The following is a 144,179-nucleotide window of genomic DNA, read 5'->3' on the forward strand; positions in this document are numbered from 1 at the left end:
ACCCAGATTTCTCTGACTTCAAATGGCTGCTTTCAGAGAGCTTGCCGGAGGCACGGTGCTGGGGAAGGTCAGGCAGAATTTTGCCTGAAGAATTCCACATGCATAGGCTTATCAGCTCAGGATCTGTACAGCTTGATACTGCAAACCCCTGCTCTCCAACAGAGCTCTCTCAAAGTCACTGAAGTGATTGCTGCCTGGGCTTCAGGCTTGCCAGGCTGCCCTAAGCTTGGGATTTCTTTCTGTGATTACTTCTGTGATATCCACCTTGCTCCCAGGGTTTGCTCTCGAAAAAAAACCCCAACAAAAACCAGAAAGTACAGACCAGTTCTTAATCGTGTGGGTTTAAATTATTAAGAAGCCAGACATATGATAAACCTTTCTTATCTTTGGCAGGAAAGCTTGACCTCTGCAAGACTGGGAAAATTCCTACAGAAAAAAATCAGGCTTCTAAATGTAAAGGCATTAAAAAGTCATGCTATGTCTTCTTATGAATTATTGTAACAGCAGCAAGTAGTGCAGAAATGCACATTATTAACTGTATGCAGTTTGTCCTGCAGGTTTAGATTAATTAAATCTTGTTGATGAGACTGGGAGTGTTCTTTTCCTCCTCTTTTTTAATGCACTCCCCCTCTCAGTTCCATGCAGTGCCTGAGCAGATTCCTGACACTGCTGCCAGCCCACAGTGGCCTTCCTGAGTACCCCAAGTACCCCCAGCTGGGGCATTCTCCTAAATTACCACCTCTCTTTTGGCCCATTTTATTCTATTAAAATCTCTCATCAGGAATTTCAGCTGGCAACTAGTTGCCATATCATATCAGAATATGTTAAATATCAGCCTACCAGGCTTCCCAGGTTTTTGGAAACCTGCTTATGCAAATATCAATGCAACACAGAGACTGAATACTGTCTTAAGAGGCAAATGCACCCTGGATTCTATGTGTGTTTATCTCCCTACTTAATTTGATACAGAAAGTCTGACTAGACCTCTAAATATTACAGTTTAAAAGGGCTTGGAAAAATAGAGTATTAGTAAGTTGGATTTTTAAAAAATGTATATTCGAACTCAGAATCAGCTTTGCTGATAGAGAGCATCCCGAAGCTGGGTTTCAGTGGTATGGCTGGGTGTTTATCAGAAGGAAAAGGTGATATTTTCCCATAATCATATGTTGGCTTTGTCTTACCAGTGTCCAGGGTGACACAGGACAGAGCAGCTGCACACCGGGGACTGTGTCCTGAGGGACAGGGACAGATCAGAGCCCTCCTGCCTCTCCTGTGCTGCAGCCAGCAGCTCTGCAGAGTCCTGTGCTCCCCTGCTAGCCCAGGCTCATTGCTTGTGTCTCCTGCGAGGACTGATGCACACAGAGACAATGAACACCGAAACAGACTCCTCGTGTTTGCCATTTCAAGCAGTGCTCATCTTTGCAAAGTTTTTCTGCATTAAAGTGAAATGTTGAAGTTAATTGAGATGAATACAATGATAGCTGGCAGCTGTATCATAACAACCCCTCAACATACACAGACACAAGAAAGCAGAGGCAACCCTGCTATTGTTTGTTGCTTTATTCTGCCTTTTACTTTTTTTTTTATGCCATGATTTCTTTTAAAGTTATCTGCTCTGATCTGCAGCAATGTGGGTGCATAATTGACTGTATTTGGACTAAAGATATTCTTGTCTCTATGTTTTCCTAGCCAGGCATTTAGACTACAAGCTGTATGGAAAGCACTAGGCAGAAAGTTATGCAGAAAACACCAGGCAGGACTGGTTTAATATTAAACCAGCTTTGTAATATTTTTATTCCCATTAATTTTTAAAGCCTTTAAAAAAACCTCTTTATTTAATTGACTTGCAGAGTAAATTGGTTTTGAAGGCTTAAAACTGGCATTTTCATAACAAGTTTCTTAGGTTTGGGGTTTTCTGTTTGTTTGTTTTTTAACTGCCAAAGGGCATAAACATATAATTTTCTATAGCCACCTGACAGCATTCACATAGGGAAATAAAGATGTCCTCCTGTATTTTCCCTTAAATGACTTTGACCTGGGGAATACATTATGTTGATTGGCATGAGAAATAAGGCTGTTATCTTATTTTTACTGTTTGTTATAGCAGCTTCAAACTTATCAAAGAAAGAAATAGAGGCTTTTTAAATGGCTGCTTGCCAACAACACTAATCAGAATTTTAATGAGATTTTTTGAGGCCTAAATTAGGTCTAATTAACAATATATAAAGCTAATGTATAATGCTATAGAAGGATGTAGCCTACTGCATATAGAATGGGTTCCAATCTCTTCACAAATAGAAATGTTGAACAAAATGCACATTTTTATGCAGGTTTATATATCTGCAACTCCCTGGTACTTCTGCTGTTATGCCTTATTAATAAATTGCCTTTGGAAAATGTGGCCCTCAACTTTGTAACAACTTTGGCATCCCTGCAGGGGAATAATGCAGGTTCTCATGGCTGAACCCCGTGTGGTTTCCACTGACTGACACAAACTCCTGGGTCCTGCAGTGCTCCCTCTGCCACCCTCCTGTCTCCCTGTGGCCCACGTGTTCCCATTGTTTGTGGGAGAGAACTGGTCTGGGACTCCCATTTCCCAAGCAGCACTAAGGGCAGGTTTATATTTAGCCCACACACACTGTTTTTCTCCAAGCATTTATGACAGAAAATGATTAAAAACTCCAAAATGTTCATCCTCAAAGCGTAGCCTTGTTTCTGCCCCCAAAGGGTATTTTGTGCAAGGAGGGATGGACCAAAAGGATTTTTCTCTATACAAGAGTTTGTAGTTATTTATGGTACCAAAATTCAGTTCTCTCTTTGTCTGGCTGAGCTGTTACATACAAGCTATTAAAAAAAAATCCTGAATCCCAGTTGCTCATATGAAGCTTAATGCAATTAAACACCTCAAAATATGGAATTGCTGCTTCTGCCTAAGTAAACATTTTTATTCACATACTCAGACCATTAACTGGGAACCCTCTTGCAAAGCCTCTTTCCAAATTCCATGTTTTGTAAACAAATCTCATTTCTTTATGCCAGATAAATCAATACCTCTTCTGATTCATTTAGCTCATGAAAGATGACCAGCAGCAGTAACAATGGGGGCAAAGAGCCCACTGAAATAGGCCAGGACAGAATGAATATAAACCCCAAAATAAACCCTGCCCCTCTCACAAACCCAGGCTCACCAGTTCTGTGCTGTTGGGCTGAAGTGTTCAGAACACCTGAGTGGGACTTTAAGTGCTGCTCCAGAACAGATTTATCTGTAAAGCTGTAACCAGAGCTTACACTAATTAATAGAATCTGTAGTTAATGAGGCAGTCTGTCAACTGACCATAAACGTTGAACCAACATCAGACACACTCCAAGGAAGCTTAAACAGCCATTTCAGATGTGTATTTCTTGAAGTGTTTAAATAAATATATTCACATTAAGTTTAAGGAAAGAGCCAAACCACAGGGCAGAGGGAGCCAGAATCATTTTGCATCTGTTACAACACTCAGAATAATGTTTGGGTTGATTTATAGGGGAAATATTTGTTTTTGAGCTGGAATTTTGGTAACTCAGAACAGATGTTCACAGTGTTGAAATACTGTCTGCCCATGCAGCTCTGTTAAATCAAGTGCTGTTACACATTTTAACTAATCTAGGAAAAAAATTAATATACTGTGAAATTGCTAATCTTATAAAAGGTACATACTAATGGGTTTCCAAATTGATTATCTTTCCGTTTTATCGGAATCTCAAGCTATACAATAACAACTGAGAAAAATTACCAGAGCAGTGAGATTTCATCTGGTTTGTGACCCTGAATGGAGAGGAAGTGCTTGTCTATCACTTTTTTTTTTTTTCCGAAACGTTTTTCAAAGTGTTGAACTAAATCAGCTTTCTGACTTTCTTCCCACCTTCGCCGAGCCAGGGGATATTTAAACAATGCAGAGAGAAGAAGGTTCTTGTAATGAGAGAGTTATTTGTGCCTCCTAAAAATCATTAAGAATTCTGTATAATATTTTTTAGAAGTCCTATTTCTATCTGTTGCAGCCCTCTGAGAGCAGAGCAGCCGTGAAGGCAGCTCTCTTTCCGCACTGATTCACTCCCATCCATCTCCACCCAGCCGGAGCAGCGGGACGGAGTCCTCACCCTCGCTCCCTTGCCCGGGGGAGCAGCGAGGTCTGAGCCCACAGACGGCTTTGCTCTCCCCCCAGGGCACTGAGCTCCCCAGCTCCGGAGCAAATGGCACTTCTCTCACTTCGGAGAGGCTGCCTTTTTGCCTTTTTCCTTTTTTTCATAGGCAGACAAGTTGCAGTCTCCTCTCCAAGCGCAAACATCCCAAACTATTTGCTGATGCGAATTCCAGGCTGCCAGCACAGCTCTCTGCCTGATGACTTTACGAGGGCTGCGATTCCTTCTAGGAACTTTCAGATGTGCTAGTGCCGTGTTCTTCCTTCCCAGGAGACGTGCGGGTGAGGTGGCGCACAGCTGTTTAATGGCAATGCCATTTCCAGCCACCTCTTCCTGCTGTGCCATCCCTCTGCTCTTAGTGACCGATGGCACTGCCCGCGCCAGGGGCTTGCTCCTGAGTGAAGCGAACATTTTGAATTACTGCAAGCTGAGCTCTTGCAGCTGTACCCAGCCATGCACCCTCCCTGCTTTGGTGCCCTCATGATCTCTTCCTCAGCCCGGGATGTGCTGCCTCTGCTGGAGTGCCATGTCCCTGGATGCCACCAGCTGGGACAAGAGCAGGGGGACCTTGGGGTCTCTCCTGTTCCATACCAGGATCTCATTCTGAGGGATGCACTGGGAACGCCGAGACAAGTGGAGTCTCAAGGCAGTGCAAATGCAGATTTTACTCGAGCGTGCTCTTTGCAGGCAAGTTTGTATTTATAGTGGTGCCGTGAGTCACCTCCTCAGCTACCATGGATACGGAGTCCCATCCGCTGGCTCCATTCAGCACCATCAGCCCCTCTCAATGCTCTGCATTTGTGCTCGTACAACTCGGGGATTGTTTTTCTCCTTGGGGAACTCCTTCCACTTTGTCCTGGAGCCTCCATGGCCAAGAAGCTTCCATGTAACAGAAACAAAATGTCAGCTGCTGCAGACTTTTAGACAAGATTTTTGGAACATTTCTCTGATGCTTTGCTCAGACATTCAGCATCATTATTTTATCTTGGTCATTATCTAACTGACTTGTCCATTATTCTGTTGTGTAAATTCTTTCCTGGAAAACCTGTCTATTCTGCAAGAAGCTCATATTGTTTTATTATTTTTATTTTCTTGAGCTGGAGATAAAAAAGTTACAAACCTTTTTTTTTAACTTCTGTTTTTGAATAATAAAATTTTCTTATGATTTAAACATTTACATTTGATCCAGAGCCTTCACTTATTGAGTGAGTTCAGTGCAGGGGTGGAAGCACTGGGTTGCTGACTTCAGCTCTCCAGCCCCTGCCACCACTTGCTGCATAACCTTGGAAAAGTCACTGGGTTTTAATCAGTGTTGTTTCTCTCTCTCTTTGTCCCTGTTTTCTGTAGGATGAGGTAGGGAGATGATAAGAGGATTACACCTGTATGCCAGGTGAGTATCTCCAGAGTTAACCGTGTGATTTCTTAGATACAGAAGGTAACGAGGTCTGTTATGACACTGACAGGTTGCAAACCTTTTGTACACAGCAGCCGGGTGTTTCCAGTTACAAGTCTTACAGCAGTACATTAGATTTCTCTGAACCTCACAGTAACATCCTTTTCGGATGAACATTCTCCATCTCTCAAGCCCCTTCACTGAGCTGCTCAGAGGCTGCTCAGCAGCATCAGCATCAACCTCAGTTACTGCAGATTTCTGCACAAACCCTCTGACAATTGCTCGTCATAGGAAAACCAAACTGCTCAGATCCCAGTTGGATTTGGGGGGTTTGATCCTGACAAATGCTGGTGGTTGTTGAGAGCTGAGCCATCCTCAGCCCCTGGGAGCAGGTGATGAACGTAGCTGGTGAGGGTCCAGCCAGGGACAGGGACACTGTGAGACCCTGTCCTGCAAGAAAACACCTTGAGCGGTCTGTGTTGTGAACAGGTGAGACTGATTTACTCAAGAGTTGCACTGAGGTCCTTTGGAAGTCGTTCAAAGGCTTTGTTATGCTAAGATTAGTTGCTCCTGAGTAATCTCTACTAGAACAATTCACTCTCACTGTTGAAACTTTACAGCTGCTACAATTCCCTTCCACAGCGACTGGGTTTGAAATTCAAAGGAATCTGTGGAAATGTCCTATTTCTGGCATAAGGGTCAGAAAAGGGTCTATGGTGGTCCGTATAACTGGCTTTTCTGGAAAGGGAACAATGCCTTTATTATATACATAGAATTTGCTGTTGTCTGAGTGTGCTTGCAAATTTGAATAAAAAGTAAAACATGCATGAGTTCATGGGAGAGGACCCTGTAACTCTAACAAACACTGCAGTTGCAGACATAAAATGCTGTGGTTTTGCTTTGTTTAGAGAACAAACTTGTCAGCAGAGACCCCTTTGTGATACAGCAGCAGCACCAACAGCACTGATGGGAGTTTGAAATCAACTAAAAAACCCCATTACACTTTCCAGTTTTATAATAGTTAACAAGAGATGTGATTTCTTTTAAATAGTTTTAACACTTCCCCTCAAAATTACAAAAATCAGACTGATTTTTATTTCAGGTTGCAGGGTCTCCAGGTGGAGGACTTTGCCTACAAGAACTGAGCACCCGGCAGCCTCTCCCTGGCTCACAGAGTGGGGATATGACAGAGGATGGCAGGAGCTATTCTGAGCTCAGAAGTCCTCCCTAATGTCACTTTCCTTTCATTCAGGCATGGATTCTTTTTTTCTGTTCCACTAGCTGCTATTCCCTTTTACAAAGAAAGATCTCAGCTGGGTTTTCTGTAGCAGAGCTTGCTCTGCTCCAGCCCTGTGTGCCAACAGCCCCCTGTTTTTTAGGTGCTGTTTTACTACAGCTGTCCAAATGGCTGCTGTAAATACCAGAGGGACAGCCTGGCACCAGCCTAATCCATCAAAATACCGAGTTTTCCAAGAGCAGTAAAATCTCACTCCAGCTCTGGATCTCAGCAAAGCAGAAGAGGTTTCCTGACCTTTTGTGCCTCAGTGTATGGACAATAATATTTGCCTGCCTTGAGAGCTGCAGAGGAATGACAGCATTCCCAACCTTGCTGGGAGCACAAGTGAGGCTTCCCTGGAAATGTGGTACCATTTCAAGTGGAGACTCTGGGGAGAAGTCTGCCAGCAGCCTTTTCATCTTCCTGCACCCTGAGTCATGAATTAACAGAGGCAGAGAGGGAGGAGATGAAAAGCAGCCAGGCCCGTGCTGCTGCAGAGCTGTGCATCTTCCCAGGCAGTGCCTATACACGGCTCCTCTCTTTCGGGGCTGCCCAGGGTTTGAGCAGGTGTTCTGGTGTCTCCCTGAAGGGAAGCAGGGCAGCCCATGGCACCCACGTGCTCAAGCAGCTCCCACTGATTTTAGGTCACATTAGCAGCAAATCTGGGGATTTGCTCTGCTCCCTCTGCTGCTCCAGGCATCAGCTGCGTCTGATCTGCCTTCAAGGGAGGCTGCAATTGCTTGAATCCCACTGGTACCTACAATTTAAACACGTACTCCACCTCCCAGAATTGTGTGAACCGGCACAGGGCTATCATGTGCAATAGTCTTAAAAATCTTGGCAGGTTAACTTTGAAGAAAATCTTTGGTTAGGCAGTAGCTCCTGCTAGCAATTACCAGGCTTTTATCTGTAGCTGTCAGTGCACTGTAAAAAGTGGCTGTTACTCCCATTTTATAGAAGAAGCAGATGTTCTAGGGACATCTGAATAGATTTAATGCAGAAATTGCATGCCTAAAAGGTGTTCTAGAAAATCCCATCATTATCACATGACTGATTTTATTCAGTGCACCCAGGAATTCAGATCTGCTGGCTGTGCTTTGCTTATTTTTTTTAAAGCAATAGTTCTGAAGTTTTCATTTAGTTCCCTGCTGAGGCAGAGGAGAGCTGAGGCTTTATTTTTTTTTTTAGAGGCAAACTTTCAGGTATAGCTTTATTCAAAACTTCTTGAGGTTTAATTTGATTTTGTGATCGAGAGGCACAGAAGTCACATTTGTGAAATCCAATTAGGCTCCAGTGCTGGCAGAGACACATGACATGAGGCACGTACATCCACCCGAGTCCCTGTGCCTCCCTGCTTTTAAAGCCCTCAGCCTCCACGGCAGAGCTGTGCTTCTTATCTCAGGTATTTGGGATTACTGCAAACTCAATTTACTCACTTGGGAGCTGTCAGAGCTGCAGCTCTTGCCTGGGAAACGTGGCAGTGACAGGGAGAGTGAGCTGAGCACTGCTCTGCTCCAGGGAAGGGATCATGATCAGAACTGGGTAGGGCAGGAGAGCTGTGGATGGATGGATCCAAGAACAATTTCTGGGTGTAGTGAGCACAGAGGGAGGAGGCTGAGCCATGGCCTTGGCTTTGGCCAGGAATTCCAGCCTGCTCTGCACCTCTCTGCTCGTTCACCTCCCTGCCTGCAGCTGCAGCATGTTGGTGCCTTTGCAGAGCACACTGGATTTTGGATTGAGGGCTTTCCACTACAATGAGCAAAAAGCTGTCAGAGCAAGGAAGAGCACCCCTGGTAACACTCCCTAGGATCCATCTCCCGAGCTCAGGGACGTGGTGATGCTCCTGGCAGGGTGCCCCTGTCCTCACTCCAGCCCCAGAGCCCTTGCCTTCCCTTCTGGCTATAGCAAAACAACTCCATCCTTCTCCTTACCTGGAGAGCTGTAATTTCCCTCAGCCACGTCAGAAGCTGAATTGCTAATTCCCCCCGTGCTCCAGGCAAGTGTCCCTGGCCCAGAATAGCCCCCTGGGAGCAGCCACTGGTGCTGTTCAAAACTTCAGTCACGATGGCTATTGAGTTTTCTTATAAATGAGAACATGCATTTTTATTAATGTGGTGAAATTACCAAGGCCTTTTCCTCCAGTTTCCTGTAAGTGGGTTAAATTGTGTATCCTTGAAAACATCGGGACTAGCAACAGTAACAAACCTGGTCTGAAACAGACTTCAGGGTTTTGTACCAAACAACCTCTGAGCACAGCAGTAAAACACTTTTCTGTTATCCTCAACCAGCCACAGGAGTTTCCCTGCTAGTGAGCACTTACTATTGATTTCATTTTTGGTTTTTGTATCATTTTCTGCAGGACTCTTAAGTGGTTATTGGAAACAGCAGAGCCTGCTGGACTGTGCTGCTTCAGCACCTGCAGCCAGAATGGGTTAAGGACACCCATGGAGGGTTTAGACTCAAGGGACTGGACTACATTCCCAAAGCTGAGCAGGGAAAGGAGTAAGAAATTAATTGCATTTCCACATTTTCATTTAGTACCAAAATTATTCCTTTTGGTTGCATCTTTCAATTAGCCAAGTAACAAGATACCCATACTTCAACAGTTAGGGCCTATTTCCTGATCCTCTATATCTTTATTATTTACAACAGTTCTGCATTTAATTGAAGGAGTAATACATTCTGAGAGTGCCAGGCAGGTTCTTACTGGGCCTGTGTCTGCTGCTCATGCCATCAGTGATGAGCAGCTGGAACACGTAACCCCCACAATGACTAATTGCAGTCCCTAACCATGCGTCCCCAGTGGCTCAGCCTGCAGATGAAAATGTGCAGCTCAGCCAGGGCCTGAGCTGTCCCCTGTCCCTGGAGAGCCCCGTGCTCCTGCTGCTCTCAGGAGCAGAGGGGTTGGAAAGGAACAGGGATGCATTACCAGCCTTTGGAGTGAAAATGAAAACATCAGCAGGAACCCCAATGCTTTGCTTTCCTAGGAGCCTTTCTCTTTCCCATATAAGTGCTATTATTGTTTTACTTCTATTTCAGGCAAGAAACATAATTTTATTTCTTTTTCCATTTCAATCACATTTTAATGAATTCTCTTCACGTACAAGAGCAAGGGTAGTTCTTGGTGATAATAATAATTGGACTACAGGGAAATACTGCCTGTGGGTAGCTGACAGGCAGGGTACTTGAGAGGAAATGAAGACATTTCTGATCAGAATGTACCTTTTGGGGGTCAGGGTGAAATAGTGACTTAACTGAAACAGCAGCAAAACTACTGATTTTTCATGGTTTGCTTTTAGCCAAGAAGCCTAACAATTAAAACAAAATTCCTGATAATGTACTGTCTGGAGAAATTGGATTCTTCCTCATCAGGATGAGAGATCATTTCAGCAACCTCCCTCACTGGAGCCCTCAGTGAATAATAAAGATTGTGTAGCTGCAGTTCAATGTCTCTATCAACACCCTTCTTAAGGTGAAAGAAGAACACAGCTCACGTGTGCTTTGGAAAAATGCTGGACTAAATTCTCTGGAGCCTCGAGCACTGTTGTAAACACCAAACACATCACTGTCCTGGCTGCTGTGCTGAGAATTCCTGAGCTGCAAGATACAGGCAAGGAATATCCCTAGACAGCAGTTAACCCTGCACATGCTTAACCTCAGCTAATCCTGGAAGTTGTAAACAGAGATCCTGATAATGGACATCACCTCAAACATGGCCTTGTGGCTTCAGGGCCAGAATTTGCAGGGGACAAATAAACCTCCCAAAACATACCTGGGAGCAGGAGGGATAAAGATTTTTTTATCCACTCTCTTTAAATTATAGTTTTAATTAGTTTGGTTTGACTGATACTGTACCACGGGGACAGAATCAGCATTGGTTATCAGATTTCAACTTCCCAGCTTCATATTGGGAAACATGAGGCTCTATCTGTAACACATCTTTGGCTCATGCCATTTTTTTTTTCAATTCTATTGACTTCATAATGAACAATACAAAACTCATTTCATCTTTGTGGGAAGAGAATGAAATACCATTATCTTGCAATAAAACAACTTACTTTAAGTGAGTGTTATGAAAATACCAACCTATTAAATCCATGCCAACATCAGCCATTGTTTGTGGAAAAAATCTAGAATGAGCAATAAATAATCAAGCCACCAGAAAATATGAGTAGAGTCTGGATGGTACAACCTGTGAGCTGGCTGGTATTTTTAGTGTTACATGAAAACAATCCCAAGGGAAAGGCAAAGCTGGTTACAGAGGACAAAGGTGAGGCTTTAGTCACTGGTATTTGATTTTTGGTACACTATCACTGCAAGCAGCCAGGGGAAAGATTTACTAAGGTATTTAGGTACCTAAACATTCCTAGCAGCATTTATAGCAACATCTAAGTAGGATAGGTGCCTAATTCCCATTAACTCCACGAAGATGTTTAAGCTGCTAAACATCTCTGCAAAGCTGGCCCCAGTGCCTGGGCTGCCAGGTGCCAGTCTGAACTGGTGTGACTGGGCTCATCCCTGCAGGCTGCTGCTCCTTGGAGTGGGGACTGCTGGTACCAGGAGCACAGAACTGAACAAACGATCCTGAGCCAACTTACATTTTTGCTGCTGACTTAACATAGAGCCACACAAAAGTCACTCAGAGCAGCACCTGCAAAAATTCTGGAGCTTGGTTTGGAGTCCTGTGTGTCTTGAGCTGAGGGTTAAAAATCCCATCAGTTCCCAGAAAATGAAACATTTCCCAAGCCAAGCCAGAGCAGCATTTCCCAAGCTCCTGGAGAGTCAGTCCTACACAGCCCAGCCTGTTCCACAACCACAAATATTTTTCTTAAAGGATTTTCCTTTACTTACCTCAGTGGGACCAGGCACTTCCTGAGTGTCAGAAAGAGACTTAAATAAATTAACCAAACCATTCCTACAGCAGCCTGTTACAAGAGGAATTTCAACAGATGGAGACTGTTATGTGGGACAGATTGATTCCAACATAAAGGTGTAGTTTTATTAATTTAAAGGCTATCACATGCACTTTAGTATCTTTTCCAGTTATTTATTTAAATTCAGGAATAAAAATGAAAATTTGCTGTTTACAGTGTTGCATATGTTGACAACTGCTCTTTACAAATTCTCTTCCAAATTATGCTAGAACCATTTTCTCACTATACACAGTTCAGCTTAAGCAAAATAATTTCCACAAAACTATTTCACAGAAAGGAAGAGATAAGGGGAGATTAAGAGAAATAACCTAGGAAACAAGTATGCCAGTGTACAAAAATAGATTGGAACATTTGGAGATTGTAGGTAAGAAAATGTATTCTCAACCCCAGAGAATGTGAACTGGTGGATTATGTGAGGAGGGAAACGCTCACTGGAGCAGCTGAAGAGATGCAGAGATCTATTTCTAACATCTCTAATTTCTAGGCAAGTTTGTAAGAGAGAGAGAGAGAGAGAGAGAGGCTCCAGGTTTGTGCCCCGCTGGCTCAGTGGAGGTGGCAGTGAGGGGACAGGCAGAGTGTCCCCGAGCACAGCAGAATGGAAGGGCAGCGTGTGCAGAGCTGTGCCCCTGCAGCTGATCCAACACAAGGACAGCTCGGAGCTGCTCTCCGTGGAGCCCCTGCCCGTGCACAGCCTGCCTGAGCCACACTCCTGTCCCCAAATAGCTGCTCCCCTTTGCAGCACCCAGCTGGCTGACACAGCCACCTGCACAATGGATCCAGGCTGCAAGAGGGAAGTGGTGGCTCCAACCTCTCCTGAGCAGGACTGGGGAGCTGGAATGTGTGTGCAGGCTGGATATCACTGAAGTATGAACAGAAAGTGCTGTCATAAAGCATCCAAGTGACTACTACAGCTACAGCAAATACCACAACAAATTCAGAACATCACATGTCTTCTGTAGGTCATGAGCCTGTGCCATTCTGAGAAGAGCAATTTAAATAAAGATGCTTCTGGAGTGTCCAAGCCTGAAACTGAAGCACATGCTCTGTCCCCTTGGCCTGAGCTCTCTGGGAGCACAAAGGAAGCTGTGGAGCACACAGGAGCCACTGGAGCAAATATGGCTAAACCATTCATGTGTTATTGCTAGGAGAAGTTTGCTTGGAAATGTAAGTTGGTGTGGGTCTGCTGAGCAAGCTTTTTTTCCCTAATCCACACCACCTGTCTAGATTCACAGATAATTTGGGTCTGACCTAGTTAAAAGTACAAAACAAAATTTTCCTATTTGCTTATTCAATATACTCTGACATCTACTTCCTGCAAAGCCTGTAAAGGCCTCTTTTGTGAGCTTCAGGAAGAACATTTGGTGATGTGCTCTCCAGCTCTCAGGCCAAGCACAGGAGATTACTGGGCTGCTGTTCAGAGGCCTGACTTGGATTTCAAAAAAAGGTCAATTATTTTGGTTCAAAAGGATCAACCATTCCAGTGAGCCTGACCTGGCACAGCTCTGCACTGCTGAGGACAGAGAGTGTGGTCCAGGCACCAGAACTGTGAGTGAGTCTGGTTTTGATATTCATTCCCCAGAGGACAAGGATTCTTAACTCCAATGTCACACCTGCTGAAGACAGACCTCAAAAAATGTGATTGCAGCCTGTGCCTTCCTCACACTGCCACAATCTCCTTCTCCCTCTTGGACTGAAGCAGAGATGGAAATTTCTTTTGGCATATCCATCAGTGCTTCTGCAGGTTCAGGTCTGTCTCATTCATCAGTAATACCCACTATTGTGTACACAGCACATGCATAAAGAGCCTGCAGAAAAATGTAGCACAGGATCATGTATTTGACAAAGCTGTCATCAGACATTGTGCTGTGAAGAATGGGATTTAAAATATCCTGTGCTATTGAGGTCCACAGAAACCTGTTCATTAACTTGCACTAGCACCCCCCATCATTTTCTTTATCCTCTTTAAAACATCACCGATGTGTAAAAAATGATTTTGTTCTACTTAAAAGACCAATTCTGAGGAGGTCTGATTTCTGCTGATCCTGGAGGTGGTTTCACAGGTTTCATTGTACTTGAAACTTCACAGCTTCCACTGAAGTATTTGATGTGTGTCTGTATGGGTTTAGCAGAGTACAAAAGTAGAATAATTTTCATATTACCTCGTATTGTCAGAGTATGATGTCCTCTATGAAAACTTCCTTTTTACTTGACAACTTGTCAAAGACACATTTTTCCAAACCTCAACAACCAGTCTTAATAAGTATTTGTTTAAAAAGTACTCAGGGCTCCAATATTTCTAATAAATCACTAAATTTCTGGTAACAAAACTTACTTGCAGATTTTGCCCATAGAAGTAAGTTTTCAGTGAAGTCGTCTACATCATTCTCACTAGCATTGGTTCAAAAACCCCACCTCATTTTGCATCTCTCAGTCAACCATCACCTGGAATCTACCACCAGTGGTCCCATCTTAAATCTCACGTTGCTCAAAGCTGTGCAAATTTCAGCTGACCTGGAAAATTCAGCTTCAGTTCAGGGAAATGATGGGTCTGTGGGGAAATCACGAAAAGACTGGACTGGGCCCTAAGGTGAGACTGATCCCTGGCACCAAAATGGGGCAGGTTAAAGACTCCTGTGGCCCCTGCATCCTTTGTAGCAAACATCAACAAACCCATCTCAAAACCAGCAGAACTTCCTCCAGCTTGATGGGGAGGAATGTGACCAGGTACTACTACATCACACTAGGAAGTAGGTGGATTAAAACCTGTGCAGCTTCTAACTAAGGGACTAAAACCAGACAAACTACTCTCTGTCACAGCTGTCCTCAGCTCTTGGGCCCAGGAAGGTCTCTGATCCCATCCTCCTCCTCCTCACAGCAAAGCAAGCTCAGTGCACTGGTGACGGGATGGATCCAGGATGTTGTCTGTGTCACGTGGCTAAAAAAACAACAAAAAATGCTATTAGCAACCCAAAATAATCTTACCCATCCCAAGAGAAGGAATTCCAGGTGGACTCTGGAGTTGTAACAATCATTATGACACCTTTAAACACAGATTTGTCTTTTTCTTGCTAACTGCAAGGTTTTTAAAAAGAAAACGTGGATTCTTCAGACAGCCAGAACTTGGACTGGAGGCTCCATTTCCCAATGCAATAAAGAGAATGCTTTTGTATGAGACTCCTGATACAGACTGGTGACATTTCTTGTTAATTACTGGAGCTGCAGACAATTAACACAGCAGGGTACTAACATGGCCATCTCACCAGTAACAGCCTGAGGGAGGCAGGGTGGGCAAGAGCAAGTTGAGCAAATGTGGACTCACATCACAGAAACACACTCAGCTCTTCAGAACATGAACCCTGGAAGGGTCCAAGGCCAGGCTGGATGGGGCTTGGAGCAATCTGGGATAGTGGAAGATGCCCCTGCCCATGAAATGAGGGGGTATTTGAGGTCATTTCCACCCAAACAACTCGATGATTACTATTCTAGTATAATTAAGTAATTCCTCTTCTTGCAGAAAGAATCAATTAAAAAATAATGGTTTTTACATGTCCTCAGCCCAAATTCTGGACGTGCTCCCACAGCCTTTACACACACAATAAAAGGGCATCAATGCTGATTTTTAATGTTTAAACCCTACACTTGACATGCAGGCTAAGCTGCTTTATAGTTTCTGGAAAGCTTCTGTGTGAATGGAAAGAGCCCAGGCAGGGCTCAGTGAGGACAGACACACGGACAGGTTTGGAGTCTGTGGTGAGAACACTGCACACCTTGTGAGTGGTGTGTGCATGTGAGCCATACTGTGTGTGGGCAACACACTGCCTCTTCTCCCTTCTGGAATAATGTGTTCTTGGGAAAGGAAATAGCTTCTTTTCGCTTGGAAAAAAAATCTTGCTAATAAATTCACAGCTTTTATAGTAAAGTCAGTGCAAAGATTAATTTTGTAATATAAGTTCACTACAAGAACAAGCTGAAAAATACTGTAGGTATACTAAATGCCACGAAGGACAAATGGCTCTTCTCACATATCACAGCACAGCATCCCTAAAATCCAGGTCTGTACTCACCTTCCAGGTGCATTGGTTTAATTAAATTTGAAGGAACTACTCTGGATTTACCTTTTCAAGTGAGAACAGGTTTTGTCATTCTCTGTGCAAGAACACTCTCTTGAATAACTGATTATGGAAACAGATATATTGAAGTAGGAACTGGAGCCAATGTTCCAGTACACTGAGTGATGGGTTTGGGATCACTGCTCCCATCAACATCATCATACCATTCACACCTTTCAGATGAGTGCACTGAGCTCAGAATCAGCTGGGTGTGAGAAGGGTGATACTGTTCACCAAGAGGGAAATGTGATCCTGATGTAAATCCCAGCTGGGGCTGCTCTCAACAGGTAACCTGTGAATTCAGACACTGCTTCAACTGAGGCCATGTCTGAACAAGGACCACACAAGGAAGACAAAGTAGAATACAAAGGCCTTGATTCTCATACATCAAAAAAACAAAACAAAACAACCCAACAAAAAAACAACAAAAATTCCCCCACCAACAATAAAAACCAGCCAAACAAACAGCACAAACAAAAAAAATCCCAAAGCTCCACTTATGTGTAGAACCAATTCAGAAGTGCTCTTTTGGTGAGAGCAGGACTGGATGGACTCCATTCATTCTTTTGTTACAAAAGTTTGCATTACTGGGGTTGTAGGATCAGTTTCACAGGAGTTAAAACAAAAGGATAAATAAAAAACATGTTTCTATAGAAAATACACTGCAGCAGACAATGACCACTCTCAAGGACAGTAATTGTTCCATTCTAAGAAAGCAAATGTACTTTTCTTACTCGGAATAAGAGCAACTTGCCAAACATTTCCAATGTCTACCTTTAGAAAGTCAGGTGACAGCCAACATGAAGAACATAAAAATAGTAGTTTTACAATGTTTTATGAGAGACTTGTGAATAAAGTCTGTTCTTGTAACAAAGAACATTGTTCCCATTATTCCACAACACAGGGAAATGTATGCATTCATATTTATATTATGAATATATTACATTTGTAAATATACTCAGAAAAATATATTTGCTGCATATTTCTGCAATGTTTTTTATAACATCAGGAAATACCTTGTTCCCCAATTAAAATGCCCAGTCAATAAGGCTTAGTACTGGAGATGTGCTCCAAACTGAAGTCCCAGCATGTGATTTATTGGTATAACAACACAGAACTTCTTCCAATACCTGCAGAATTACAGGAGCTGAATGAACTGGATTCCATCCATTCCACCTCTGCCAATGCAAGATTTATTGCCTCCAGCTCTATTTTAAGTGTTTATATTGCCTACTTTTATCAAACCATTTCTGAGCAATCCATTGCTGAATTTAAATAAGAACAAAATTATTCTAAAATCTGTTTTTTTCCCATTTGACTTCCTTGTGTAGCATGCCCTGACCTGCTGTGTACCTGAAGTCTTGGCTCCATTTTCTCCTGAGCATGCAGAATCAACCCTGTGAAATGGGAGAGACTGCACAGGAGTACAGAATTACATGGAAAGGCATCCACAGGTCTTTGATGTATCCAACTAAAAAATTCTTTGTAAAGTGTTTCTTCTTCAGAAGATTTTTCTCCTACATCCTCCAGGGCCAGGAGGCAAATGACAGCATGCCCGACTTCCTGCTATGGCTCTTAGAACTTCAGTTTGCTCTCAAACAAATTAAATGCACAAAATTCTCCACATCTTTACCAGTGCAGAACTGTGGCACTGAAATCTGGGTTACAATTCTCTGGATTTGATGGCATAAGAGTGTTTCATCACTGGTAAGAAAGAAAAGAACCAGTTCTCATTCCTTTTCAAAACACATGGGGCCAGGTTTTGCTCTGTTGTCATGCTGCTGCTGCTGCTGAAAAAATGCTTCTGATTTGAACCCAGCTCCTTTCAGCTTGCTCTAGACTTTATCCCATGGGCAATTCTCTTACGACAGTTTGGTTTAAACCCTTTGCCAAAATCCTTCCTAGGAAAAGAGCTCTTATAAATAAACATTAAGTCCAGATACCGTGTCTCACACTGCAGACAGACACACACAATACACACAGATTATTTAGGTAGAGAATAAATGTATAACCCCTGCTGCTATTTATTTTTAGCTCTCCAAAAGTGCTGTGACTAAAGAGCTTTGACATAATCAGTCCGAAGAGATAATCCCAGATTTACTGGTTTGGAGAACATTCTTGTATTAGAAATACATCCTCTCTGATTTGTGTGTTAGGGCCAGCAATAAAAAGTGAGAGGGAGTCAAAATCTACCTCCAGGTTTTGCTTAACTGATTCGAATATTAAAGGAATATTTGGAAAGCCAGCATTACAAAGTTTAAATGTACAACATTTTCCATTTGCAAATGTTCCTGCTCCAAAGTATAATTTAACATTTTCAGAGCAATTAGCAACATTTAAAGATTTTTAGGTTTTCAAACAAATTACTGCTATAGGAGGGCAGCCAAATTTATTGCTAGAAAACAGAAACATTTGATCTGGAAATATGTCAGTAGATTAGTCTGTCTTTTTAACATTAGCAAACTGCAGGACAAATTTCAGAGCTTGGGAAAACAAAACACGAGAACAGAGGGATATTTTGGCAAAGAAATAGTAGAGGATTATTTCAAATGCCATTATAATTACTCTCCTTATGGCTCTTCCTTCTTCACATGGAAAATTATTTATTTTAAAATTGTAACCTCAGATTATCTTTTAAGAAAAGAATAACTCAAAAAATTCAGAGAAAGGCTAATGGAAAAAGTATCTGCACCTTTTTTAGATTTTAAGCACTATCAAGACATCTTTTTCACCTTAAATTGTGCTCTCCAGCCAGGGCCAAACCCTGGAGCCTGGCAGGGAACTGTGAAGTCTTGCAGGCACCACAAGGGCTGCAGGTCTCAGTGCAGGATGCTGAGCTACAAGCCTGACATGCAGCATTATTGGAAGTTGGTTTTTCCCCCCCCTTTTGACACGGGATGACATCCACAACCCCTGGCTCAAGGCTTCAGCTGCACCAGGGTCCCTGAGCTTTACAAGGAGCCACCTTGTGAAAAACCCATTTGTCTGAGGTCAGTTCAGGAGAGGAGATGCCACCTTAAGCAATTATTCAGTCAAACTCTCCTAATTAATAGGGACCATTACTCAGCAGGGGCCAAAAAGGATTTAGTTGTACCTGAACTTAAAAAAGCCAAATTCTGCCCTCAGATGAGCCCTGTTCTTCTCCACCAAACTGAGCAGTATGGAAGATGAAACATGGGATCATGGCAATAGCTGGCCTTGAGTTACAGCCAGGCTCCCTCACGTGGCTGTGGAGTTTAGATTAATCAGCAATATTTGGTAGAGGCAGGATGGCCAAAATGCTGGAAGTGGGTTAATTCTGTTGCCCTCAAATCTCTACCTGCTTCTAAATCACTCCATAATTCTATTAAATATAACACGGAGCTGCTGGTCCTGCATCTCACACATTTTGGGAATGCACTCCTAACTTGAACTATTTCTCAGCTTTCCAGGGCCAGTGCTTTTAACACTTTGCTATTGTCCCTAATGAATTTAAACTCGTATTAATTTTTTGTTTCTTCAGCTCTTGGAGCCAGCACAAACCTTTAGAGTCAGCCAAGGTGTCTGTCGTGGCTGGAATCCCCTTTGGAAAGGCCAGTGGTTGGAAAGCAGATCCTAAATGCTGTCAAGCACTGGAAAACTCTTGCTATTTTGAAGAGCAAATGCTGGGAGGATCTGCCAGGAATAACTTATTCTGAGCTGTAACTAAAGCATTTCAATTGAGCAGATATGCAATTAAAGCAAAATAAAACAACTGAGTGATATTGGTGCAAATATAATCTATCAATCAATCAATCAGTCAATCCTGAGAGCATCTAAGGATGACAGTTTCCAGACACGAATCCTAAAGGCAGTTTGGGAAGGGTTTTTGCACTGCATTTATCAAAATGGGATTTTTTGAACGAAAACATTCATTGTTTCTTTTTCCTTTTTTGTTCAAATTAGTTTAAGCCCGTATCCCCTTGCCAGGCATTTCAAAAGGAACATACAACCTCTAACAGTACCCCAGGAGATGCTGGGCAGGTCCTGGAAAATGTCAGTGACCTTAATTTTACTGGCTGTAATAAGATCAAGGGCACTTGTCACCTCATGGAGTTGTGTCCTGAGGCAACATAAATGTTTCTTGTATTTCCTCAGGGATTGCAGATTTTGCTTGAGTATTAATTAAAGATTGAGGGATATAAAATGAAACCCCAGAAGACAGTCTTGCTATTTATTCCTTGATTAAACCGATTAAACCCTTGTCTACTCAGAAAAATCTATGAGCCATTTCAGAGGGCAGTAATCACTAGGAAGAAGATTTATCCAGCCAAATATTGTGTGCTGCATCATTAAAAATTGTCAACAATAAACAAATGGCCTGAACTAAAATAAAATCAGTAACAACAGCAGGATCTGAGCCAAGGCTGAATCAGAACTAAGGTGTGAGTGACAGCACAGGCAGAAAGCACTACCTGAAATCTCCTCCCCCAGTACGAGCCCAGTGCTGCTTTCATGTGTGCAGCTACTCACAGTCCTCTCTCTAAGGGAGCTGCACAAAAATCCTGGTGCTGTGTGTTTGCAAATGCACCAGAGCATGTTCAAGGCTTTTGTTTAAACTCCTCAGTCCTACACTGGCATGAACCTGGGGCAGACTGCTCCGGATGAAGCACATCCTGAAAAACCTTGCTGTGTGCTTTGATTTGCTTCTGATGGCCCTCCCAAAACCTGGGGAGCAAAATGATTTCACTTTCTCGTGTTTTCTCACAGAAGAAATTTTAACAGATGCCTTCTGTGACAGGCCAGAAGCTGGAGAGAGAGTGCAGTATCTGTGGAAGCCAAAAGAATGTTTCTCCATTTTGGTTCTTGATATTAAAAAACAAACAACCTCTCAGGAAAAAAAAGATTGCCCAACCAAAAGCAGCTTAAGGTCTTAACATTCTTGTATTACAAGCTCATGTTATCATAAAATCCAATGCCAAGTTTCCTAGTTCTACATCTGAGATTATTTTCCTTATAGTCATGCAAAATTATTTCAGTGAGAATCAGAGAAACTGAATTCCAAAAATCCAAGAGAAACATGTCAGGACTACCCAGATTCACATGGCTACATCTGAAGGTATTTGAACTGATGCTGAGCTGATGGATGGAGACAGCTTTGCATCTCTGTACATGAAACAGCAGTAATAGCAGATAGCACTTGGTTAGTGCTCAGCCAGTTCTAGTTAAATAATTGCCACTTCTTCTGACTATATAACTATTCTTATTTTCATTCAGGAGAATTTGAGGATGACAGGTAAAAGGAAATATTTTCAAAAAGAACCTTTTTTTTTTTTTTCTTTGTGAAATGTTAAATAGAAAAGGTCCAAATTTAAGAGATGCAAAGTAACTGCAGCTTTCTCTGAACTCAGTGGAACCAGCACTGCATGCCTCAAATTACCCATCCCTACCCACAAAACATCAGAGTTAAGATGGGGACACCTACAATGATGATTTGATAACTGCTAATTTTGGTGCAAGTAACTTGCCTACTGCTTTACAAGGAGCTGGGAGCAGAGCTGGCACTGGATTCAGTCCAGGGGAATTTCAATTCCATGCTGAAATCAGTATGGCAGATCACGGGTTTTCCTTAGTTTGCTGCTCTGAACTGACTGAAAATTAAATGGAACATACAGAAGTTTACTTCTACAGAAGAACTTCTATGATTTGAATTTAATTGATTTCTTCTAGCAAGGGCCACAACCCTTGCTAGAGAGAACCTGCAGATAATCAGGATATTGTAATACACCAGAGTATTCAGGAATGAGCTGAACACACCTCAGTGTTTAGGGGTTTGCATCCTTCGTCTATAAAGTAGCAGAAATGTGCAGAGAACATTTAGAAAAGGAAGAAATTTATATTTATATTTATATTTATTTATATTTATATTTTAAATTACCACGCAGTACGTAAAATCAACTGTGATTTATTTCCTTTTATGATGGTACTGTTAACTCTAGTGCTGTAAAACATCAATGTTTATACCCCAGAAGTTCTTCATCTGTCACACATGCTCTGCTATTCTTAGCTCAGCTAAAACGATAAACAGTTTCTGTGAATGCCCAGTTTTCAGTAAAGTGAATGGTGTCTCTTTCCCAAGGAAGACCAAACAAAATAGAATTTTATAGTATCCAAGTATGATGTGTCTGCTTTCCAAGCACAAATCTGATTTGTTAGGTGTGATTTAAAAATCCACCAGAACACATCACGTGTGGGTTCTATTAAATTGTATTTTATAAGTATTGACTTTAGGCTTCTACTTAACCTGGAGTAAATTCTCCACCTTTCCGTGGAGGTACCTGAGGTACACAATGCCTCCATGGGAAACTTCTGATTTTTAGATAAATTGCTGAAAGACAACCCTAAACAAAGCATTACTGTTTCCCCTTTAAGATAGAAAAACATCACAGACCCTAATACATATAAGGGAAAAGATCCCAAAAGTTTTAAAATATTTGAGAGCTTCTATTTGCTTTTGTGAAAATTTCTTGAGGAAAATATCTGTTAATGTACAATATTTGGAATCTAGTCCTATTAAAATGCTAGAGAAACAATGTTTGCAGGGGTAAAATTCACAGCTGGTTCTTACAAACCACATACATATGCAAGGAGTGGGTGGGAGTAGGAGGGAGCATAGCAAGGGCCTCCCTAATTTTAGGTGCCAGCCTCATGATACAGACCTGCCATATGTTAAAGGTGAACACAGTGGGAGGATGGAAGAGATTAACTAGAATGGGTTTTCTGGGGAAAAATTAGTGTGTCCCAGCTAAGGGGTTTATGCTGTTCTTGTGGGATTCTAAACTAGCAGGATGAAACCATTAACAGATATGGTGCCTCACTGGGAGGGCAGTTCTGCACAGACTCTTTCTCCTGTTTGAAAATCAAATCCAGAAATTCCTAATTCACAAAGTCAGTACAGTGGTAGAATGAACAGACACAGTTTGCACTGCTGGACTTTAATGCAGGAGTGCACAGCAAAAGTGAGATTGTGTTCTAGTGGTGGTTGGTTACAACACTTTGTAAACTCATTTAATGCCTGAATTAAGCCTGGGTAAAACCAGCCACATGGAAACTTTAAAAGTGAATAAGATGGCCTTTCCCCGATTTACTTTTCCCATCCTAATGCCTCCCAGCTGACTGGAAGTGCTCTCACACTCATCTGGGTGTAGGTGATGCTTTATGAGGGCTCATTAGCCCCTGGGACTTACAGATCAAATGTCTGTTTGGGACAGAAATTCCTATTAGAAATTCAGTAACTTAAAAAACGCCTTCATCAATCATCTCATAAGTAAAGTTAATTAATGAACCTTTTTACCTTATTACATGGGGTCTCTTCAATGCACTGATCCTCCAAGTTCAGAGAATAGAAAAATGGGGGAGGATCCAGAGGAGAGTCACCAAGATGATGAGAGGGTTGGAGAACTCGGTACATGAAGGAATGCTGAAGGAATTGGGTTTGTTCAGCCCACTCTTCTTACAAAGATGTTGGGCACAGACAAGAAGCAATGAGCACAAGCTGCTTCAGGAGAATTTTTGTCTAGATTAACCAAATATTCTTCACTGTGAGAACAACTACACGTTGCAATGGGATACCCAAACAGTATAAAAAGGATTGAAATTCCAAATGTAAATTGGTGAGAAAACAGGCAAAATGTAAATTGTAATGTAAATTGGTGAGAAAACAGGCACCAGTGCTGTTTTTCTCTCGATGGGGCACGAGTCTGGTGCCATGTGTGAATGGTATTGCCACACAAAAATACAACAGTGCTTGTCCTCTCTGTTATTTTATAGTACACCAACTTATCTTAAAACATATCTGGGCCCAAATTCCACCTTTACTACCTGGCAGGAGGGAAGTTACATTTGCAATGAAGCTGATGCCTCTCTACTGCTGTAATTTTTTTCCTTCTGATAACTGTTAATTTATTTTAGTAAGACACTTGAACTTGCTTTTTTCTGAGTGCACACTGAGGTGTAACTCAGAAGGGCTTCCATTCCATGGAATGGAATTTGCTATTCCATGGTAAAGCTGCACAAAGGAGCTTAATGCCCAGCCCAGGCTCAGGTCAGTTTTAGCAGACTCGAGGGTGGTTTCTCACACTTGCAGCATTGACCAGTCCTGACATTCTGGTTGATTGAAAATAATTTAGAGGTTGAAATGATTTGCTGGATAAAAGTGGGGATTTCAAAAGTTGTCCTAAGGTCAGGATTCATGGACAAGATGCAACTTTCTCTGCTAGGTACAGGGAGCTGCTCAGCCCCATGTAAATGTTTTATTCATGTCACTTATTCACATAAGTGGGTTTCACTTTAGTGTGTAACACAAGCCAGCTGGTTTGCTTCTTTTAAACTCTGATTTCTCATGCACCTCATATTGCTACACCCCTTCAGAGATATTTATGGAAATTTCACAGCAAGCTGTCTCAAGCTCAATGTGCTATTAAGATTCCTTTCTGGGGTGTTTACTGCATTAGATTTATAATGTATAGATTTATGGACTCAGCTACCTGATGGCCCTATAAAGCATGTTGGAACTGAAGGCAACTGCTAATTAAAATAATATTTGATTGTATATTTGTATGCAGGGAAGTGGGCTAGTGTTGAAATATTCTTAAGCCCCTCATGGCTTTGTCAGGGCTAAAAATGAATGAAAGGATTCTGAAGTAGAATAAAAGGATTGACATTCAGAGCCAAAGAGAACAAGAAGGTTACAGCATTAGTACCAGGGCTGTGAAGTACCAACTATTCTGATAATCCCCATTTAAACAATTAAGATTAAATCCTACTGGAAAGGATCAGCTGATATGATGGCCCCTCAAACTAAGTTCCTTCTAGAAAAAGGATATTTTCAATGCTAGTTTTCACTCTGAAATCTCCACCATTTGGTGTTAGAAACAAGGGACCGTGCAAGCCATGCTCCTTGCTCCAAACAGTTAACTCTGACAGCTGATTTCACATACATTACACAGTGTAGTAAGAGTTATGGATTGCCAGGCATGCAAACAGCCTGGCTTACACTCTGCAAAGGCATTTGGAAACAGTGATGAAAGCAAAACAAGGAAATAGTTAAAAATAATATTAATTACCATGATGTGTTAATTCCATTCTAATGAGCTGCATTAAGAGCTCTAACAGCACTTCAGTGTGGTGACTCCACTCAGAAGAAGTTTTTAGCCAGTGATCATGAAGCGTGATTTCACACCCTTCTCTGCCATTAAATGGATAAATTTTCCTTGCCTTCCTTCCTCACAGAGACTGACAGGCAGAACTTTTTAGGACAGATTAGAGAAGGTAACAGCAATGGAAAACCTGGGCACTGTCACCAGGAGCAAATGAAGAAAATCACTAACAGTGAGATCTGCAAAAATTCCTGAAAAAGCTTTTTCATGTGAACTCCTGAGTTCCCATTTGTAGTTTCAGCTAGTGGGGGAGAAGATGCAAAACATCTGATGCTTTCTGCAAATTAGGCTTGCACCACCTAGAGTAGCTGAGATTCTACTGTTGCTAATAAGCATCTGCTTGTCACATCTGCAATGGTTCAGCATCCAAGTGCAGAGCTCAGAAAGAAGTGTCTGCACATACCCAGCAAATCCAGCTTTCTGCTGAGTCATTGAGACACATATCTGTATGAGAAACACAGGAACAAACCCAAAAAACACCAAGGGCCATGCTTCAAGAATGTGTCATTTCTTCCATTCTGATTCTAAATTTCATTTGTTCTTATTGATAATACAATCTTCAAGCTCGGTTTCCAATTACACAGGAACAAACCCAGAGTATTACCCAGAAAAGAGTCCAGCATCCACCTTAACTTCCCAACTGTCCATGCATGAACAGAGAGCCCAAGGGAACAGTGCTCTATTTTAATAGTTGCTTTTGTACTTATTTCCTTGCTATCTTTTAATTCACTTTCATTTCCTAAGCTATTTTTCTAATTTTTTTTTTTTTTTAATAAATCTCATGTAGTAACCTACATCTGTCTGCAAATAAAAGGCACCCTTTGATTAGAGCTGGAATGCAGGATCATATACAGTGTGTTTGGAAACCTCTGCAGAAAAAAACATGTCTGCTTTAATACATCTCACTCGAGGCAGCACGGGGTGAGGCAAGGACAACTGAGCAGTGTGCTTGAATAAAAAAAGGAAAAAAAAAAACCCTGCTTTTCTTGGCCAGTTAATGCATCAACTTCAGTGTTATTTACGTGACTTTTGGAAGAGTCTGGGATAAAAGTAATTTCTTTGCTGCCCTTCCTCTCTTTTAGGAGACTGAAGAAATCCACCTGCAAAACTCTGTGTTTCTGGCAACTGTAAGAATTAAACACTGTGGAAATTTCAGCTGCTAGAATATGTTATTATTAACTAGATCATGATCTATATGGAATGGAAGTGAATAATATTTTTCACCATTTCCTTTAATGTTTTAGAGGAATAATTAAAAAAAACCCGTATTATATAAATTAAACTTCACTATATTCCAGAAAAAGCAACAGCATACAGTGCAATGTGCAATAAATTTTTCCATTAATGCTAGGACTGAAAATGTGTTTAGTTTGATGTGCTTGTATTTCAACTCTGACCCTTTTTCCCCAGAACTACTCACTTGATAAAATATTTGATTCCATCAGCTGTATAAGCTTCTTCCCATCCATAAGGCAGACCTAAGAGGAGATAAAGAAATAAAAAGTCTCTCAAAACTCAAGTGACCCAGAGAACATAATTTTGAGATAGTGTAAGTTACAACGCTGTCATTTCAAACAATGTCATAAAAAGATTACAAATCAATTCCTACTTTTGTAGCAGATAATATAAACAATACAACTTAACAAATACTTGCTGTGCCACAAAGCTACCAGCTTTGGTGATTTGATGATACATTTATTACCAGGTGATATTTTTTGGTAAGTATCATTTGATGACACTTCTACCACTAGAATGATGAGTAATACTTTTAGTAGGGTACTTTTCTATATTCCTTTAAAAAATAAATTCTCCTAGGAAATCTTTACCCTTTTAATAACTATTTGTTCAAAACTAACTCTTCGTAGGGTTTGAGAAGTGCTGGAGAAAGCAGCATCAGTCACTGTGTAAAAATGCTCCACACAATGGCAAGTGCAAAGTCCTGAAAAACTGTGGGGTTTTTTGAGACTAGAAATATATAATAAATTTAAATACGCAAGAAAAATTGTTCTTGAAGGGTTTTGCCTGAAACTCATCTCGAAATGTTTGTGTCTTAGGAGTTAAACTATTTTTGTTCACGTCCCAGTGTATCTCAAAGACCAGCTCATTAGAACCATCTGTGAGCTTGCTTTTGGTTTAAAACTTTTATTTGGAAAATGTGCTGGACTGCACGCACCATCTGAGCTTTGAAAGCTGCCTCCTCCCAAGGACTGCCCTAAGTGCACATGTTCATTTTTTTAAATTTCTTTTTTGAAAGGCTGGTTTTCTCTTGTTGTCACACCTTTGTCTCTAGCGTCTCTTCTTAAAAGTCTGGAGAGGGATAACTTCAGTTCTCCAGTACAAACAGAGCTCATTACAGCCACTGAACCAGGACTGGGCACACTGGAGCTGGCACAAACCTCCTGGGATGGAATTACACCTGTAGGCACCGAGTGAGCAGCAACAAGTCACTCAGGAAGGGAACCTGAGATTTGGGAATTAGAACAGCACTGTGATCAGTCAGTACAGCTTGCAAAAGAAAAAACCCACTGGATTAGGGTTTTTTTTCCTATCACTTTTACCCCCATTAGTCACTTATCTCAGGCTTCTTCCCATTTTCAGTTTAGAACAGATCTATACAATCTGTTCCTCAAAACATGCCACCCACTACCTTTCAAAGAGAATAATACACAGCTACTTCCCTTTAAACACAAGGTAGCTGCTGTGTAGCAGTTCTCAGGCTCTGATTCCATTATGAAGGGAGGAAGAAAAGGATGTTTTAAGCTATAAATATGCTAGACATGCTCACTGGTTCTTCCTTCCTCTCCCATGAAAGATGGGACCTTTATCAGCATGGGTATTTTCTGATTATTTAAATGGCAATGGGATTTATCCCTCAATTGCTTCCAGCTACCCTGGCCTTTCCTTTTTCCTGCATGAAACATGCATGTCCAAATAAATGACAATGGATTTGCTCAATTGTGAGTGAAAGCCCAGCACCTGCTCTGCACTCATGGATCCCCTACATCACCTGTTTCATTTATCAGTGATAATTACACTTTTTTCCACTGGTGATTTGATTAAAATTACAGCTTTTTTTCCTCTTCTAAATGCAGAACTGTACATAGGCAGCAATAACTGATGCTCTGTATTCTTCCCTTACCCACTGAAGACTTTGCTTTTCAAAAACATTGAATACATGTGTCACCTAGAAATGAAACTCTGGAAATATCTCCAGTGCTTTATTTGCCTTTTTGACTTTGTATGCATTAGATCGTGTATCCTTATCCATTTCTTTTTATTCTTCCACATTCCACCTACATCTGTAGGTTTTCTAATGCTTTCATTTTCCACATTTTTTTACTTGCTCTGCACTAGTTTTTCAGCGCTGTTCTCTTTATTACTTTCCTTCCCTTTCAGATTTGTACTTCTATTTCTTGTATTTCCCCTGGTATCTAGGAAGCTCTCATGTTTTGCATCGTATTTCCCCAGACATCATCTCCACTTCCTCCAAGCTCGCTGTCTCCATGAATCATTCATGAGTTGATCTACTTCCTCCTGCTTTATTTTTTCACACCCTCCGGGTCAAATTTGTTGTCTGTCCCAGGACTTGCTTTGAAAGGCTGCTAAGCTCTCACCTGGAGGAAATGGGAAGTAAAGGAGCTGAAAAAGTCAGAAAAACAGACTGAAATATACAGGATTTAGCCTACATAAACTCCAGCAATCTCAGATTTCCTGCATATTTATAATTTCTTGTGTGAACTGCTACAGTCTCTTTGATGAATCTTCATAAATAATATATTTAGCTGCAGCTGTCTGCATAGATGATCTTAAGAAATTACAGATTGATAGTATTTAAAAACTAGTTCATTTCAGCAGAAAATACAGGGCTTCTTGCTAGTCAAATATTTGTGACTATTTACCTTCTGCAAGGTAAAGGAAAGGTAAAACTGCAAAAGCAATTGTGCATGCAGAAGGAAGAGGGCTCTCCTGAGAGAGAGAGCACTTCAGTCAAAAAATACACAATAACCTACCAGCATTTTGTTCTGAGTACATGCATTTCATTAGGGTTAATGCCAAAGAAATGTCTGTAATTCTCTGTGAAAACACAACCGAGGCACCATTGCTGTTGTTTGTGCCCCAGCCCTGCTGCAGCCCTGGGGACTGCCCCTCCTTCCCAGAGCTGCCTGCTGGGATAAGCAGGGCTCTGCAGTTAAATAAAGCTGAGAGGAAATGAAACCTTTGGGCAAACAGAATCTTCCTGATCTCTGATAAAGGTGGAGCTCATCGATCTTTATCACCTCCCTGGCTTCACGGGACAAAAACTGCACCTGCAATGACACTGCAGCTCCCAGGGAAAAATAAAAAAAATTAAAAAAAATTAAAAAATTTAAAAAAATTAAAAAAAAAAAAAAAAAGGAGATGAGCATCAGCCCGAATGATAAACCTGTAGGAAGTGACAGACATGGAAGAGTTTGCCTGCAGCTCCCAAGAGAGAATGTGTGTGCTCTCCCTCAGTAATATCAGACATGGCATGAATTCCTCGTGTCTCTAAAGGAAAAAGGGGGAAATACAGGTATTGGGGGAAAAGCCTCATTTTCCTAGGCACTTATCAAACCTAGAAACTGCAGTAATGTAGTTGGGTGATTTTTTTTCCCCCCTAAATAATCCAGTTAAAAATCACTAAAGCAAAAGATATGTGGAGATCAGCAGATGAAAGCAGTAAAGCAGACAGCAGAATATTCAGTTGACTCAAAACTGCAGTCCTGACACGAAAATACTGCAGTCCAAACCCCAAACCCGCTCTATTTTGCTTATTTTTTGACAAAATTACTAACTGGAAATGAGAGATTTAGAGCCTATAGTAAAAATCAAAAGAATGCACCGTGCACTAGGATTGTATCTAGATTTGGCCTATTTAGATGCTTGAAGATAAGTATGTCCTAAAGTGCTTTCTTTTGGCCTTGGGGCCAGAATTTAAAAACCAACTTCCATCACAAGCAGGCACCAAACACCTCTGGTGACTCTGGAAGGAGTGCTCAGGGACAACTGCCTCCCACAGGTGCTGATCTCACCCTAAGTGCTCTTCTGTGAAACACAAACGAATTTCCAGCATTTTTCACACTTTTGCTACCATTAAAAGCATCTCTGGCTGCAATTCCCTTCCTGTTATGGGTCAACAGTGAGTATCTGGAATTAATATAAAGTTTAAGGGATGTAGGAACTATCTGGAATGCTAAAGCCACAATGTACACATATTCTGTTTCACAATGAACCATTCTTTGATCAATAACAGAAAAAAGGATGTCTTTGTTTCATATCATTTTATGACTTTGCCAGTTGTACATATCTTTTTTACACACTAGACTATGGGCCAGCTTATAGCCTTTATTTTTCTCCTGACAATTTATTTGTATTTAGTCTCAGAGTCTCAAAAATGATGGGTTTTTTTAAGAAACAGGAATTACCTGCTAAAAGGGTTTCTGATACAGAAGATTTGCTAAAGGACATTAACACCAGTTTTCTCTGTCACTTGATAAATGTGGTTTTGATTTCTGATCTCTTTTCAATAGCTATCAATTTCAGCTCTTACCAACATTTAAATATTCCTCCAGTGGCTTCAATAATATAGGAAAAGGTGTTTAAGATCCCAATGCCTTTGGCTCTTCTGAGCTATTCAAGCAATGCAGAGAGGATGGAAAGCAGAAGGTGTGATTATTTCTTGGTTCTAAGTTGCCTGGTTTTGGACTCCTGAGTGCCACTGGAATATGGGAATATCCCAGAGATGACACCAGAGCCATCATGGTGTGAGACCAGCAGAGGAAATCCTCTGTGACTTATGTAATTTGACACAGCTAAAGCAAAAATCTGTGGAGAAATATTCACCTCTGTTTGTCCACAGTGGAGTGCAGGCACAAAATGGACTTCTATTTTTTGAGGCTATCAATAACAAAATCTGTATTTTGCTGCTTTTCTGTGAATTAAATGATAAACACTCAGGTTCAGGAAAACAGCTTTCAAAACTGAATATGCATTTCTAGCATTTGCTCGTGTGTCACTTTAGATCATTTCAAATGCTCTTCCCAAAACCAAATATGTTTCCTTTCATAAATAATACTCTGCTGAGGGGACATTCCATTGTTTTTTTTTTCACATATCAAATTCCATTTTAAAGAAATCATTCTTTTCTTTTATTGTTGGTCACTTAATAAAACAAAGATGGACTCAGGAGTCTTCCAGTGGAGACATCTGGGAAATGCTAGCAACTGAAACTTCTGCTGATTTGGACTATGGGTGGCAGATTGGCTTGTGTCCCTTGAGTCTGTTCCTAGAAACCAGGCCTCAGGAACAGTATTTGTCATACTTTGGACAGTCAGGGCACGGTGAAAGATAAGCTTGTGTTTTTCCACTGCCTATTAATCACAACATATTGACCCATCTGTGTTGGCAAACTCATAATCTTGGATTAAAACAATTACGACTTAAAATTTAGAAGGGGTTATTAAAGAATTTGTTTCATGCTGAAGGATTATATGAACAAGTTTTAGATCTTTTTGGTAATTATGAAATTACAAATTGTTATAAATGTCTTTCTTCTATTCTAATACTTCTCTGTGAAAAGCTTGGTACAGTTAATTAGAAACAGTTTGAATAGAAGAGCAATTGCAATTTATGAACAATGACCAGTCAACTGACTAAAATTTAAGGAAATAAGAATGACCTCAAACAGCACATGTGGTCAGACATGAGTACAGACATTTTCCTCTCCTACCTAACAAGAAAGGAAATCCAAAGTTAGAACAAACTCTGCTTAATGTGAACTTCTTCAGAAATGAATGAGAGCTGCAGTCACCTGAGCAATGAGGTTCCTGTATCTTTAAGAGGGATAAAGAATTACCTTTAAAACTGTACCTTTTCAGAAGCTGAATATTGGAAAAACAACAGGAAAAAAACCCCAAAGTACGTATTTTTCAGATAAAGACTAATTATTTTCTTTCACAAAACTCTTAGGCCTGTAGGTTCCAAGCAATTTGGGCTTTAATAAGATGAGAAGCAGAGGAACCAATGCTCATTTTCATCTGTGCAGAAGGTTAGTAGTAGTCAAAATAATAAAAAATAACCACCTCCTCTTGGAAAAAAAAATAATTCTTTAGCAACTTTGATTAAAAAAAAAAAAAGCTTATTTCAATATGCTTCTGATCAACTGACTTCCAAAGTCTTTCCACATCACACTTTTGATAGTCAGATGTTCAAAAATGGATTTTGAGGAGGCGAAGACACCATGAAGCTGCTTGTCCCTCAGTATTGTCACATTTCAGTCATGGCTGCAATACATTTGTTTAGGCATTAGCTCAGGAGAGCACAAACCCCCCAAAGTGAGGGCCAGTGAAAGCTGGGAGGGGTTTCAGAACAGCTTCTTCTGACCAAACACTGGATCTGCTGGCTCTTATTATTTGCTTTAAAAAATGCATTTAACATATGGATTATCTGACACTAATTTTTTTTGCATTTTTCACCTACACTGCTTCTAAAATGTTACTGGCTGTCCAGTGAAAATACAAAGGATGCAGTGACCAACCACTCCAAATTATTTGGTTTACTGGTGGTCAAGAATCTGTTGATAAGGTGGAGGTGGTACAGAAAATTCAGGAAACTGCAGAATGCAGAAATCCACCTCCTTCACAGAAAAGGCTGCAAAGAAAAAGAAATCATACCAGTGCTCCATATCCTCCAGTGGCTCCCATCTGTTTAGTTTGCCAAGTTTAAAGATCTTTTGTTTTATTTCAGTGTTAAAGGCTTCTATAGCTGAGTCTCAATTAGTGACACAGAGAAATGCTGCACCCAAGGATCACAGGGCTGGTGGTGCTCCCTGCTAAGGTTGAAAAATGGTAAAAGCATGTTCCTCATCACATTTTTCTCAGCCCCTCACAGTTTTTTAAAAAATATTCATTTCTATGAATTAATTGCAGGCTTTTTTCTTTTCAGTTTCCCACTATTGACTACTAACATGATGCTGTCCACTTGGGATGACTCCAGAACCCATTATTGCTTCCACTGCTGACTGAATGCACTGCAAGTTACAAAGTAATTTTTGAGGAATAGTTGCATAAATTAAATTGAACTTAATTTTGTTTATACCTATGAATCTCAAACTGCTAAAGAGAAGACAGGAAACAGGTTATTAATTCTTAAATTAGAGAAACAGTCCTTCATTGTGGAATTCTACACCGATGCCATGTAGGCTAAAAAAAGTAAAATTAATGGAAGTACTTTCTGGGGGACATTATTGTTCTGAATTGGTACAAGCTACTTGCAGCTGATTAAAAAGAACCTGGAATAACCCATTCTTATTCCAGAAATACAAGACTCTGCACACAGGGCATTCACCACAAGGACCAGGTAATTAGGAATAGCCTGGAATACTCTATGTCCCAAGAAATAATTTCCTTTTCCCCCAGTTTCCCTCCTTTCTTGCTCCCCTGATTCCTCTGTTCCGGAACTCATCCATCTCCTTTCCTTACTGGATCCATTTTTCTTGTCATTTCCTTACTGGATCAACTTCTCCTGTCACATCCATTGTGCTTCCCACCCACTTCCATCACTGTCAGCTCCCAGTGCTCACTGACGCATGTGAGCCTTAAATGCAAGTTTAATTAGAAAGCGTTCATTGGTAACAAATTAAAATGACTGCCTAAAATTAGAATTGAGCAGAAATTGTCTGAGATTTAAAAAGCAATAGTATTACATTATATGCATTTCTTGCTAAGTAATATCTCACTTTTTTTTGCACTAATGATGTAATTAAACTGCAGAAGGGGCTGCCACGAACCACCTACAACTGAGAGACAGAACCACTCTCTGCTCAGCTCATCTCACAGCAAAGACTGACCAAAGTAATGTTTTTTTCTCTTTGAAGCAAGAATTGTAAGAATACATCAACTCAAGCCATCCTTTTAACCTGATGTAAAAAAGCCTGTAGCTACATGTAGTTTAAAAAAACAGTTTTATAGAAATAATTTCAAATATTTTAGAAATAATGTGAAAAAGTTCTTAAAACCTAAAATAGATTTCCTGTTTTGTTATAAATCCGAAGGGGGGGAAAAAAATCACAAAGTGCCTCCATTTAGCATACTGAACTTTACCTGAAGTGTAAAGGTAAAATTTACAGTGAAAGGCAAATTTCTGTTACCAAACACAATACTCACAGCAATCACTAATGCAAGGCCAAAATCTCCCTCCTTAACTCCCAGTCAATGATGCAGAAGCCCCGGGCTAGGAGGTAACACATGCAGTGTGAGCCATACATACATTCTGTACCTCCTTTAGGTCTCTTTACAGGCACCAAGCAATTATGTTTCCCTCTAGCAAATTCTCTATAAAACACACTTTTAAAAAAGTTTCCTCTCTCATTCTCGGCAATCAACTTTCCTTGTACTTCTTCCCATTTAAATGAACACACTTGTGTGCTGTGTATGTCTGAGGAACTCTGCTGGCCCTCAGCTTCTCACTCCTACCTACTGAGGAGAAGTGAAAAAATGTGACAACTGCAGGAGCTGACAGCAAAGCCTACGAGCCCTCTGAGACAAGATGAGCCCTGACAGCTTCAGCACACATTGATTCCCAACAAAGGGAACTCTGCTCATCCCCCTTCCCCTTGTCAGCACCAGTGCAGATCTCTGAGGATGCTCAGAGAAAATGAACTGAGCACTGACTGCCAAAAGCACACACACAGAGCTTTGGATCAGCTCTGCCTTGGTCACTCTGGTGTTGGTCACCTGAAATGATGGCACAGGAGCTCCCTGACACCCCCGGGGTGACACTGGGCTACCCACCTGTCCCCACAAACAGCTGAACCTCAGCTGCTTCTGCCAGCCAAAAAAGCAGGATGTCACACTTGGATGTGGGACTGTCCCCTCAAGGATAAATTCCTCTCTCACCAGGGTATTTTCTGCCTTTCACACACTGATCCGGGGCCGAGACCAATCCCTGCCTCCCCTGTGCATTTCCTCCGACTTGAGAACAATTTGCCTCTCTGTGCCACAGAATTTCAAAGTTTGTTTCCTCCCTTATGTCAAAACACCATGTTATAATGAAGGATTAAAATATCAAAATTCTAAGCATTATGTCAACAGAAATTAATAGAGAGACAGTTTAGGAAGTATTTACCATCCAGTAAAATTGTTGAATCTGGAGAGTTTTGACTTCAGTCTCCATAGTTACCAAGAGCAAACACAACTTGTATGGGAAGAGGCACAAAGTCAACTAATTATTTATAAAGGGGTCACAATCTGAACGAAACAAGCCTGTAGACTTTTAATGAAGTTTTTTTTCAGAGATGCTGGAAATTATCCTAATGAGACTGTGCTAATCTTGTTAGGTCATCTGTATTTTAAGATATAATAATATCACTTGTTTTTCATTATTAAAATGTTTTGATTTGAAAGTCAGGACAGGCAGTGCTATTCAAAAGCTGACTCATCTTTTCTCATTAAAGGTAAGTGAATGGAGAGAGAATAATTTGCTTTTCTAGCAGCAACAACAGAGTTCTGAAATCTAGGTCACATTAAAGAACTATCTTGAAATACAAGCTTTAGACACTGAATTGTGTTTTTCCTTGCTGTGAAACATGGGGATTAACATGCATATTCAATCACCAATAAATCAGCATGCAACTTACTCATAACTGAAATTTAAATGTATTTTCTGATTTGATCAGGGTTTAAAATTATTCTCTCTTTATTAGTGTCAGCTTTTATCCAGCTTCTCTGCTTGTCCATAATTACTGTAATGTTCTGATTCTTGGACACCAAATCAAATGAGCAGGGTCTATGTAGTTCCTGGGCCCTGTAAGGCCAGTTAGGTGAAAACAATGCCATTCCTCACTCACACTCAACAAAATACGGTTTTAATCTAAGGAAGGGGAGGTTGGGGATAATTCAGGATTTAAAACCCATTGGTAAAAGCACCTTTCTCTGAAATGCCATTGAAAAACAAGATTAGAATTTTGTAAGGGCTTGACTAACTGGATCAAATGTCTGAAATAAAGAGGGTGCAGCTTGACAAAGACAACAGCAAAGAATTCAAGGTGTGGACAATCAGCTGCCCCGAAGGAAGGGGGCACACCCAGATGCCCTCGGCTCTGGGAGTAGAAGAAAACCCAAACTTCACAGGAACCACTAACATGGAGCTACTGGGGAAAGGAAACATTATCTGGGGACCTGGTGGGAGTTCATAGGCAAACAGCCTTATTCCATTTTTGTCTCCTGCAGGAAGCTCTCAAATACAGAACTCAATACAACTTGGATGAATTGGAGAGAAGTCAAGAAAAATACAAAGGTAAGGAAGTGGCCAGGAGAGATGTGGCGTAGAGAAAAATTCAGCAAACTGGTGTCATGTATTCAGCAAACAGCAAATAGGGTGGAGATGCTACGTGGTCTGTAAGTTTGTTAAAAACTGGCACTAAGAGGAAGTAGTGGGGTGTCCTCAATAACCACAGGGGTCAAGACAAGGGGTAACAGGTTTTAACCACAGTAAGGAGGATTGCAGCCAAAGGAAAAGGTTTCATGTGGCAAAGATAATTAAGGATAGCAATAGTTGGCCCACAGAGGCAGTGAGAAATGCTGGACAAATTCCTGTTTGGTTGAGATAATAATGATAATAATAACAATAATATTAATAATATTATTATTAATAATAATAATAGTAATAATAATAATAATAATAATAATAATAATAATAATAATAATAATAATAATAGTAATAATAATTTGTGTTGCTGGAAGCACATGGATGCACAGTCTGATTGCTGGAGGTCCTTCCCAGCTCAATCTTTTCTGATGCCTTGGTGGCAAACTACTGAGTGCTACTTTTCTAAACTTTTTTGTAATTTACATTACATGCAGACATTTGTTCTGCTTCCCATTTGCAAGGCATTTTTATGTCTTGTGTTCACAGAAGTGATACATTTTAATTATATTATGCACCGAAAAACTCCTCTCTCATCTCCTTTGAAGTATTTCTTGTAAACCCAAGGCAATCCTGGCCAGAGAAACAGGGTTTAGGGAATGTTTTTAAGGCTTATCAGACAGAACCTGTACTCACACCCCAACATTAACACTAAAACCAAACAAAACAAAAAACCACAGACAAAGGTGAAACAGCAAAAGGGTTCTTTTGGTCTTAGGTTTTTTTGGTTATTCTTTATTGGGTTTTTGTTTTTGTTTTTTTTTTAATTAGTCTTGATTTGGCTGCACTGGCATAACTTATTTCTGTTACAGGCACTGCTTTTAAGAACAGATAAGCACTTAAATATTACTATTTCATCAGTGATGATTACAGCTTAGCAGCCTCACTTTTTTTTTTCTTTTTTTTGAGTCAGGGATCACCACCCAACATCAAAACCTCTCCCAGATTATCATAATAAATCTTGCAATTGAAAAGAATATAAAAGAGTCTAGGCTCTGCACACAAGCTGTAAATCAGACAAGAGAATTCTGCAGTTCAGTTGCTGATGACTGAGTACAGCCTGGAAACCACAGCTAAAAATCTAAATTACCTAAAAACATGTGGATAACCATGCATTATATAATGAATGTGGATCCAGCACACAGCAATGAAACTTTGCATCAGAGCTACAGCACTGAACTGCAGCAATTATGATAAAAAAGGCAAGAAAGCCAACTCAGTAAAATGCTCTCAGAAAACTGAAAGGGAGCCTGTGGCTGTGGCTGTGCTTCCCCATCCATCTTTTCCCTTTGCTAATGAAAATTCCCAGCTCAGACAGTGCCAAGGTGCTCCCTGACCCTGGTCCATGCTCCATGAAACACAAACATCACACATACTACTGAAAAACCAGAAGCTAAGAATTTTTACAAGTCACTAATAAAGCTGAGAGTTACCCAAGGCTGCTGGGGAATAGCATCCCTGGTGTAACAATAAATTCTAGTAATTGTAGGTTACTGTCCAGAAAGAAAAAAAAAAAAAGCTGCTTTCAGGATTTCCTATCAATAAGACAATCAGAAAAAAAACATAAATATTAAATTCAGAAGACTTTTGTTAAGTCCTTGGATTTCTGCTGTTCTTACCCATGAAAAAGCAAATCAGCTGCATCAAATTCCTTTTTAAGAGTGGGGTAATAATTTTAAGCAAAGTGTAGGAATCATGTCAATAAAGCAGTTTGTATCAGATTTACAGACTGGAGACAGAATGGACTTGTCTCACAGGTCTAGTGATCCCTTTCCAAATTAATTTTTATGTACACTCATTTTAATTTCATTTATATCAAAATTATTTTCAATACTGTACAGTATTACATTTCTTAAGTGGAACATTTGTTTTCTGTTGCAATGAAACATATTCAGATTTTCTTTTTGAAATTATAGTTCCATGAATACTGTCAGAATTACAACTCTTCATTCTTATTTACCATGCATGCAAAATTGGACATTTAAATGAATTCCAGAAAATTAAAAGTCTTGTTGTAAGTAAGCAGTTATGCAGAAAAAATATTTCGGATTCTTGACTGCATCCTTGTAAAATTGTATTAAATATGATTGGATTTTTTTTTCCTGAGGATTATAGAAGCCATTTTCCATGTTATGCAACTTTGAATTTTAATTTTTCTACAAGTACATAAGTTATTCACCTTCAGGTTTCTTACTGTGATCTGATTTGCAATGTATCTAAAGAGTTGCAGAAAAGCAATCCATTTTTTAATGAAACACTGCCATTTTCAAAATAAGGCAAAAATTTAACAAGATCTGTAATCTGTGTGAAACAGATCCACTTCTCATTTTGTGTATATTTGATGTTGTTTATTGGAAAAATTAAAATAATATTATTCTGAGATTGATATATTTTCTTTTAAATGTCAACTCAAGTAAGATTCAACAGCAAAAAGTTCATTGAATTACTTAATAGTATTACTTTTGACATAAATGAAACTACCTACCCATTAAGCACTTTTGTTTGGAGGGGAAAAAAGAAAATTAACTTTCAGAGACTAGCAAAACTGTGAAATTTTCCTTTGAATAGAACAGTTGATAAATTCTCTTTTGGGAGAACTCACTTCTTCTGTTGTTCTAAAGTTTCAAAGGAGTAATACATATTAATTTCACCAAATTAATATTTTCTAGTGGAAATACTACCTCAGATAATGTTTAGCTAACAAAAATAAGCTTTTTATTACCTTTAAGGCACACAGCAGTGATATTAATTTTTTTTGCTAGCAAAAACTATTAAAAAGGGAGCAGTACAGCTGTGTTCAGGATCTACTCTGTTTAATTCATCAGGTCTCTTCTATTTCTGATTTCAGGAATTCACTGCAGTATTTCTGGCCTTGCCAGGACAATGAATACACAGTTTTATTTCTTTAGTCATCACTAAGCTGCTCCTTCCCAAGCAGCTCTTCCAAATGAGGAAGGAAATGTAAAGTTTTAGATCAACATCTGAAAGAATGTCAGGGGCATTCCCTCAATGCACACTCACAAACTGGACCTTGCAAGAAATCATTTTGCTTAATATTAAAAATACAAAAAGATACAGCATCTTTAATATCAGGAGCCAAACTAACAGAAGTTAACCAGGACATGCCACAGTTACTGGATTTTGTTAGACAGGCATAAGGTAAAAAGGGGAGGGGGAAGAGCTGATGAACTACAGCCAATTAGCTGCACAAAATTACAGCACTGCTGTGTTCATAAAATGCAAGATTCAAGAACAAAATAACAAAAATGTATAAATAAATAATGTATATTAAATGTACAAATAAATAGCGTTTATTCTGTTGTAATAAACAAACACACCAGGCCTGCAACAAACAAAAGACATATGAATACTTAATAATATTGTCTCTTTTCAAAATAGCAAAATTGTTATTTGTGAAGCCTTGCTACTCAACTTTATAGCTTAGTTCCACCCACACTGTCAAAAAGAATGGGAAGGGATAATGCTCCTGACTACAGAATGGATTTGGCATTTCAACACAATAGAGATGAAAAATCCCTAAACTGAAGATATGGATATTCAATATTTCAGCTTTTAATGCCAAAGATGTAAGGCACTGCCCAAAAATCAAAAGCAATTTAACCATCAAGAGAACAAGCACTAAGGATGCTGAGCAGCAGCAATTCCTATTATCTGCTTTTATCTAGTCAGCATTCAAGGAAAATGAACATAAAATCCAGGCAACTAAACTTCTGCCTGTAGGATCTTCAAAATCAAATGCATAGTGACTGGCAAGATCAATATGAGTAAATTAAGTAGGAGCTTTGGAATCTGTATTAATTTGGAAATTATTTGAACTTCAGCATGATTGCCTTGTGTCAGATCCCAGGCTGAGAGCAAATTAAAGGAATGTGATGAGATAAAATAGCTCAAAATTCAGTGCTTGAGTTGAGAACCTGGCTTCAGAGCCACTTCCTGGATGTGGATGGTTGGGATTGTGTCAACTACAGCAAGGCTGTATTTTTGGACAGAAGTTTCAGAGGCAGAGGGAGGAAATTGGCAGTCAAAATACTTGAAAGCTGTGTTATACTGAGTGCCTGCTCTGAAATGCTGATTGCCTGCTCTTTGATGAGGAGATTAGAATGTTCCAGGGTTAATCAGATTTTGGTCATTACCAGTACCCAGTGTATTCCTTTCCTAAATTTGTCACAGAAAAGAAGAAAACGCTATCTTCCATTCTTTTTAGCATGATTTGCACCATATGGACTACTAAGAACAGGCAGCAACTACTTTGAAATGCTGCAGTTTTTCACTGAGGCATTATTACCCTGTGTATGATGAAAGCAATTTCAAGTGTTCAGGAGATGCTCAAATTCTGTAAAGCACAACGGCCTCTCAAGGCTTGGTTTCTAAAAATAGCTTACAGTCTTTAAAGAAGATGAAGAATGGCTCTTTCAAGGGATGAGCTTGATAATTCTGTTTATTACTTCTTTATTTGCATTTTGGATCCTGAAGTAGTAAGCCCTGGAAATCGAGCTGTTGGGGTTTTTTTGGTTGTTTTTTTTTTTTTTCCAGAGTCTTCACTTGAAGAATCAAAGTGCCTTCACAGAGCTGTCACTCAGCCTGCAGAGCTGAAAGCTGATCTGCAGCAGTAGCACAAGGCAGCATGTACTTGAAGATTTTCAGGAATACACTGAATTTCTTCAAGCCTCTTCCCTCAGGCAAAATGTCAGGCTATTACAGAGGAAGGGGATAGTTTGTGAGGATAACTCCTAAGTATGTCATTTTGACCTGGTTGTCAAGGAAGATTTTTTTACAAAGAAAGCAGTTTTCTGTTGCAAAAACACTCTACAACCTTTTCTTGGCACCCAGGCTTTGCTTCACATGTATTGTAAATGAATCAGAGGAATTTTGGCTGGGGCTCCTTTACTTCGTATTTACAAGAATGAAGCAAATAATGAAAGAGAAGTTCTATTTAGAAGGCAAAATGTATCACAAAGGCTGCCCAGCCAGACATTCTGATCCACTGAGCAACCCCAAAAATATGAACTCCAGTTCTCTCTAAGAATTCAATAACAAAATATTATGTTGTGGACACCTTCCTGGAAGAAGGAAAGCCTTCAGTCTGCACTGCAGTGTCTATTCCACTTTTCTCTTTGATGGATGGTATTTATGAAATGCCACATACACAAGAGCCCCCCTTCCATGACAACTCATCTGCAAGAAAACTTCAGATCACATGGAAAACATTTAGTGAGAAGCTGGCAGAGAACACTGCAGACAGAATGCTATTACACAGTTCCTCTGCCTTAGCTACTTTTTTTTTTTTGGAGGGAGAGGGAGAAAAAAGCCAGTGAGGTTTAAAGCTTTAATCTCATACCCAGGCTTGTCAGAGCCCAAATCTATCTGTAATGCTCTCCAAATCAGAATGAACTCAGAAAGATGACGTTCAGTCTTTAAATCCTTCTCTGCAGACTTATTTTTAATTCTCAGGTTCATAAAATGGATGCCTGCCGTGGCTCCAGAGCTTTCTAACATGTATTCCACCTATTAGGTTTCATATAACCACGTTAGAATTCAGCTGCATTTAGAACCAAAAGTTTTCTTCACACAATTTCCTGTGTAGTGTAATAAAACCAATTCAGTGTGACAGAACTATGATTGTCATTGGTGGAAAACCAATTATCTCCTCTCCTGGTCACTGTTGTTCTTTTCACTCCATCAGTAACTCCAATATTCTGAACACTTTTGAACAAATGTTATCTTCTTATTTTCCTTTCTTTTCCACAGAGTGAATAATAAAGAAATGCTTCATAAATAATGTAAAAAAAAAATCTATTTTTCGTATCTTATTTTCTCAACAACCATTTTTTTCAGTCTCTTTCTAAATTAATTCCTAAACAATCAAAGCTATTCAAATGTTTGATACAATAATTATGGGCAACCATAATTAACCACCTTTCCAAAACCTCTTGTGACATACCATTTCTGTTCCATTTTTGTAAATCAATCCATTTAAGCTGGATTAGAACTGACATGCCTGCTCAACTATAGGCAAATACCATCAAAATACAGGATCATTTCAATGATCTGAGCCAGGAATTATATGATAACTCAAAGCTGTTTTTTAGATTTTCAACTGATGCAGTTTATTACAGTCACTCTCATGAACTGCCATCATTTTCACCAATGGGAACAGATTTCTGTTCATGCCCAGAGGACACACATGGGTATCTCCAAATGGAACTGCTGCCTACATTCACCCCCTACAGCAACAACATCTTCATTAAAACACTTTGATACATGGTCATGTAAATCCAGCAGAATAACATTTTGCAAATATTCCAGTATGAAAAACAGAGCATTACAGTAACGAAATTCTGCTGGTTTTACATGATTCTGGTAATCTTCATATTCCTCACTTTGGCATTAATTTTGTGCTTTAAGTTTTCCTGTGAAGAAATGTACTCTGGAATAACTTTATATTCTATTTATAGTTTGATGAAGATGCATCCTGAGCTGACACTGATCCTGCTCTGCCCTTCCGTGCTAGGAATGATTTATTCTGCCAGTTCACATCCAATTTTAAATGAAATTATCCATCTTCTTGGCTGATGAACTGATACCAGATTTCAAAGCACACAGAGATGGACACACTCACTCACAATCTACTTCCAAAATGGCACGGACAGACTTGGCAAGGTCCCTGGCTTCTGCTGCAAGAGCTGCTGTGACTGTAGGTCCAACCCTTCCCAGCCGAGCCACAAATGCTTTAGTGGACAATGTTCTCCTGTCACTAAGAAAATAAAAAAAAAAAAAAAAAGTGTTTGTTTGTAAGATGATAAAGGAAACTGCTCCTTTTAATAAGGTAAACTTGTTTTTCTAAAGTGGTTTTGTTCTCATTATATGAACAAAAAACGATTCAAGCTCCCACATCAGTGAGTGTGGCCCAGCAGCAGTGCTGGCTGAACAATGCAGTGTTTGGAAAGCTCAGCTCAAACAACATTCACAACTCAAAATGCAGTGTCAAGGACTCAGTGGGTGTCAGGAAATGAACTTGAATGGAATTTTCATACCAGCATTTAAGGGACACTGCTTGATGGGACCCAACTCTTATCTTCTCTGCTGTTAGTGAGTCAGTTTGTTACCTTGGCTTAGTATTTGATAATTAATGCATTCACTAAAATAAATTCGATGAACTTCATAAAACAGACACCACTGTTGTGTGCAGTGCCAGTGGGAACTCCATCTCACTGATTACCTATGATATCCTAGCTGGTCTGAGTCTGTACAGGTTTTTTGAAATAAAGTTCCAGTTCACTCCACTTAAATAAATTTAATTTCCTTGAGAGCTGTATTGAAAAAAAAAAAAAAAACTACAGGAAAGAGACTGAACAATTCTACTGTTACATAAATATTAATGGAATGCTATCTGAGATATATAGGCAGAATCATGCCAGTTTTCTGAAGGACCAAAGGCTGCTCAAATCTTGAATATTCCCAGCAGCTTTTTAAACAAGAAAAGTAATAAAATGTAAATGGATACACATTTTATCAATTTATTTATATGCTACTTGATTCATTGTGATGCAAAATCACCTAGGAGAATCTAAAAAAAATATTAAAAAAATATAACCCACTGTTAAGGTTCCTTGAATTTTAACTAATCCTTAGTACATTATAATTACTTTATGGAAACATCCAGACAATCATAGCTATGTAATTACTAACTGTTTTAATTTAATTCAGAGGTTTTTAATGAAGCTGTATCCTGAAAGCTTAATTTATAATTCATGCCATGCCCTCTCCTTCAATAAAATGACACTCAGAATATACAGCAAAAGTATAGAAAAAAATAGCTACAAGGCAATTTTTCGAGACTTGGAAACAATAGTAGAGTTTTTCACTATTAATATTTCCATTTCATTACCTTAAAACTGTTGAGGAAGTAGAGTTATCTGAAAGTATTTCATGCACAACCTGTTGGTCATAGTCAAGAAGTTAACAGTTTATAAATCAACACAGTCAAAAAGTTAATACCTTATAGTTTGATGTTCTATTTGGGGGTGGGGGATTTGATTTGCAATTAGAGTCTAGTGTCTCCAGATAGAAATGCAAAAGTAAAAACCAAAATATTATAACCCCTTTAAATGAAGTAATTATGACATCACTTTTTTTGTTGTTGTTTCATGACATGTCAAAAATTATCAAATACTAACTTTTCTGCCTTTTTCTTCTGAGAAGTTTCACAGAAATTAATAGAGTTTAGGTAGAAAAAGTTATCTGATCATTTAAATTTGTCCAGTACAGCAAAACACAAAGATTATGTAAACCTCTGGGTGGATCTGTACACTTATACATAATCTGTATTTCTAGGAATGAAAGGATCTCTGCAAACTAGTTTATAGCCATTTTACTATGCTCATTCCTCACAAACATCAACACAAACCTTTTCCAAATAAGATATTGTTAGAAATGACAGGTGAAGTTACCTCTACAAATTGCAGCAGTTTTTCAGTGGCCACCTCAAAGGTCTTCCTGGCTGACTCTGATTTCCTCAGCTGGCAGTCAAGCACTGTAACTCTCTTTCTCAAGTCTTGAATGTTCTCCTGGGAAAGGCATTTTAAGGCTTTTATTCGAATAATTTTCCTCCCATGGATCATAGAGAGACATGGTTTGAACAGAGTGTTTGCAATGTTTAACATGCTCTTTTCTACATTTCTGTAAAACACATTACTGGAATGCCTGAGCAGCTGGCAAATCAGCTCTGAACAGCAACAGATTTTGGCAAATGACAGAAAGGTAAATTATAATTGGAAGAAAACAACAGGGATAGGGCTGAAAATTTATTTTGAACTGACTGATGAATGGATCAAAAACATCAACCTGATGGTGACAGTATCTCACATCGGGGTGCCACAAACAGCCAGAATAAACTCAGTCCCCAGCTTTGTATCCACACATCCTTTGGCCAACACAGTAATTATGGCACATCTTGGATGAAATTGCCCCCTAGGATGTCTCTGCATGCACTTGCATAACCTATTGATCAGTGTTCTGCATCCCTCCCTCCTTCACTACAGACATGTTGGACCCAGCCCTGGAGGCTCTGGGTGTCATCAGAGTCCCTGGCACTGCTCCTGTGACAGCACCACGGGGAAAGTCCTCACATGTACCTGGGCATGTCTGCTTAGCTCAGCTGTCTGCTGGGCACAAGATCTTCTTTACTGGAAGCAAATAATTTGTTTGTATACACTGTACAAAGAAGCAGAACCATCATCACCCTGAATGTCAAAGAATCTGTTGATTCAAACACCTTCTTTTGGTAATTTCACTGTCCACTCTGGAGAAGGAGCTGGTGAGAGACCTCACCCTTTCACACTAAAAAAGTGAGAGGGACCAATCTGATTTTTATTTATGCCTCAACAGATGTTATATTCCATTTAGTGAGGGTGTTTTAGGGGGAGATTTACTTGGGCATTTAAAAAAAAGGTAAAAAACAAACAGGTGTGACTCTGCCTGAAACTTGGTGCCTGTAACTGCCTCCCCTTTCACTGCAGGACAGGACAAAAGGCTGTAGTACAGAATTGGTACCTACTTGATACTGCTGCTTTTGGATAAGAAATGCAGGGATTAAAATCTCCACACAGGTATTGTAGTACTAAGTCAGAATTTCAGGAACTCAAGCTAAAATCTCTGTAACAAACCTCCAGGAAAGTAACCCATACCCACTGCCTTTCTTAAAATTTGTCAATTTATAAAAGTCCTAGAAAACAAACAGTGCTGCAAGAACCCCTGACATAAAAGGTGGGGGCATCTCACCCAGATGTTCAGAATGTGCAGGGTGTGATTCACCTCATCACTCACAATCAGATGGGAGGAATTCCTCCTGGGAGCCACAGGGACTTGCTAAGCTGTTCTCTGCAAGCTTGTTAACCACAGAGCTTGACTTTACCTTCTAATGCCTTAAAATATTAAATTAATTCTCAGGATGAAATAAGGCAACATTTCAGTGGGTTTTCTTCACCGGGTCGTATGCACATCCATTTTTCATGAGAAAAACAAGGTAACCTCACAAATGCCAACCTGCTTGCACTTGTCAGGTCAACACTTGTTCAGGTCAGGAGTTATAGAGAAAAAATTTTGAAGTGCCTCAAATATTTTATTTCTTAGCCTGTTCTGAACTGCCTCGCTGGAGATGAAGTAGATTTAAAATATAAGGCTCAATTAAAAATTTTTTGGCAGAATTAGTAGCATTTAAATGATTACCCTGATTAAATCTAAATTTACATTAGAACAGGACTGGACTTTATATGGTTGTTATTTGCCTAGCAGAAACATAAACCTGAAGGCCATTTTCACATGAGACAAAAGCATACAAATATATGCAAGGTGCTGTCTTTAAAGACAATGCATCTGCAGCCCAGAAACTATTCCATGCTTGAGATGTGCCATTGTGACCTGTAACCCACATATGCTGGGAGCTCCTGCTTTGGCAGCCCAAAGATGCCTGGATAAAGGAAGCCTCGTGCACTTCACATTACCCCCTCCACTACACATCACCCCAGTTATTGAATAATACAACACAAACAGTGACCTACTTTAGAAAAGCAGATGAAAAGAAAATGAAAACAAGACACATGACAACAGCAAGGAAACCATGGTAACTCTGACAGGCTTTGCTTACTTTATTTTGGCCAGAATGCTCAGCGAGCTGAACCTTCAGCTCTCCAATTTCAGCCTCTAACAGGCGAATCACTTCTTCATAGTCCATCTCCATTCCCCTGGCCTGCCTCTGTGCAGCCTCTGCAAGGTGAATTCTGCTTCGCAGGGCTCTTGTCTCCTCCACAGCTGCCTTGGCTTCCTGCAGATTATATAATTCACTGGAAAAGTTACAACTCCAGCTACCAAAAAGAGAAGATTATTTAGCTCACAAGTACTGCAGTTGGCATCAGGGCTACCTGTGAGTGTTCATGGTTAGAGGGCTTAATTGCTAATTTTTGATATATGATGTGCAAATGAAGAACAGGTATGTACAGAGACGTAATTTTCCTAATAATTTAAATAACAAGTTTTATAATTACTGAAAATCTACTTGAATAAAAGGTTTTCTTGAAATGCACCAGATGCTGTTGATCTGTCCCATTGCTTCCATACCAAAAAAGTACCTTAATGAGATGTTACTTCATTTCATTATTATTGCCTGAATTCACACTCTGCTCACAGCTCACACATCGTGTAGATGGACTTTTAATGCAAGTATTCAGTCCACGCTCTTCTCAGAATCAATGCTTTATATAAAATCACTTTTTCTGCCTAGTTCCTGCTCCTATTATGCTCCTAATCTCCCGGATTATCACAGAAGAGTGTTAGATAAAATTGATATATATATAACATACAGAAAACAGAAAATCAGAAACTGTTAGCTTTTAATTCAGCTAACGTAATCCCTAAATGTTGCAAAATCTGTCAAGAAAGATATTGCATTTTAGGAGACTGAATATTAATTGCAGTTAACTTTGATTAGTAAATTAGAAAGCCAAACTAAATGTCTGTACAGCAGATGAGTTTACACTCATCTAGAAATAAAACAAACTGCTCACATAAAATGTACAGGCTCACTGGCACCAAAACCACTAAACCATCTTTTCCCTCAGCTATTAATTAATCTGTAGGAAAAGTCACTTAATATCAGTTTTCTGAATAATTAAAGTTATCAGATTTGAATACACAAATTCACACTGGTAGAAGTTTTTTGTAGAAGCTGCTCAGTTAAGGATACTTAGGTGAATATTCTATTCCTGGTCTACCTATTACATCTTATAATTATAATTATATCCTGGTTGGGAATGGAACTAGAGGGAAAACAGCTGGGTAGAGAAGAAACACACTATGACTCTTTAACATAGAGGAAATAACCTTCTGGAAGCTAGGTTTGAAATTGCTGTTTCTAAAAAGACTAGATGACCAGATCTTCCTGTTTTGTGGAAGAAATTGCATATAACAGGTGCCATAATAGAAATGTCTAGAGAGGTCAGTTCAACTTAAAAATGTAGATTTAATTATTTCCTAATGCAGAGGCAATTGTTCTGTACAATCAATATCCTTCAAGTCAGGTTTTCCTACACTTTGTGATGATGTTCTTTCTGTAAAATGATCTACCAATCTCAGCTTCGTATGACTTTCAACCTCTACACTGTTAGTCTTAATGAACAATATATTCCATAAATCAGCTATTCTCAGTGACATGTAACCAGTACCTCATCTTCCTCACCTTTGCAATACAATACCAATGTGGACCATGGCCAGGGACACCCTGCTCTCTCTCAGAGCAGCAGCAGCAGTAACCACACCTGTGGAACAGCAGCACCACTGGTGAACACACGTGCCACTGGTGTTGTGTAATTTAGAGGTTTCTGTGACAGGGCAGATCCATTTTAGTGACCTTTCACGTGACAGCAAGTAGAATGATTTCTTTATTTCCTTTGGAAGCATGAGGTGAACTACACAAGGAGCACCTGCAGCTGGAAACACAGACTCATCCCAAGCTCTCTGCTCCACGGGAGTGTTGCTGCTCACCCTGCTGTCACCCTGGTGTGTTTACAGCTCTAAGAGCACAGGGAGGGTCATTCCTGCTCCCACTCCCTGAAAGCACAGCAATCTCTCCTCCTGCTGCCCCTGGCACTCCTTTTTCCTTTTCACAGGGACTTCTAAGTTATCAACCTACAGGAGGAGAGGTCAAAATTGCTGCCTTTGGGGTGTGCACTTTCTTGCCACTGTAAGAAATAAAAGGAGTCCACAGCAAGAAGAGCTGGGCTCTGCTGCTACAGAGGATGAGCTGGGAGCCTTCAGCAGCAAAGGCATCCTTGGGAAACAGGCTGGAGGTGGGAAAGAGACTCTTGGAGACAAAAGTGAAAAGATGCTCTGACATTAAGTTTGACTAATATAAATGAGCACAGAGGCCTTGAAAAAGGGTGGCATCTTAAAAACCCACACTTAGGAATTATTTAAATAAACTGACATGAGAAAAGTGAAGAGAAAATTGCTATTATGAAAACGGAGGTCTTCATTTTGAAAGAAGACCTCCTTGAGATAAAGATTTAATCTCTTATGATCCAGAAGTGCCTTTACTCCTCCATTGTTTTTTCAGAACCCTAGTTGTTGAATATTAATTTCTCTGTAATAGCAGACTAAGTATGACCAGATTTCAACAGTGAAAGACCTAAAGGAATAATTAAGGAACAATGGCTTCTTACATTGCAATGAAACAATTACACATACTACAACTGAATTAGTAAAATCATCTGACACACCAGAGCTGTTTGCTGGAGCAGAGGGGCACAAAGGGAAATGATTCCATCAGGTTTTCCCATTCTTCATTTACTGGAGTTGGCACTGTGGGGACACAGTGGGCTCTCTCACCTGGCAGGGAAGGGGGCCCCACCTGTGAAGAACTGATGAGTAACACCCACTTCAGCAACATGAGCTCTTGTCCCACTCAAATGTATGAAAGAAGTGTCCAAGGCCAGGCTGGATGGGGCTTGGAGCCATCTGGGACAGTGCAGGGTGTCCCTCTCCATGGGAAAGGGATGGAATGAGATGAGCTTTAAGGTCCTCTCCAATCCAAACCAACCTAGGATTCCAGACAGGGGATCTACAGCTGCTAATATTTCATTTCTATAAACACCTCATGGGACTCATTGTCCTGATCTGGTATGAAGCCACTATAACCAATAAGGAATTAACAGCTGGAGGAGAGAAGCTGAATCCTTAAAAAAGCAATTTCAAGGTACAGGTTTCTTCCTAAGCCAGGTCCTATTTCTTCCTTGGATAAATTCGAGTGTCACAAGGTTTTATCCAAGTTTTATTCCAGCCACCACAAACACCAGAACTAAGATATTCTTTTAAACCACATGAAAACTGTAGTTACAAATGAATCATGCTTGTTGATTAGTTCTACAAAAATTGTATGTTGAAATCATCCTTTAAAAGAACTTTGAATATCTTTACTATGTATTAAAATAAAAAACCTCCTGAAATAAACCAAATAAGTCTTTCAGGCAGGCTGTAATAAATTAGACACTGCTTCCAAAATAGCAGCCATTGAGAGCCCCTCTTTTCCCCTTAGAGAAAATAACCACAGAGTAGCAAATCTCAGCCCTATGAACCAAGCCCAGGAGTTTGGGATACCACAAACAGTATCTGATCTTTACAACCTCTCCCATTTCCTACGTTTAGCTGAGTGCTCCAGCTGACAGAAAGTGCCCAAAAAAAAGCTGCAGTACAGAAGGGATCATTCAGGCTGAAATACCCCAGGACTCTCAGGCAGCACAGGATCCAGTCCAACTCCTCCAGGAAGACAGAAGACATCACTACAGATTTCACATTCATGCTCTTGGCAAGACTTCAGGTACTCAAGAGTGCCTTTCTGTGCTCTGTGCCAACTTCAGCTTACATATGAATTTCAAGGAAGCCCCAAAGATACAGTGCTATATCACAGCTTCAAAGCAAAACCAGATCAATTTAGGAATTTTAATTGTTATACACCAATACTAGAAAATAATGACTACCTCACTGCAAGTATAGCAGCATTTCTAATTTTAAGAGTTTATTCATGCTGTTAGTTACTGAGTCAAGCACCGTTTAATGAATTGGTACAAACAAAAGCATGCTCATTAACCAGAATATTTGTACCCCTGTCTTAATGAATCTGTAATCTCTGCAATTCACAATTAGTAGAGAAGAGAAATACAACAAAATATACCCCAATATATGACTGGTAACCTAAATCCTCATTTAAAATCTTGTTTTTTCAGGAAAGCAGTTATTTTTAAAAAATGTTTAAATTACATTGAAGTCAGAAGATGTTAAGTACGGACAGAAATTGGGTTTTTTGTTTGCTTTGGTCGTTTGTTACTATCAATCAGGCCATTAGGGCTCAATAATGTACTCATTAACTCCTTTCTCTAACCAGCTCAAGCAGGAATGCACATCAGAAGTTAAATGGGAATTTGTACTATAAGCAGCCTATTTTAAAAAACCTATCACCATGAATCTCAGTGCCAATATTGGTTTTAAACAACAGAAATATATATAAAACACTTGAACATGCACCAAGTGTAAACAGAAGAAAATGTCCATTAAAAGCCCGCTTGTATCTCCTAAAATAGACCACACAATGCTAAAACTATATAAAATTTATTATTTCTTTTTCATTTCACTATATGGAACCTTTTCAAATCCTACAAGAAAATCAGTATTTATCCCTGAGAGGTCTGCAGGGCAAAAGAGAATTTCACCACCACACGGCAGTACCTGAGAAAAATAAAAGTGGGAGGACCTCGAGTGGTGGCAAATGGGCACTGCTGCCACTTAAAACATCTTAAACCAGCCCTGTCCAAGGCTGCTGCCCAGGAAAAGCAGGTTTGTACTGGGGACTGTACTCCCTAATAGCTTTGGTCTGGACTAATACACTGAACAAGTGCTCTGGTCTAGAACAACACAGTCAACCCACTCGAGAATGGGAACTTCAAGTGCATTACTGGAACAAACAATCTTCCAGTTAAATTTCACCCAGAAGATAACCCAATTTATTTCTCACAGTCTGCACAAGGAAACAACACAATGCTAATGGAAAAAGCTTCCAAGCAAGGTTTTGTATATTCGAGGAATAAAAGGTGATAATTAAGGTGCTCAACGGATCTTAGGAGCAAAAATAGAAAACTAATCGTAACACAGGGGATTTTAAAACTTTATCTTGCATTTTCACATGACATCTGACATGAGAAACCCACAAAGTATAGGTGCAGGAGGGAAGGAAAGCAGCCAGCTCATTGGAAGGAAAAGCTGACAGGGTGTTCAGGAGGAAGAGGGAACAGGAAAGTTCCTTGGTTTTGAATCCAGGCTATAAATGACACAAGACTTACATTTAATTGGGAATTTCCTTTAAGGGACACAAGGAAGCCAAATACTCTTGATTTATTGGCTCATAATTATAGATAGATTTGGAGGCAGAAACAGGACTTTCCTCAGAAAAACCTGACTACAACTTTTTCCTTGGTAATTTTTTCCCTCTGGCTGACATATAAAGTGGTTAATGTTAGGCCTGTAAATGAGGTAACTGTTACCTAAGAACAGCAAAATCTCTTCAAGAACACTTAGGACTAGAAAGGTTCTACTACATCATTATCCCCCTTCATTGATCCAGCTGCTCTCAGGATTCCTATCTCAATTCAATAGCAGAAAATTGATTACTGCTTTAAAACTGAAGGATCAAATCTCCACTCTGAACCAGAAACTCTGTAGTAACATAAGAACCACTTTGTTTTGAAATCAGTATGAAAGTATAATCTATATGAACACTAAAAGAAATGCTCCTTTCTCCCTTCCACAATAAACAATTACAATTTTAAAAATAATTATAATTTTAGAGACTTCAACATACTTGCTTGACTACTTGTAGCTGCTCTGTTAACTGTTTCTGTAAGTTCACAGATTCAGATAATTCTTCCTGTTAAAAAAACAAAGAAACAAGTTTGAAAGAGAGAATTTTGGTCCTAACGCAATTAGCTCTTTCAAAACTACAGATAGCAATACTTAACTTCTATCAACAGCTTTTATAAAACCTGTGATAAAACCATCTCTAAAAGATAACTTTGCTGTGGGTTCATTGATGCTGTTTAAGTTTCTTGAGTATTTTAGAATTATTTACTGAAGATTTCTGGGATGTGTGTAAAAGAGTGTAAGAAATAAGACAATTAATTATAGATGGCTCCATGTCAGTTTTCCACATCAGCAATTGAGGGTCTCCTGGTCAGTATTCACTGTGTTCAAAGTAAATGGTGTTCCTTCATTTCAGTGCAGAGCTCTCAGAGGAAAAATCCTTGTGCACAGAACAGAGAAATGATCTCTGGCCATTTCAACCCAATGCTTCTGTAATTTACAGCAAGATACATTTTGGACCAAGGGGCAATTTTTTAAATTGTCTTTACCCCATGCTCAGCATTCCTGTCCAAGAACCAGAGTTATGTATGCTGAATACACAACTTCCTATCTTATGGTTTGTTATAAAAGAAATTCAGGACCATGGGAATGTGGCAGCAACCTGGGGCATTAAGAAATAAAATTTATTGCTTTAGGACTTAGGAATTTTGTAATGTCTGGGATAATATGTATTAATTTTGCACACAGACTAATTTATCCTCCAGTTCTGATTCCTTTCAGAAGTATCAGCACACACTCAGACTCTGCAGTTACTAACATCACACATTTTAAAATAAAATTGCCATGCAAATCAGTCATTTCTCCAAATTCACTTCTGTCTGCTTAGTCTCATTTCTCTATGGATCAGATTAAAAAATGTGTTAGCATTCAGCATAACAGCTAAAATTCACTGTCTCCACAAATATACTGTAAGCAATCTTCAAACATTATTAGGACTATCTGCACTGCCATTTTATTTATCTATGACAAACTGCACATGAAATTTAAAAAATCAGTAAATTACTATACACAGTCAAAAAAAATTAATCTCTTGAGTAAGTTAAAGAAAATAAAAATTAAGTGTTACCTTTAATTTGCTAATTTCTTTTAAAGCTTCATTTCTTTCTTTCTTAAGTTTTTCCACATCATCCTCCAAGGAATCACAGGTTACAAACTGTGTGTAGACAAATACATAAGGTTGGAATGCATTGCTAACTGTGTCTTCCATAATCTTTAACATCTTATATTAAAAGTTCTTGTTAATAAAACATGAAGAAAACCTTAATTTTAGGACGACAACAGATCTGAAAATTCTAAAAATGTTTAATAAATATTTTAATCAACTTATCTTCCAAAGGAACAATTACTTTTCATTTTAAAGTGGATTGATAAAGTGTTTTTAAAAGCATCAAGAACACATCACTATTTTAATATTTTAAATAATAAGGCATGTCATTTTACTGTTCATATACTATAAATGCTCTTTTTTCAAGTCACCTCTAGAATAAAATGATTTTCACTGTAGCAGTAGCTCAAATCACTGGGCCCAGTAATTGTTTCTCACTCACACGTTCTAACAATCCAAATTCTATTAAGAAACCTCAGTAAATCAATGTTGTCCAGACTTACAACAAACCAAAATTTAATTACATTAATTGTTTTCTACATATTAGGCCGCTTAAAAAACCTTCACAGAAACCAGGTTATCTTAAAGAACCCCATGCAGTGGAGCTGTTTTAAACATCTGCCCAAGATTTGGAGTTATTTTGATACAATAAACTCTCCAATAATCTCCTCCCAGCTGTTAAAACACTGACCAGGCACACACTTTACCTGTGAGTCCTGGAAGCTGCCAACTTCACTGAGCCCCAAGGTTGCAGATTTGTGGCCATCACGAGCTGCATTTGATTGCACAGACAACAGATTCCTTGAAACTTCAACAAAATCTAGGAAAAAAAAATTCAGTTTGGTAACAGATGCCTGATGCAGCCCAATTGCCAATAGCACCATGAACAACCACTCTGATAAATGCAGTGTCTGCCCTTTAAGCTTTCTAAAGCAAAAAAAAAAAGAAAATCAGGGAGATTGCTCCAAAGAGAAAGTTCTGGTAAAGCTGGTAAGAATAAAAATGCCCAAACATATCATGAAATGAAAGCTCCTCAAATCAAATTGTAAAGGAGAAAAGAAAACAAAGGCAGTGTAAAGTTCACCTTCAAAGTACCTGACATTCTGCATTTGGCTGGTGTCTGTGAAAAATGAAAGAAATCTGCACACCAGGTATACACACCTGCCCTTCCCAATGAGCTGACCTTACCAGAGGAGACAGGAAAAAAGAGAAATTTCCTGCTGGCTCACAGCTCATGATTTAAACCCCTTTAAACCCCTGAGAGAGGCTTGGTAAAATTGATGTTCACCAAGTCGAAAATTTTAAATACAAACAGTCCCTCATGCACAATCAACATGACTTGGATTACCCATACATTTTGCATTAAAAAATTCTGCTACACTGACAAAAACGTGGAAATATAAAGGTCAGTTTACTCCACATAAAATCTGATAGAATATCCAGTATTTTTCCTTCTGAAGATCTTTTTGGATGTTTAAGTACAAAATACTATTTTCCACACGCTAGACTTTAGGAAAAGTGAAATTTCTATCCATTTTAGCATCTGAACCACCATGTCTAACAGTTTCTAAAAAATATTTTTAAATTGTGTCATCAACCAAAATTTTTATAACAAGCAGAAGCAACTCAGTCCCATCAGAATTAGGTTTAGCTGGAAGAACTGGGATGGTCTCCCTGCAAACTTGTTTCTATATGCAACAGCTGAAATGTTCTTGCTTCCCACATAGTAAAGTTAAGTGATCCACCAGTTTACTTGCTTCAAGAAGCCTCTTTAACCATCAAAACTCTCCCAGGAAATTTTTGGAAAAAATTACAGTTCCCTATTGTCATAACAAAAAATTCAGGATTTTGTAAGCACAAAATAAAACTTTCCCAAGGCTGCTCTTAATAAGATAAATTTGTGATTTGTATTCACATTACTGTTTCATAACTTCAAGCTTATTTTCATACAGTAAAATAAGGTTTTTGCCTCAAATTATCATTTTATTTGCAGCAGCAACCCAATACTGACAAAAATATATTAATGGTTATTATCTATCATTTCTGTATTCCTACTTTTCATTATTTTCTATGGTAATTAACAAATTATTACCTCCAAAAGACACTGTTCCTTTAGAATCTTTATGAAGTTGCTGCCTTAGGGCTTGCTGCTGTTCATCTGTGAGCTGAATCCCAAGATAACTCAGTGCCTGGAAGGAAAAAACTTATTTTGGATTGAAAAAAGAAATGACTAAGGATAATGACTGCAGGGACATGGGGGAGTAATTAAAGAGCTGCACTTCAAAGAGCCTTTGTATCCTCATACACTCTCACTGACAACACTTTTATTCCAGAGCCACTCAGTGACTTTTCCTTCTAATTGAGAGATGTTCATATATTATTTAACCTTGAATGCAGATATGTGTAATAAGCAAACCCCTTTGTCTTTAATAACTGCTTTAAAAATTGTGAGGGATGTTCTGATTCCCAGAAGAGTTAATCAGTAATTAGATTAACAAAAACAGTAATTTGCCCAATATATAAACTGAAATATTGGCCTGCAACATTAAAGAACTACCCAAATAGAAAATTCTGTGTCATTTATACTTTAATGTTTGTCAGCCTAGAAATATTCTCCAGATTTTTTACCTGCACCATGAAGGGGGAGGAAGGAGAACTCAGAAGATTTTAAGTATTTACCCTCTCCAGCTTTTCTGTTTTGAGATGAATACTTGAGTTCTTTCCTTGGGGCTCATAATCATCATTCTGGCTGGGGGCAATAACTAGGAAATTAAAAAAAAAAAAAAAAAGAAGTAGTGGTAACTATTGCTTTGAAAAAATTTGTTCTGAAGCTCTGCTCATCAAGTGGATGCCAGCTAAATACCCACTTGCCAAAAATACATGTTAATCCTTAAACTGACTTCTTTTTTCTCAAGGACATAATTATAATCAACAAAAATTATGGGTATTAATCACGTCCACTATTTTTTTCGCATAAAAAAAAAGTGACAAGCAGCAAATTAAGAGAAAATAACCAGGAATAGCTTTGAGTGATCCATCAAGCATATGGCTTCTCCTTGTGGTATTTTCTCTTCTCTCAGAGATACACGGAGGAAACAGAAGGGGAAACACACTTGTGAATTCCAAGAGAGATCTCCAAGACACACCCTCGGTGTAACTGGCAGCTGCCAAAAGCACACGGGGTGATGCAGCAAACACTGGGAAAAGAGAGGGAATGAGCTGTTCCCAAACATGGGCTCTGTGCAGGGGGCTTAGGCTGAGCTCCCCAGGTTCCTCAGTATTTTTTTCTGGGAAGGAATTCTTTTCCAAGAACTCCTGTTCATTAGACCATCACCCATCAGCCCCTTCTACCCTCACAGTCAGAAAACCAAGTTTGCATGGGTTTTTTGAACTATCACATTGGATTTTAGATGGATGCAAATAAAAAAACCAAAATCGTTGTTTGAATTCTTTATTTATAAATATAATTCATCATTTCATTAATGAATTAAAAAGTTACTGAAACCAAAACCAGTGTTTGAGAAGTAAATGATCTTGCAGTTTGAGATTCTCTCTAAAGGAACAGAAGGAATCACAGAATTCTTTTTTTTTTAATGAATTTTTTTAGTTTCACAGCATATCTGTTTCCAAGCTCAACGTAATTTACATTCTCTTTACATGCCAAAAGCATAAACCAAAATATCTTGAAAATCTCTGACATTAACACCTCTCACATGCTATATTAAATTCTGAAGACAGTGGGCTAGAACCTTGGTGGAATTGGCTCAATTTCCCTTCAGCTCAGAATGAAAAAGCCTCGTGTGTGAGTTTGTGCAAAAACTTCTCAAAACTATGCTGATTTTTTCATCAAGTGTTTAAAAAAGAGAATCTCATCTAAGAGACTCTTTAATTTTTCAAGGTTTTCAATCTTTGGAATTTTATCCTTGAGAAAGGGCAGCATGAAAGGAGTGGCAGGTTTGACAAAGGATGTGCTGTAAACAAGAAAATGAAACATGACAGAACAAACTGGAGCTGCAAGTATTTGTGCTTTCTGCTCTACTCCCTGTGATTTCACACGAGTTCAGAGACTCTGCCCTTCTTGGTGTCTTCAGACAAAGAAACTCCTGTGTACTGAATTATATCAACCAAGAGTCTTTTATTCTGAATGCATTAAAAAAATAAGACTTTTGTCTTGTTCTTTTGATTCAGTTGTAGTGGTTTTCATGGCCAATATGTAAAACCTGTGTGATAATTCATCTCCAGGTGTATTCAATATTAAAATTTTGCCAGTTTCAGCAGCCCACATTTAGTCAGCTCATCCTTTAAGGAAGGGAACCAACTGGTCAGATTTGCAATATGGCAACTGTTTCAATTTAAATTTGAATATCTAATATGGAGTATAAGAAATGCAGGTGCAATTTAAATAACATCAGTGGAGAGACATCTGGAATTAATCAGACCCTGTGTATTTGCTCTTCCTCTCCTCAATACATTAGACATGAAGGTGAAAAACTCAGCTTATGTTTAATTGCTACTGCCTCAAGAAAAAGAATAAAGTTCAGGTCTGCACAGAGAAATACTGAACAGAGTCAGTTCTATCAGTGTGCCAAAGGGGACTCCAATTACTGTGTCACTCTTGCATTTTCACTGTTTCTAAATACAATGTATTTGTTTCCCACAGGAATTACAATTGCTCAGCACAGATTTGGTCCTGACCAAATTTCCAAACTTTGTTTTTCCTTAAACGTCGTTTACAAAATAGATATTTATAGATGTGATCAAAGTGACTCTTGTTTGAATGTCATGACTATAAAACACAAATATACATGATATATTGTATTTGTTATTAACTGAAAAACTGTTAAGAGGGCTCTATGTTATTTCTATCCTTTCAATATGCTGCCCTGATTTAAGCAAAAAAAAAAAACATTCAAGCAGCATACGTGCCCAGAATTTCATTAAATTAAGAAAGCACAGTTTCTATGGCAACCTAATCTTGATCTATATGTGAGTCTTCATTATCTGGTTTCTACTGAGTCTATTATCATTACTGCTGTATAACAAATGTTGTGATCACTCATTTTTGTTTGGTTTCAGCTGTTTTTTAGAAACAATGTAAGTTATATTTGACAGAAGCTACTAAAAATCCATTGATCTCAGTCCTTTATTTAGGGGTATAAAAACAGTGCAATATTCCCTTTTTTTAAAAGACTACTGAGCCTCACTATGCACTGTGTTCTGTTTGACTGTTATTGAAAGAACAAGGAAAAGGGTGGCAGGGAATTAAATCAGCACTTACCCGTGGCAGACACATCAGCAGGATTGCTGTCTAGAGCAGTAATTGGAGATTGCTCTCCCATCTTGACTCCAGTTTCCATCTACAAGAGGAAATGAAAAGTCATGAAATACCATTTCTAAAGCAGAGCACAAGCCAAACCAGAAATGCACATTAATGAAAAAAGGGACAGGAAGGAGGACTGGGGGAAGAAAAAAGGGCTGGGGAGATCAAAACAAGCCCAGGAGAAAAAGAAAGGGAGGGAGGGCATGGTGGTGAGAAGGAATGGAAAAAATCAGATCAGGGCCTCATCAAAACTTTGAGTTTTGAAAATCTTCACAGATTAAGATAGCAAAGTCTCCCTAGGAAACCCACTTCAATGTTTATATTCCTAATAGAAAAGAAAAACGGGCAAGAATTTTACGTAAAAATATAAGAAGATTTGAGAATCACCTGTTTTGACTTCGTGTTTGAGAACATTTTATTCTTCCTTCTTCTAAGGCAATACTTTATTTAACTTTAAAAATATGATAAACTGAAAATGTTGTTTCAAAAATTGAAGTATTAGTTTTAAAATCTTCTTTCTCGTGGTCAACATTATTTCTTTACACTGATGGTGAGATGTATGAATTAAAACAATTGCTGCTTAGCCAAAAGAAAGGGGGAAAACCCCACATACTTCTAGGACTTTTTTTAAGCAAAATTCTCATCATCACAGAGCAAGTGTGAGATTGTACTGTACTCACACATATGTAGTAAACAGGGAGTGTTTCATCTCTGAAATATAGAACTATTTATATCTAATTCCAGAACTTCAGAGAAACAGTAAAGGAGAACTTGGTATCTAAGAACACAGTTAATGCTTATGTAATTTGTTTTCTTACCCCAAGTCAACTAATTCCTCTCACCAGTGTGGCTTACTCACCTGTTACACAACACGGCTTTTCCAAAAGTTTTGATACTCCAAAGACAATATTGTGCAGCAAAATAGACAGTCATTTCCTTACTAAAATGCAAACTCGACTACAATTAGGAGGAAAACAACAATTTGCTCAGGTTGCTCTAAGAGGAGCAGCAAGTGCACTCACAGCATTGGGAGGGAATGTTGGAGCCAGCCTCCCATCAGGAGAGGGGAGAGGACCAAGGGCTGCAGCCTGCTGCTCCCCATGTGCTGCAGGAGATGTGAAGAGGCTGAAAGGATGCTGCAGATTCTCTGGATGACTGGGTGTGTTTTTCTGCCTAATAAAAGCGATCTCCCAAAAATTTTCAAACCTAGAATTGAAATTTTAGAAGTTTCAACATATCGTAGACTTTTATTATTCGTAAGATTATACTCCTGCCAAAGTTATACATTTCCAAACACCGTGTGGGGGTTTATTTAATTATTTTTTTAAAAGGTGTTCTGTTACCCATCATTACAAAGAAAAATACTGTAATTTAATTTTTTTTTTTAATTTTGCAGGTCTAAAAGGTGCACTTGAGTCTTTTCTACGAAACAATATTATGACTGAATATTTTTTAAAATTAGTATCCCCCATTTCCTCTAAGCACAAAAAACACATTTCACATTAATCTGATTATAAAGATCATCTATTAAACCATTTTGGATGGTTGGCTGTTTGACAGTAACACATACCTCATTTTTGTTCTGTTGATTATACTTTTTGCCTCTTCATAGGAGACTCCAATCATGGACTCTTTGTTGATGGACACAAGCTGATCCCCAGGCTTCAATCGTCCATCCTAAAATAACAAATATAAAACCAAACCCACAAACTTTATATTAATTGCTAACTCTACAGAAAGCCCTCTATAGTCACAGCACTTAGACATATTCCCCTGCTTCTATTAGGACAAGAAATATCAAGAACAGTTCTGCATTTTACCTGTGCTTGACCATCTTCCAGAAATTAACAGATTAAACCATTATCCCTCACCATTAAAGCAGTCATTATAAAAACTCATCAGAGAAAACAGACTTCAGAAATCATATTAAGAAGAACTTCAGACCCAGCTACACATTTCTGTTAAAAAAAATCACAAAGAAAGAAACAACAGATTTTTCTAGCACCTATCTGACTTTAGGAAGCTCCTTTACTAATTAATTCAGCTCTGAGCTGGATTAATTTGTATTTCAATGTTCATGGCAATACGTGGAACTCTTCAGACACTCACTGGCCACGTTCATGAGAAAACCACCTTGGTCTAGGAGCACTCACCATGGCAGAAATAATATTTTACTTTGTGCTTCTGTTGAATTAATTGCAACTCTGTATCAGCACAAGAACATCTCACATTTCTGTCCCAGACTCTCTGATAAGACTTTAGGCACGCTAGGCCAGATTTCTCACTGAGACAGAGCTTTCTTTACTCCCATTTTAACAGAGCCCTCAACTATTTAAATTCATGCAATTCACCTACAGCTATAGTTAGTTATGACATTTGTCTAATGAAATACATATCAAATTACACAGAAGATGTCTCTGCTCTTCAGCTCCTAGGAAATCAAACAAAAAATCAATATATGTGAAAAAAAATTGTAAAATACCTTCTCAAGACCAGTATAATTTTACCTACTTAACACCCACATACCATAATTTCAGCTGTGTTGTTTCAAACCCATGCCAGTACTTTACTATCTTTTTTTTTTGCCCACTTAGTCTTTTGGTTTTGGCTGAAGAATAAAGCTATAGATATTTTATTTTGCTTTCATGCAGCATGTTCTAAGATCTCCATTTCAATGGTGCCCTCACGTGGCAGATATTTAAAATAGGAATTCCTGCTTCACCTTCCCAAACAGGATAACCAGGATTGGGAAATTACCTCTATTATTGCTAATATTAGAGCCCACTGAAAATTGATGTCTTAGCCTCAGTCTATTGATTATGTGTGATAGGCTTTAAATTCATGTTCACAGTGGGAAAAATGTTTTAGAAGCCACAACAAAACAGGAGAAAATAAAATGGGAACGATTATTATCTATCTCCTGCAAGAGGTCTTTGAGAAACATTGCATTTTTATCTTCCAGCTTGCATTTTAGGATTAAATTAAGCCTACAAAAATTCAGTAACAAATAGTTATCAACTGCTTGGGGGCAAAACTCACTGCTCATGAATTGAGTTCATCCACTCTTGCTGGGCCAGAGGCAAAGGCTGATTATCTACACTTCCAAATAACCAGAATTACTCAGGATGCCAGGGGAAACACTTGGATAGACAGTTCTGTGTACCTGAACCAGCCAATTACATTATTTATTTACTTTATACACTGACAAATCTCCCTGATTTACATATTGCATTTGTCACAAATTAGAACAGTACTCGACACTGATTCATACATTTTATCAGCCTGCACTTTCAGAACATTTTTTTCTAATTTGCCTACACAATGATTTCCAACTGCAAGGATCCATCGAAATTAAGTCTCAGGGAAATATGATTTTTTGAATGTCCAAGAAAATAAAAAATAGGTGCAACCTTTAGCTGTGCCCACCCTACCTGATTTACCTTGCATCATGCACTCTCTTATAGAAGTTGGTTTTGTACCTTCTCATACATAAACTGAGGAACAAGATCCTCATTTACCTCAAATGAACTTATAAATAAATTTTCATTACCATGTAACTTACAGTGCAGTGAGATAATTCTGTTAAAAGAGAAGGCAAGGAGGAACACAAACATATTTTATATTTAAAATATGACTGCAGATGTGGCATACCAAATCAAGTACTAAATTAAGGCAAAAATACAGGTGTCTGAAGGGAAAGGAAAGGAAAAAAGGTCTTTACCTTATGGCAGTCACCACCAGGGATAATTTCTTGAATATATACCAAAGGCCCTTCATTTCTATTAATTCCTCCTACAATATTCAAACCTAGGCTTGTTCCTTTGCAAACAGAGATAATCTGAAATGCACTGTCACTAGAGACACAAAGAGAAAGAAAAGTAGAATTACTTCCCAGAACCAGATAATAAAGACTGAAGCAATAACTTGTCTTTATCTTACAGGTTTTGTAAATATGTATTATAGAAATAGTGGACATTTAATCTCTGTTCAAACATTACACTATTTACAACAAAATCAGCAACCTCAGGCACTTCTGACAACTACAAAAAGAATCAATGCTCTGTTTTACAGGGCTAAAAACTCCTCTCTACTATATACAGATATATGCTATATCCCAAGGCTTATGGGAGTTATCTGGGTACACATAAAGCAGGAACATTAATTCATTAGGAGACACTAAGAAAATCAACCTGATTAATCCTCTTCTACCACATAAACAATAAAAAAATAGAAAAATAAAATAATAAAATGGAAAGTCTGCAATGTCGATGGTGTTATGAGCTACAGGACAAGAAGTTGAAAAATAAAACCAAACTTTAACTCTTAGTGCTCAACCCAAATTTTCCTGACCAGCCAAATACAGCATTTCCTTCAGCTCCCACCATAGAGGTACAGAAAGTTTTAGAATTACTTTGGAAGCTTTGGGGATGGTGGTGGGACAGAATTATTTCTACTGCTGCTGCTGGTGATGTTATCCTTTGGATGCAACTGAGGACTCTGTGACCTTGAAGATGATCCAGAAGAAAGGTTGTCTATAGATTTTGCTTCAAAAAAAGAAATAATAATATTACATAAAAGCCAGATAAAAAATTTCAGCTCGTGTAAGTAAGTTCAGTAGGACTATTTTCATATCAGAAAACAGGCAAACTAAGCAATCAGACAACCAAAAAAAAATCCTGCACAGTTAAGAACTGAGAGCCACCCAGGGTTCCAGAAATAATTTTTTAAAACATAAAAAGTGATGATTGTTTCAAATTGGGTGCAAAATAAAAAGCTGACTAATGCTATATAAAGGCACCTTCATTAGACAGCAGTTCCAGAAAGATTAGAATTTATAGTGCTCTAAATCCAATTCCACTAGCATTTTGTGGCACATTTCAACTACAAATACCAAAAATGTTTCACAGAAATCATTAATTAAAATTGAAAGTAGATATCAGAAGATTTATTTTAAGAGCTGGGGAAACTGACACACAAATTCCTCAAGGCACATGTGTGTTTTATGTGTGTTTTGTCTGACTTTCAGCCACTTCCTCCAATGCACCTCCCATCAAATAAGGGATTTTAAGCACAAGTTTCTATTCCACCCAAGGCTGATTTTTGTCCCCCAGGATTGTTTCAGGCTGGGAAATGATGTCTCACCAGCTAACTGATGTGTTGGAGAAGTTCCTGCAGAGCTGGTGTCACTGTGAGAGCCATACTTATCCATCAGGTCATGAAATTCTTTCCTGTGCCAACAAAAAGATTTTCTTTGTCAGGATTTGGTGTTAGTTTGAATGGACCCTGTGAAACCTGCACTGCCTGTACTGAACAGCTGCTGCTCCTCAGAGATGGAAGCTCAACCTCCACTGAAAGAGGAAAGCCCTGTCAAATGGTCAGAAAAGGCAAAAAAGATATTATGTAATGCATGATAAAGATGGGGAAACAGACTATGGATAAATGGACTGCTGGTAAAAGAGTTTTATTTTTATCTCTCTTTACCCTGAATTTCAAAACTTTAAAAATTTGTAATACAATCAACTACAGATAATAAGAGAGTGGTGCTAACAAGTTCCAGAACAATTTATTTATATTAGAGGGAATCAGATTGTACATCTACAGCATACTCATGTTTTTAAAGAATGCTTTTGGTTCAATTATATTGAACAAGAACCCAGAAGAGATTGATAAAGATGTGACTCCTTTAAAAATAAAAGGATAGAAGAAATATTTATTAGCTACTAAAGGCCAAAAGCAGAAGTTCCTTGCAGACACCAATCATACTGAAGCAGACTGGCAAAGATGCACACCTTGTGTGACAGGCATTGAAGAGAATACAAAAACATTGGATTCATCTGATATTGAATCCAGCCTAATTTAAGAAAAAAAGTTTATAATCTGAGCTCTGATTACCTCAGTGATTTAAAAGATATAAATAATCTAGAATGATGTAAGCCAAAAACATCACCAAATTAGTATGACAGAATTAGTCAGAGAGAAAAGAAATTAACTGATTGCGAGGAGAGTAGCTCCAGTTTGACTTCTGAAGGTTGCTCAAAAATGCTGGGTGCATTATTTTTTAAAAAAGAACAACATTTATTGTACTAATGGTGGCCACAGGGTACACATACAAACACATCTGGATGTAAATCAAATAATCTTTAAGCACAGAATGTAAAGTCCCAAGAAGTGAATTCACAGGTGGCTGGTGAGGGATTGCATGGAGTGGCAAATTCTGCCCAGGGCACTGCACTTCCCCCAGAGTGGTTAAAGGACTGATGGATTTTAATTATTCAAGGAGTTTACAGGAACTAGGCCAGTGTGCTTTAGATAAAAGCAGATTAAGAGTGGACCTCACATGTATCTAGGCAGTGAAAAAAAGAGACATCAGAGGCTACAGAGTGATTTAGATGTCTGTCAAATACAAAAAAATAAAGGAACAGGAAGAGAAGCTTAACTCGGACAAAAGGCTAAAGGAATTTAGAGAAAAATCCTTTATGGGGAGATTACTCTGGAACTGGAACATCCCAGGAAAGGCAAATAACAGCAGATACTCCAGCAATGATAATCAAAAGTAGTTACATAACAGCTGTTTCCTCCTGAGATTTGAGTCAAAAGGGGATACAGACTTGGATTGTCACATTGCTGATGATTCTCTGCCAATATTGGTTTATATGCTTAACTTTCAACAGTCAGGTTAAAGCAATATGTAACATAAATGTCCTTAAAATGAATATATTTTGGACTACCTGCTGCAGTGAACAGTTTAACCTACTTATCCAAACTATTCCAAGCTCATTAGAGATTGAAAAGCAAACTTCTGAGGGGAAAAAACAACTAAATCTGTCTTTTGTCCAAGACCACTTTAAATCTTATAGTTTTGTGGTAGCTCTAATAGAGTCCTCATTTTTCATTATTTTAAAATGCAAGAAGTATTTCAAAAAGTATCACAGCAGATAATTTTTAATGGCATTAGCTGTAAACATAACATTACAATCCTCCTCTTTAAACTGAAGCTGGCCTGAGCTTGCTATCAGAAGTGATTGATGCAAGTGATCTCAGAATGAACAGGTATCAAATACTATGCAGAAAAATGTGACATGTGGTACAATTCTGCAATTAAAAGTAACCTGAAATAAAAATACATGCAAGCCCACCCACCCACCCTGAGACACAGCACTGGAATTTTATTAGTTTTCAGGTTAAAACAGTTTTTCTCTTACTTTGCTTCTTCATCTCTAGCAACGAGCAGAGACATGTGATTAGAGGCTGAGGCTGTCCTCAAGATGTCAACAGCTCTAGAAGGGGCAGAAAAAGGCTAAATAAATATACCAGGGTGCTGGCAAGAAGTGAGCAGTGCTAGAAGAGCAAGAAAATGGAGAAATTGCTAAGGTAGTTAACAACTTTCATGGCCAGATAGAGAGAAAAGAGCTTGGCAGCAGCAAAACAAAGTGAGCACTGGGGAATGGAGCAAAGGACAGGCTGTGCTGCATCTGCTGAGAGAAATAAACTGGGACTGACCTCTCTTCCCCTTCCCTTCCCTTCCCTTTCCTTCTGCCCCATCCCTCCTTGGGCCATCCTGCTGCCTTCCTGAGCCTCCTGCAGGATTAGCAGCCTCCCAACAAAAGCTGCTTCCCCTGTGTGCCTGGCTCAGAATCTCCCTCAGCAATACAAAGAGCAATTTACCTTTGAGTTTTCAGTCTCCATCTCCAGCACTGAAAGCTGCACTGATCTCTACAGATCCAGCTACAGAAACCATCTAGAGCATTTTCTTCCCCCTTCATTGTGCCATTACCTGATTGCTGCCATCATTCATATTCACCAGTACTGACAGTTATATTTTAACAGCTTCTACTGCTGTTTTCACACACATTCTGTATCACAGAATCACAAGGTTGGAAGAGACCTTCAAGATCATCAAGTCCAACCCATGGCCTAACACCTCAACTAACCCATGGCACCAAGTGCCACATCCAGACTTTTACTAAACACATCCAGGGATGGTGACTCCAGCACCTCCCCAGGCAGACCATTCCAGTACTTTATCACTCTTTCCATAAAAAACTCTTTCCTAATATCCAACATAATTTTCCCATGGCACAGTTTGAGACTGAGTCTTCTGGTTCTGTCAGTGCTGCCTGGAGAGAGAGACCAACCCCAGCTGAGCACAGGCACCTTTCAGGGAGCTGTAGAGAGTGACAAGGTCACCCCTGAGTCTCCTTTTCTCCAGGCAGAACAACCCCAGCTCCCCCAGCCGTTCCTCACAGGGTTTGTGTTCCCAGCCCCTCCCCAGCCTCGTTGCCTCCTCTGGATGTGTTCAGGTGTCTCAATGTCCTTCCTGAACTGAGGGCCCTGTAATCTGTGTCATTAAGAAACCAGCTGAGGTGATTCTGGTCTTACAGAAGCACATAAAGTCATTCACTTTTCCACAACAGTTTTGCTGAATTCGATTTTTAGGATAAATTACTTGCGAGTTGAACTCCAAGGATCTCGGGGGAGTTGTGCTCTTTCAATGAGTCACTGATAATGCCCCAAATAATCCATGTATAACATTCCAAGCCCTAATTAACATTCAGGAATCAATACAAACATACCTTTCGTTTGTTACTCCAACCAAGTTTTCTCCATTCACATCTAAAATTAGGTCCCCAGTGAGCAAACGGCCTTTAAATGAAAGCAACAGTGACTGATGAATCAACAAGAAAATGGTGAACATATTGAATAAAACCAGGTATTAAATCAGGGCTTCTCCTTTCAATTTTTATGTGACTTAATGCATTAAACAACTTTATGACTCCTGGCACCTGATCCTAAGTAAGACAGGCAATTGAGATAAGACTAGAAACTATACATCAGTCTTATTAACAACAGAGTAGCCACTGAAAATAACTGCCATTTAGTTATTTGTATTATTTATACACAGCATAAATATTTCTGAGACTAGAATTTGTATTTCACAGTTGTGGAACTAATTTTTATTTGAATCTTGCTCTTAACATTATTGTAAGTTACCATGTGTAGATACATTGATGTTTTAGACATTAATCAAGTCAGCTAAAATATTTTTAGAACCCATTCTAATTTTATTTCTAATTTAATTTCTAATTTATTCTAATTCTATCTCCTGAAAATCTCAAGTTTAGGAACTTGAAGTTGATTTAGATTAGTTTAAATGATCAAAAGACAAGATGGAATCTCAAAAAAACCCATACAGAGACCTAGGATGGAAGTCTGTAGCTTAATTATTGCAAACTCTACTGAGTGTAATTTCTTCTTTCCACACTGATCTTAACCACCAGCACATCACCATTAAAAATCAATAATAAAAATTATCAGAACTAATTAAAACTACGAGTTCTATACAGGAAACCCCACTCTTATACCTTATAAATTAAAAGTGATTCAGCATCTCAACACTTACTCAATAGTGCTGAAAGATTGTCAGTTGCCTTCACCAGCCATATCGAGATTTGAACACACTTTCAAGACCTAAGTCTATTAAAATCTTTTCCCATGAAGGGTCCAAGTTTCATTTCTCGATCTTAAAGTAAGCCAAAACCTAATGGATCCTGGCTAAACCACACTATTTTAAATATCCTTACCCACAAAGTAAAATAAAGACTTCTTTTGACAGCTTTTTATATGCAGTGTGTTTGTATCCAAAAAAATTAACATTACTTACTATCTACAGCAGCAACTCCTCCAGGTAGAATTCTCTTTATGAAAATCCCATAATCTTCTGCTGTTTGTGCCCGATAACCTCCAATAATTTTAACTCCTGAATAAACAAAAAGACAAAAGTGAAAAATCGGTTATTCCATTTACTGTGCTAAATGTATTTGCAGCCAAATCCATGAAAGCCAAATGAACTTTCCTGATGCCAAGCATGAGCTAGCAAAGGCCACCAGGTGTTCTGAGGTTTGATTTCCCCAGAATAACAGAATTATTAGTTACCTAATCCATTCTGGCAATCAGAGAAAGAGATGCGGTGAACAGCTCGGTTAATTCCATGGGGGCCCATAATGGTCCTAAGGAACAAAACAAAGCCATTAAATCACACACATGTAGGTAGAACTGTGTTAACAGAAATGACAGTGACTGTGTTTTCAACTCAAATACAAACCCAAACCAGTCTTCTCAACTGACAACTTCATATTGTTTGATATCTCTGAGTTACCATCATCTTCCCAGCCAAAAATCAATCTAAGCATCACAAGGTACAATAAATATACAGAATTTACTTCCTTTTCCCCTAAAAGCATTTCAGGCTGAACTGTGAATCCCATTTTCTGTAATAAAAGGATTGTGATTAATTATAAACAGAATTCCACAAGCTGGTCCACCTTAACATTTAAGCAAGAAAAACATATCATAAAAATCAGTCTTCATCAGGTAATGAATATTTGAACAAAAGCACAGCTAAGCCAGTGCATAAAGTTATTTCCTATGATACCTAAAATATAATTTTGTGTCTATTTATGGACATAATATTTTCCCAAATCTCCTACTTTCTTCACTCAACATTGATTTCTTTCTCTGTTGTAAAAAAAGGTTTCTTTCCAAACTCTTTTGCCTGATCCTCTGTGGACCTTCCCATCCCAAGTGAAAATACCAGAATAGCACTTGGAATTGTCTAAAGGTGGAGGAATATTTTGAAGGCAGTTGGTCATGCAACAGCATTAAAATTAAAATATACAAAGTAAATACAAAGTAAAATTAGATTTTTGAAACCCCAATTTACAGTTTCATCCAACTCATGACCAGCACACTGCTCTAAGAATGCAGAATTTAAGAATGCAAATAAATCCAGATTATCATTGACCAGGTTTTATTTTCATTTAGACAAATTCTAAGCTGAATTATAGCTCCTCTGTCCTGTTACTCCACCATTTTGGGAGAAGACTCAGCAGGTATCTTCTAGAAAAAAGCAGAAGCACCACTGATTTTTTTCTGCTTTGACCTACATATTGCTCTACATTAGATAGAGAGTTGTATTTTCTAGAGGGTTCTAGTGAAATGGAACAACAAGAATTCATTAGCAGGGTGGGAAAGAAGATCAAAGTGGAGGACACAGTGACCCAAATCCTTCCACACAACCTAATCCAGGACACAGCCTGAAACTGGGTACATCTGCAAAAGCCAGAGTATATCATTAAAAGCTGCTGTGCCAAAAGGAAAAAGAGAAATCTAGAAAGTCCAAAGATTCTTAAAATTCTAGCACTAGCCAAGAGGTCCAGCTTCTAAAGAACATCTGCAGTTCTTTTGGTTTTGTAGAAGAAAACTGGATGAGATTTTTTTACCAAGGGATAAGCACTAGCTCTGAAAAGCCACAATTTCCCAGAACCTCGTATTTCCAAGTATTAGCAAAATTAGCCTTTGCTTTAGAAAGGCTGGCCACAAGAAGAGACCTAATAATTCTAATAACCTTTAGAAACAAAAAGTAAAACTATGCTTCAAGCACTCTATAATTTTCACTGTATTTTTTGAAACATTTTTTGTATTTTGTATTTTTTTGTATTTTTTGAAATATTTGTTTCACAGGCTAAAAAGAAATAACGAGACCCAGTGTAGCTGGTGTGTGTTTGACAGGACTGCACATGACCTTGCCATGATTTGTCAGAGCATAAAGTACCCTTGGTAAGGCTAAAAGTGAACCAAACTGCTTTTACTTAATCACAGTCTGAAAGGAAGAAAAATTCCCCAAACCTGATATTTCTTTAGGAATACCCTTGGGACAACTTCCTAGTCCATGACAAGAACAGAGTATTTTGCATTACTACCCAGTACTGTCACTGCAATTATCCCACAGATTTGTTTTGAGGCTGAAGGACAACATACTAGTCATGGTTTGTCCTGACTTGTCTCCATCTCTGAAATCTTAAACAAGGTACACTGATCTTGAAAATAGACAATTTTTCTATTTTTTCCCCTCTTGCATTTTGCTACTACAGCTATTGTTTTTGCTCTGCCATTCCCTCTCAGCAGTTTTCTTATAGCAGATTTTTTGGTTAAAATTAAAAAGCAAGAACAAAAGTTACTTCAACTTTGCACAAACTGACACAGAGGTTTTACTTTTGTGAAGTCTGAAAAGATCAAATCTCAGACTTTAAGTCTGAAGTTTAGAGTTTGCCAGAAATTGTAGAACCTCTTTATATACTAGCATATAAAACAATCATGAAATATTATCAAATCTGAGAATAGGACAATTAATAGGAAAGGATCTATATTTTCAGAAGTAACCAGCAATACATTCAAAAGAGAGATCTTAAGAAAACAAAAACGGACTCTGAGAAAGAGGATACAGAGAACACACAACTAATAATGCACAGTGGAGTGGAGTAAGATATCTCTGAAACACTGGAATTGTGATGCTGCCACCTACAATTAGAAAGAACTGACACTTTGGACAGACAACTTTTACAAACTCAGGTCTAAAGACTAAATCCCTCCTATACATGCAGTTTAAAATTACTTTGTCACATAAAAGTAAAGAAAGATTTTCAGATGCCCCAAATTTGTTTAGCATATCACATCTAGTTAACTTTCAGTGTTAGGTTTTTTTCCCCCATATAACTTAGATCTTCAAGTCAAGCTACTTTTGTCATAGTTCTAATAAAAACAGAGCTGTAACAATTTCACTGTAAAATTACTTGGATTCAGCATTCACCCAACATTTATTTTATGTCATCACTTTTAATATTCATGAAATGTTAGAATATTTCTCCCAGAGCATTAGAAACATGCTCAATTGGGTAAATATAGAAACAGACTCCTAAATCAGTTGGCAGTAGTAACAAAAAATAATTCAATGTTCTGTGCAGAAAAAGACTCAAATTAAATAATCAGATGTTGCTATTCATTTTTTGAGGTCAGGCAAAAGTACTTGTAAGCAAGGTTTTAGCACAGAGAGAATATGTGAGGCAAGAAATGAAATAAACAAGCAAAACTCACTAAAATCTACGCTGTAACTTTCTTACACTAAACACTAAACTCAACACTCCAGCTAAAGCCCTGGAATGCTAACAGACTAAGTGTGCAACATTTTGTGCAGATGCTCTAGTAAGGGCAATTAAAATGTACCTGCCTCTATTGCTTTTTAGCAGCATACACAAGGAAGTTCAACAACTTTGGGGTTTATTTCTTTAAGTACTTATCAGAACATACAGCTCCCGATATTCTTCTAATCTCTACTCCTGAGAAATTATTAGTCATTTATGTGCACAAACAAAATATTCACCTATGTTTATCTCTGGGAGAATAATACACTTTATTCACAAAACACGTATTACTTCACACACAAAAATCTAAATTATAAGCTCTGACTGTTGATGAAAAGAAGCTGAAAATGCCCACAGCTTTTAAATTATCTTTCCTGTATTTTGCCCAATTACAGACTAGAGCAATGCCCTCAGAACTGAATGGTTCAGCATACCAGTATAAGAGAGAGAGACCATCAAAACGCTCTGGTTCATCTTCAGCCCCTGGAGAAAGCAAGGACATCCTTCAGCACAGCAGGAAAAACAAGGACAACACAAGCAAAACACACTGAAGGTTTCCAGTTCACCCGGATAAAGGTTATGAGCGGGATGATTTCTGCCACCAACTAAAAAACCCAAACACAGAGCTCCAGCCGAGCGTCTCTGCCCACTTAATCTTCTCTGAAAGCCTCTGCGTCACATGCACTAATTCACCTAGAGAGGTAATGCTTACTTTTTGTCCCTCTGAAATGGCCATTTAGAGCAACTTTAAAGACTGATAAATGCAAAGGAGAAAATTTACTACACTGTAATTAAGCAATCCGGATCCGGCAGCCAAAGGCAAATGTGATGATTAAAAGAAACTTATTTCCTCCTGTTCTTCTAGTAATTTATTTACATGCTCCCTGCAAACAAGGTCAAAAAGCAGTAACTCATGACCTTTCTAAAGCAATCTTCCTAGCAGACTGGATTATGCACAGCCACACAAAAGGGAAAGCCAACAAAGCAGACTGAAAGTATTAATGAAATGAATGCTATTATGCTATTACCTTTCATTCTCAATCACTGTACTGGCTTTGTGCCATGATCTAACTTGGTTTTTAGACTTTCAAGATACAGCAGTCCAAAGTCAACACTGAACTTGGGTTATGTATTTTCTCTAGAAATGGAAGCTGACATGCTTTTCTGTGAAAGGAAATAAAACTGCCAAATCTGTGTCATTACAGTGAGAATTACCTAGCTGAAGAAGTCAAACCTATCACCCCTGTTCCCAGAGGTCAGACCCTGTGATAGGAGACTGGCTCTTGCAGAGAGATGCACATTTTCAGAAGTTCTGAGCATCAACACCAGTTTGGTTAATGAACATTTCCTTCCAGGCTTGCCTCACAAGTACCCCTACTACTCCCCCTCTCTCAAAAGAACATAACAAGGCTGCAGCTTGAAATGAAAGCCAACTACCCTGTGTTCACCGAGGGCTTTAAGTAGAAAGGTAAATCCTCTCTAGCCAGGAGCAACCTGTGATCAGACAGCATCTGTCAGGTCTGGAGGTGCAGCAGGAGGGCTTGGCTATGCCAGGAATGCAAATGCTAATCCCAAGCACCTTTTTTTTTTTTCCTTTTTAAAGCTGCAGTGACTGTGGTTTCATTAGCAGATAATCCTTCTGGGAAAAGGAAACCTTTGCTGAGAGAAAACGTGCTCAACAATGTTCAGATAGAGAGTGGTCAGTCCTGAGAGCCTGCAATGCACACACAGAAGGGGCAGAGTGACCCAGATCAGAGATGGAAATGGGAACACAAAGCAGTCTTCCTAGGTCCCAAATTGTGAAAAGCCCCACTGGCACAGTGATCACATCCAACCAGAGATTAAAATTTGCCCCTTTGTTGCTTTTTCTCAGTCAGCTCACTCTGCTGGTGTTACTGGCATTACAGAAAAGCCATTGATATTTTAAGCCTCATATCAATTAGATTTGCTCTAGGCAAGGTTACAGAAGATAAAATACCAATAGATTTTCTCCAACAAAACGACCTCTGTTCTTAACACCAGTGGAGCTCAATTTGTGATATCAATATCAGGAGCATTTGTCAAAATACATCACTCAAACCAACCAGTGTCACATTTTCTGCTATAGAAAGCCCCCAATTAACACATGGCTCAAAACTCTGCAATATCCTTGTTAAAAAGCAAGAAGTTATTTTTATTAAACCAGACAAGCCAAACTTCTGAACAATTTAAGCAGATATAAAGTAGTATTAGGCTTATTGCTCTCATTTTATTAGAGTTATTACGAGTAATACATCACTTGCTCAGAAAATTGCTCCTCCACCCCTTCTTCAAAGTAAACTGTGCTTTGTTCAGCTTCCTGGACCCACCCACTCCAAGGCTTCTACCCCTCTTTACCCTCGAATTCTGTTGCTGTGTTGCTTTTAATGAAGGACAGCATCATTGCTTCTCCTGCAAGTCCTCTGCCTTTCAAGAACGTGCTCAGAGGAACACAAGTTACTTTTTACTTGCAGAAAGATCTAGGAGAATTGTAACTCAAAACTCCATTAAATTTAGTATAAATAAGTAAGACTAAATTTTCAAGAGTTATCATTTGTTATTAAGCAGGATTCCTTCCCAAACAGCTGGAAAACTATTCCACTCTGGCAACATTTGCAATTACAGCTTGCCTTTCCCAAGGAAACTTTTACAGTGCTTTAGCAACTGAGATGGATTACAGGAAAATTTAGCAGATGACAAAAAGATCTGCAGAATCTTTGGAAGTTCAATTCAAAAGATCTTTTTTTGTTATAAAAAACCCAAAGTCCTATTACAAAAATCCTATACAAACCCATTATCCAACTGTAGCCTTTCAGCTTCACTAACTCAAAGTTCAGATTTTAAGGACAACAGGCAAAGGAATGCTGTACTATATAACATGGATGAGCACTCAATGTGATCCCTCCAAACCCACTCATCATTCAAAATACATTCTACTGATTAGGTTATAAAGATTAAAAGAAAACACATGTCATTATAGGGCAACTGTTAAGCCTGAAAAAAGCTTGGGCAACATTGTAATTGTGGAGAAGCATGAAGGGTTTGAGGCTAATCCCTGCACAGAGAAGAAAGGTATGATTAAAGTTTAGGTAAACCTCAGCTAACATATAACCAAGTCCATTCTTGGCAGCATTGATGCCACCTCCCATTAAAAGCAGAAGTACAGAAAATGACAGCCTGCCATCAGCCTGCAGCTGAAGTGCAGTTTTGGGTGCCTTTCCTGTTCATCTCTAATGTGAAAAACTGGAATAGAGTGAGAGAGGAATACTCATGTCAACTACTCATCTTTCACATGACTCTAGCAAGCCACAGCTCTCTGAAAGACATATCTTTGTGATCACATACTCTGAATTTCCATCACACAAGCAGAGTTTTGGCTTTCTCAGGACCCAGTAAAAAGCAAGTTAGCTTTTTTAATGTTTTGTGGTTTTGCTTTTCAAAACAATCCAGTTATTTATGAGGTAGCCTAATTCTAAATCGATGTCAAATTATTTTATTATTCTTCTGAATACTCTTTGCTGGATTCTATTGCACAAGTAGAGCAAACGTGGTAAGTCCAGCAAGAGCTGCCTGTGCCTGGTTTTAATTCTGGTTTTGATGACAGCATTGGCACAGTTATTTGGCAGTTTGGAAAGGGTATGGAGTTACACTTTTCAATCGTGACTGAATCCATGTCTGATGTGCAGAATCTGATCCAACTCTTAAGTGGATAAGATTATGTTTTATAGAATGAATATACATGGCATTGGTAAAAATAGGACAGTTCCTAGTACTACATATAAAATATTAAAGGTGTAGAGACAGAGTATTCTGAAAAAGTAATGCACTGTAATACAAAACCTCCAGTCTTATACTACTGCAGGTACCGCAGGTGTACAAAGAAGTGATCTGTATCACTTTATACTACATACAAATATGCTTTCAAAGTTCTGAAGCATTACATTAAGAAATCTCTATGCAAGGTTTTATCTGTGCAAAACTAGTCCTAACCAAGTGCTGATTAACTTCAAGAAAAGCTTAAGGGACAATTCCTCCCTAAATGTGTAAATTCTGTTATTGGTCTCCGCTTTTCTACATTACTGCAAACTGCTTCAATATCAAAGTTAATTTCCTCTGAGACTTCATCAAGATCCTACCAATGAAACTGCAAGAATTTTCATATTATAATCCAGTAATTGTATTTCTGCATCTAGGGAAAAAAAAGTACTTACTCCTTCTCTGTATTTGTGAGGGGATCTGTACTGGACATCTTCTTAGAAGCACTATTAAAATAAAAGTTCAAAATGGAGAGTTCTGACACACGAAGAACAGGCTCCTACCTAGGATCAAAACTGATAAAAAAAAGAGAAACCACTTTCTGAAATTTACATGGCCATGTTTATTTTCAGACATTGGAAACAACCTTATTTATTACTGATTACTTGAAATCAAACTGGAAGAAGACAACCCCCAGGACAAAACTGATACAATTCACTGCTGAAAACAATTAACAGCTTGGACTTTGCAATACCAAAACATTTCACATCCTACTTTTCTCTTACTTTATAAGGTAGGAATTAGGGTAAATCTGAATTCATTGTGATTTAAATCTTTAAATAAAGAAAAAGCAGATTACAATTCTAGGATGATGTAACGTAACTGCTGAAAGCAAAGACAATCTCTACTTTTTTTTTCCCATTGAAGGTTACTTGGGAAGGGAATGGTGTTTTGTGTGTCTTTTTTTCTCATGTTTTTCCAACTTACCCTCTGGTATTTAGTGTCCCTGTCATGTGAAGCATGTAGAACAGGACAAAACACACAAAATGGAATTACACACCCTAATGTAGCAAAAACCTCATAAAATTCACATTGTATTTTTATTACAACATATAACAGGTTGACAAGAAATACAACTCTGGATGCACTGAACTACAATAATTTCAAAAACTGCCACAAAAGTATTAATGCAAAAAATACATTTGTATCAGTAGTAGCAAATCTTCCTGACCTTGTGAGGTGCACGGCTGAACCCTCACACGCTACAACCCAGGGCAGGAATTATTTCCAAGACAAGAGGGTCAAGGAACTCTCCCAACACACAGGCAAAGAGGGACAGGGGCCTCTGGCACCAGTGTCACACCATAGACCCTGGCCGAGGTACAGCAGAATCCCCAGGTGCAGTGTCAGCCTCCACAAAAACACACCAATTCCTGCATGTCTGTATTTCTTGTGTGAAAAAGATGTTAAATCCACATGTGTTGGAATAACACAAATGCTCCTGCAGTGAACATTTTCAGGTTTTTCTCAGCATCAGTCATCTGAACACAGGGGAAATACCCCAGTACGGCTACACTGAGACTTTACCATTGTCTATTTCATCATGGAAAATCAAGCACTACCAGGAGCTTCCAGTCCTTGTGTGATTCACCTTACTGGAACCCACCACAGAAGAGAGGCACAGCTCTAAAGCACTAAATTTAAGTACTGCTACAGCAAATTTTATTACAGCGCATGGCACCAGCAGTGTGAAAAACTATTGTTTGTGAACTTGCCAGACTTTGCTGTTTGCTAACAGCGCTCGCTACCTTCGCAGCGTGCAGCTGTGCTTGAACAAAACCAACCCCCTAGAAATGAAAATAACGTGAAGCAAAGCACCATGGGGGGGAAAGGAACGAACAAACAACCGGTGTCAAATGTCCACAACAGAGGAGAAACTGCAGGCCTCGGAAGGACCACCCGGAGCAGCCCGGCACCCAGCGGGATAAGCAGATACCCGCGGGAGCCAGGACATCCCTCGGGCAGCCGGTACCCGGTGCAGTGTGCCGGCGGGACCCGGTGTGCCGGCGGGACCGCCACCCCTCCCGCTGACCCCGCTCCTCTGGGAGCCGCTCCCGCCCAGCACAGCCCGCTCAGAGCGGGGCCGGGGGCTGCTGCAGTTACCTCATACACACCCTGTGCCCGAGCCGTCCCAGCGCCGAGCGACGAGGGGACACCCAGGGCAGGATCCCCGCGCTCACCGCCCGCTCAGGGGGCGCGGCGGGCACGGATGCGATGGCGGCTCGGCCCGCCCCCGTCCAGTTACGGTCCCTCCCTGCTCCCGCCCCGTTCCTGCCCCGTTCCCCGCCCCGTTCCCCGCGGCCTGTCCCGAGAGCCCCCTCGCTGCGGCCATGGCGCTGTGCGGCCGGGGCTGGGCTCGCTGTGCCCGCGGGCTGCGGCTCGGGGCCTTGTCCCGGCCCGGGCTCTGCGGGACCCGCGGCGTGCGGGGCTCCAACCCCTTCACCCGGCAGCAGGAGGAGGAGTGGCGGCGCCGGAACCGCTCGGCCGTGGGCTACATCGCGGCGGCGGCCGTGGGCATGGTGGGACTGTCGTATGCAGCGGTGCCGCTTTACCGCCTCTACTGCCAGGTACGGGGCGCCCGCGGCCGCCGCCGGTTCCGCGGGTGCGGCGCTCTCACTGCCCTTCCCTGGCAGGCCACAGGGCTCGGCGGGCATGGAGCCTCATGCTATTCCTGGCAGGCCACGGGGCTCCGGGCCCTTACTGCTATCCCTGACAAGCCATGGGGCTCGGGGCCCTCACTGCTACCCTTGGCAGGCCACGGGGCTCGGGGCTCTCATTGCTATCCCTAACAGCCCTCGGGGCTCGGGGATCTCACTGCTGTTCCCTCACAGCCCACGGAGCTCGGGGCTCTCATTGCTATCCCTTACAGGCCACGGGGCTCGGCGGCACGACGGGCGCGGGGCGCAGCGCGGAGCGGATCGAGCGCATGGAGCCCGTGCGGGAGCGGCGCATCAGGGTCACGTTCAATGCCGACACACACGCCAGCATCCAGTGGAACTTCAAACCGCAGCAGAGCGAGATCTACGTGAGTCCCCTGTGCCTTCCCCCCGCACAGCCCGGGCACGGCCGGGATCGCCTTTGCCATCACCCAGCCCGAGCGTGCAGCCGCTGAACCACAGCACCCAGTGCCTCCGGAGCAGCTCCGGGCATGGGGACTCCAGCGAAAAGTCAATGATATAACATGTACTTCTAACACTCCACCACCTCCCTGCGCAGCCCTTTCCAACGCCTGACCACACCAACAGTGGCAAACGTTTCTAAAATCGAATGGGGGAATCTCCTGTCTCATCCCAAGGCCATTTCCTCTCAGTGCAGGCACGGCAGAAGGGCCCGGTCCCCACCTCACTGTCAGTAATTCTAGACCGCAGTCACGTTCCCCTGGAGCCTCCTCCTGAGACTAAACAACCCCAGAGATGTTTTCTAGAACTTTCACCAGCTTTGTTGTCTTTCTGCTGGACGTGCTCCAGCATGGCAATGTCCTCCTCGCAGGACATTGTGTGTAGTTGCCCATCTGCCACCCCATTAAGCTATCAAAAGTGATTGAAACTATATTTATGTATGACTTCATGGTATATACACCACATGTACATGGTACATACACCATAAAAGTGTGTATATATGTATATACACACTTAAAAATACATAGTATCGCTATATCTAAACCTTTACTGTTCCTCCTATTGCCCTATCCTTATAAGAATTTTTTTAGTATTTAAAAACTCACAAATTAACTTTTCTGTTTCAAACTAGTTCTCAAAATAAGGAGTCATGCTTCTTAATAGTTTGAGTCTAGTACTGAAAGAATAACCTCAGAAATTAAATGCACATCATATCTAAATCTGCTTATTAAAAAAGCTCTGTGTGCTGTTGAACTGCTGAGGATAATAGAAGACTCAGGCAAATTGGGTAAGATTATAAACACATAGAACAATAAACACAATAGAACAGTATTGAAGCTTTTACTTTTGAATATGGGTGAATTGCACATAATCAGAAATATTTGTGAAATAACCAATTTGAAACAGCAAAAGAGAAAATTAATTCTAGATAAAACCTAAAGAACTTGGTTTGAGGGGTGGAGGGCTGCAGTGGATTTAAAAAAAAAAAAGAAAATCACTGTACAATTATGTTACACAGGTGGTACCAGGAGAGACTGCACTGGCATTTTATAAAGCAAAAAATCCTACTGACAAACCAGTAATTGGAATCTCCACCTACAACGTTGTCCCCTTTGAAGCAGGACAGTATTTCAATAAAATACAAGTAAGTGTGAACAAAGCAAAGACTGCACTTTCCTTTACATGAACAAAAACAGTTACCCATAAATTGCATTTTAATCCTGGACACCATTCTCTGTATGCCAACATTTTAAGAAAATACCTTGTTTTTTCTGAAATTGTAAAATACATCATTTCATTCTTAGCCTTGCTGCCCTCACACCAAGCTGCTCATCCCATCAGAGTGGCTCCAAAATCTGTGTTATTTAGTACCACTCTGAGGGCAGGTGGGATAATGTGAGCTGGCCTGGTCCCTTGACACCTTTACACAGTTCATTAAAAGCTAATTTATTTTTTTCCTGTATCACCACAGTAACAGAATTGCTGTCTTGTTGCTCATCTTATTGATCCTTCCCAGGATTTTAGGGGTGTACAGGGAATGAGAGTTTATTTTAAACTATGAAGATTTCTTGGCAGAGATAAAACTTATCACCACTGTTGTTGTCTAATTGTCACTTTTTTTCCTCCCACCTGCAGTGTTTTTGTTTTGAAGAACAGAGGCTAAATCCTCAGGAGGAAGTGGACATGCCTGTCTTTTTCTACATTGACCCAGAGTTTGCTGAGGACCCTAAAATGGCTAAAGTTGATTTAATCACCCTCTCTTACACCTTCTTTGAAGCAAAGGAAGGACAGAAGTTGCCACTTCCTGGGTATCAGTAGCAGGCCTTCTCTCCAAAATGTGCCTTCTGCTACATCTGAGGGCCAGTTTTGATGCCATTTTTGCAGAAAAAACTGCAGGACTACTGTGCAGAAATTATATTATTAAACCTCCAATGGCACATGCTGTTATGAAAGTATATATATTTTTTTTTTCCTTGGAAACCAACTTAATATATCCCTATTTCTTAGGGATAGTATTTTTTTCATCAGGCAGTGGAAGGGAACACACTGTTCCTGAAATAGAGAGGGTTTTCTCAGGCTATCTTTTTAAAAGATGTTATCTGAATACCACAAGGCAAATTTTTAAACCAATATGTAAATTAACGTCTTAATTTAAATACAGAGAAAAAAATCAGTTGATTCAGCATCTAAACTTCCATTGCTGGCTCCAGAAAATAACTTGCATGCTAAGTTACTTTAGAAAAAGGTAAACCCAGATAATAAATTAAGGTAATCTCATAAGTAAACAAAGTTAGACTGTTATTTCTGTATAAGCCTTTGTGGCACAGGAGATGATGATTCAGGTGGTGCACCCTCTCATGTTATTACTGAATCAGTAGTTCATTTGGTAAGAGCAGACTGCTCTACAGCTGTAATCATGACAACAGTCACTGAAGTGTGAGCACATCAGATCTGTGGGATGGTTTCCATTTGGGAACACCGTCTCATTTCTGTGTTGTGTCCCCTCGTTTGAAGTGTCTGTGCTGTAATGAGTGCTCTTTGCAGAGGGCTCTGCTCTGGGCACCTCAAGAGACAAGGCTGGCTTGTGTCTGACATGCTTTGAGGGGAGGGCAGTGCATGAACAACTGCTCTGAGCTGCAGCTGAATGAACAGCACAGGTGTCTCCCCAAAAACCAAAATCTGCACATTCAGAGGCTGAGTTGGCCAGAACCTGCCCAGCAGTGCAGCAGCTCCTCAGGGGCACTCTGTTTACCATCAGAACACATCAGCCTGTATTTATGTAACTTTTGGTCATTATCTGTGGGGTAGGTCTAATAACACATTATCACTGCCTTGCAAACCAGGAGTGAGTTGCAGAGCAAGTTCAAGTAACCTGCTCATTTTCAGACAGAAATTACTATCAGCAGTATCTCTTCTGCTGGGCCAGGTCTTTCTACCCCTTCCAGCAGAGAAGATCTAACAAAGTAAGGCTGATGTTGGTTAGCTTGGACTCTGAAAAGCAATGAGTATTTAAGAAATAACTTCCAGTTATTTAAGTCTCAATTTTATTTGCATATAGTAACTCAAAAACTGTTTTGAAAATAAATGGATGCTACCTTTAAAATGCATTATTGTACCAATTACTTGTTTTGGTTAAACATTCTGGATGACATACAGGCCTTCACTGTATATTAAAGATTGAAAATTGTTCATTCTTTCATCTCTAATGCATTATATCCAGCAGAACACGTGGAGCCCACACAAGTGAAATACATCTGTATGAAGATAGCAGCAAGCTTTATAATTCCAGTACACTTCAGGAAAAAAAAGTAACATCAAGACAAATCTTTGAATCCAGGCTAGGGGGAAAAAAACCCAACTTCTTACCTCAGTTGTCTTTAGTCTACTCTCCTTCTGAAAGCTGAACTGATGATGGCAGTTCTCCACCCATTGCTTTATTCTGGCCACATTCTTCAGAAGAAAAGGAATATCCCCCTGGCAAGTGGCAATTCCATAAAAACGTGGGGTGTCCGCCTGAGTTTGAAAGCCCAAATTTGCCGAGATGCTGAGCACATTCCCTCTACAACACAGGCTCTAACCTTGGTAATTAAGCATTTCCCTTCCATCTGTGCCCACTGTGCTGCTTTCAACACGGAGAGGGTCAGCATGGGTCAGCAATCACCCATTCTGGATTACACTGCAACAGCCCAGTTCGATTTGTTACCCTTCACTGTGGGGGTTCTGCCAATACAACCCAGCTGTAAGGGAAAAATTAAAAAAATCAATCCACCTCAAATCCTATTTTCAGCTGTTTTCTCAGGCTGCTGTCCAGACCACTGTAAATTTGCAAGAAAAATGAGAGTAAAACAAGTCACCTTTTCACCTCAGCTTACAAAACTCCCAGACTTCTTCAAGGTTGTGTTTTGGATAGAAGCAAGTTGTTCTAATGGTCCTGCAGCAAACTGCACAGGTTCACACTAAAATACTCCCAATGCTACCTACATTTATGTTTCAGGGAATACACAAATAGAGAAAAACTTGGAAGCAATGAGTGATTACTTCTCAGTAAGCATTTGCTTTTATTTGGAATTTTATGCTACAAAAATTGCAAAAGCAGCAGAGAACTTATCCCTTAAACAGTTAACATGAAGTACGTTTAAAATGCAGTTATTTCACAAAAAATTAGCTTATATGGTATGAACATGAACTAAGTTCTCAAATTTTGTATCAGCTATGAATTCAGAGAACTATACCCGTTAAAGTGCAGAGTTTACATTCAGCATTAAAATAGATAAGGCACTTACTAAAAGATAAAACAGTTATTAACAGGATTAAACAACTTAATTATAATAAATGAGTAACTATTGCTCATCTGCATTGTAGATGATTAATTTTTCCTTCACCAGAATAATCTCTACAGGGCAGGAACATTGAAAGAAACAATTGATCCCCCTGCAATATTTACTGAGTAAATAAAAGCAACAACAACAACAACAGAGGAACAAGCAGGTTTTTTTCCTGTTCTGTTAATTATGGATGACAGCACTTAGTGTCCCAGCGTAGGTTCTTCCCAAGACAAAAATCCAACTATATTGTGGGTTTTTAGGAAGAAAATAATAAAGGGAAATCTCTATTAAGGATGTAGGAAAGCACCACTGCATGTCTTCAGACATCTATCAAAAGGCCAATTTTAGAAAAAAAAATTTGTATGTCAAAACGCCCTTGAGACTGCAGTGAGGCCAAAAGAGAAACTGGTTTCTACAGTTTCTGTGAAGGTGATGTCTTTTTTTGTTTAGTTGTGCCAGATGCCGAGTGTTACTTCATACACAGGTGAATTTAGAAGTCACATTTTACAGGCCCCTAAAATACTTTAAACATGCAAGTGACCTTGAAGAACACAGCTGAACATTTAGGACAAATTGCCAAGGTGTGGAGCCAAGTAACTCCTCAGCTTGCACACAGCTCAGTACTCCAACACTAATTACTGTGTCAAAATGCAAAACCTGTCCTGTTATTCACTTGTAGTTCCAGGAAGCACTGCACAGGAGCAGCACCAGAGAGTGTTCAGGAAAGGATTCCACCTCCACCTTCAGTCTGTGCTCTTTTTAACTTCTGTCTTCAGCACAACATCAATTTCTTCATAAATAGCTCTGAAAGAGAAGGAGCAGGGTGACTCCTACACCACACTTCATTTTGACACAAGGGACCAGGGAAATCCTGCCCAAAGTTTGCAGTGTAGCTTCCCTTGCAGGATGGCCAAGTTTCCATGGAAACAAAGAGCCAAGCCTGCTCTGATTGTACATTTAATGAGGAACCTCTGGACACTGTCACTTTTGATCAAACAAGTTTGGGAACAGGACTGCAAAACAAATGGCAAGTGCAACACTATGCAATTACTGCATTAATTAAAAAAAAAAAAAAAAAAAAAAAAAAAAGGAAGCTTTGTTGAGATTCCCCTACCTCAAAATACAGTGGCTCCTTGGGCTCCTTAGAAATAAGTTTTGTTTAGATAGCTCAATTTTTTTTTTTTGCAATTTACTGTTAGAAATGGGAGTTCTGCCATGTGTTAGGTTTTGTGTTAGTTTGCTGTCTCACTATTTTGGCCTTCTGGAGAGATACAGCATCCATTCCCTTTTGTAGTTTATATTTAAATTAAATTATTTTTCATATGCAGTAGAAAAACATTATTTAAAAAACACAAGTGTTATGAACAGGAATTCCTTTGGTTACCTTGTTCCAGAACTACCTGGGCTGAAGTTCAATCAACTTTTTCCAGCAGGATCCTGACCATATTTCCTTCACCTTTCTATATCACTGGATAAGATTTTAGTAATTTTGATACAGCATTACTCCTCCATTTTTACAGATGCCAGTTAATGAGCACACTACAGTTAATTCCTTAATTGGTTATGCCAGAAATATTGGAAGAAAACATACAAAATGCAGCCATTGTCATTTACATCAATGATGCAGTTGGTCAGTTAACCCAGCCTAAAGTAGAGTGGTCTGCTTTTTCCTCTCAGAAGACAAAGCCACTTTGCCTTTGGTACCTCAAAATTTTAAAATTCTGTTTTAGAAGTTACTTACTCAGTGGGAGCCAAGGGATCAAATTCCATTATGTCATAGTAATGAGCTGACTGTGACTTGTTCTTTGACGTAGCTGAAGAATAAAGACAGGCAGACAGATTTAAAACACCCAGATATGAAACAGAATGAAAAACATGATTACTGCATATTTTTTGTGTCTTCCTGAAAGCAGCACATTACCTACTCAGCTGCTTTACATGCTAAAATGGAAAGATCTGTAATAGAATCCATGAGCAATATGACTTTGTCAATGTTTGTTGTTGTTCCTAGTCACTGACAGCCATTATGTAAAGGCCTTAAGTTCTAACAAGAAAATGAAAGAGGTGATTTGCAGTATTTATTACCTGCTGGTGATGGTCCATTTGATGGCACAGTTTGTCCAGCCTGCAGATTTATTGGGTTCAGAGGCACTGGGCTTAAAAGAGTCGTCAACTAAGGACATCAAGCAAAACAATGCATAAACAGATAGTTCTGTGAGAACTGGTTTGACCTAACTTACATAATTGCTGACTTATCTTTAAACTCTCTGACTACTGCAGGTAAAATTCCAAGGCCAACAGTTAGCAACCCAATTAATCTTCATTCTCCACACAACCTTCAAAGCAACATTTAGTGTTCTACAGCACATGTGTATAATTTACCTCTCTGTGACTTGTTCTGCCACACAGATTCAAACATCTGCTTTTATTTGCAGTTTAAAATAAGAACTGTGCATGTTGCTTTGGGAGCTGCTTCTCATCTTTTCTATTTCAGACTGCCTTCATAACATTACCTCAAAGTCCCTTCAGATTCCTTCCATTCCTTCTGTAATGGGTGTTTCTCTGCAGCATGACACTCGTCCTGCACTGTACTTGGGGTTTAAGAGATTTTTTGGTGGGCTGTGTTTCTGTGGGGGCTTTGAGGTTTTAGGGTTTTTTTTGTATGTTTGCTTTCAGTATCTTATCTGAGATAAAAAGTACACAGAGCAACATCATGGCAACAAGAGATCTCAGCTTGCTTTGCATAGCAACAAATTAAACACAAATAATAGAGCAAATGCTTTCTGCAAATTCTCCTGGGATTGTGCTGGATCCAAGGAAACAGTTTTCCACATTAAGATCTGTGGCAGCAAAAGAGGAAAGTTGGCTTGGTTACCAAGTAGAATGTTCCCTGAGGTATGGAGAAGGGCACAGAACAGATCTTTGCATCACACTTGGACAGCAGTTGGGGTAAATCCAGAAGTTCTCATTTGACAGCTGCCAGACAAGAATGATCACTGTGAACATGAGTATTACTCACATTGCTGTAGATGTTCACATTGCTGTATATGTGTCCAGCTGGGCTGCCTGAACTACTGTTTTGTGCTTCAGCTGCAAATCTAGGAGAGAGAAATACATTGAATTTAAGTAAGAAACGGCCAAAACTGTTCATTCTGATTGTTCTATTATTTTTTTGGCTGGTCTGTCTTTCTTGTGTGTCACAACTGAGAGCAGCATGGGCAGATGGACCAGTTCCCATGCACAGGAATTATAGGAACACCTCTCCTGTCTTGAACTCTTTTACTGACCTGTTTCATGTTTCTCCCTTTCCCTGCTGAAAGTCAGGTACATTTATGTCTATTGAAGACAAAACAGTGATGCAGACATAAGTGTATTTTGAAACCTCTCAAACAATGTCTAGCACAGAGGGAATTTTCACTTGTTTAACTGGACTAATATGTAAAAGCAGTAAATCTGTGTCCTCAGAGCTTCCTATGTTCATTAGATGAATTACAGAGCACTAATACCCCTAAGGATCTGTTATCCATTGCCATTCCTCCATAAGAGGCTACTCACAGGGACTGATGAGCTTTTGTAGGAGCTGCTGAATCCAGCTGTGGGTAAATTGATGGATGAGGCCTGGTTTTATCTTCAGGGTGTGCAGATAGGCCATCTGAAATTCCAAGAGATAATTAATGGCAATTTAAACATTATTATGCAAAAGTAGCTACTTGTACTTTGAACACTAAAAGAATAATTTTTTTGTTTGGAAGGCCTATAAAGAGTCTGAAATGAATTGCTGTTTATCACATGAAAGGCCAAGTTTTAATGACTCTGAAAAGTCTTAGATCCAAGAGATTTAGATTTAGAGGACCAGCAGAGCTCTACATGATAAGATACCACTTACAACTCTTGTCACTATTTGTAAAGGATTAAAATGGAATTCTAGGGGGACATTTACACCTTTAGCTTTAGTATATGGACTTCCCTAAAGTGGGTAAAGGAGGGGCTTTGCAAACAGTAATTCAGGGTACCTGAAGCCAAGCCTTCCTAACACTCCTGAAAAAACTCCTGTTTCTTCCTGCCAAGTCTACAGAACAAGCAGCTACCAGAGTGTTTTACAGGCCTCACTCATGTTCTACTGCTCAAATCTATGTAAAAGGGGAAAAAGATTATTGCAAAAAAAATTACAGGCAACCTCGTAATACCTTACAGCTTTGTACCTATGAACATATTTCAATTCTTTTAAGGAAATTTAAGGAACTCCCTTAAAGTTAAGGAGTGTCTTTGTTTTCTTTCTTACAAGGAACTTCTTGATTCCTCCACTAAGCTCTTGTGTGTTTGTTTTGGGGAATCAGAGTGGAAGGGAAAGGGGCAATCACCACTTACTTCCTGAAGGAGACACTGCAGGGAGACTTTGCACCACTGCAGACACAGGAGATGGAGAATCTATGGAGAGGCCAAGGAGATCACTTGAGGGAGCAGATGGCTGTTTCCTGTACAGCTTAACATTTGAAAAAGAGTAAGTTACTTGGGGTTTTTTCTGATATTTTCTGTTGGCTTTTTTAAGGAACTTGCACAGTTTTAAACAAATTGCTGTTTTCACAAAATATAAACTTTTAAAATCTTAGCATTGAAAATTGCTAAGTATAAGAGAAGATCAGGACTCTGTGTGTGTGAAATGTAGCTAATGAAACAAAATATGCATTTCAGAAAAGATCAATTTCAAAAAATAAAGAAAACTAGTTTTGAAGTAGAAAACAGAAAGGACTCAATTCTATAAAGCCATTCTGAACTTGCTTAGAGACAGGTTTGATATTTACCTTCTGACTGATCCTGTACAATTCTTTTCATGCTACTTACTTGTGTTAATGAGATTTGATATGTACTTAAAAGATTGATTTTTTCCAGTCCCATTTTGGATAGACAAAAAATCAAAACCACAATAATGTTTCCTAGGATATAGAAAAGAGTTCCCTTCCTTTCTCCTGTGAATGTGTTGGAATTAAAAACATAGCCAGCCAAAGGTTTAATAAAACCATATGCTTGAATCATACAGCTTTGGTAACAACAGATGAAAAAATAAAAAAAAGAAGATGCATTTTACACTCAGAGTCTCCTTAATAATATAAAAATTCACAGACTGCACCATTTGGATTATTAACTAACCCAACAGTGCATCCACCAAGCAAAACAATCCACCTACATAACCAAATGGAGTAGTAGTGGCTTTTCAAGGAAAACAAAACCTTCTACCTTTCTTTAATAATTGTCAGCAGTATTTCAGCATTCACAATGTATTTTCATGTCGAGTCCTAGATGACTGCACAATTATGGCTTAGAAGAATGTGAAAAATGTGCAAAACTACTTTGGGCAACACAATTAACAACCATAATTATCAATCAGTAAAGGAAGTCATTAAAGATTTGCTATAAGCCATTATTCACAATTCAGTGAAAGCTTTGACTCAGAAAAAAAAAATCAATAGAAGTGAATTCTCAAAATGCAGCAGTATTTCAGTCTCTAGATCATTAACAGGAAACAAATGAAAAGAACCTATGGTTTCTCATTTTTTGCATGGCAGATAATTGTGCTTAGCTGGAGAGGCAATAAACCAGCATTTGAATAGATCTCTCTCATTTTTCATGCCCAAGCTTCCCTCTTACATTGGACATTATCTGTAACTTTAGTTACATGAATTTGCATGAAATTCTGCAAGTGAGGCTAGAAAAATCAGTAAGAGTAGTGTCAGTCTGTTGTCTCCTGTACCTCTCAACTAGAGAATGAAATTCTGCATGTATCAGAAGTGGTTTTTTCCCCAAGGAAGAGCAAAAGGAATGTTTGCAGTCCTGCAGTTCAGGAGCTCATCCTTAATTACCTCCTCCTGCTCACGCTGTATCCTCTGGTTCTCCAGGAAACGAACTCTGTTCCGTGAGAACCTGTTGGAGGTGCAGAGTTAAATGTTCATTCTTACATTCCTGTGATTCATTCAGAATATGAAACCAGTAATAATCAACTTTTGATTCTCAAAAGACTCCAGAAGCACCAAACAAGGACCCCAGGTGCTGTCCCTGGGGCACTTGTCTTTATGGGCACTCTGATCCCACTCCAGGGCTGTGGTCCTGGTACCTCCTGCACCACACAGCTGCTTTGCTCCTGGCCCCACGTTTGGAGACACCATCTGCTTGTCCCTAAACAAAACCAAGGCTCCTGTGACAGTGCTTTGTCTCTGCTCACACCAGGCAGGTAACTGTGAGCATCCACTGTGCCAAATCCAGCTCCCTGTGATCAGAACCCTGTTGCAGCTGAAGCCTGCTGTCCTCAGAGCTCTGGGCATTCCCTCACGCCCTCCCAGGACAAACACACACCTCTTCTGGCACACAGCCAGAATCATTTCTGTTTTAAATGGAAACAAACAAACAAATCCAGCTGTATAAATGTGTGTGTTCTAGGAGTGATAGCAGCACTACTGTGGGTCCAGAGCAGACCCACACAGGTGACACTGAGCATCCAGAAGGTCACTGTGTTTTAGCACCAGGAGCCCTGAGCTGTATGGACAAATGTATAGACAGCTTATCCAACTGCATTTGCTATTCAGGTTCATTGTACTAGGGAGAACCAGAAAAAGAGTATAGATGCATGAAGAAACAGCAGGAAAAAACCTTTCCAACTGTACAGCAGAAAGTATTTATCTGAAATCCAGGAAGAACCAAGAAGCTGCAGAGACACTAGAGGGAGGCACTGCTACACACGAGCTGTTGGTTGCACAGTGGAGACTGCTCTGGATTTAATTTGGATTCTACATTAATAACCAGAAACAGAAAATGCAGCACCACTCATCCTCCAACAACACACAGTGTGAAACAGATGCAGCTCATTAAGATCAGTTGGCCCTTCACACACATCATTGTTCAGAGGGAGATCCAAAGAACAAATCTTCTGCAACACAAAATTAACCAGATACATTTTTATACTTATCCACTCTGAAGTGCAATGGATCTGCACTCAGGAAGATCTGCACCATACAAACCATAGCATTACATTACTAGAATACATTATTTTTCTGTCCAAATTAATCATTCCTTCCATCACCACATCTTTAGTGAGGAATTATATCCACAAGCTCCTATTCACAGTTTGGGGTTCCCAGCCTCACCAGTATTCATCACATGTAACAAAAATGTAAGCCCACATCTGACTTCAGTGGATTTACACAAAAGCTGAGTAAAAATCCTTTTTTGCTTATTAAAAGGAAAAACCTCCTAAAGGAAGAAGTGAGCACAGAGTTCTTTCAAGACAGCTGTTGTAAAATCCACCAACACTACAGCAGACAAGATTTAAGAGTAAATGAAAACTTAAGGTTGTCACGATTAGGCCCAAAGTTTATGCCTGACACTTAGAAGAATTAGTGATACTTTCAGTGCAACACTTAGAAGTGGATTAAAAATATATAAACTTGCTAAATTTAATAAAGAACAACTGTACTTGGTGCATAATGATTCCTAGGACACTTTTTAGCCATGGAAGAGGCCAACTTCTTAAGATGGAAGAGTATCCCCTATTAAATCAGAACACTCTTCATGAGTCTACTCATGTGATATTTTGGGGAACAACACTGGAATTTTAAGTTGAAAACTAATTTCAGTTTTGCCAGCATCCAGTCATGCTACCAGTGCCATAACAGACAAATACCCAGGATGTCAAGAGGAGTACTGCTGTGCTTTCATGTGTGAAAGAAAGAAACATTTTCTGCTGTAAGACAAGCAGAACAGTATGTTTCAATCCAGCTGAGAACAGCAAGCAACTCTCCTAAGTGTGCAATGAGGCAGAAGGCTGCTCCATGGTCAATTCCTTCAGCAAAGCTGTCAAAATTGTTTAGAAAGGAGGACAAGTATTCTTTCCTGAAAGCACAGACACTTAACAGATATAAGCACCAGCAGCAAAGGATTTGTAGCAGCTGCTGACAAATTCACTGGCCTCTGCCAAAAAGGGATGTCAAATTCCAAAGTATTTTTGTGTGCCTCCATCTGGTTTCCTGCCCATGCTGTTAACTTGCTTTACACCACTCTAATGTTTCCTAATTACTTTCCTGAACCATTTCTGAAGTGTTCAGGAGGCAGAAAATACGTAATTTTCTCTTTTTGCAATCATATTTCTCTTCTGAATTTAAGGATAAAATCTGATAAAATCCATGGAGAGGATCAACACTAGGCACAGGGACCATCTCTCCATTAAGTGTATTTATTCAGGCAGGATTCCAAATGTGAGGAGGGAGGCCCTGCACTTACCTTTCATGTCCCAGGAGGACATTATTCAGATCTTCATTTACTTGTATTAACTCAACAATCACATCTTCATTCTCCACTGTCACCAACAATTCCATGATCCTCTCCTGCATCATCCGACAGGTCTTGTACAATTTCTGCCCGAGGCAAGGGAAGGGAAAAAAAATTAAAAATCCTAACTGTGGTCTCTCAGTGTGCCAGTTCTGGAGATGAATGATAAGACACTCAAGCACTGCAGAATCACAGGTAAGAGTCCTTAATTCACACAAACCACACGGGTACCAAGCATTGCAAACAGAACAATGTCCATGTCTGATCTCTGCAATGCAGGGTCACAATTCCCACATCACTCCTACACAGCCCCTGCCTCTCAACACACCTTCACTTCTAAAGATACACGTGTCTCCAGAGCCTAAATTAGAAATTGCAAAATAACAAAGACCCCTCTGGGTGATGTAGAGCCAATGTGATTTGATCCTGCTTGAAGCTGATTAAACTCAGCAGGATACTTGGATGTAATCCTGTTCAACGTCTGCTTGAAGGAAAGACAATATTAATGTAAAGGTCAGAAGTGCTCTGTGACAAGTCTCAAGCTTCAATTATTCGTTTAAGTGGAAAGCTTGGATAAACTTAATCTATGGATTTTTGAGAAAGTAACACGAATCTTAGAGAACCAGCAAATAGGAGAATTCTGAGAGTTTATTAAGCAAAATTTTGCATTATTGCCTGGTGAAGTGGAAGACAGACTGTTTATATTACTCCCCTCTGCAGATTTTGCATGTTCAAAGAAACAAATTCTTTAGCAACAGGAACTTAAACTCAGCCAACATTTTTTCTCTTTCACACTGCATTTGTAAATGCAGACTGGCTCTGCTTAAAGAAACAAAAAAAAAAAAAAAGGAGGGGGGAATGACTCGATTTGCACACTACTATTCAGAAATTGCTGTGATATGCAAAGTGATCTCATTCTTCCTCAAAAAATACAATACTTCACGTAAATAAATTATTTATTTAAAAGGAAATGTGCACCCCTTTGCTAAATCTGTGTCAGGATTGCAGAGTGCTGTACTTTTCAGTACTGTATCTTCATGGCCCAGGATAAAACACACAGAAATATGTTCAGCCTAATGTCTGTAATTACATTTAAAACCTCCCCAACTCCACACTTTACTATGTGATCCACATTTAAAAGAACATTTCTTATGACTTCATTACACAGACAGACTGGCAAGTGTCAATACTCAATAGAGAAGGAAATTGAGACACTCATTTCAGGCATGGATTGGCCTGAAAAGTGGAGTTTTACAATGCTGGAGGAGCAGCTGTAATAACAATCATCAGTGATTCCAATACATTCGTGCTAATTCTTACCAGCTGCTGATCTGGACCCAAATTCCTGCACATCCATCCACTATCTGTTCACTGTGTCTATTCACCATCCAGCACAAAAGTTTGTTAATCTTCTTGGCTGATCCGAAACTATTCTTTAACTACAGTTCTTGGCCAGCACATTATTTCCAGTGAAATATGGTATTTTAAGCCTTGTCCAAAAGAGGGTAGGGAAGGAGAGGAGCCTGGCCACGAATGAAGATAAAGAACTCTAAACACTGATCAAGTTCACCTCGTTACAGTTTTTACTGAGGGACTCTAGATAATCTGAAGGACTAAAATCAGTGTCTCCAACTCACTCAAAGTCTAAACAAGCAGCTCTTTTAATAAAGGATTTTGTTCTGTGACAACAAAAGTCCAATCCAAGCAATCCAGGTAGTGCCACAAACAAAAAGAGAACATTAAGTATTGTTCAAGGAACAGGCTGGCCTGGCCTGATGTTTTACACCACTCTGTGCACAGGGGAAAAAGAACAGAAAGAACAACAGGAAAGGAATGAGTTTTCATTCACTCTCCCACATATGATAACTCCACACCCTGTCCTCATCCTTTTGCCAACAATTTTATTACTGGGAGTGTCAATAAGAATCCACTGGTTTACTGTGGGCAGCTCAGTCTGGGCACCCACATACAGAAGTGCTGCAGCAGGAGACAGGAATTAAAAGACAAACTTTCTCTGTTTCCCAACTGTGTCATGGACTGGATAAGCACAATTAACAGTGTATTCTCAACAGCACCCAGTAAGGGTTTGCTGCACAGGAAAATTTCTACACTGGGCAGGAGAAGTGCACTCAAGGCTTGCAAAAATTAGTTAAGTTCTTCAAATCACTTAATGCTGCAAAACTGCCAAAACTGCTTCCTCATTTAGCAGTTTGGAGGTGAGGATAGAAAGAGAAGGATGTGGTAAAAGCTTTTTAAGTTTTCACAGACGACATGAAACTGAAAAGCTTCCATTAACACAGGTCACTATTGCAGTGTTACAGTAATACTGTACTTTTAATTTCTAAACTGGAAAACACACATAAGCACATAACATCACAGAGGGAGCATGTACAGGCTCACTGTCACACCACTGGACTATTGCAATACACTTCCTCCAGGCTACACTTTATGAGCACATGAATTCCTCTGCAGCTCAGCAAGCTCCCAACCTTTGAGGTCACACACACAAAGCCAACCCTTCATATCCTTCACTGGCCCTCAGCCTGCCTCTAAGGGACTGGAGATAATAAAGAGAGCTCTGCAAACTCCAGGAAGGATATGAGAGGGACACTGTGTCATCATCTACTCTCCAGCTGGAATGTTCTCAGGGCTGTTTGACAGAACATGCCCAACAGAGAACGCTCCATTATGAAATTCCTTTGCCATTGGAATTCCCTAGAGCTTAAATTTGCATTGCAAGCTGTATTGTCCTCTCCTGACTATCGAGATGTCAAGGGAAGGTGAAGGAGATGAAAGAAAGCTGAGCAAAATGAGAGACAGAAACCTGTTGTTGGGTTCCATTTGTCAATCTGAATCCAGATGTTAAATGACAAGATACAACACTTTAAAAAGCAGCTATAACCAAACCAATAACTCCTACCAATTAATTATCATGTACCTGTAAAAGATTCATATCATCTGGATTTTCAGAGCCAGGAACATTATCTTTCAATATTGATGACATGACTCTCACATTCATTTTTGCCATATCCAGTTCACTGTACAGTTTCCCAATCTGTTGGAATTCAACAGGAGAATATTGTGTAGGTGAACAGAGCAAGCACAATAATTCTTACCTCTAATATACACTTTCTTTCCCATTAGGTATAATATGGGCTTAATTAGCATTATTTTACTCTGGTAACATGCCATGGAAATGAATGGAATTAGTTCAGCTTTTAAATGTGCACTCAAACTAAGATCCAAGCCTGATAGCACTACTTGTTTTCCTTACAGTTCATCCCTCTCACTGATGCTACTGTTCCTCCTTTTAGTTACATAGAGGGCAAGCAGGAATGGAAAAGAACTGTCCTTTCCTTCCTGCTTTTTATAATAACCTCTTCACACAAGCCTTATGTGAAAGTTTGGCTTTCTCACTTATCTCTGAACAAGCTTTTCTCAATTTGCAGAGCAGCATTATAAGATGTGATTAGATATCCACACACTCGAGTAGTAACTCACAAACCTAAGGGCAGGAGCCCAGAGCTACACCCTGTGAACTGAGGGTCCCTCCAGTGGCTCCCAGGCTGCTCAAGTCACACATTCAGAGCACATTTCAGGTGAACCCACCCTCCCCTAAACCTGCAGTGCTGCACCTGCTCTGGAGTCAACAGCAACGTTGGGCTGGTGGGAAGAGGCAGGAAGGAACGTTTGGCAGGGCTGGCAGAGGATGGGGGTGACTTTGCACAGAGTGAAATCTGTGAAAATACAAAAAAAACAGAGCTTGGGTTGAACAAAATTGCAGCAGGCATCCTGCTGAGAGAGGAACATCTCTCAGGCCACACAACTCATCATCAATGCTCCCAGGGAATTTGTCGAGCAAGTCCTATTTACAAAAATAAATCTAATGGCTATTTTGTAATGAAATGAGGCTTGGAAATCAAATATCTTTAGAAAGGGTTTGCAAGTAAGTTCCATCACAGGATAAAGTGCAAATGGCTCAAGAACAGGCTAGCAAGGAATAATTAAGCCATCTAAGAGCAGAGTCCTTCCCAGAGTGCCACTGCAATTTTGCAATGAAGGACAGTTTGGAATGTGATCACATTTGGAAGCAGTAGAAGGGCTGAGTTTGGGTCTCTGCAGAAGGTAAAATACAAAAGTCTCCTGGACTGAAAATCAGGACCAGTCTGAGAAAGCTTCACCTGCATTGCAACTGAACTGACTGCTAAAAAAAAATTCAAATATAAACCCCAGCCTGCACTACAAACTACCAACCCTTCACTTTGTGGAGACAGGTAAAAACTGTGTTCATGTCTGCTGAGACAAACAGAACGTTTGCCACTGATTCTAACTGGTAAGTACATGGGGCAGACAAAATAATCTCTAATGTGCTAGGTAAAGGAAAAAATGAGAGCATTCTTCACACAGCTTGTTCAAACAACCTTTAAATACATAAGCTTTTGTGCACTCTACTATTCAACCAGCAGATCGAACTCAGGATAAATCTGAATTATTCCTGCCTGATTATAGACATCCATAATACAGACTGATTATAGACATCTATTTCTGTAACTGCAAGATGGCTTTCACACTGCCCAAAACTCGTGTGAAAATTCTTCTAAAAAAATAAAAAGAAATCTAGAAAGAACGGCATTAAATCATGTACTGTATTTTCAGCTGCTGCTCAAATCATACTTATATTTAATGTCCTAAATGCCACACAATAGTACCTATGACATAGGCTTAAATAACACTTACTGTGCAAAGCTGAAGAGATATGCAGACAATAATCTTTTCTTACAGATTTCTACATATCTCCATTTAATCTTAAAGATAGATGGCGCTCATATCCTTAACAGAACGTGCTTTTGTGAAAATCTTACTCATTTTTGTTGAGGCTTTCAGAAGCTGACAAGTTTGGAGCACTAAGCACTCATTTAATTTGAAGTAGATAGCATGCATAGATCTTGAAAGTCTCAAGACAGAGATGCTTCATATGTGAGAACATATCCATGAATCTGTACTTGGAAATGAAATAAACTAGTATATAGGTCAGGTCACTTTGTTGTTACCTTAGCTGTTATAACTGAAACTGATTCCTGCTCACCTGCTTAAGTAGTTTGGTCATATTCTGCCCTGGAGCATTTAAATAAATAAAACCAGATCAATCATGCCTTCTGTGTCCCATAGAATGAACACATCCCATTTCTGAAGTGTCCTTGTATATCCTCACCTTAGATCCACCACTGCTGGTGTCAGAGGATGGAAACTCCACTCCTTTCTTCAGCAATTCTAGATAAACTTCTTTCACTTCACTCACATCCACCATCCCTTGAAAACCTCGTGCCCAAACCTGGTTTTGAAATATCAGGGACAGTAACAGCCACAGAAATGGTCAGTCAGGGGGTCAGACAAATGCTTTTAAAACGTGTGGTCCTAAAGACAAGTCACTCCCTTCTTCCACTCTCGATAACTCCATTTAGTGCAAAGGAACCACAACAGTTCAAAGGTAAGGTCTGTTTTCAGAAGAGGTTCCCAGGGTTTGAACAGGTTGCACAGTTAAACATTTACCATGTGGCAGACACACTGTGACACTCACAGTTCACTCCAGACTCACCATGATAAAGGTCAGGATTTTCTCCTGCATGTCAATGGGAAGGTTGAATCTTGGGTTCAGCAGTTTCACCAGCTTGTCTTTGCAGAAATCCTTCTTCACAACTAAAGACTGGAATCTTGGGCCACAGTTCTCCATACACATCTCAAGTAGCTGCACACACAAAAAACTTCTGTTACACAAAGAATAGGGGGGGAAAACCCCACATCTTGATGGCTTTTGTTTATTTAATTGGTTTCAAGGAGCTACAGGGAAGAGCAGGAATGGATATGAACAGATATCTGGTAATTAGAATGCCTGATAAGGTCACTGCAGGGAAACAGCAGCTCCCTGTGTGCTCTGTTATACCTGCACAGCCCAAAGAAGCTGTGCCAGCCAGAGTGACATTATTTTTAACAGAGAAGCATAGTCACACTTGTTTTTATGCCACAGAACTTACTGAACACACAGTACCTTAACAGCAGGAAATCTGCCCATCTTAAAAATATTACTTATACAGGTTCAGCAATGGAATTAATTCACTGCCTAGCACATAAGTACCCTGGTCTGACAGGCTCTAAAGAACTCTGCAAGAGAAGAAAATCAGATTACTAAATGCCTGTCCTCTAGTCTGCCCTGTAAGTGAGAGACTAATGATAAAATAGGAAAGAACAAATTCACCAACTTGGAGCACAATTTCTCCGTGAGTTTCAAAGGTCACATTGATTTGAAACATATGAGCTGAAATGCTCCAAGTGTCAGATTCATCTTCATGAAGGAACTTCCAAAACCCTGCTTCAAATGCTTAGAGCAGGATCCCTGCAAGCACTGTGCCTGCCCTATCAAACACAGCAGGATGGGATTAGAACATAACACTTCTCCCTTGCACATCTGGAGGTGGCTGATTACAATTGCCATTTTGCAGAAGAGATGTCAAAAACTGCCATTACATCCCAGTCACCTGGGGCTTGACAGGAAACTGGGGTCAATCAGATGAGCTGCAGAATCAGGAACAGAACTCATCTTGCCTGGCCCAAATCTGAAGATGGATGATGACCCACACAGGGAAAAATGAAAGTTGAAAGCAAAGGGCTGACATGAACAAAAGGCTGCAAAATTTCATGTGTTTTGTGACAAAACTTCCCCTGAATCAAGTAAGAGACAGGACATATTCTCAAAAGGATACACGTATTGAAAGGGATGATATTGTGATCCTGATAAAAGTAGGTTAAGTATACTTTCCTACTCAGAGCAGACTACATTTGACTAAGTGAAATCATTTTAGTAACTCATTTTCTAGCCTCAAGACTTTGGGATTTTTCTCTCAGTGTGATCAGGAACTTACAGGACAACAGGTTGAAGACCAGAAGAAAATATATTTCCAAAATGAAAACAGGGTAGAACAAAGAGACACTGACAGACTGCTGTGCAAAAAGCTAACTGAAAGATAATTACAAAAAACATCTTGGCTCAAAACATTACTTTTCATAGAGAGTACATGAAATACATGCTAATAAGCCAAATCATTTGCCTGTGCAGTACTTCAAAGATGCTTTGTGTAAAGTATTTTCTATCCAGTGCATGGGAAACTTGTTATACTACTCCCTATTATTAATTCCCTACTTAGCAGACTGAGTATTTACCAATTGAATCAAAGTACTGAATTAAGAGTCTGGATCCTCCACTCAATTATGCCAGCCCAGCCCACTCACTCAGGGTAAAACTAAGCTGGTATAAGAAAAAGAAGAATTTGACTCAATTATTTTTAACTGAACTATTCATGAACAAGCCACTTTCATGCTAATAACACCTTTCATTAGAATTTCAATATGGGTATTTATTGTGCAAATAGGATTTCATAGTCCCAAGCACTTCCACTGGAAGGAACAGACCCAAGCTGGCCAAGCCAACCACTGCTCCATACAGCACAATGGAAACTCAACAGAAACATGTTTTAATAACAAAACTGGCAATTTAACTTCAATCAAACCGTTAATCTTCCTGTCAATGGCAAACAGGATGTGAGAAGTGTTGGAATTGACAGAGCTGCTGTGCTCCAGGATAACTGGTCCCAGAGATCTGCAGTGAGCAAGAAAGGCAAACTCTGCAATCCAAGGGCTCTGGTTTACAGGATTGAATCACAGAACTAAAATGATAAAAGGCATCTACAGAGAGGTGAAGCCAACCAGTGAAGCAGACACAAAAAATGGGAGAAGTTGGTGAGTAGAGCAGAAAGTCAGCTGTGTTCCTCACTCAGGTCTCAGGACTCACTGCACACCTAAAGCAGCCAGGGCTGGTCCATGGGGCTGAGCAATGGGTGCAGCCTGGGAGGGACACTTCTCAGTGCAAGAAAACCCAGATGAACAGTCTGCTTCTTCACATTTCTGACTCAAGGGGAACAAGCCATTAATCCATCTCCAGGATTACACTGAACACATCCTGATGCCTGCCCAGCTGAGGTTTGAAGTGCAAGATGCAGTTTCCAAGGGCAGCATTTAAAGCAAACCGGTATGAGCAGCTCTTTCAGCTGCCACTCACCAATTATAGTGCAGGGGCTGGGTACACTTCAGCAAGGTTCAGCATTTCAAAAACACTGAATTTTCAGATGCCTTGAGTTTTTCAGATTTCACATTTCAAACACTGAGATTTGGATTTGTTTTGCTCCCACTCAATGCCCTCTTCTTCTTTGTAAACATATCCAATAAAATATAATAAAATGGAGTTGTACTCTTTTAAGTGAAGAGCTGGAGGACTCTCTCATGCTTTTATTTTTCAGATTTTCCACTTTGTGAAAGGTTAATTTAACAAACTAAAATTTGAAGGCTACATGTGCCATGCCAATTTTTTTCTGCATTAGAAAAATTACACACAATTAAAAGGAAAAGTGGAAATGTTCTTAGGAAAAAATACCCATCAAAATATAACTCTAAGCAATTATTGAATGGCTTATGTTGGAAGAGATCTTCAAGATCAGCTAGTTCCAATTCTCCTGCCATTCACTACATCAGGTTGTTAAGAGCCCCTTCCAACCTGGACTTAAACATTTCCAGGGATGGGGCATCCACAATTTCTCTGGGAAAATTACTTCCTTTAAAACATTTTCCAACAATGAAATACAGAGGCAAAACAGCAATTTAATCTTAAATTTCTGCCCACTGCTTTGAATGCAGGAGTGAGAGGGACACATTCAACAAACAATTTCCCCATGTGCTGTTCAGCTCCTAAGACCTTACAGGTATCAGAACTGGGGCAGTGCAGCAAAAGCTTTACAAAACCAAGGGAGATCTATGCAGGCAACTGAATCCAAATTATACCAGCAACAAAAAGTCAAGTAACACACACACAGTCTGTTTGATTCATGCCTGAAAGTTCTAATCCTCCTCACTGATTGCACAACCTCCAGTGATGTCTCAGTGTTATCAAAGGCTGGGCATGAGGCAATTCCATGTCCTGACACAAACACCTCCATCCATGTGACTGCACAGGAGCTGCAGCAGCTCAGAGCACCTGAAGCCAGGCCATACCCAGCACATCACCCAGCTGGCACTCAGCCTTCTTCCTCCAGGTAAATAAAGCATCACCCAAGAGCCAGGAGGAGGAGGAGGAACACATTGTTGAGATCCAACCCATCTCAGTTTCAGGATCTGGGTTAACATGTGCAGTCCAGCTGCTTCCACGAAGATTTTCACACTCCACTCTCTGTGCATCCTCTGGGAATGGGCTCCTTAAGCAGCTTCGTTAGAAATATTAAATTCAAGGATGTCAAGGCTGAATAGACAGAAGTGGATCACAGTGCACTTCTAAAGAAATTTGATTTGTAGATCCTTCTTAGTTTTATCTCATGTAGGTAGGAGAGTCTGATGTAGAGTCTCAAAGGCTAGAGGACCACATTTACTGTAAGAAATACAGGCACTAGCAGTTCAACCAAAAAGAACCCTTATTTTTGCAAAACTCTGGGAGGAAAAGAATTTTTAAGAGATGAGAGTTTCACAGGGAGGGAATGGCTGTGTTTCAGGAAAATTATTTCTTTTTTTCCATTTGCAATCAATTGTTGTTGTCATCTAAGCATTTCAAAATGGAAAACAGGAACAATTTCATCAAGGCAATTAAGAAGATAAAAACAGAAGATACAGCACATAGGAAGAGGGATATGGGAAGGTAAAAGCCACATGGCCAGCAATGACATCATCAAAGGAAGGATTTTACACTTATGGCAGTATTGGTAAAACAAAAAGAAAAAGGAAAAAAGCTAGAGGCACTGGGAGAGGCAAAGCATAAAAGATCTTATGTAAGAACTAAAACTAAAAAAAGAGAGAGAGAGTTAGAGAAAGGCTTTTTATTCAAATAAAAAGAGAGGAAACAAGATTAAGGAATCCAGGGAGAAGAAATCTGCAAACAAAAACCAGCAGCTGTGCCAAGAGGATGTGACTGCCTGGCAGGCAAGTTACAGGTGTGCATGGGAGTGGGGGAGGACAGAGAAAGGGGCTGAAACAGGACAGGAACTGCACTCCCAGCTGAACCTGCTGCATGCTAAATCTGCAGTACAATGAGCTTCCAGGTCAGTGTGATAAAGTTCTTCCTTGGACAGACCTGGAACGAAATCCTTCTCCCACTTTTACATACTCAAATCTCAGCTACAATGTCACCTTGGGGATATCTGCACTGTAAATACCCAAGGAACAGCTTCCAAACCTAACCCTGTGTTATCAGCAGATAATCAGAACAGGACAAGTGCTGCAGGAGACAGCCCTGATACACGGATTGCAGGTGCCCTGGGAACCCAATGTTTCCATTATGCAAACACACAGAACACACAAAAATGTGACTCATCAGACACTGGAGGAGGAAGCCAGGAAAGAAGTGCGGAAACAGAATGAGCTGAGGTCTATATTGACATGTTTAACAATTATCTGCATCTCAAACCTGTCAGGAGACACTTGGGCAATTGCTAAGTGACCTACAATTTGGCACTATCCATCACCCATCTTATTTAATCATTTATCAGCACATCTTGATAACGATTTTGCACAATAAATAGCAAACCCATGAGTAATAGTACTCAAAGTGATGCAGACAGGCCTCTAAAACCTCAAAAAAGGAAATGGTGAAGAAAATACTTTTAGTCAATTAATGAAAGACTAAAATCCTAAAGAACTTAAAATACGAAAGATATGACTCTTGTCACAGTTGCACTATTGGCAGTCAAGAGTAACTCAATCCAGAAACTCAGGACTTAGGACAGTGTTAGAACTTCCTGCAGTAACATACCCCAGTAAATCTTACATTGACTGAAATCACAACAGCTCCCCAAACCCTGGGACAGTTCAGGAACACTGGCAGATTCTCCAGGCCACATTATGTCAAGGGAGGATATTCCCAGACAAACCATAACACCCGAATTTCACACAGCTCACCCTGCCTCTCCCTCCCTTACCTAAGTCACCATGGTTACCTTTTCCTTCAAGTTTATCATTTATGTGTGATAACATTTCCTTTTACCAAGCACATACCACACATTCCACCATGCTGCACACCGTGCTTGGTTTGACTAAGATCAGCACCACAAGGTGAGTAATAGAATGGTCAAATGTAGCTTTTATGTAATATCCTAACCTCCAAGTCTCCACAAACAGGTGGGGCTCTCACAGAAGGACATAACTATCCTACTTTTACACAGGACAAGTTAGCTCCCTCGTCAGAATTTGCATCATCCAGGACTCCATGGAATGCCAACAAACCATCTGATCTGCACTGTGGCAGCGCTGCACACACAAACAACAGACTGAAAACATCCTGGAGAGTTGTGTCAGGGATAATTTGCATGCCAGCTTATCGTTTGGACTGTTTGCCTTCTTCGTGTCTAATTAATATAAACATAGCTGTACTTACAGACAAGGTAAGTCTGATCTCCTTGTGATTACAGTTTTTTGACAGCTTCTTCTTCAGTGCTTTAACTGCATCTTTAGGCCTGTGACAAGAAATGAAAGAGGAAAAGTTACCAGTAAAGTTGTCTTGTTCATAACTTCATCCAAGAACCAAAAATACCAGCCTGAGATACAGGACTAAATCCACCCCTGTGTTTACACCCACATAAAACCAGAGCAATTGCCTCATTGATTTCAGCAAAATCTCTTCAGCACTGAAGTAGAGCAACAAAGCAGTGAATCAGGTTTGTTACTGCAGACTGTGCATTACTCCAGAGACTTGTGCACAGAAATAAAGTTATTCTCCTCTGCAAAGTCTGCTCCAAAATGATATTTTCCCAGAATTGTACAATAGAATTACTTATCTAGCTTTTATTGCCATGACAGAAAATATCAATTTCCGGATGTATCAAGAGTTGACTGGTAGTTTTCATGTATGATGCAATTAGAAAATATTCTCCTGGGATTGCTGTCAGGAGTAGGGGTGTCATGGATAACTTCCACTCTTATAATTGCAGGATGCACTTAACTCATCTGAGTAATTACCATGGATGGATGAACAACCCACTCCAGCCCAGAGATAGGGGCATTTCTAACCCAGCCATTTTCATTTCTATATATACACCCATATCTTTTATCTGTGTAGGAGGAAGAGGGTGGAAGATGGTATCGAGGTTATCACACGTGGGAAGCAGTTTTGCCTCATTAATATTACACTATCTATAGTGTACAATTATTAGGGCCAGCCCAACACTCATGATCAACATAAACAAGATGTCCTAACACCTCTTTAGGATCTCTCTAGAATCTAAGATGGAGCAATAGGCCCAAATACAATGTTTCACTAAAAAAACCCCAAATCTTTGTTGAAAACATTTCAGAGTCAATATAATGAGGTGGGTGTTTACCATAACTGCATTTCTTAGTTTTAAATGCTATACTTCATGATAAAAAAAGAGAAAAAAAGACATTTGCCTGTTTCTCTTAATCATATGTCATATCCAGGCACATCAGTAGAGCATCTAGTGAGAGATGGGAGAACAAGACTGGAGAAGAAGCTTCCCTTGCAGAGAGCTGTACTACAATTCCACTCCTGCTTGCTTCCCTCGCTGAAGCATCTGGAAACGCTCTGGTCAGGAGCTGGATATTGCATTAAAATAATCATTTGCCTACTGAGATGCAGCAGTTCTGCTGCTCCTACTATCCTGTTACAGACTGTAGCAGCTGCCTAGGAGGAAGTTACAATGAGTTCCTTTGCAAGCCTAAGATGTGCACAAGAGGAAACAGTTTATTAAAAAAAGGCTCTGTAGCATGGAAACTTTACATAAAAACTAACACTGAGGGTCAAAGCGTGCTGTTGCTTATGGCAATAAGCAGAAGGAAGTCATTATTACTGACATTCCAAGCACAAAGAGCCACGGGTGAGAGTGTGGAATCCAAAACAATGAGAGGAAAAAAAGTTGATACAGAAAAGAAAAACACCTGTGCAGAAAGTAAACCATACCTCATTGTCCTGGAGAAAACTCTTCAGCTAGTGTTAAAATATGCCACTGACAGAATGAGTTCTTGGCATGCAATGCTGAAGCTGATCCTACATGAGAACAAATTTCCTTTTTTCCCCTTTTACAGGTGCAAACAAGGAAGCTCAGAGCAGATCTGGATGTGGCTGTTCTGTGCAAGAGCCCAGCTCAGTGCTGGGAGCACACCTGGATGGATCCCCCTGCACAGGATCCCACACCTGGATGGGATGGATCCCACACCTGGATGGGATGGATCCCATGGCACAGGATCCCACACCTGGCTGGGATGGATCCCACACCTGGATGGGATGGATTCCCCTGCACAGGATCCCAGCCCGCTCCTCCCCGGCTGCGGCACAGCCTGGCAGACACTGCACGGAACTCGAGGGCAAAAGCCAAGCGTTTTAGACAGGGTTGTAGCGCTCAAAGCCTTTTTCCAGGTGGGTTTGCAGAACACGGGGTACCCGTTCAGCCTAACGAGCAGCACAGCTTGTACAAACCACGTCAGACTTCAGGTGTCAAACCTTTGCCACCACCTTTCTCTACGTGTACCCATGGGGCAGAACCTCCGAGCCTGATCCCGTAAAAGCCCCGCGACAGCAGCGCTTTTCCCTGGGAGCCAAAGCAAGGCTCCCTGCGCTGATTCCTTTCGGCTCTCTCCGGACCAGCTGCCCGGTGTCGCCTGCCCGCTTTTCCCCGGGAAGCGAACCCAGCTCCCTGCGCTGATCCCTTTCGGCTCTCTCCACAGCCGGTGCCGCCCGTCCCGGAGCGATGCCGGTGCCACCCCCGTGCCCCCGGCCGCGGGCTCACCCCTCCTCCGTGGCGTTGATCACGTCGCAGATGTGCAGGAACTGTCCCCACTCCTCCGTCTGCAGCGACCCGAGCGTGGCCCGCTCTGAAAGGCCAAGGGGAGCCGGGGGTCAGCGGGTCAGCTCCCGGCGGGGCCAGCGGGGGCACCGCTCCGGGCTACTCACCGACCAGGCTGCCCACGGCGGTGCCGAACGGGTCCCGCGGAGCCTTCCCGAAAGCCATGGCCACTGCCGGCAGCGTCCCGCGGGCTCTGCGGGCCGCCAGCCCCGGCCCCGGCCCCGGCCCCGGCCCCGCCGCCGGATCCGGCCGCTCCCTCCGCCCCACCGGGCGCTCCCTTCCTGCGCTCGGGCGGGGCCGCCTCCAGGTTCTGATCCCGGCACCTCCAACCTCATCCCCGCCCCCGCCCCCGGGGCTGGGTCTCACCCGGGCATCCCCTGGGGTAAGGCTCTCCTGGACACCCACCGGGGCACCTGGACAGTCACCGGGGCACCTGGACACCCACCGGGGCACCTGGACATTCACTGGGGCACCTGGACATCCGTCTGGGCATCCCCAGGGGTAGGGCTCACCTGGACACCCACCCGGGCATCCCCCAGAGTAGGGCTCACCTGGACACCCACCGAGGCACCCCCCAGGGTAGGGCTCACCTGGACACCCACCGGGGCACCTGGACACCCACCGAGGCATCCCCCAGGGTAGGGCTCTCCTGGATACTCACTGCAGCATGGGCGAGGGCTCTCCGGGACAGGGCAGGGATGCTCCCGGGCTAGGCTCAGCCGTGACTCGGGGTTGCCCCGTCCGGGGGCTCCGGTAGCCCAGCCCTGCCCGGCAGAGCCTCAGGGCAGCCCCTCAGCCCGGCCCGGACCCAAAGCACACCTGGCCTGCCCTGGGTCACACAGCCACGGGCTCATTTTCCTGCCCCATGGCCGCGGTTTAACTGCGAGCCCCCGCTTAGGGGCAGCGGTGGCTCAGCCGGCTCCTGGATGGATTCAGAACTGAAACTCGGAGTTTGGTGAGGCGAAGCTCAGAAACATCCTCCGAGCCCCTTCTGCCGCTCCGGGATGGGATTTCACCCCTGAACCCATGGATTCAGTGAGGCAAAGCTCAGACACACCCTGCAGTCCCTGTGCAGACCCGGTTTAAACATCCTCACCCACCGCTGCACAGCCCCGGGGCTGCTCCTGCTCCTGCTCCCCGACCCCGCGATCCTTTGGATCCACGCATTTAAAAAGAATACACGCAAAGATCTCAAAGAAACAGAGGGGAAAAATTCCCGACGATGCATTCAAAATACATTCATAAAGTCATCCTTTGTGTTCTGCAGGAAGCACTGACACCTTCCTCCTGCCACACACTCCTTTCCACGTGTGGGATTTTCTTTCTACAATTACTTGTCCCTTCATCACAATTAATTGTGTCCCTTCATCACAAGCCTATCTCACACCTGTACAATACCTGGGAACGAACAGAGGATGAATGAAAATTAAGATCTCAGCTGTAATTTTTGTTGTCTGAGAGTTGTAATTATTTCCTTATCACACACGGATTCATATTAATTAGCCTTTGAGTAGGGCTTAATGAGTCACACAGTCAAGACACGATATAAGCAAATAAATTTTTTGCCTGACATTAGAATTTAATGGATAACAAAGCTCTATTCGCACTAGGAAGAGTTTTTCTTAGGAGAAACTAATCTTACTTTCGTGCTTTGTACAACTTTGTGGCCCCATCTACTGGTTGGTTTTAACGTGAATGCAGGAGAAAACCACATTTTTTGGTGTACCTGCAAGTATCTCTATGAAAAATAAGTTATCAAAGAACTCTTAGGCAAACTGATCGTGTACCATGAATGTAGGATTTATTTTCTTACTCAGCCTGTAGTAAATGGGTGGAATCCATCATGCAGCCCAGTGAGGCTCCCTTTGAGACTAATGTGTTCTAATGAACACATCTCAATTTTCCACACTTCTGTTATCCTGTTATTTGGCTAAAAGCAGACACCAGTTGTCAAAACGGGAGTCTGTTTATTTATTCTTGTTCACAGAATTTTGAAAGATATCCTCTAAACTTAGGTGTTTAATTCATTTGCTCTTTAACACTGGAACTGTAATGAGTTATTTAAATTATCCCTTGTTAAACCTGCAATGTGAGTCAGATCTTGTTTCAAAGAGCATATTTTATTGAGCTAATCAGTGGAAAAAATTCCAGTGAAGCATTTTTTTCATTGGAATTTACTGGTTAAAGTTACTCACTGAAATCAGCTTTTGGTATAGATCTGTGAACCCCTGGTGGGCTTCAGGTTCTGCTGGAAACAAAACCTCTCTGGCTCTTCATCCTTGTCAGGACTGCAATCCTCAGAATTCATGAGCTGGTGGTCAAAGAGTCCCAGGAGAGCCCTTGTGCACTCCCTGCAATTTTACTGTTATTGAAAAGATACTGTTACATTTAATGATTACTATTAATGGACATTTTTTTGCCTCTTGCAAGCACATAGAATGTGTTATAAGAAGAAAGAAGGAAGAGGTTAAATAACTTCTCTTTGCAAAATGTTTTGAAACAGAAGTGTTGAGTGGCATAGCTTGTCTGTGTCAGCTCAGCTAACATGTATTATACCAACACAAGCAGTATTGTCAATGTGATTTCATTTGTACCAGAGATTTTGATGATGTTATGTCAATAACAAATAAAAAATCCCAAATGGCTATAGCTATGCAGAGATTCTTTTTAAAATGTATTTTCGCTGGCTTTACATTTCAGAGTTATAGCTCATTAATTAACTTTTTAAAAATCACACTTTTACCTTATTTAGGTTTCAGTCCTATTTTCAAAGAATCACATGCACACACAGACGACAGTGAGTGAAATACTTAAACACCTGTCATTCATAAACTGATTTATGCTATTGACATGTACCTGCTTTTATTTGTTATATGAAAACTAAAAAACATTGTGATGATTTTTTTGGCTTAGTTTAAAAATGAGAGATTCTTAAAAGGTCCTTATTCATCAGACATTAAGTGAGGAGATGCAAAGTATTCTCCTCCATCTCCCAAGGGCTGTATTTACTCTCATTGCCTTCACCAGAAGCCCATTTTAGTGTGACTCTTCCTTGTTTTCCAGTACAAGGGATGCACTTGTTGGATTCTCACTGTGGCTCATTAGACCAGATGCTGGTTACTGCCTGTGCTGGGAGCTTTACTTGAACAAACAGCTCCAGGGTTAAATCAAATCCCTTCTGCATCATCTCCATTAGCTCACTGCCTTCAGATAACAGCAAACCTCATCAGGAGCTATTTGGGCAAATTAAATAATGTTTGAGATCCAGTCACACTAAGAATACAGAGCTGAACCCAAATATGTATTTAAGTAATTACTATTTCATTAAAAAAAAAAAAAAAAAAAGCATGTCCTAGTGCTGTTATGTCAGCAGCAGATTTAATTTTCCTGTGTAGAAAAGGAACAAATCTGGCAGTGTCAGAGGGAGGTGGAGGCCTGCAGAGGGCAAGCTTGGTCAAGGAATCTCCTCATTTTTCATGCAGCAGCTGCTTGAAGTGAAGGGTGGCTTAGGAAAATTCCCTCTCAGCCATATTGGTTTTTCTCTTTTAAACACTGAGCTTCAGATACAGCTCGTTAGCATTGCAATGCTCTGCTGCAATTTGAAATAATTAAACAATAAATCTCAGTAAATGCAATGCCAAGCTCTCAAAAGGTAGGAGAGGGTCAGGGAGGTGGCATTTTTGGGGATGACAGTCAGGTTTTCTCACACCTGACTCTGCTGCATTTCCTGGATCACAAGCAGCTCTCACTGCCTGGGACCGTCAGGTGAAGTTGGACAAATCTGTATTTCTCTCCCTCCCAAAACACTGAGAAATTAAAATGATTTTTTTTCTTTAATAATACACTACAGGAGTCTCAGCTAATTTGAAACTAAAACCACTTCTACCTTGTTTTACATCAGGCTGAGGCTAGAATCTTGTAGAAAAAATATTTTACATCTATTCAGGCATTTATTTTTCTGGTTTTTGTTTGGTTGTTGTTGGGCGGTTGTGTTTGTTTGGGGTTGTGGTTTTTTGTTGGTTTTTTTCTTTTTTTTTTTTTTGGTTGCTGTTTTTGGTTTGGTTTTTGTTGTTCAGTTGGTTTTGGGGTGTTTGTTGTTTTTTTTTAAGATATTATACATTACCTCCCTCTGGGATTTTACCATCACCATGTGGTATTAATCCAAAAACTTTCCCCTCTTTCAGGAAACAACTCTCCTTTTCCCCTGGATCAAAGCTGGAGATAAATATTGTGTTGTATATTCAGGAAACTTACCTAAGCCTTTCTGAAGTTCACCTTCTCAGGGACAAAGATGCATCATCTGAGCTTCTTTCCAGAGGTGCATTTTCCTCTAATGGATTCTAGATTTATAGAGAAATTATGAAATTATTATTATACTGCAGAATATGGTGAGTCATGACTTAAGTTTTCTGTAGTAGGGTAAATATTAAATATATCCTCAGATTGACTCTCACAGAAAAACTCACAAAGACTCCCTTAATCTTAAATGATAGGAATTGTAGATAGTTTTCTCATTAATAGGATGCAACTGCTCTATATACATATATATATACACACTGCTGCATATAAATTAGGTATGAACTTGATAATTCAGATTTAAAGCAAACTAACATATGAGAAGTTGGGAACTTTTCTGTCATCAAAGGAAAATGGCAAACAAGTGGTTCTCATTTAAGCTAAAATTAAAGAATATATGAATTAGCCAAACTTCTCTTTGCTTTAGAGCCTACCTGAATTTTATTTTGTGGGAGGTCCTTTGGGAATTTGGACAGTTGTAAAACACACTTGCTCAATTAAATCAGAAATGCTTTTTGAGTTACAAGGCACTGGTGCACAGCAGGACACTGAGATTACACATGGTACACATTGCTATGTGCTACAAGTTTAGTTTTGTTTTCAAATTATTTAAGTTAATGATAAAAATTTCTTATATCTCACTCTGTGGTGCATTAAAAATTTCTCTGCCTTCAATCTTGAAAAAACTTAATTTGTGCACTTTATAAAAGTAAAAAATTACTTGATAAATGACGAGGTCTTCAGATTGATGTTTTCATCTCTAAGTGTGCTGAAATGCAATAAAACTAAAAATAATTTTGTCTGTTGTACCAAAACAAAACAAATCAGCCAATCTCCAAATCCTTATGTCTTGAATGTGTGGTATAAGAACCTGAGCTACAGGAATTACCAAGCACCGAACTTGACTCGAGCTGATATTTTGAGTACCAGGAACAATCTTGATTATTTGGGCACCATTGCAATTATCAGTGTGGAAATCAATCCTGGAAGGAACTCCCAGGCTCAATCTCTGCCCATGAGCAGCAGGTATGGCCTTTACCAGGGGAGTTCATTTTCCTTTTTGTGACACCCCCACTGCCACCTGAAGTGCAAAACATCTCTGAGGAAGGGCTCAGTTCAGCACTGCTGCTTCTCCCTTCCTTAGTGCTTAGAGAGAAACAATAACTAAACACAGAGCCTTTAAAAATACACATAGAGAAAAGAACTTGTGGGCACTGCATCCAAATTAAATAATTTGGGCAATATTTGATTGCCCACAAATAGCTGTGCTGGAACAAACATTCAAAAGCTTCATGGAGTGGCAGGAACTCGTCACCCACAGAGCCCTGGTTCCAATCCCAGCCATGCAGGGCTCCCAGGGCTCCCTCCTAATGAACCAGGAGTCTCAGCTGAGCTCTCTGCTGGACTTTAATTACACCATTATTAATTCATGGGGGGAAAAAAATTGACAGATGTTGCAGGTTGGTTGTAGCAAAAGGCAGAAAAAAAATCTCAGGAGTGATTAAACAAGTGAGTGGTGGAGGTTCAGCTGCTTTTCAGTGTTCATGGTACCAGTTACTCTTACACTGCAAGGGGACTTGTCAGTATAAAAATAACAAATTGCAACAGGTTTGGTTCTGGTTTTTAAAAAAGCTTCTAAATATGTCTTCTTAATTTTGCTCGGGTCGTTTTGCTCCTCTTTCCTCTAAAAATAAAACTACAAATATTTTAGGTTGCTAGTTTAGGAAAAATTGTGTGATGCCAAGGTAAACAATGGAGCTAGTTGGTTACTCAGCAACTATTGTTACACTGAGCATCTCTCATGAGGAAAACCACTAATTTTCATCTCTTATAAGGGATAACAAATGTCATAATTTTACTCATAACTTCAATTGCCTGACAAAACAGTTTTGAAACAAGTTTTAATAAAATAAATGCATTACAGCAAACACAGGCAGGGCCCAAAAAGATGCCAAGGTCAGGATTTTAAGAAAAACAAGAAGAAACTCGTGCCAGGATTCTGAGCTCTCCATCAATTACTCTGTTCCATGGGAGTCTTTCTCTAAGGTCTCAGTGAGTCTCATCCATCGTGGTGACATGGAGAGTGTCTGGTGAACTGAGGAGAGAGGCTTTCAGCACACTGTGAGGTCATTTGGATTCAGGTTCTGTCTGCTGGGGTGCTTTTCTGCTTGAGAAAAAAAAAAAAGTTACAGGGTTTGTATGCTTTGTGGGTTTTTTTTTGTTTGGTTTTTATTTTGTTGTTGTTGGTTGGTTGGTTGTTTTTGTTTTTTTTTTTTTCCCTTAAACTAACATACATATGCAATTTATGGCTCCATCCTCTTCAGAAATCCATTTTGTGTTTTGGCCATGTGTTAGTTCCATATAAATATGAGGTGGTGTTGGGATTTCTCTAATGTTTTTGTTTTTCTTTAACAAAACAACAGTTTAAACTATGCTTCTCATCCAAGTGTATCCAAATATTATTAAAGACAAAAAAATCATTGGGTTTCAATTTGAGCATGCAGAACCAGGTAACACTGACAATTTCAGAAACAGAATTTTGGACAGTTTTGATTTGGACAAGTCAGTATTTGCCCATCAAGAATATTGTTTTGGAAAAAATATCCCATCACCTGCAGGTTTTATTACACATTAATTACCTCTCAGCTAGGAAGTGAAAAACCCAACCCAAAATCTCTCTCCACTACTGGAGTCAGTTATGGGGACCTGCCAAAAGACTCCACTTGAAAGGCACTACCAGGATGTAGAGAAGCTGCTGCAGCTTGTTTAATGGAAAGAATCAGATGTGTATCTGCCAGTTAATAGAATAAACAAATAAATGCAGATTTTAATGCTGTAACTCAGTGAAAGCTGAAGAACTTCTTTCCCTGTTTCTAAGGGAGACAAATGTTCACCTGGATTCTTAATCTGGACACAGAAACAAAAGCTGCTTGTGGTTGGACTGAACCTTCTAAGTACAAAGGATTCAGATTTCTTTAACTTGCACCATAGCTGTGTGTGGTCAGTGCAGGTGGCTCTGGCAGTTGTTAATCTGGGGCTCACAGATGTGGCCTAAATGGAGATTTGTGTCACCTCTATGCCACCCTGAGCCTCCAGTTTGTGGAGCAGAGGAACACTCACCTTTCTCAGGGAGTTCCTTTGCACTGCAGGTTTATAGAAACTGCTGGATGGTGACTTGTCACAGAGCCTGAGCTCACTGAAATTACCTTCGGTAAGGAGAGAAATTGCAGGAGGTACATTCTGGTTACTGCTCTGAAACTTTGGGTCAAAAATCTCTGAATCTCTGTTCAGAACAGCTGTAAACCTCAGAACACACTCCCTGCTTTGGCTGCACCTCCACACTGATGTTTTTGGCAAACAGTGCAGTACATTTTACCCAGGGAGCTGGAGCAGTGGCATTTGCAAGACCATGCAGCTAAAAGTAATTTAATGCTGTGTGAAACACTTAGCATTAGGTCTAAAAGGCACAGTTCATGTGCTGCAGGAATCCCACTGCTATTTCCAAAAGCAGAGGATGGTTTGGGATGCACTGTGCATACTCATCTAAGAGACAGCACAAATCCTGTAGACAAACTGGAAATTTCTGCTTGTCTGTACTTCATCTTTCACCACAGCTGTCTCTGGGTAATGATGCAGTAATGTCAGCAGTGGAGGGTTTTTTTACTTAAATATTTAATACAGAAGAGTATCAAAATTATTTGCTGATTTGCTTTTTCCACCATGATCAATATGTCAGAGGTCTTCCCATACTCAACCATCACTCCAAATTTGCTGCTGCTTGCTATTACAGTCACTCCTGGAAACAGGCAGTTCTTCCATCATTTCTATAATTCAGTACACTCATTTTTCCTTGCAATGACACTCATTTATATGCATTCCCTACTTCTGATCTTATGAGCAGAAAGACTCCCACATGGTACACACAGCTCTGCTCCACAAGAAATGCAGAGTTGAACTGTACTTTTGGCCTCTCAGCTGAAGAGAATCACACAAAGCCTTGGCTTTGCACTAATGCTTTCTAAGCACCACTGCTGAATTTTGGTAGGGATTTCACATCCAGTGGGTAAGGGAAGATGGCTGGGGCTCTCCCTGCATGTTTGGTTCCTTACAAAGCCCAAAGCCAGGAGCTATCCCTGGTTTGGTGCAGGTTGTTCTCATCACTAAGGCCAGCCCTGGGCTCCCACTGACACTCTTGACAAATCACTGTTTTCTGGCAGCCCTACTTTAAGGAGCCTTTGAGATCCAGCAATAAGTAACTCAACTATAAATTGCCACACTTCTCTCAAATTGAGATTTTGTGTCAGAAAATGCTCCTGAATAGTCGAAGTAGATATCAATACCTGTCATGGGTCAAATGGGAAGAAGGGGAGAAGATGAGAATGAAGCAAATGCTATCAAGTGTAACAGGAAGCAAATAACTTTTTAGCTCATGGTGAGATGTCATTTGACAAGACAGCATCCTGCAGGAGAGAAGCATGAAACTTGTTTCCTGATGCACTGCATGCATGCTCACACACTCACCTTCCCCAGATACCTGTCCTCTTGTATTCTGCAGAATTTGCCCCAAAGCATTTCTCTCATTTCACAGAAGGCCCACCATTCTTTCCTTATTTGATTTAATATTTCCTTGCCTTGTTTCTCAGTTACTTTTGGCCTCTAGAATCTTTGCCAGGCCCATTCACTTATTCCTGGAACTATGTTCACAATAAAGATTTCTGCTGTAATGAACTGAAACACAGAGCCACCAAAAAGGCACTGACACCATTGGTTTTTTTTGACCAGTTGCTCACAGAGCATCTACAGCCAGGCTTTGCATCAGTGCTGTGGAAATGCTGATTCTGCAGAATGTCTGCAGGGCAGACCTTTCCAGACTGCCATACCTGCACACAACTGCCCCCCAGACAGCTGCACCTGGACGGATCACAGAGCAGACCATCACCCCTGAAGAGCTCAAACCTTGCCATGCACTCACTTGGAACACACTGTGCTGCTCTGAGCAATTATAAATGACAGCACTGATCAATTTTAGCTCCTTAGATTTTCCCCACTGCTACAATAATGAATGCTTTACACTCCTTAATCCACTTGCCTTTCAATCCCACACTGAAGTTCTGAAGCAACAATAGGAAGATTAAATGTTGGAGCTGTTAATTTCTCCAAAGTCCCTCTTCTGATGCCTATTTCCAGAGAATTCATGCTTGAAACATGCTCTCAGCTGTGGCTTGACCAGAGACTGGAAAATTTTGCTTCCATGCCTGCCCACAAAGCCTTTTGTCATGACTGAACTGAATTTCTTGGCCCCTAATTTCCATCTGCCTTGAGGAGCAGTAAGAAACTGGTGCTCTGCTGTTACTGTGAATAGAAACAGAGGATTCTCACTGGAAATATGGAGATTTATGCCTCCTTCCATAGAATTCTAAAAGCACATAGAAATTACATGAGGGTTCTGAGGGTGCCTCCTTTGTGTGCAGCCACTGTGTTTTTAATTCTGCACTCCATGCATTGAGCCTTTCTCTCTTAAGCATTGTGTGGGAAGCCTGAGCATTGTTGAGATTTGAACTTTGTTAGCTACCTATAAACCCTTATTTTTATCTAGATAGAAGGAATTTGGCCAAAGTTACACAGGAGACCTGTTGTAAATTAGGGAATTGAGCCTAAGCCTCTTATATCTTAGAGGAGCAGCCTGACTGCTGCTTTCAGAGGAGCTTCAGTACATTACACCAGCTAAGTGTCTGGCTCAATCACTGTTCTGTGGATTACCAGAGGGCAGATTAACTGGAGTCTATTGAATTTTTAAAACATAAAATAAATACCTCCTATAAGCTCTCAACAGGTTTCTCCTAGCAAGGTTTTGAGGAATTTCCACCTTCCTAATTTTACATGTGTATAAATGCACAGAAATTGATAGTACATGAACCTACCTAGTAGTAGAGCAGAGCCTCATAACATTATTTATGGCTAATGAAAGGCAATGTCATTCCTGACATCCCAGATAAATCATGTTTTCCATTGCTATACACAAATGGACGAGAATATACTTAGCATTTAGTCTGCTAGGCAAGAATAACCTCAGCCCTTTCAAATTGGAATTCTCTAACCACCCATGAACGATAACACATTGTGCATTTACCATCAATTTTCTGACTTTGTGGGGAATGGGGACTGAAAGCAGGGCAGACAGAGCATTTCATGCAGTGCCTTGTTACTTACAATTTCTTTACTGTGAGTCTGTGCCTACCCCTCAGCTGAACCAAATCCCTTTCAGCTACAGCTGATAATGCAACACCCACAGCTCAAGGTCAGTACCTGGAAATTGGTGCTTGCTTTTAACTGGACTCACTTGAATGGTATTAAGCTTCAAGTGCTGCTTAGTCTTAGCTTGGCTTTGCTTCAGGTTAACAATGCACCTCTTGTGAATGGGGCACTTGACCCTCCTTGTTCCTGTTGCTCAAATCACTTGCAGAAAATGTGCAATATTGTTAGCAGACTTTTGAATACAGGTGTGTTTACCTGCACACCAGCTGGTTTACTGGTGTTTTACACCAGTTCTAGGTTTTGAAGTAACTCCTGTGGCACTGGAATACAGATATAATAATGGAAATTAATTCTTCTGCAACAGCCTGGAACAGCAGTGCAATGGTGAGGGGTGCCATGGCATAGATGCAGCTCACAGCACACTGGTGGTGCTGAGACTGTTCCACAGAAGACAAAAAAAAAGGGAATTTTTCCATTGCTCTTTTAATCCTTTTATTTCTGATGCCTAAAGGTGAGTCCAGTGGAGCATAGCTAATTAATGACACCTCTGATCTTTACCCACTGTGTGCCTGCTGGAGCCCTCACACCAAAGGGAAGCTGCTGCAATCCCAACACCTGCACACCTGTGTGAGGGAATTCCTCCCAAAGCCTCTCTGCTCAACACACACCAAGACCTTTATGTCTGCACGTATGTAAAGCTATATTTAAAACCCCAGCTCAGCTGCAAAGAGCCAAACCCTTTGAGGAAACAATAATGACCTTTGCTGGTGCATAGTTTGCTTTGCCCAAGGATGTTTAACTTGATTTAGTCAGTCAGTTTGGACAACTCACTTTGCCAAGTCCTTTGTAATTACCCTTGTCCTTATGAATATGGTTAATGTTTAGTTATCAGTTGAGGCAATCTTTATTCTCCTGCAATGTTTTTTTTCAGTTCTTTCTATATTTTTAATGACTGGTTGTAAACAAAAATTCCACAGAATATTTTATATTTTTAACCAGAAAATCTTAGTGCTTAGCCAGTTTCCTTTTTAAAAAGAAACTTATTAAGGGTTTCATTTTGATTAGGAGCATCATCCAACAAACCTCTATAAATAGTCATTCAGTATACTCTGTACATTCCCAAATAAAAATGTTTTGCTTCATGTGTGCTTTATCTAATGTAAAATGTATTTTTTCTAGTCAATACACATTTCTGTAGCTGCACCTCTTAGGAGTTACATTTCACATATTCACAAGTTCCTGCTTTGAGGATTAAGGAGTCTTTGGGCTATCCTCAGGAATCACAGCTTTTCCTCAGGGTGAGGCATCACATGAAATTGTGGGATATCCATGAGCTTGGTAAAGTGGAAAACTTCATCTTCTCAGCATTACCAATGATTTTCCAAATATTTCTCTACATTCCTGACATCAAGGTGAGAACAACAGCCCCTGACTGCTGAGGAATATTTTTGGTTGATTGGCAAAACATCAGCAAATACAATCCTGTTGTGCAGCATCTTCTCTTCTTTCAATGCACCAGGACTACCTCAAATATAGACATATCCAACTTCTAATCAGAAATGGTATTTTATGTCCCAAAATTACTTACTAGGACTCTGGTAAATCAGAGATAATGCAGTGCAGATTATAAATTATAAACCAGGATGCAGGAGCCAGGACTCTTGGGATCTTCCTTTAAAGCTGCCTTGCAGTGGTCTCAGGGAAAATAGAAAAAATAATCACTCACTTCTATGATGCAATTTACTCATCTGAAAAAAATGAGATAACTTCATTTATCTACATCACAGACACTGTGTGATCCCTCAATAATTCTTGTGAAACTACACCGTGATCTCTTGGCAAGAAACGTTCTGATGGAGCCCAAATCTCAAAAATTGCTTTCAAATCAGGGAGTGAAAAACGTGCACTGGACAGACATGGATGGTGCTGGAGTTATTGTCTCTGTGATGCCTCTCTTAGTGTTTCATCTCCTTTATTACCCATTTCAGGGCCTATTTTGATGAATTAGCATTGCCTAATACTTTTTTTCCCCCCTCCAAAATTTTAAAATGTCCTCCTTAGCCCTGCTCCCTTTTCAATTTTTTTTCCCCCATCACAAACTGCTCATTAATTGCCTCGGCAGTGAGTAAAGTGTGAGTGCTTTTAGAAGGTGTTTTCTGGCTCACTGGCCACCAGCTGATGCCCTTCAGCTGGGAGGGAGCAGCAGCTTCACTCACACCATCCCTCAGCTGCTGCAGGGCTGGAGGGGAGCCAGGATGGAGCATTCCCTGCCCAGGCCACTGCCAGGAAATTTTATTCATGGGGATTCCCACTGGCCATGAAATTCCAGTACTCAGATAACTGTGATATCACACACTGAGGAAAATAATCAGCTTTTGAAGCAGCCCAGTGTGGAGCTGGAAGATTTGTGGTTGGTCCAGGTACACCTCCAGGGCTGCCAGAAAGGATGGGGCAGGCTTTAGGTGAGGACAAGAAAATGAAGGATTACTGCTGTAAAATATAAAAACATGGACAACCACCTCTCTCTTTTTCTGTAGCATGCTAGAGAACTAACTAGGATAATCTCAGAAGTTTAACACCATACTTGAGTGTTGAACTATGGCCTCCTAAATACAGAAAAAAGGTCCTGTTATATCCTTGGCTGCTTTCCTTAAATCTCCTCTTTTGTTCCAGAGGGCACTAAGAAGTTACCTTCAGCATGTCATTTAATCATATCAAAATTTTCTGAGTTTAGGCATATCATTTAGTCATTTAGATTCTTAAATGGAAAAAAAAATGAACTTAAATTCTTAAATGAAAAAAACTAACCCTAAAACTTGTTTGTTCTCTTGCTTTATCCATATCCCTATGTAAGGACTGCATGGTAAATGAACAAAAACATAACAGAAGCATCAGAAGGAGCTAAAATTCTTTTAGATTGATCTAACACTGCATTTGTTTAGAACTTCCTGATGCTTTCCAGCTGCTGCTGCTGACTAGCAGGTCTGTTCCAGGAAGGCACAAACCTGCTGTGCAAAAGCAAGTGCATGGTTACAGTGCCATGTCCTTTCACAGATTCCTGATGGAAGTCAAATCTAGTGGAAGATTTACTTACTGTGCACAGCAGGATACTATTCAGGGATAGAAATTCCTGGGATTTCTTGCATGTTTCAAATAAATGGCAGATTGATGCATTTTGATTAATGTACATTTAGGAAAGAAATAATCTCCACGTATTTCAGCTGTGTGAGCAATGAAAGAACATGTGAAGACACCATTTACTCTTCCTCAGAATCCTGGCAAGAACTTCAGGCTCCCTTTTCCTTTTTCCATGTCCCACAGGGTCAGTGCACCCTGCAGTCCTCACACAGCTCCTTCCACAGGCAGCAGCTCCTCTTTCAGCACTGCTCCTTGCTGAAGCTGTAATGTTGGCCCTTTTATTCTGATTTTTAGTTATATCTGTCTTTTTTAATTTTAATAATAAGTATGTATTTGGCCCGTGGTGCAGTACTTTCTGCCTGCTTTCAGTCCTTTTTAATGCCTTCAATGTGCTGTGGAAATAATGATGATTTTAGCCAGGGGATTTTAGGGAATAAAAAAATAATCGAAGGTTATCAAATGCTCAACACTTCCCTTTAAATGCTGCTTGAAATCAGAGAATTTACTTTTATTTCCAAACAAATTTCCATCTAGCAAAGCTTCTATTTATGAATAGGGAAATGCTGGAATTGAAAGCAGTGGTTCATTTTTTCCTGCTCTGGGTGCTTTAGCAGGGGGTTGGATTAGAGGTCCCTTCCAACCCCAACCATTCTGAGACTGAAATGGATCCTGTTCCACCAGAGACATGAAAAGGCTTCAATTCAGAGCCAAAACCAACTGTTGGAAAACAAGGAGTCTCCAATGAGTCCAGGTGGAGTTGTGCCCATATCTGGGGCCAGCTGGGCTGTGGAATTGGGAATTGGGAATGGGCACCACGCTGCACTCCCAGCCTGTGCTGGCACTTCTGCCAAACCAGGCTCAGATGCAGCTTTTGGGACCCGAGTTGGCATCTTCACACAGAGCTCTGCACCCTGTGGGTGTGGAGCAGAGCAGCTCAGGGAGCTCTGATGCCTCTGGAAGCACCCCCAGACAGGTACCTGCATCTTTCTCTTGGATCCAGAGAGCTGATTTGGTGAAGAAACAGCTGAAATAACAAAAAAAAAACCCCAGAAAACATCTGTGGCACTGGACCTGGATTCCAGGTTTTCTATAGTGGTTAGTGAGGCTCAAAGCAACACGTGCAGCCCATTACCCCTCACTTGCTAAGGGCAACTGGATTTGCTCACCTGGTGGGGAATTTATGTCCAGATCAGGTCCTTTCAGACATCAGTCACTGAACCACCCTGCATTTCCTCTGCAATGTTTGCTTTGTGTTGGTTACCTGCTTTTCTTATTACTTGTTACAGGGTCACAGAGTGTGGGGGCAGGAGGATGGAGGGAGAATCCTACAAGGAAAAGGAGCTGGAGACTGCATCGACTCCACCACGTTTTCCCTGGGGCACAGCAAGGGATCTTCTATTTCTGACTTCCACCTCCTGATGCAGACTGAAAAAACAAACTGAGAGAGGTTAGTTGTGGAACTTAGTGCAGTAATGAATCCTAAAGTGAGGAAAATTATATCAGGATCCCTAAAAAATAGAACTGAAGATGAAAGAGGCAGCAGAAAGACTTAAGAGACCAGACTGGCAAAAATCCACTCATAGAAGACACATTTAAACTGCATAAAAGTAAGCAGCAGCTCTTCCAACTCTAGCCTAGAGACAGACCACAGGGACAGACACTTGTTTTCCCATTGGCATAAGAAAATTAATATTGCTTCTGCCTTACCTCTTCTTTTAATTCTGCTGAAGAGTACTGACAGGGCAAATTCAGTTTTACTAGAGAAACGAAGAATGTACCAACAGAGTTAATACAGAAAGGTGATGAAAGATCAAACTCGTTCACATTTTAAATTTATTTTAAGCGTACTTGAATCACACATAGAATTTTTATCTAATTTACAACATCCCACAAACACAAAGAAAACCTTCCTAAAAAATTTCTGGACGATTGCAGAGAAGAAAGGATATACCCAAGCAGCTGGGCAGCAGGAGAAGAATGTCAGACACATCTCCTGGTTTTGTAACAAAGAGCAGAAACATCAGATTTCATTTCAGACCTCCTTGTTTCAATCAACTCTGCTTTTCCTCTGTGCACATGCTTCCTCTGGGGGCTTTTCTGCTAAGACTCTGCACCAGCAGCTTGGGTTTAAGCCTGCATCAAGCTGGTTTTTACAGTAGTAAACACACTGGGAAGATACAAAGACACAGTGTGTTTCTTGCTGCCCTGCTTATCAGTCACAGCCAACAATTTATAGCTGCACTTGACAAAAGAAATTAAACTAGTACATGTTCTAAATAGTGCAGGAGTGAAGTGATTCTGTTCTAAGGTTTTGGCACAAAACTTGATCGTGTGTCAGGTAAGATGAAAAATTACTACATCTCAATTTTCTGAAAAAGTTTTAAATGACTTACTGAGAATTCAGCCTTCAGTCTCAGAAAACTCAAAACTGCTATGTTAAATTATCCACATGAAACAGGATATGCTGAATTACTTTTATATTAGAACAGAAGCTCTGTTATTGATGGGGCTACAGGCCCTCAGGCTGATCCTTTTACTTACTAATTTTTTACTTTTTAGAAAATTTTAATTGCTTTTACTAATTTCTTTTCCATAAGCAGTGTGTTTTGTGTTGCTGGAGAGAAGATTTAGCCACATTTCTACAAACCTCCCTTCCCACAGATCATCAGCACAGTTGATTCTAAATTGTCACAGGCATTTCTTCCACAGATAAAACCAGAGTGGAAGGCAGGGTTAATGATATTGCCTTAAGCCACAGGATTTCTCTTTTCAATAGCACTGCAGTCGTCTTGGGCTATTAAATCCTCCTTACAGCTGCTCTCATAGTGGCTCTTTGGGCAGTGATGCTGGAGATGCTTTGCTGGAGCCCTGGCAGCTGTGCATGTTTGCAGGCAGAGCTGGCTCCTCAACCTCTGCTTCAGCTTCTTGATGGGGTGGGATGTGAATCACTATTAGCCAGACAATGTGCATATATCCCTCATTAACTCTTCTTCTAATTGTGATAAATCCTCTTTAAATTAGCTTTAAAATGCCAGTGCTGTAAACATTCCCTGTTCCTGTTTTGTCTCGTGGGAGGATGATGTTTTTCCAGCGCCAGGAATTACTATTTAATTACTTCACTGTTTAACCAAGATTAAAATGAAGACTTGTAGGGATCATGTGCACACAAATATTATTATAAACAGATCCCTTTCCAGAAATACTCTATAAAATTTGCAGAGCAGCACTGTGTCAACAGCCACAGCAGAATCATGGAGGGAAATCTTTTGTGCTGCTGCATGTAAGGAAGGTGTAGTGGCTTGAATATTTTGTTATTTAAGCAAAAGGATTATAAGTCCAAGCAGCAGCAGTACCAAGCAAGTAATAAAATTACTCCTTGGGGAGGGCTCAATGTACATTCTGTAATAGGCTGAAAATTAGGCACAACTCCTTAAGAAGTCTGCTTGGAACTAAAGCCAAATTTAAATTCTGAAGTTAATTTAATAATGTGGAATACACCTTAAGATTGCTGATTGAAGCTCCCTCAACTCATTTGGTTTAGGCCTTTTTTAGTATCTAAAGTTGGCATTTTCCCTTGTGCACGTTTCTTTATCTCTTTATTGCATTCAGTTCAATATTTTATTCATGTTTCAAATGTAATACATTTATATATCCCAACCTCCCTGGGTGATGGCAGATAAAACAAAAGCTGCACACAACACAAAGTCTGCTTTGGAGCTGCCAGGCACAGCCTCCTATTGCTGCAAGCAGCAGCAGCCCTGTCACCAGCTGATCCCTTTGATGAGGAAGGCTGGAGGTTTTTTGGGGTTTTTTTTGGGAAGAGCTGTTCTGCAGCATCCCTCTAAACTGCCTGAGCAGAATGTACAGCAGGAGAACAGAGACAGATCCAGCCACGTTATCCTGAGCCAAATTCAAGAACTGTCATTTGGAATTTGTGGTGCCTTCCTGACCTTTTGAAAGTGTTCCCCAAGCAGCTGCAGGAGGATTTAACAGATCCAAGAAATGTCCAGTCAGCACAGGACCTCTGCTGCCTCTCAGGGGCTGGGGATTCTCCTGCTGCATCCATGAGCATGCCACAAAAAAACTCTCCCAAAATTCTTTAAAGAAGGGACACTTTTGAGAAAGTGAAGATGTTCTTCATGGCCTATCCATTTTCTGTATGGCTCATAATGTCCCAGCTACAACAGACTGGCCACTCTCCAGTGCTTCATTAAAATGGGTCTCTGTGCTTCATTAACATCTGTCAGACACAGTTTATTCCTTTTTTCTTTCATCCTGCCTCTGGAGAGCACCATGTGAGACACGGAGTACTCTGCTTTATTTTCATGGGGTGCATGTGCTTCTAGCTTTTTTTTTGTCCATTGCTCTGTATTCAGTGAGGAAAAGATATTCAGAGATGCCTGGTGGGTTCAGCAGGGAGGATGGGAAGGTCTGTGGGAATCATTTACTCCCAGTACTTTGCTTTGCAGCCTCAGACCAGCAGCCAAGAAAGTTTTGGTGCCTCCTGCACCAAAGAGGGGACACTGCACCACAGAGGGATTTGTGCCAGGAGGACAAATCCACTCAGGTCACATCCTCAGGCCCAGGAGCTCAGGATGTTTTGTAAGTCGTAGCAATGTCTTGCAGCAGTAAAACGAAATATTTTTATGTGTCCTGGGAAAACCTGAGTATATTGACATGACATTGTAAAGGTAAGTAGCACAGCAGTGCAAAGCCAACTTCAGGTAGAGAACTGGACCCTGCCTACACCAATATTCCTCATTTAAACAGCAGCTTTTGTTTGTTTCAAACACTACTGACAATGGACTTTGGCTCATCTGTGAAAAAAATGGGAGTGAGGTAAGACAAGATTTTGCCTAATATTGGATGCTCACTCATATAGCAAGGGCCAAACACCCTTCCAAAACAAACCAGGCAGCAGCTGCATTTATTAAGAGCCTAATTTGCCAGACACTGAAATTTATATTTTACTTGTATAATGTTAAGTACTGCTTTTATGTAGCATCACCATGTGACAAACTGATGAATGTCAGACGTTCTGCAAACAAGAAATTGCTGTCACAGCCACAAGAACATGTGAATTCCTTTAGCTACACTGGAAATAGCAGCCTTGTGTCCAGGACATAACCCTGTCTTGACTGAGGAGTGAAAAGAGAAGAGCCTTAGAATCGGGGAGCAAGGTTGGAAGGAAATGGATACAATTAATTGGGCACTGAGCAGGATAAAATAAATGCCTGGAAAGATGCATTGTCCACACATGGCTGTGTGAGATCCACTGCTGGCTGGGAAAGGCAGCTCTGCCTGGACTTTAGGAAGTGTGTGCTCCCTCTAAAGAAAGCCACTGCAAGCTCTGGTGGATCTTGCCACAAAGAAAAAAAAATTAAAAAAATAAAAAAAATTAAAAAGCACCTAACCATGATTGATTTTTATCTTTCCTTGACTAAGGGCTGTGACAGACCCAAGTAGCCTTTCTTTTTTCCCATTACCATCTCAAATCCCAAGAAGGCCAGACACCTGCACAATTGGTGTGGGTGGTGGGCTCTGTACCAGAACTGCTTCCCTGTATAAACCAGGGTGAAATGATCCTGCAGTATTTCAGACTATGACCTTTCAAGTAGACAGACCCAATGATTTTCAGTCAATGCTCCCTCTGCTTGATTTAGAAGCCCATTCAGAATGTGTAAAAAGGCCAGTTCATTGTGGCAACTCATTATTCCACTGTGCTGCTACATCCTGATAGATAACAAATGTGACCTTTGCTACAGAAATAGGTTGTTGTGGGCAGTAAAAGTTCACTTTGAGTGACACCATGAATGCTAACTCTCCTGCAGACAAAGATGGCATGGGGGCAGAATTTGCAATCAATGCCCACTGAAAACCTGGGTGAGAAAACCTCTGCTGTCTTCCTATCCAACAGCCAGGACTGAGCACAGGAGCCTTAGCCCTTAGTTTAGTGTCCTGTAAGCCCAGAAAAAACCCACAAGTTACTTTATTTTTGTTTGATGAGGTGAGGATCAGCTGAAATTAAAACAAACAAACAAACAAACAAACAAACAAACAAACACAGTGAGCTCATTCTTAGATCTAGAAATCCCCTGGCCAATTTCTTGGAGTCAACATTGAAATTGTGTCCTCAGAATTCTGGCTGCAGCTGATGATGGTGAGCATTTAAAAGTGGAAATACAACTCCATGGGAAGTTCAGCCATGAAAACAATGTGCCAATAGTTTCTAAGGAATGCACTAATTATGGCAATGTTCAGTGGTTTCCTATTCAGAAAATTAGTTCCAGGCATAAAGATTTGATTTGTGCTATTCTTCATCACATCAATTTTATTATAATATTATCTGACTTGGTATAATGAGATATTATTTATTCTCAGGACTTTTTTTTTCAACTAGGCACTTAAACAAAAGTTTTTCCATTTCACGAAGTTTCATAGAAGAGACAATAACACTATCAATGCCTATCAAAGTCCAGAGCATATAAGCTCACAAAAAAATTCTTCTTTGTTCCTCATTTCCCTATGAAATCCAGGTACTTCTGTTCCCTGCCTTCTAAGAGAAAACAAACAAATCCCCTGATGAGGCCATGGGTGAAGTGTGACCATAAATTCACCTGCAAGAACTGATGTGCCAGAGAAGACTGTCCAGCTGAACAACACACTGGACAAAAAAAACAGTATACAAACTCATCAACAAATTAAACATTTTCCCCAAGAGGAAGGTCTCTGGCATTCTAGAAATCATTACTGGTGTTTGCTCTTTAAGGCTTGTGTGGTTACTTGAAAATATTTTTGGCTGCAATTCCACTTCATATTGAGCTGGTATTTTCATTGATGGACATCAATGGTCTCTCTCTTCTTAGCCCAGCTCTAGAGATGATCAAATTATGGTCTCATTACATCATTTAGGCAACTTTTTATTTTTGATTGAATAATCCATAGCTTTGTGAACAGCTGAAACAGTGAAGTTTGGTTTCTAGGATTGTGTGCCTTGAAGTTTGGCTCTTGTTTGGGTGCTCCAAGGGTTAATGGGGATGGTACTCCTGTGGCAGCATTGGTTTGGTGGGAAGCAAGTCCCGTTGAAAGGCTGAAGTACTGAATCCCCAAAATTACTTAAAAACGACATCCTTAATAACCACAAGACTCAGTTATCCTTCCTGACACAGTGTCAGGTTGCTCATTAAGCCCTGGTCATTACAGTAACCCTGCTGCCTTGCTATAGTACTGCTAAAAAGAACTATTAACTTGGCTTCCTCCCACACCAGCTCGTTCCAGGGAAGTTCCTTCTGTTACATTTCTTGTTGTGAACAATCCCTTTTAATCTGCTCACTTGGATCTGCTCTAAAGCCAGTATTTTTGGGGAAGAAAAAAAAAAAAAAGATGAGAAGATGGAATTTTTAGCACTTACACTTCCCTTGCTGACATCCAGATGCGCTGTGTGAATAGACCCACAGAGCTCTGGGCAGGATTTTCAGAGGTGTAAGAGTGATTTAGGAACTCAGATCTCCTCAATGCTCAATGGGTCTCTGTTCCTATCAGACCCCTGCAAACCCAGCTTTACTCACTGCCCTGGCACACTTGCCCAAACTCCCCTTGGAAGCAAGAGTTACATTAATTGTGTAGGTTAATACAGCAGAAAGACAGGTACTGTGAGCTTGGAGCCTGATTACAAGAGGAATCTTTATTCCAAAATACTATTTTTATAATTTAACACCAAATTAAGTAAGAAGGTGCATAATCCTTTGCTTTGTTGGAACCAGAGGAATGCAAACTTGAGAAATGATCAGAGGGGTAAAATATCCTATTTGAAATACCACCTCTCTAGCAGGAACCACACTGCATCTAGCTTGGGCCATGTCTCACCATTCGAATTCCAAACCTCCTTTATTTACTTCAGAGAGCTCATCAAATCCCAGAATTTCTACATTGCAAAACACTTCTACACACCTATAAATCTATGTTGAAACAAAAATACAAGAAAAACACCCAAATGTCCTGGAAATAAAAGAAATTGGGTATGAAAATTGCTGTTTGGTATATCATTTAACACTTTTGTTGTCTTGCATTTTTTATATTGTTTCATGGCAGGCTGGGAGCAGTGATTCATTACATGAAATCAGAACATTACAGGTTCAATCCAGAAGCATTTGTCTTGCTGACAGGGAAGGATCCTTCAGGTCACTGAGCCACTTCCCTGAAACTGCAGGAAACTGCATCAAACACATAAGCTGGAAATATCCTCAGCAGCTTAACTCCATTCAGCTCTGGAGCACCGTATTTATCAAACCCTGGCTATCCCACAATGAAAGAAAATCTGTCAGAGGTAAAGAAAAGCCTCAAAAGTTAATCTGTGCTGCAAATCTATGTTATAAAACACAGAAGTATTGACAATGCACCAGGTCCTGGCACTGGCACAGATTTCGTGGGGTTCCACAGAAACAAATATTCAAATCAGAAATGTTTGGTTAGTAGAAAACCCTGAACTTAAGGGCAAGACATTCATATCCATATGTGTTGTCTTCTCTGCAGGGTCATTTAAAAAAATTAAAATCCTTTGCAGCCCCAAGCTTCAGTGACTTCAGTGCTGCTGAGTACAGCCTTGTTGCTGTGTAACACACGATGAACTTGAAAATGTTGCTTCATGTCTCTGTGAGTGACACCTGATCATGTCCATGTAATCTCCAGTGAAGGAAAAGCCACCCACACCTTTCAGGAGTCCACAACTGTTACATGACTGATTTTGAGATGCTGGTGATGAGAATGAGATGTTGAGATGATGCTTAAAGTTTAAAGTAGTTCAACTTTAAACTTTAAGCATCATCTCAACGTCAAGAATTTGTTGAGAGTCCTTCAAGGAAGAGCAGATGGCCTGGCAGAGAAACACTGCTTACCTGAAAGTGCCCTCTTAAGCTCTAAGAGCATCAGCTGCACTTCACTGGTCCAGAAGATGTCCTTGTACAAAACTCATATCCAATTCTATTTGTACAAGTCTCTTTCCTGAACTGTGTTCTTCTATTTCTTGGTCAAGTGAAAAAACAAACCTAACAGAATTTGTGAAATGAGCAAAGGAAAGCACTCATCTGGATCTATTGTCTCATCAACAATAAAACTGATTTATGTACCCAGCTCCAAAGACTCTTTTGAAGAAGGTATGTAAATATAAAGAGAATTATATCCTATAGCCAGCTTTCAGAGAAATCTGTGCAAGGGTGAGTGTAATCAAAATAAATTGTTATTCATTTGAGCTATTTGGAGTTCTCCGAAGCTTTGCACAGCTTTTTGCAAAGGCAGAGAGAAAACTTTGATTTGATTTGATTTGATTTGATTTGATTTGGATGACCATGATCTGACACAGGTGAGTGTTGGTAAAACCACCTCTGGAAACAGGACAGGGCAGAAGACCCTCTCTAACCTCAATGAACCCCTCCCAGACCTCATCCAGAACATTCAGTAATTCTCCTGTGATGTGATGTTTGTTCACTGCAGTCTCTAAGTGTTTCTAATACTCTAAAGAATCGTGAAGCATTTGCTGTGATTTTAGAGACTGTTATCATTTACTACTATCATAACTACTCAGACTCTGGTGAGTAAATAGAATTCCTGGCTGACCAGTAGAAAGACCCAAGGTGTTACCTGGTGTTTCTATGGGCTCATTCACTGAGGGACAGGTGAGAAGAGAAGCAGGAAATCCTGGTTTAGGTGCAGGTGCTCCACACCACCAGACACAGATTTTTTCCCTTCAGAGGCTGCCAAGCAAATGCATGTGTAGAAATAGCTATAAACATATCTGCCACGCATTCTCTTGGGTTGTCTCTCTCTTTTTCTCTCTAAAACTTTAAAAGGAAAAATGCATTTGGAAGTGTGATGTGATTATGAAACATGAATTTCTGATTAGAAGTGTAATTACATTCCCTTTTGATGCCAGCCAATGGTGTTCACACAGGACAGATTATAACATGTGCACTCAGCAACCTTAAACCTCACCAATTTCTCAACTGCAATTTGAAGGTAATAAAGGAAATCCGTGTTTTAATTTTTAATATTTTCAATGCCTGTACTTACAGCCATTATATATTTTGGGAATGAACAGCTGAATCCATCATCCTGTCTCCAATTGAATCTCCAGAGGCATTTTACCTGAACCTTTTTTCTCCCTCCTACACAGACTTGCTCTATTTTCACTTTTTATAACCACACTGTATATTACCAATAAGAAAATTAACTCATTGGGGGAAAATTATACCATGAGAGTGCATCCAACTCCCTGTGAATTTTGACATTCCATTTAGCAAATTGCATTATCATTTTAAGAGTGAGTCATCTCAGCTCTGAACCACTGCAAGGGAAGTAGAAGGCTTGTGAATAAGAAAATGGGAAGATAGACACATGTATTAAATCTGTTTCAAATTGGGTTAGAACAGAGTGTCAAAGAACAGAGCTTCATCTCCCACATAAACGACCTGGATGCTGAAACACCAAGGGGAAACTCTCATTGCAGGGCATTTGGTTGGACAGCAACTGGTGGAGTGGGTGCCTGCACTAGAAATGCCTCAAAAAATGCCAAACTGAAACCAAGGAGATATGAACTAGAATATATATATTTTTTAATGAAGAAATGAAACAGCAGAAACTGGTGGAAGTTTTGATGTTTCTTCTCAAAGCCCATGTCAGCATTAGCACTAAACAGACATCCCCTGTTCCAAAGAAGTGGCAGGTTTGGCACCTCTCCACCATTAACAAATTCACTTATGGCTTTCAAGTGCAGCAATGGAGCCACCTCGTTTTGGCTGTAATTGGATCTGCAATTGGCACCAGATTTCCTTCCCTCACTGGGGAACTGCAGAACTATAGCAGGCCAAATTGGGGTCAGATTAAAACAGTATGGAAGGGAGGGGAGGGAAAATAAGAGATTAGGAGTAGGGACAAACTCAGTGTTTGCCTGCAGTTCCAGTTTCGCTGGCCAAATTGTTTGAGATTCAACTGGATGTGAGTTCAAATAAAATAGCTGCATTAATTAGGGGAACTCCCAGTCTGCCTGAAATAACACCGTGTTCTGGACAGAAGATCAGAAGCAGAAGAACTGGCATGGTCTGAAGAGAAGACAGTCCTGAGATAGGCACAAAGGAAAATAACCCTTTAAACATACCACAAATACTGGGGAAGTTTTCTCCTTTTCCTCTCCTTTCCTGAGCCAATGAGATTTCAGAAGATTAGGTACAGAGTGGGGAAAAAACCTTTTTGTCAACTCACACTGCAAGTCTGCAACAACATGCCCACTAATAACAACAATACCTATCTTGTGATTTGGATAAATAAAATATCACCTAAGGCAGGTCAGACTCTTTACAAGGCCATTTTCTGTTGCTAGTAACTTTGTCAGATTTAAATCATTTGGGCTGAAATTCCCTTTTTGACTCAGTCCCAGGCTGAGTCTACCTGCAGTGTGCATTTTATGCCTAACTGGAATGGCTGATTCTGATCCAAAGTAAGAAAAAACAACTTACAAAATATTGCTTCAAAAACTTCATATCCCCTGAAAGGAAAAATGACATTAAAATAATCCTTGTGACATTTTTCCTGCCAGAAGAAGAGGGAAGCTCACTATGTGCAAGGTGGATGCTACTGAAAAAATTTTCTGATGGCAATGCAAAAGTGCTTCCCCCCAGCCAAAGTCAGCAATAGACACAGCTCTTGCCCAAATTAATTTTAATTTAGTAATATTCTTCTCCCATTAAAACTAATGTGACTTTTCCATTAAATTTAAGGAGTCTCAAATCCTCTTGTTTATATTTCTGTAGAATTCTACCCTCCTGTGACATCTCTTAAGGCACCAGGAATTACAACCCACTTATGCTATTCACTATTTGAAAGCCCAGTTTTTATCCATGACATTGACAAGGAACTGATTGTTCTTATCTTCCTTTCTCTCAGTACTTTTTTTTTTGCTTCATAATTTGAAATTATAATTATTACCAGTTTAGAATAAAACATGAAATTACCCCTGACAGCAGGGAGAGCAGAACACACAGAGGAGCCAGGCCATACTCTGTGAGAGGGTCCAGTTGATGCTGCAATTAAATAATATTGCCATGGCAATGGGGAGGTCCAGGGAATAGCTGGGTTACTCTAATTAAGGACAGCACGGCTGGGTGATGTCATGGGTGACTGCTGAGCAGGAATCCAGCCTCCCCCCCCAGAACAACAAAGCACTTTATAAATATTAATAACCATTTGCAACACCTAATTGTGAGGAAGAAGGGAAAATAAGGAAGGAAGAGAAGTGTGCATGGCAGTGTCTGTGCAGGGCTACACAGCAAGTGGTGGCAGAGCCACTGCACTCTGTGGCTCCCTCCTGTGTCAAAGCCATTGTCCCTCCAGATTTCATCATTCCTAAGGAGAGCAGAGCCTTTGTGTCACCTGGGACTAACCTGAGGCTGTCCTTACTCAGACTAATCATCACCTGGGACTAACCTGAGGCTGCTCTTGCTCAGACTAATCATCACCTGGGACTAACCTGAGGCTGTCCTTACTCAGACTAATCATCACCTGGGACTAACCTGAGGCTGCTCTTACTCAGATTAATCACCTGGGACTAACCTGAGGCTGCTCTTGCTCAGACTCCTTCCTTCAAGCCAAGCAGAGCAGGAGACAAGACCTGCTGCTCACTCCATTAACAGCCATTAGTGCTCTGCAACAGCAAAAAGCAAATTACTCTTCTCCATCTGGCTCACTGAGCTTAAGAGCTTGAGTGAAGGAGGACCTGGAGGATGGGATCTGCCCTTCCAGAGGTAATTTGGACTCAGTGACTAAAGCAGTAACACAGAGTGATTTGTCTTTGTGTGGTAGCAGTGTCCCATTTGTATGAGTGGGTCTTACAGGATGAAAAATGATGATTTATCCTCATTTGAGTAGGAAAATTCCCTTCTCTCATCAGTCTTTTATAAAAGCTGGGCTAACAGCACCTGGTGGAAGTCCTTCAGAGGAAAGAAATAACTTCCAGTGGCTTTTTGATTAAATTCTTATGAACAGAAATGAAAAATAATACAGTTTCCTGATACCTTGATATCAGTAATGGCTGTACTGGTTATTGGAAGAATATTCCTGTCAGAAACATTTCTGCAGGTCTACTCTATGCAACTCATTTTACCTCTCCACCACTCCTCCCAAATGTGAGAGAGCCAGCCTAGATTACTCAAGCATCTTAGATTTTAAAAATGAGACCTTACAGAGTTTCAGCTACTGAGCCAGCTCATAAATCCAGTATTTTAGCTGGCAGCCCTTGGCAGAGAACAACCACCCCATTAAATCATGCTGGGCAAGAAACTGTCACTTCAGTGAATCATGAGAATTACTAATTCTATTATAATGTGTAATTCAGGAGGAGTTTTAGTTCCATCTTTATGGCGTCCTTCAGAAGATTATGATCCTGGCTGCTTTTCCCTCTTGTCCGTCCAATTTCCAGAGTGGCTGTTAAAAGTTTCAACAGCAGCAGTTAACGAAGACGAGCAAAGTATAAACCTTTGGAAAACTCATTGCTGCTTTGCAGCTCCCCTGGCTGCTGGCATTAACATCCCCCTCCCTCCCTGAGCATCCATGACCAATGGATGCAACACAGAGCTCCCAGGGCTGTGGTACCTCCAGGGTCTTGTACAAAACAGACACGTTTGGAGGGGCTTCAGGAAAACCAGATGATCACCCAAAAAGGGAACTGGCTCACCTGCTTGCACCTGAGTTGTTGCCCACTCTTGGTGACACGTGAGCTCTCTCTATTATTTACAGAGGAAAGTAAGCCAGGACTGCATTTTATATTATTAAGGCCTTTTTGAATATTAAATTAGAAGAATTTTTTGGTTTTTTTCCCCTAATGCATAAAATCACAAAAATGGCAGTTAATTAAAGAACAAGCACAGTTAACCATCAACTGAAATTCTCACAGTCCAGTGGCTAAAAAATTCAAACATCAGTCTGCCCTAAAAACAAATTCAAGAGCAGAGCAAGCACTTCTGTCTGAACACTACACACAGAACCAAGTTTTTGATAGGTTCTGATTGCAAATATTTAATTTTGCACTCAATTGTTATTTGGTGAGATATGTGGCTGTAACTTCTATTTGACCTTAGTCATTCTGAGAGATGTAAATGCATGTGAAAGATTTGAGAAATTTTGTCACCTCACCATTACACATAAAATACATACAACTTCTCCCAGATCAAATACATTTGCACTTTTAAGAGACATTAAATGGATGCAGACAGATTTGATGTATTAATCCACCTGAAATAATACACGTTACATAATTCAGTATTAGCACATTTAATGGGAAACTGCACAAGTCCAAAGTGTTGGTAATTTCAGGCCCATAATTTAAAAGTACCTGGTTTAATTCAATGTAAAGGAAGAGATAAAAAGCAAATTTGTTCTTTCCTCCACTAATGAAATAGTACTTCAAGGTGTAATAAAGAAAAAATTTGGCTCCACTCAATGAAGTCTGTGTTTGGAAATAGCATATACTGTTCTCGATTCATAAAATCTTGTATGTGTTTAGGTACTAAAGCTGAAGTGGATGCTGGGTTTTGTCAGCAGTGTTTGTGAGACAGCTTTATCCATTTTTACATTAGCAGATGTAAATTGCTGGAGGCAACTATTAAGCACAAGTAAACATGTGTTGCCTTTTAAACACTGCCACTGTGATAACAGACCAATGACATGATTATAAATATGGCCAACGGGGCTTTCTTGGACTTTTAAAATCCATTTTCAAAGTACTGCTCATTACGTCCTATGTTTCTTCCTATAGGGCCCCTTGGCACATATATACAGCCCAAACAGGCAGGCAGGGAGTTGTTCTCTAGTCCATTTTGCTGTGTATTTCTGCTAACTCCCCCTCACTTAACTATCATTTAACTTCCCCTCATAACAAACCAGAGGATGATCAGAATTACCTGGGATTGAGCTACACAGAGATCAAGGACATGCCTGCACTTTGCAGTAGAGCATGGTAAAACCAGTTTTAGGGAATCTGTGCTTGTGTCTCATAAGCTGCCACAAGCAGTTTGGCCCAACTCATGGTGCTGTGTCAAAACACAACTCAGGTCCAGAGAACCAGGGGTAATTAGGGGTACCTAATTACCTGGCACAGCTATTTTGCCCCTGGTTTGGGAGCTGGTGTGCAGCCTCCCCATAGGCTTGCTCAGAACCATGTGCAGAATTCCCTGCTCAAGGTCTTACCAGAAATCAATGGCAGAGGCATGCAAAGAGCCCAGCTGTCTTAAATTCATCCCTGTCACCAGATGTTCTCCTTCCTAAGCACAACCACTCCCTTTTTCCCCTGCATACATAAAGTGTTGGAAAAGCTGCACAACTTATAACACAGGCAAAAAACACAGAGAAAAAGCAGCACAGGAAAATTAAATCACCAGAGCATCATTCCACCAACGAATTGTCCTGGTCCAGGACTATGGAAAATCTGGTCCTTTGTCTCTATGACCATGATGGACCTGCACAAATAAGTTACACCTGTATTAAACAGGGGAGAATTTTGTTTAATAAATAAATGCAGTTTTTAATTGACTACACACAGCCGTGTTTGCTGGTGGCAGAGCCCTGAGGAGCAGCCCCTGCTCGAGGTGACACAGCAATAAATTCTAGGTTTCCCCAGTTACCACTGAGTCTCCACTGGAGATCCTTCACTTCTCTGGCCAGCAGCAGGATCTGACTCTTAATACATGAACTAGTGACACTTAATGCCTAGAAGGAGAAATCCAGTTATCTGCAGCCACTAAAATAACACTGTACAGCTTGTCATACTCAGTCCAATTTGTTCCACAGTCTCTCAGAGACACCAGGGAAATACTCCATTCTCCAGTTCAGCAAGCTTCATCTACACTATATTGCTTCCTAAACAGTTGCTACAGTGGTGAAGAAAAAGAATAGAGGCTGCAAACAAAACTACAGGCTTTCCACCACGACTGCCACCAATTTCTGTTACTGAATTTAAATCTAAAGCCATTTTCTCTTTGAGATAATTGCCAGTTTCTTCTGTTTTCTCAAGCTGTCTGCTTTGGTACAATTCTGCACTGATTTATACTTGCTTTTGACTTCACTTGTTTAGGTGTAAGTGATGGAAAAAATGGCTCTCAATTTCACTGCTTTAAACATTTCTTGAATCCATAGATAACATAGGCAGACTGACTTTTTAAGTTATTGTCATCTTTGTTTCCCCGAAATCACAGTAGTTGAAACCATTATGGTTTTTTTTTTTCATGCACAAACAAAATTCATATCCTTTCAACTTAAATTATTTTTAGATGGTGAGATGCAGGAGTAAATACAATGACAAAGCACAGTGGGTTTCTTTTAATACATTTGGAGCAAAACCAAGATGGAGCTGTTTGCAGCACACAGCAGACTCCCAGAAAATTGCACTCACAGTAGATGGCAGATGTAATAAATTTCCATGCCTCCAGCCAGAACATCCAAGCTCTGATTTCTCTGCCCCAAACCAGCAGAGTAAGAGGGAGTTCTGATGAAAGGCTCTTTTTGGGACTGTTTTTCTTCAATTCATTGCCACTGACAAAGAATTCCTCCTGATCTTGTAAAAGCTCTTTGTGGGAAGTTTGTTTGGCAGCTGCTGGCGCAGGGGGGGAGCAAGGATAACTCTCCCATTCTTCAAAAACACCTCAGGGCTCTTGTGAGCAGCACCAGGACTTTCTGAAGACACTGTGAAGATAACAGAGCACTTCCAAGGGTGATTACCACAGCAAGCATGAACTGGATGAACACTCAGGAAGAGACCAAAGGAACCATCCCATTTTTCTTCTGAGTATTTTGTTTCATAAATCTTCATACAAACCATCACCTTTTCCACTTTGGAAATCAAATCTCAACTTGATTCTTCTTGCCAGTAACAAAACAAAAGATGCTCTGTGTCTGTCCCCAGAGCCCATCACATGGCCTGCAGCTATGCCATCTCTTCTGGGTGCTGGGACTGAAAAAGGAAGAATTAGAGCACAGAAGAAATGCTTTTGATGATGTGCAAGCCTCAGAAGTATCCAGACCACACTAATTTAAGCTCTCTGTGCTCGGAACAGCTCTTACTGTGGGTAGTTACAAACTAGAAGAAAGAGTTTCTTCAGTGGGAAGAATTTAACAGCTTCTTCCCTGAGGGGTCTTTTAAAGTCATGTTAAGGAAAGGAAGGAATCAATAAATACACTTGTTGGAAGAGGAATTCCAAAGCTGTGGCTCTGCTGGGGCCAGTCCTGCCCTAGGGAGCTTAAAAATGGAGCCAAGGTGAGGACTCTGACCTCAGGAATACAGCGAGGTTCGACTTCACCCATGAAGTCATCCTAAAAAGTAAATAAATTCGAATGTTCCCTATTGTGACTGGGTACAAGGCTTTGGGGAACTCGCAAGGTCCCTGACTGGAAGTGTGGAGAGTGGATCTTCACCTGCCATCAGTCACACTCTTCGTGTGACAGCCTTTCCTTCATTACTAAACCTCTGCCCGCACTGCTCCTTACAGTGCTGATCCCACGATAACTACTTCAAACTCATTTGTTTTGTTCATTTGTATTTTAACTGAATGGAAACATGGAAGAAATACCCACAAGAAACCAAACTTTCCACACTGTCACAGAGCCCAGTGCTGAGCTGCAAGCTGCCTGCCTGGGATGGACTCCTCACGCCCTCCACATCAGCAGGCAGCAAATGTCCCCTGAATGAGCCACCTGGCACAGCTGCTCAATGCTTTCTAATCCTCCTGGAATAGCATTTTCCAGACAACTCCTATCACACACTGAACAGTCTCTGCATATTTGCAAAATGAAGTCAAATTAGTTTGACATCTCCTGCAAGAAACCTTTATCATCAAAACTTGGCAGAAGAAAAAGACAGGGCTTGTTCCTGAGCTAATGGTTTCCCTCCCCCTTCAGGTAAATTTTTACACTGGGAGACATTTGCATCTCAGAGCTGATTTTTCCTGCATACTGAACGAATTCTATGCAAAAAACATCCAGCACAGCATTGCATAATAGAGGAGAAAAATGTCAGTTTTCTCCTCTATCCAAGCTGTGCTGAAGGCAGACAAGTTACAGCAGCCCTTGCCTCTGCACCTCTCCAAGTGCCTCCCTGATTTATGACACAAAGAAGCTCCAGGTCAGAGCTGATTTAACTCTTTGTGCTCTGGCAAAGCTGCAGAGCTCTAACCAGGTTACTCATCTGTATTTCTGGTATTTCCATGCATTGGAGCTGTTTCCTGCTGGGCACATCTGCTGCAGTTATGGCCTCATTCTACCACCACGGAGAAAACTTCACTGTGTTCTCCTGAGCAGGATCTACTAAGCTCTGAGTGTGAGTAAAGGCAGAACGTGTGGCCTCGGAATGAGAGGGGTCTGCTTGGAAAACCTGACCCCAGCGAGCTCACAGCAGCTGCTGAGGGAATTCTGACTGCCAGGTTTGGCTATCCAGCTGCAGAGCAAGGAGTAAGGTGAGATGAAAATGAGATAAATTTATGGGTTTCCCCAAATGATTTTCCTACACAGATCAGTTACACAGGGACATCTATTGATGGACACCTTTAATCCTGTAGACCAGAAGCAAATTTTCTGAGACTACATATTATCCATTTTTACAGAAGAGTTGTGCCCCTAGCACAACTTCAAGCAGAAGGAACAAAGCAGATCTTGTGATTAACCTGCTGGTAATTTAATGAGGAAAAGCACAACTCTTGCTACAAACTCTTGTCAGGAGTTTGCCACGTGCCTCACTTTACCACCTATAACCTGACAGCTGGAATTCTCCTGTGTACCATTGTCAGTGAGGATGGCAATGTCCACACTGGACAGGAAATACTTTTTATTTGTGATTATATCACACTGTGCTCGAGGATGTCCCAGCTTTGGTGCAGCCTGTGGCCTAAAGGGATAAGAGAGCTCCTCCAAGGATGACCTTGTCTTCAATCCCACAATTCCCTCCTTATCTCAGCAACATGTTTAAAAGTAACATTTGTGCACTCGGTTGAAGTGTTGTAGGAATTCTTTTATTGCTTCTAAGCCCAGCTATTTGCAATTCAGAAGCTTCTCTTACAACATTAAAAGGCTTTGACAAAGTAATGTGGAAATTCTGGAGTAGGCTCCAACAACACAGTTTCTTCTTTTCATCTTCTATTTCAAGGAAGAGTGACAGAAAAAGTTAAATGCTGATTTTATTTAGTGATGTTTGATTGAGAGATTAAGGCTTGAATCTCTAATTTGATGAGCAATTCTCAATGGAGATGCAATATTTGTCTCTGTTAAAGACAAGGTGCCCCTGAAATTGCAATCTGCTGCTCTTCAGAAGTTTTAAATTTTAGGAAATTATAGCTTTTTAGCTTAAAAATAAAAGTAGTTTTATGATACCAGAAGTGCCTAATACAGGATATACATATATTTCAAATAAAAAAGGTAACCCATATAACCTTCAAGCAATGCACCTCTTCCAGCCACCAATAAAGCAGCTGTTGATTTTATTTCATGGCCACCTCTCTTCATAGCATGTAAATCCTGTTATATGCAGTTGTACTCCTCGTTCTCAAACCAAATCCTTTCCAGTTCCAGGTCATCCCAATTCTGCTGTGTAGCAAAACAGAATGTGGGGATTAGAACCAGCCTTAAATCTCCCAGACATCATATCCACAAGGAAACACCATTCTGCAGCATCAACATGCCAAAGGACTTCCTCTCTTCCTCCTCCAGTGCCCAGGAAAAACAGATTTCTTCCTGCAGACTCCTTTACGGGTCGTGAAGATGTGGAAAATGAAATCTTTTCCATCAGGGCTGATGTCCCATCTCCACCCCAGCTTCTACACAGAAAACCAGCAGTGAACTTGAGTTTTTCACCTGAAGAAGCTCAGAGCTGTGTCCCCTGGTACCCTGAGCCCTGGCTGAGCTGCAGAACCACAGCCACGAGATCCCAGCAAGCAGAGACCTCCCTGGACCCTTGTGAAGGGTGGCTTGATCTCAAAGGCTGCAATTACAGCTCAACATGACTGACCCTCACCATGGCACACCCTGAGACACACAGACCTGCCAGACTCGTCATCTGTCACCCAAACAAAATGCCAGTGACCTACAGGCAGAGCTCCCCTCATGCAGCAGATTAATTCATTAAAAATAGCTGCACCCAGTCTGATGGCTGCAATTAACTCAGGGAACTGTCAGAGCTTTCAAAAACGTAAGTCAGGCCAGAGAGGAGGAAATTACAGACAACAACAAGACCCCCCAGACATTTCAAATGGGAAAAAAGAGTTTCAGCCTTATTCACAATAACATAATTTCTGTCTGGAAAGCACTGTGACTATTTATACTAAATATTGTCTTAAACTCTGTATAAAGCACCTACTCCAGGCCATAGCAACTTGAATCCTAAACTGGGCACAGGTGGTGTTGCCACCCTCATTTTACAGATGCAAAATACAGTTACAGAGAGAAGAGGTGACTTTACAAAACAAGCACGACAAAGACATGAACAGAATTTGAGTTCAAATGGTATACGGGAATGTTTTAACTGCAAGCCTCCCTTTCCTGCCAGTGAATTTCCCAAATGCATACACCCAAATTCCTGTGGCTTTCACTGGATTAACAGATTTGGATTCCTTCTGTTTCTACCAAATTACATAGGCTTCCCACTTACAAGAAAATCCACCGAGGCTCTTAGAAGTTATTTCTTTCTCTCTCAATTTCCTTAAGGGAACCTTATCCCAGGCATCAAATACAAAGGCAGTTCTTCTGGGGACTTTCAAAGTTGCTTTCATGTCTGCTGCTCTTTGTGCTGAAGTCACAGGCTGAATTACTGCTGGCACAGGAGGAAGGGCAGAGCCTGGATTTGGGCAGCACAGAGGTGTTCTCAGGGAGAAGCCACAGGCACTTTCCCTGCACACAGCAGGCAGGATGCAGATCCCTGCCCTCCAGCTGAAAGATTCTCACAACCTCGCTCGCTCCTTCTCTGGGATGTGGTTTTTGTGTGGGGGGTATTTCAGATTTCCTGGCAGGCAGACTGCAGAGCGTGGCTGGTTTGCACTGCCCCGACAGCGTGCTCTGTGCTGTGCCTGCTTGCACCAGGGAAGCAGCAGGCAGGTGTCACAGTGTGACAGGGGTCACAGTGTGACAGGTGTCACAGTGTGGCAGGTACAGCTGGATCACAGCTACAATGGCACAAACAATATGGCCGACACCGACAGGCCAGCACAGTGCGTTAGAGAACATGGATAAACAACTCCCCAGGCACGGCAGTGATTGGCTGAATTCAAACTCCCACAAGGGCCCCCAGCCAATCCCTTTGAACCATGAATGCGCCCATCTCATTGGCCAGGGAGCTGGGCGGAGCCAAGACCTTTGACCAATCACATCTAAGATTGATGTAAGAGCGGGAAATTCAAAGCCCCTATACAAGGGGGTGCAAATCAATAACATCCAGCTGTTGCTGCATGGACTGGATGTGTCTGTGCCACATGGAAATGAGATTAATCCTATGTTGATTTTTTTCCTGAGCACAAGGAAGCAGCAGCTCTGCCCTCATTTGGTCCCACTGACATTGGTTGAGCTGGCTGAGGAGCCTGGAATTCTTCTGTGGGACTTCACTGTGAGGCATCACAGGTCTGTAGGAAGTTTAGAGAGCAGGCTCCTCATGCTAAGTAAAATGATAACAACATCTGGCATTCTGCCTCTAGCACAATCTAAAACGAAGTCTCCTAAACTGATGCTTCAGAGGGCAGCAGAATAAATAAACCCCTTAGCGATATGTCTAGCCAACCATACAATGCTTTACATGAAGAAAAACATCTTTCCCGAGCCCAATAGGAAATCATTTTGTGCCCTGAAGCATGAGATTTGTTTACCCTTAACTTAACATGCATAATGCTAGTTCTGTCTTTTTGCAATGAAATTATCCATTCTCTTTATAAATCTGGCTCTTCAGATTCCCCTGAAGAAGCTTATGGCATAAGCTGGAGAAATAAACCACTGGAATGAAACTGTGTGGGAAATTACTGCTATTCCTCCCAAACTACATCAGCATCTACAGAGCTTGGACAAAAGTTCACACACACAGGTGAGCACTCAGCAGTATTTTGCTGCTAAGAGTGGCACATTAAAGTGCTGGCTAAATAACAAGATATATTTCATATTTAATTCTCCTTGAAATACAGCATGAAAAGAGCAAATCAGAAAGAAAACTGAAAACATGGGTTTGCATTTTACACTGAAATATCTGGGTGTATTTCTTCTCATATTCAACACAATTTTGGAGGCTGAGGTTAGAAATACCATGGACACTTCAGAGACAGACACCAATCCTTGGTGCAGGGGGACACCACAGGGTGGGTCACCATCTCTTGGGGTGGGTCAGATTCCATTGCACATTTTAAAGACCTATGTTTTCATAGAGACATTGCTTCTACAGAGCACCTGGGGCCTTCCACGACAAGATTCCTCTCCAGAAGTACGGAGTTACAACCAAAGCTTAATTTTTTTGAAATCCAAACTCATGCGATCTTGTTCTCTTCTAGAAGCTGCTTGCAGAGGTGAAAGATCCTTTTGAAGGCTCTCCAGTGAGAACTGAAAACTGCTCCAGAGAGGATGAGTGCTGCTAATCCACAGCTGATATACCCGTCAGTATTGAACAAGATTTGCTGAAGGGCATAACAAATATCTCTCCTATTCACATGCAGACAGCTGTGCAGGAGAGTAAACAGTGTGGTCAGAGTGGCACAGCTTGTTTTTTTCCTTTCTTTACCTGTTGATGTGCTGTGGCTGGGTATCTCCATTACATCCCTGGTATTCAGTCTTGCAAGAACTTGTTGCAGTTCCCAAGGACATAATTTCCATTACAAATAGGGAGTGCACTGTGGAAAGACACGCCAAAGAAGTTAACTAATCATCAGCTGAGGGATGCAGAGACAGTGGGGGTTCACAGGGACTGCTGAGGGTCAACTCCCCAGGCTCCTCTTCACAGTTAATAAAGGATTGGCCCTCCCAGATGATAAGTCTGAGGAGCTAAATTAGGCTCTTGCTCTGAGGTGCAGGAGCTTGATCATTAACTAACAGGGCCCAGATTCATCACCTGCAGTGAACAGGGCCCTCACAGCACAGCCTTCACTTTGCTCTGTTCACACACCAGCTTCAGACCTGGATACAATTCAGAGTATGCTAAGTTGTGAGTCTGGGTCCTACATTGACTGTGACCTTCAGGCCATTTCAAAAAGTGATTTAGGACACTTGAATTGGGTGTTTTTTCTTGCCTATTGCAAGCCAATACCAGCCCTTCTATTTTTTTTTTTTTTTTTTTTTGGGGGGGGGTGAATGTTACATTTTATTTTAAATATTTAATTACTTCTCATCTAGCTAGGCTGGACTGACCTGCCCACACAAGCACCCAGCTGCCAGCACTGGTACAGGGCAGGGAGCTGCTCAGTAGCAGCTTGTGTTTAGAGCACCCTAAAGCAGTTTAAAAACCTGCAACTTCAGGCACTGGAAGTCAGATGATATCAATATCTTCCTCCTTGTTTTGCTGCCATGATCGTTTGGATCACTGTATCCTTAAGCCAGTCTCCAACAGCCATCCTGCTGAATGTCACTCTTTGTCAGTACTCAAGAAAAGGAATTTCAAAGACAGCCAATATAAAAAATTCATTATTGCTAGAGGATAAATTCTATAATAAAGGCTTAAGGTAGGATACAAAGCCCAGATGGGGAGAGAATGTCTCCACTGTAGAGCCTGTGCACTGGGAAATCCAGATAAAGGATGGCAGAAGAACACCTTATCCTTTGTTCAACACAAGGAAAATTATTGGCTTACCTTCCTCTCCATGTCAGCTTTTGCAACAAAACCCAGCCAACCAAAACCATACAAAAAGCCACTCTCATGCAAGAATTTTCGTTAGAAGTGTTTGTATGTTTATCCCAGTACAAATCAGCGAGATCACAGCCAAGCTATCACAGCCAAACAACTCAAATCACAGCTCAGCCACTCACAGGCACCTCCAAGGAGGAAATAAAGATAATTTTCAAAGAATCAGTCATCGAATTAATTCAAGGTTGTTATATTATGTAAATATGTATCAGAGGAGAAAAAAAGCCTTAAACTTGTTAACATTCACTCATGCAAATATTGGCATTGAATCCAGTAGGATTCTCCCCTGAGAAAGGGAAAGTGTACACCTGAGTCTCTGTGGAGACTTTGGGCTTAGATTTCTTGAATAAATTGCTTTCTGAGAATTATTAATATTGTTATATATTGCACCATCCATAGGAATACTGACACAATAATATGAATGTTACTGAAATACTGATTTTATAAAATATTCAGCTGGTCTCCTATTGCAGGTGAAGGAAAAGACAGATACTCATAAAATGAACTCAGGAAATAGGACAAACAGTCACATAACAAATGTTGTTTGTTCCCTTGGAGTAATCAAGTTTATTAAAAACAAAGGCTAGTGAATATTTTATATTTACAAACATCTTTTCCCACTAATGCCCTCAGGCATTTTGCAAGCTACATGCAGACAACATCTTAAGTGCAATCCCTCCTCCTGAACATCCCAGTTGCAAAGTTCTCAGCTGAGCTCCCAGCTGCCTCC

At 40.3% G+C, this 144,179-nt stretch overlaps 3 protein-coding genes and 2 long non-coding RNA genes across 9 annotated transcripts; 3 read left to right on the forward strand and 2 right to left on the reverse strand.

Moving 5' to 3' along the window:
• Nucleotides 1-11,824: 11,824 nt before the first annotated feature.
• Nucleotides 11,825-78,422, reverse strand: STXBP4 (syntaxin binding protein 4). Of its 4 annotated transcripts, XM_088176388.1 has the most exons (23): nt 78,345-78,362; nt 76,626-76,676; nt 69,353-69,426; nt 69,081-69,176; nt 67,993-68,062; nt 66,622-66,696; nt 64,562-64,647; nt 63,831-63,963; nt 63,141-63,273; nt 60,990-61,096; nt 60,442-60,625; nt 59,378-59,456; nt 56,779-56,861; nt 56,192-56,288; nt 54,807-54,919; nt 54,061-54,147; nt 52,936-53,001; nt 47,179-47,355; nt 44,984-45,100; nt 44,422-44,471; nt 43,157-43,287; nt 26,491-26,548; nt 11,825-14,720 (listed from the first exon to the last, which is right to left on the reverse strand). In XM_088176388.1, exons 2-23 carry the CDS (start codon nt 76,661-76,663, stop codon nt 14,609-14,611), a joined length of 2,166 nt encoding a protein of 721 aa, XP_088032514.1. In that variant the 5' UTR covers nt 76,664-76,676; nt 78,345-78,362; the 3' UTR covers nt 11,825-14,608. The 4 variants fall into 4 exon arrangements, 3 of the variants coding, with proteins under 3 accessions (XP_088032514.1, XP_088032515.1, XP_014733717.2); XM_088176389.1 differs by lacking the exon at nt 76,626-76,676 and having other exon boundaries at nt 78,345-78,422; XM_014878231.2 differs by lacking the exons at nt 76,626-76,676; nt 78,345-78,362 and adding an exon at nt 72,831-72,898.
• On the forward strand, nt 35,406-43,114 carry LOC148221558 (uncharacterized). Its single transcript, XR_015807753.1, has 3 exons — nt 35,406-35,541; nt 36,317-36,383; nt 42,989-43,114. It is a non-coding gene; the product is annotated as an uncharacterized LOC148221558 (long non-coding RNA).
• Nucleotides 78,423-78,521: 99 nt separating the features above from the next.
• On the forward strand, nt 78,522-82,543 carry COX11 (cytochrome c oxidase copper chaperone COX11). The gene is made up of 4 exons (XM_014878133.2): nt 78,522-78,797; nt 79,100-79,255; nt 80,368-80,493; nt 80,985-82,543. The coding sequence occupies exons 1-4, from the start codon at nt 78,561-78,563 to the stop codon at nt 81,165-81,167; spliced, it is 702 nt and encodes a 233-aa protein (XP_014733619.1). The 5' UTR covers nt 78,522-78,560; the 3' UTR covers nt 81,168-82,543.
• Nucleotides 82,544-83,383: 840 nt separating this feature from the next.
• Nucleotides 83,384-106,095, reverse strand: TOM1L1 (target of myb1 like 1 membrane trafficking protein). Its single transcript, XM_014878249.2, has 15 exons — nt 105,981-106,095; nt 105,817-105,901; nt 103,452-103,530; nt 97,587-97,736; nt 97,203-97,322; nt 95,626-95,727; nt 94,929-95,045; nt 91,943-92,076; nt 89,533-89,593; nt 88,043-88,157; nt 87,230-87,326; nt 86,694-86,772; nt 85,760-85,847; nt 85,416-85,488; nt 83,384-84,478 (listed from the first exon to the last, which is right to left on the reverse strand). The coding sequence occupies exons 1-15, from the start codon at nt 106,036-106,038 to the stop codon at nt 84,418-84,420; spliced, it is 1,419 nt and encodes a 472-aa protein (XP_014733735.2). The 5' UTR covers nt 106,039-106,095; the 3' UTR covers nt 83,384-84,417.
• Nucleotides 106,096-109,224: 3,129 nt separating this feature from the next.
• On the forward strand, nt 109,225-128,440 carry LOC148221559 (uncharacterized). 2 transcript variants are annotated; one of them, XR_015807798.1, is made up of 4 exons: nt 109,225-109,638; nt 110,058-110,191; nt 120,849-121,009; nt 126,099-128,440. It is a non-coding gene; the product is annotated as an uncharacterized LOC148221559 (long non-coding RNA). The 2 variants fall into 2 exon arrangements; XR_015807799.1 differs by having other exon boundaries at nt 109,225-109,525.
• The last annotated feature ends 15,739 nt before the right edge of the window (nt 128,441-144,179 follow it).

This window comes from Sturnus vulgaris, chromosome 20 (assembly GCF_052056855.1).
Source record: "Sturnus vulgaris isolate bStuVul1 chromosome 20, bStuVul1.hap1, whole genome shotgun sequence".
In the NCBI taxonomy this organism is placed as follows: Eukaryota; Metazoa; Chordata; class Aves; order Passeriformes; family Sturnidae; genus Sturnus; species Sturnus vulgaris.

Excerpts from the sequence above, each read along its gene's own strand:
- TOM1L1 (XM_014878249.2), bottom strand. The coding sequence starts at position 106,038 with ATGGCTTTCGGGAAGGCTCCGCGGGACCCGTTCGGCACCGCCGTGGGC. Across the intron at positions 103,531-105,816 it reads ATCAACGCCACGGAGGAGGG|GCCTAAAGATGCAGTTAAAG; the intron begins GTGAGCCCGCGG and ends TTCTTGTCACAG. Across the intron at positions 95,046-95,625 it reads TGCTGTTGACTCCAGAGCAG|ATTGGGAAACTGTACAGTGA; the intron begins GTGCAGCACTGC and ends GAATTCCAACAG.
- STXBP4 (XM_014878231.2), bottom strand. The coding sequence starts at position 72,898 with ATGTCCTTGCTTTCTCCAGGGGCTGAAGATGAACCAGAGCGTTTTGAT. Across the intron at positions 68,063-69,080 it reads AGGAGTTGCTGCTGTAGATA|GCCGTTTGCTCACTGGGGAC; the intron begins GTAAGTAATGTT and ends TTTCATTTAAAG. Across the intron at positions 56,862-59,377 it reads TGCTGATGTGTCTGCCACGG|TTATTGCCCCCAGCCAGAAT; the intron begins GTAAGTGCTGAT and ends TTAATTTCCTAG.
- COX11 (XM_014878133.2), top strand. The coding sequence starts at position 78,561 with ATGGCGCTGTGCGGCCGGGGCTGGGCTCGCTGTGCCCGCGGGCTGCGG. Across the intron at positions 79,256-80,367 it reads CGCAGCAGAGCGAGATCTAC|GTGGTACCAGGAGAGACTGC; the intron begins GTGAGTCCCCTG and ends TATGTTACACAG. Across the intron at positions 80,494-80,984 it reads AGTATTTCAATAAAATACAA|TGTTTTTGTTTTGAAGAACA; the intron begins GTAAGTGTGAAC and ends TCCCACCTGCAG.